This window comes from Podarcis melisellensis (genome assembly GCF_964234715.1).
Source record: "Podarcis melisellensis genome assembly, chromosome: 13".
Lineage (NCBI taxonomy): Eukaryota > Metazoa > Chordata > Lepidosauria > Squamata > Lacertidae > Podarcis > Podarcis melisellensis.
Window position 1 is genome coordinate 7,100,506 of NC_138545.1, and position 118,999 is coordinate 7,219,504.

Below are 118,999 nucleotides of genomic sequence, written 5' to 3' on the forward strand. Positions count from 1 at the left end.
ACCAACACGGCTGCCTACCTGTAACTAGTTTAACCCAGATTAGCTGCTTCTCTCCCCCAATGTCCCTATAGTGGAGAGAAGAGACCCGCCCCCCAGCATAGTAATCTGTATTGAAAAGTTGGGGGCCGAAGAGATCAACCAATCCCTTGGTCGGTTAGAGTAGATCCAAATGGGAAGTATAACAGAGAAAGGGGGAAATGTTAATATAACCAATTTGCAGCTGCAGGACCTAAATTTGTAATACAGTGGTACCTTGGGCTACATACGCTTCAGGTTACAGACTCCGCTAACCCAGAAATATTACCTTGGGTTAAGAACTTTGCTTCAGGATGAGAACAGAAATCGTGCTCTTGCGTGTGGCGGCAGCAGGAGGCCCCATTAGCTAAAGTGGTGCTTCAGGTTAAGAACAGTTTCAGGTTAAGTATGGACCTCCGGAATGAATTAAGTACTTAACCCGAGGTACCACTGTAAACGTTTTTGTGGGCTACTCAATTTTTTGTCACCTGATCAATGTTCCTCTCCCCATAGGTAACCATTTATCTTCCACTTTCTTCCAGGTCTGTCTACCTACCCCCCCCCCCACCGCCCCACATTGTAGCAATGGCCCACGGTGTGGCCTTCCTTTTAGTGGCAGCCATATGGGCTGTGGTCTCCCGTGCTGATGGGTGCAATAAGGCCCTCTGCGCCAGCGACGTCAGCAAGTGTTTGCTGCAGGTAAGAGGTTGGGGAAGCACTCATGTTGCAGACCTGCAGACGTGGATTTGGGATGGGGGAGTTTCCAAGCTCCTGAGCAGGGCCGGATTTAGGTTTGATGAGGCCCTAAGCTACTGAAGGTAATGGGGCCCTTTATATGCCCAGCTGTCCTTTGTCAACAACAAATTGTCACTGTTTTTTTGAGTTGAATATATGCTATTATGGGCCTAATAGGTTTGTAAAGCCATTTGCCCATGTTGCCATGCAACCAGTCCGTGCAGAATGTAGGCACCCTATATATAGAAATGAGCAAACCAGTGATATTTTAGGGAGCAGGCTAGCAGGTGGGGCCCATGACTTACATCATAGGAGCCTACACAACACAAAACACTGTTGCTGTATGTAGGTTTTGTTTCACAGTCATACCTCGGGTTACAAACACTTCGGGTTGTGTGTTTTCAGGTTGCGCACTGCGCCGAACCCAGAACTACTGCAATGGGTTACTTCCGGGTTTATGCGTTCATGCATGCGCAACAGCACTACATCGCTCTTTGCGCATGCGCAGAAGTGCCGAATTGCAACCCGTGCATGCGCAGACGTGGCACTGTGGGTTGCGAACACAGCGGGTTGCGAACGTGCCCCCCGAAAAATCACGTTCACAACCCTAGCATCCACTGTATTTGTTTTTTACCTTATATTTTGGAAATGCACATCCAGGTGTTTTTTTCCTTTAAATTTTTTTGGGCCCCCAAGAAATATAGCCCTAAACTATAGCTTGTTTAGCTTATACGTAAATCCAGCACTGCTCCTGAGACCCCTTCTCCCCTTGAATGGGAGGCTCAGTCACAGCACTACTAGTGCTCTCACACAAAATGTGGTTAGAATGCGTGACAAGTACTCCTTCTCGGTGGCGATCAACCCTCTGTGTATCTGCATGAGCCGCTACCACAGCCTTCCTTTGGATTGGCAGCCCAGAACGGTCACTCACGCAGAAGCACAGCAAGGCAACCTCTTCATTTGGGGAACTACCCAGTCACAGCTGATGCAGCAATCAGGGGAGAACAGCACATTCATGGCAGGGGGTGACTGGACAGAGTCGAGGCCAGGGCATCAGGCAGAGAGGCAGTGGGCAGCCTCCTCCTCTGGGAGGGTAAACCTGAGTTCACAGTATCTGCTAAGTATTTACCGTATTTTTTGCTCTATAAGACGCACCAGACCACAAGACGCATCTAGTTTTTGGAGGAGGAAAACAAGGGGGGGGGGGGAATTCTGAATCCCAGAAGCCAGAACAGCAAGAGGGATCGCTGCGCAGTGAAAGCAGCGATCCATCTTGCTGTTCTGGCTTCTGGGATAGCTGCGCAGCCTGCATTCGCCCCATAAGACGCACACACATTTCCCCTTACCTTTTAGGAGGGAAAAAGTGAGTCTTATAGAGCAAAAAATACGGTAATTATTTCTCAACACGCACACATTTGGGAAGAATTGGGGACTTTTTTGGACTATTTGAAAAAAGCACTATAAAATGAAATTGCGGGCAAGATTTGAGAAGAAAGGATAAAGTGATTGCATTAGAGGGATTTCTGTAATAGATGAAATATTGATATATAATGTAGTAGAAATGGGTATGAAGAAAAACAATGTGGTGTGGGTGAGAAGTCAATATATGAAAAATGTAACTATTTAATTTGGAGTCAGTTTGTAACACTGGTCTTGAAAGACCTACATTGGCTCCCAGTACGTTTCCGAGCACAATTCAAAGTGATGTTGCTGACCTTGAAAGCCCTAAACGGCCTCAAAGGCCCAGTATACCTGAAGGAGCGTCTCCACCCCCATCGTCCAGCCCAGACCGAGGTCCAGCACCAACGGCCTTTTGGCGGTTTCCTCCCTGCGAGAAGTGCGGCTACAGGGAACCAGGCAGAGGGCCTTCTCGGTAATGGGGCTGTAGTTGTCGAACTGGCCAGCCTCACTTTGGGGGCAAAACAGGGGCAGATTTGTGTGTGCGCTGGTGTGATCGTTTTACAAAGGGATCCGGGCAGGGGGGAGATCACTGTTAACACCCCCACTTGATATCTCTTGGCAGGAAGTGTGCCAGTGCGAGGCCAACCGAGCTGGGTGCCCATGCTGTCGGGAATGTGCTTTCTGCTTGGGCAATCTCTGGGAGTCCTGCTGTGAATGTGTGGGTGAGTGAATTCCAGGGGGTGCTAAACGCCCGTCACATTGCAGGGTGGGAAAAAAGGTGGGGGCCAAAGTAGAGATGGGAAGCTCTGGAAAAAAAAAACGGAAATAAGGGGGGGACAGGGGGTTTTCCGAAGCCGTTTTCTTCTGGAAAAATGAAAAAAGCAGTTTGATATAGTTTGAATATTCCACACACTTTTTTTTTCTGGGGAAAAACCACGAGGAAACAGTGAACCCTTGAGGAAGCTGGAGTCTTCTTGGTGCTGCATGCAAAGGAGGCACTCTATCATTGAGCTTGGGCCCTGTCCCCTAAATTGAGAAAATATGGCTGGGAGGAGGGTTACCAGATCCAGGACCCTGCCTGCTTCTTCCCAGTGGCTGAACTGTGGTCCATGAGGAATTCCGACTTGATTTCTCCTCTCCGCAAGGGCTGTGTGACGAACGCCCCTCCTCGGCTCCCCGCCCTGCCCTGCGGAGCTCCATGCACAACCTGATGTCCCCGGTGCCCTCGCTCTTCCGGGCACTGATGGCCATCTCCGACAACGACCCTCCCATGGGCTGGAGCATCCTGACCCTACCAGTCGAAGAGGAGCTGCGGCAGAACCATGCGGAGACCGGCCACCTCCTCCTGGGGCCTCACACAGGTACACGTGTGGTGGGGGGGAGAGGGGGCTGTTGAGAGACGCAGGTGGCGTAGGAAGGAGACATGCCATTTGCATGGGGGAGGTGGGTTAAGAGGCAGCGTGGTATAGTGGTTAGAGCTTCAGACTAGAACCTCAGAGAGCAGGGCTTGATCTACAGAAATAAACGACAGGAAGCATTCAGATTGACACATACCTGTTCACAATGGCACCTGAGGGTTTTGGGGGATTGGTGCGGGGATTACTTGAGTGATGTGTGCTGTAACCTAAAAGGGCCATTGCTCAGGGACAGAACATCTACTTTGCATGCAGAAGGTTGCAGGTTCATCTTCCAGTAGCACTGGGAATGTCTTGTCTGAAACTCTGGAGCACAGCTGCCAGTCAGTGCAGACAATACAGGGTTAGATGGACTTTTAATCTGACTCGGAATAAGACAGCTTATTCTATTTCTAAAAGGCCCTGGTTCAATTCACACATGAGCTCGTCATTCCCAGCCATTGCCTCTCAGCCTTCCCATTGGCCAGGCTAGCTCCATACTGCCTACACAGGCTGGCAGCAGCTCTCCAGGGTCTCAGTCTAGATTCTCTCCTAGCCCTACCTTGGGACTGAGCCTGGAACATTCTTTGTGCAAAGCAGACACACGACATCTGAGCTGCAGCTTTTGTCCTGGGTTCAACCGCAAAGGCCACAAACTTTCTCTCCTCTCGCTTACAGGCCTGGCCCTCTCGGATGCCAAGGGCCTCAATGCCACCATGCCACCGTGCCAGTCCATTTTCTTCAACGAGTGCCTGTCCATGAGCCGGTGTCGGACGGCTTGCCAGTCGGTGGGCGCCTGGCGCTACCGCTGGTTCCACAATGCCTGCTGCCAGTGTCTGGGGCCAGACTGCCTGGGCTATGGGGGAGCCCACGCACAATGTTCCAGTTGCCGGGACTGAGATCTCTGGGTCTCTCGCCCCCTCAAAAAACACCCACTCGCCTTGCCCTAGCCTCTGCTTGGGCCGCCTGCCCCAGTCACACCCAATCTTCCCTTCTTCACTGAGCAAACATGAATGAAGCATTTGCTTTTTGTTGCTGTTCATCAACCTTTTTGGTTCTATGGACCTCTTTGGACTCATCCCTTCCCCGGCACTGGTCTATGATGGTCCTCCCAAGCACCAGCGGCTTCTGCCCCACCTTCTCCCTCTGCTTATTATGGGTATCTTGACAGCTGCAGTCCCCTCTCTTTGCTCTTTCTTACAACCCAGCTGACTTTGCCTTATTCCCTAATGCTCGCTGTTTAAGGCACCCCTCCCCAAAGAGAAAAAGCCTTCTGCTTATAAACACTGCACCTGGCAAAAAGGTGTCCTAGGTACCTGCCTATAGCCACCTTGTGGGGGGGAAATGCCCTTTTTCCAACCCCTCCGCAGCCCCAAGTTTTCTGAACACCTCGTCCAAGTCAATTGCTTCACGGACCTAGATATAAAGACTTTTGTCAGTTTCCCATCTTTGTAATGATAATTAAATGAATCTTTTTACCTGTACTGTTGTTGTTCTTGTTGTTATTTATTCATTTTACATATTGTCCCTCGAATCCCCGCAACGGGGTGAGCTCCCGTTGCTCCGTCCCTGCTCCTGCCCACCTACCAGTTCGAAAGCACGTCAAAGTGCAAGTAGATAAATAGGTACCCCTCTGGCGGGAAGGTAAACGGCGTTTCCGTGCGCTGCTCTGGTTCGCCAGAAGCGGCTTAGTCATGCTGGCCACATGACCCGGAAGCTGTATGCTGGCTCCCTCGGCCAGTAAAGCGAGATGAGCGCCACAACCCCAGAGCCAGTCACGACTGGACCTAATGGTCAGGGGTCCCTTTACCTTTACCTTATATTGTCCTTCATCACAAGATCTCAGGGCAGTTCACAAGACAAGGCAGTTGTGTTGCAGAAGCCTCATCAGCCAGATTATCTTCTGAACTGATTATTTATTCTTATTTATATTATTTATAGAATTTATATACCACGCTAAACCTGTAGGTCTCAGGGAGGATCACAGAATAAGATCAAGATATAAAACCACGAAATACATAATAAAAACAAAAACATAGCCTTCCACCCAAAATAAACACATTTTAAAAGGGAATAGGATGTAAATCAGATCAACCAAAGGCCTGGTTAAAAAGGAACGTTTTTGCCTGGTGCCTAAAGGTGTATAATGAAGGTGGCAGGCGAACTTCCTTGGGGGAGACGAGGAGCCACTGCAGAGAAGGCCTTGTTCTCGTGTTGCCACCCTACAGACCTCTCGAGGAGGAGGCACACAAAGGAGGAGCTCAGAAGGTGATCTCAGGGTCTGGGTAGGTTCATATGGAAAGAGGTGGTCCTTGAGGTATTGCTTATTAATAGATTGTTCTACTTACATACAGCTTTTATATGGGGATGACAAAGTTATCACGACCTGGATAATAAGATACTAGCTTTCCAGGGGAAACAGAGGAAAACAGCATCAAGGCTGCCCCACTTTTCAGCCTAGCTGCTCAGTAGCTGCATCTTCTGGTCCATCTCCAAGGGAAGCCCCACATACAGGGCACTGCTGCAGTCCAGGCAGGAGGTCACCAGATCATGGACAAACAAGACCAGGATCAGAAGTGGCTGGTGAAGCAGCCTAAACTGGGCCTGAGCATTCCTAGCCACAGCAGCCTCTTCGGACTCTTGTGACAAGCTGCAATCTGGCAGCATCCCCAGACTCCGAGCTTGTTTCTTCTGAGGGAGTGCAACACCACCCAGAGGTCTCGGTTTATTGGCTTCTAGACACTGGTCTGATACCTTCACAGCCTCTCCGGCTTCAGATGGAATGCAGAGATATGCCAGGAGCGTTGAGATGACACACTGCGCCAAACTCCCATTTGACAGCTCCCCAAAGTTTCATTGGTACAGTGGTATCTCTGGTTACATACGCGTCAGGTTACAGACTCCGCTAACCCAGAAATAGTGCTTCAGGTTAAGAACTTTGCTTCAGGATGAGAACAGAAATCGTGCTCTGGCGGTGTGGCGGCATCAGGAGGCCCCATTAGCTAAAGTGGTGCTTTGGGTTAAGAACAGTTTCAAGTTAAGTACAGACCTCCGGAACGAATTAAGTACTTAACCCGAGGTACCACTGTACTATAGTGGACCTTATCTTTCCAGACGAGATCCTGGAGTCCTCCTGCTCTTCAACAAGAAGGCTGAGCCATTCTGACTTGTTGGTGACTCCAGATACGAGACAAAACTCAACACTACTGTCTACTATATACAGTTATTCTGGTCCTTGAAGTAAAGATGTACATGTACAGAGAGATACACCAACATCACCATGCTGTGTAAAACCCACAGCCTCTTCCCCCGACTCTCACAAATGAAGAGTCAGCAAGTCATGCGCTCCAGCTCGCTGGTGTTGCTACAGTAACCCAGGGCACCTGGTACCCTTATCTCAGGACATCCAGACATGGGGGATGTGCTAACTCAAGACATGAGGCCAAACACTTTAATTTCACTCAATGTTCACATTATACCAACACAACTGACCCTCGCGAGCATCCATCCCTTCTCGGGGATGCCCTGCCAAAGCGAGGAGAAGCATCTGCAGCGGGTTCCAGTGGGATCTCATGAAGGTCTCCACTCGTGACTCTTACGAGATCTCACTGGAAGCCACAACTGCACAACCCCGGTAAGCGAGGCTTTGGTGGGGGTGGCAAGGGGGTGGTCAGCACTTTCCCAAAATTTTGGTTCAGGTGGCAAAACAGGACGGGCCACCTCTGTCCCTTCTGCAAGGACCCAGATCACCAGTGGTGCAGCCTTCTCTCTGCTTATGTGTGGAGGTCCTGTAGATGTGACTGAACTACCATTCTCATCAGCATCTAAGGGCAAGCCTAGCTGGTGGGCCAGGGATGAGGTGGTGTAGTTCAGTCCCGTCATGCGGGCCAAAGGCTGTGCACATCTGCCTTACCAGAGTTTATCCGTCACATATAATGTCTTTTTTTAAAAAAAATAGTGCCTCTGAGCATGTGCAGAATGTCTTTCCCTCGACATTATGAACATTATGCTTTCTACAAGGCAGTTGTTCAATGATAGGTTCAAAGAGTAAAGAGGAAGTTGAGTGGAGATGGAAGATCAACAATCCTTGTTTTACTAATGAGGCACCCCAAAATCAACTATAAAGCCAGTGTAGAGTAATGGTTTATGTGCAAGACATATGGGACCAGAAAGGTCATCAAATCCCAGCTGGACTGTTAACAAACTGCTAATCAACTTAAGTTTCATTCAGAGTGTGGGTCCACTGAAATTAATGGAGCAATGTTTGTCATGTTAATTGTTTTCTATAGGTCAGCTCTGAATAAAACTTAGTTGAATGCAGTCCTGAGTTTTGAACAAAGCTTCAGATGTCTACCCAAATGTGGTCCCATACCATCCCAATGGCCTCAGGGGGGAAGCAGATGTTTTCTCATCCTCAGAATTACTTGTGTAGCAGGAAATCCCGCCCCCATCATTCAGTTTGTACAAACTTCACACACACTCGCACTCACACACTACATACGCTACGCTTCTGTTATAAATTCATAGAAAATCAACCATACATTGGATTTGCACTGTTCCACTTTTATTTTACTCCATGAAGGAAGGACTACAAAATGGGGAAGGTTTGATACAGGCCAGCCATAATCCCTTCACCATCCCAGCACATCCACAGGAGCCCTGCCCAGTTGCTATGCTAACCCTGATGGTCATAGACAGAAGACAATCAAGATCACAAAGAACTTCCATATGGGAGTGGATTCAGCAAGGACTGGAACAATGATCAGATCTTCCCTCAGGGGGCAGGAAACTGCGACTACCTTTTGTCTTCTGAAAATGGCTAATGGGGAGGGGGGAGAAGGGAATCAGCCAGGTTACAGGACACTCAGGTTACCACCACAACTCCTCCCTCAACCCCTCCTTTCTGTAATGTATGCATGATGTTTCTGGGGGTGGGCTTGACCTACAGGATGGGAATTTCAAAAGTTTTTATAAGGTCTTGCACACCATTTTTCTGTGTCTTTCCTCTCTCCTGCAAGTGAAGGGAATACCCTGTTGCAACAGTTCAATAAAGGCCAAGCCTACAGGCTGCTGTTTTGCTCCACGTTATCCTGGTTGGTGTCTTTGTTTTTGTCCAAAGGAGCCCTCGGGTTTTTCCGGTAACACTTGATATTATCTCGACTTATTCACACACACACAAGCCTCCACATACAAGGATATATTAAAATCGCAGTCCCTCCCCATCGGACAAAGAGCATTCTGGAACGCCTGAAGCCACAATGAAGGGGGTGCGCAAAGATGCTTCTGAGCACATTCAGAGAAAAGAACCATTCCCACACATGTGGGGCGAAGGGGCTGGGTTTTCAGGTGAGGGGGCGTGGCTTGAACCTTGGTTCCTATTCAAAAACAGAAGGCCGTCCTAAGTGGAACCCAGGAATCCTGCTGGTTGGGCGCCTCGCCCTGCTTAGAGATCCCAGGAGTCCGGCTTTGCTGGCCGGCTGCCTCTTCCAGCCAATGGCAGGTCCCCGGCCCGCACGGCTGCCCAGCCCAACCTCCTCCATCCCCGCCGGCTCCCCAAGCGGGCGGAACCCGACTGGAAGGGGCAAGAAGAGCCGGATCAGGCCCTGGCGGGTGAGTGGCCGTGGTCGGCAGGAGCCTCAGCTGCGCCCTCCCCTCTTCCGCTTCGCCTGGGCCTGCTGCGATCCCTCCTCTACTGAGCCTTTCCTTCATTGCCTCCCCTTTTGCTAGCCTTGGTGCTACACTCCTCCTTTTCCTCTTCCTGGCTTTTCTCCCAGGAACTCTGCTCCTCTTTTCTGCTCTCCTCTTTCTTTAGATTGCTCGCTCTCTCGCCTTCCACATGCAAAAATATTCCCCCTTTCCTCCGTCTCCTCTCATCCTTTTCTCTTCCGCCACTCGCCCTACCCCTCCACCTCTTTCGGCCTCTCCATCCCTCCTTCTTTCTCTTTTGTTTACCACCTCTTCCCCAAACTGCTATAATAAGACGATATTGCGGTGGAGTAAGGAAGGTGGGGAGGAAAATAAACAGCCGTCTTCCGGTTTCCTTCCTTGTTTGTTCTGGGAAGCGTGCCTGGGCAAAGTGGGAGCCCTGGGGGAGAACTGGCAGAGTAGAGAGGAGGAGAGAGTAAGGCATGCTCACAGTTGTGTGGAACTGTAGTTAAAGCAGGTAGTCGGGGATATGGGATAGGAACGGGGGGGGCAAGTGGGGAGGACTGAAAGATGCTGCAAAAGGATTTGGGGGTGAATTGGGCGGGAGACAGTATGGGGTTGTGTCAGCAGTGGTGTGCCTGAAGTTTTACAGCAGGGGCTGGGAATGGCAGCCCGGGAGATCCCGGTTGGCCTGTGGTTCCCCACAACTACCAAGTGACACCAGCTAATGGACAGAGACTAGAGTCTGGGGAGGCAGAGTTCAGTCTTGCTGGGTGCTGCTTTGCCAGGGTGTTCTCTGCAGGGAATGCAGTGAAGAAGCAAACCACTGCAGGTGGCAGGATTGAATCCTTACAGAGTAACAAGACAGGTCCCTGCCCCTAGGAGTTTACAGCGGCAGGAGGCCTTATAAGGGAAAGCACACCTTGGTTTAAGAATGGGTTTGGTTTAAGAACAGACTTCCGGAATGGATTAAGTTCGTAAACCGAGGTACCACTGTATAGACCTTTGAAATTGCCCACCCTCTGGCCCAAGGACCCCCCCCCCAAAAAAAATCATACATACATTATAGAAGGAGGCGGTCTCCATCAGAAATTTGAGAGTGCTGCAACTCTCCTGTCTGCTAGATTACCTGATAATGCCTTACTTGATTGCATTTTCTGGGTTGCCTGGCCATTCCTTTGAGATGGTAAATACAGGTACTTAGTTCCTGAATCTCTTACGCATATTGATAACAGATACTTGCCAGACTCTAGATTTCATGCATGCACATGAAAGCTTATACCCAGAACAAACTTGGTTGGTCTCTAAGGTGCTACTGGACAATTTTTTATTTATTTCGACTTGCCAGACTGTAGTTGAAAAGGGAGGTGTAAGCTCCTACAATCAAAAGACAATTGGAAAGCTTTCCCCATTTCCTTCCTCCTTGCAGAGAAATATTTGAGAGAGTCAAAATGGCTTCAGGATTGTTCTCCTGTACTATTTCAGACACGTGGTTTATATACTTAGATATGTGTTTGCCTTATACGTTTATGAACATTTATTCTATATTTTAGACCTTTGAATTCTTAGAACACATGCTAAGGTTTCAATCTTATGCACACTTACTTGGGAGTAAGCCCCATTTAATTCAGTGGCGCTGAACTTCTGAACAATACCTACACTCTGTTAAACAAATGGGTTGAGCATAATGCTGTTGAGATGGCTTGTGTGCAGTTTTGGAGGCAGTCTGCCTCTGAAATCCATTTGCTGGGGATGGAAATGAGCAAAAGAGTGAACTGCGCTTATGCCCTCCTTGTGGGCTAGGGAACATAATGCCAATCTGGTCCAGCAGGACAGCCAACATGGTGCACTTTGGGTGTTACACTACAGCTCCCATGAGCCCCTGCTAGCATGGCCAAAGGCCAGTGGTGATGGGAACTGTAGTCCAACATCTGAAGAACACATTGGCTACCCACCCCCAGTCATTTTGGGATTCTTGTCGCTGGGTATACTCGGTAACACAGACAGCCACCAGATATAGGATTAAGGAGCCAGTGGCAAGGTGTGACTGGATGAATGTTAACTCATCAGTTCTGCAGAACCATTTCACATGCAGAATTCCATTCAGTTGCAGTTCTGTTTGCCCTTGCTGTGCCATTCCCATTCTACAGTGGGCCTCCGAACTCCCATGGACCTTGCTGGGTGCTGGAGCTGGATGTGAGGAGCTGAGATTGAAAGAGAGGGACTTGGCCAAGGGCTATGCAGTGAGCAGGTGGCAGAGGTGGGACTGGCATTGGCTCTGAGTACAGGTGGACAAATTCCTCCACATTTATTTATTTATTTCACTTATTTCCCCAGCTTTTCACTAGATGGCCTTATTTTTATCAGTTTTTGAAAATCATTTGTTGCGACGTCAGAAATTGTTAACGCCTTTAACTTTCTTTTGAAAACAAGATTGCTTAAAAGTTCTTAAATCTTTTTTATAATTGTATTTATTTTCAGTGTATAAACACTAGGGCTAGGCTATTTTTTAAAGGGGTGGGGAGTTCTGGGCAACTTAATGGGAGCAGATCTGCAGAAGCTGATGGAGAAAATGAAAAAGGTTAAGGAAAGCACTCCTTAAATAAATAAATGAATAAATAACCCAAGTAAATGCAAGTTAGGATAGAGGACCCGAAGTGTCTGGCTCCCCTTAAAGGGCCAGCTTCCTGGGGATTGAGAAACCCCGCCTTCTTCCCTCTGTTTCCCAGCGTGCACTGCAGGGAGCAGGGAAGAGAAAGAAGGAAGGAAAGTCCTGAAGTGGGGGAGGAGTCAAGGGAGAAAAGTGAGTACAGTATAGAGAGAATTCAGGCTTGGGGAGATGGGAGGGGATTTTGACCTAGGGAGGAAAAGCAAGAGGGAAGGTTAGGCAGTGCTGGAAAGGGAAATGTTGAAGTTAAAGTAGATTGCTGGCAAAAGGGGGTGGTACTGTGAAATCTCAGGATATCGGTTGAGTAAACGGTCCTCCTTTGGGGATGCTTATGTCTGAGTACCTGGAGAATAGTTATACACAGACACATATTCTGCAAAATTCCTCCCCTACTTAAAAATCGGATGAAGCGGATCTGGGCAACTAGTACTATGATGTTTACATAGCTAGTTGCAAAACCCTGGAGAATGTGGTCTGCTTTTGATGGATTTGTGATTTATTTTGTATTAATGGTGACTTTTGGGGCATTTAATCTTCTGGTGCCTTTGGAAATTGGCATTCATTGCTCCATTGTTGCTTCATTATCCTATTTAATTAAAGGCCATCTGCTTTCTAAAACTATTAGAGAAAAATTGGAATTTCAGTCTGGCTGATCAGTGCTGTGTGTGTGTGTGTACAGACATATACAGACAGACACACACACACCCGTGTGTGTGTGTAAATCATTGTATGCTGAAATACATAACAGGCTCCCCAGAGGCTTGCAGTTTAAAAGATTTGGATGAATACGAGGGAACACGTGAGATAGCAGAAGGTAAATGCGGAAATTGGATCAAACTGGAGTCCCAAGTGAACAATTCTAGAACATATATAATGGAACTAAACAGATGCACACAGTGTTGAAACTGAGCTATATATCTTTCCATGCTCTAGAGCAGTTTTTTCCAAAGTGATGGCTAATATAGCTCCCCACACCCCAGGTTGGTGGAACTGTGCAGGGAGTGAATACAGACCTCAGAGTCAAAGGGGGCTGAAGTGTTAAACCCATACCAGAAGAGGACCAGTGTTAGAAACTGAGATATGAAAGCTAGGAGCTAAACGGCACCTTAAACCTAGGTTATGGGCGCAACAATCGAATGTATAGGTGTGTTTTTTTATAACAAGAATATAAAGCTGAAAGTGAATGAACTGCACCTAAAATATTGTGTTCATCTTTCACATGGTCTAGTCTTTCCCCTGCCCACCCCCCTAATATTCTTAAAAGGGTCTCTCCTCCAGAGAGTAGCTGGAAGAGGGGAGGAAGAAAAAGGTCCTCCTTTCTTTCCACTCTGCAGTTTTAATCTGAAATCTTAGGCGCTGAACTGAGCCCTTAGCTCAGAAACTGCCTGCACTAATGAAATTCCCTGTCTCAAAATGAACCTAGAACAATGGGAGTTTTGAACACTGAAAAGGACTAGGAGTGGAAAATAAAATTTCTGTGTATTGTTTGAAAATTTAATCAGGAACTATGAGTATCAGAAATAAAAGGCATGGGAATGTACAGAGGGTACCTTCCTTGCCTATGAGGAATGTTTATTATATATTGATTTAAACAAACAAACAAACAAACAAAAAACAAAACATGGTTTCACTTGTTGATGACAACTTTATAAGCTTATCAAGGGGTAAATGAACTCAGATGTTTGGGAATCCCTGTTTTGGGGGGCATCAGCAGGCTTTGGGGGACCCCAAGGTTTGCAGAAGGACAAAAAAAGTCAGAGGAAAATGCCTAAAACAGAAACACACCCAAACACCCAAATGAAGACTGAGCATATTCAGTGGCCATAGAATTGCTGGTTGGATGTTTGGGGCAGGGTAGCGGAGGCAGAGAACTGATGGGGAGGGGGATGGAGCAGCTGGACTCCTGAACGACGGAATTACGCACTGTAACATTTTGTTGCAGACCCCACATGTTTTTTCTAGTCTCAAACCAGATCTAATTCTGGCTTCATATCTTGCTTAATAAGGAAATTAAATCTGTTTGCCAGTTTGGATGTATGGAAAACTGGTTTAAATAAGCCTCAATATTGGCAGCAAATCTGGGAGCATGAGAGGAGGGAAGGGGTCTGGAATGAGTGCAATGGCATGCAGCTTGTTTGGGGGCTGATAAGTTAATTCTGAAGCAGCCCCAAAAGGCTATTTACTTGCTAAATGTTATCTAGAAGGGAGGCTGTGTTGGTCTGCATCAGTAAAACAGTCCCGTGACTCTAAAGCAGTGAGCCTGTGTTTAGGCTGTAGCACTTTGGGATTGCAGGCGGGACCTCTAATGATAACTACAGTGGTACCTTGGTTTATGAACTTAATCCGTTCCGGAAGTCCGTTCATAAACCGAAACCGTTCTTAAACCAAGGCGCACTTTCCCTAATGAGGCCTCCTGCTGCCGGTGCCCTTCCACTGTTCGGATTCCGTTCTTAGACTGAGGTAAAGTTTGCAAACTGGGACACTACTTGTGGTTTTGCAGAATTCGTAAACCAAATCGTTCGTAAACAGGACTGTTCTTAAACTGAGGTACCACTGTAAATGCTTTTCTATCACCCCACACCACCCTGATCAATTCTCTGCACATAGATAGAAGGCTAGGTTAGAACTCCTCTCCCAAACACAGTGGCTTGCTATATACAGTGGTACCTCAGGTTAAGAACTTAATTCGTTCTGGAGGTCCATTCTTAACCTGAAACTTCTTAACCTGAAGCACCACTTTAGCTAATAGGGCCTCCCGCTGCCACCGCCAAGCCATTTCTGTTCTCATCCTGAAGCAAAGTTCTTAACCCGAGGTATTATTTCTGGTTAGCGGAGTCTGTAACCTGAAGCGTCTGTAACCTGAAGCGTCTGTAACCTGATGTACCACTGTACAGGAAATATTTCTTTTCTTCACCTGGAAGTGAACACTACAATTTCCTCATTGTGCTGCTATCTCTCCTGTCCCCACTTCCTCTAATGTAATTTCTTCTTCTTCTTTTGACCCATATTCTTCCTTTGCTCTTTGGTTCTAGCTGTTCTGAGGGACAGAAGCTGATCCCCGGAGATAGAAGACTTCTTGTAGACGACAGCAGTCATGCCCCCCAACAAGGATGCCCCTGGCTGTCTTGGCTCTCCTCCCGGTTTGATCTGCCTGCCACCCATCTCTGAGGACCTCCAGTTGGTGTGGACACAGGCAGCACAGACAAGCGACCTTGATGGCAACCAGCATCTGCTACAAACTTTCAGCTATTTTCCATACCCCAGCCTCTCTGATCTGGCCTTGCTCTGCCTGCGTCATGGCCTCCACATGGAAAAGGTCAAGGCCTGGTTCATGGCACAGCGCCTACGCTGTGGCATCAGTTGGAGTGCAGAGGAAATTGAAGAGACTCGAGCTCGCCTCATCTACCATCAGGACCAGCTTCACTTTAACTGCCTGCTTGCCAGGAATGATGATGACCCCTGGCACCAAACTTGTAAGAGTCAGGAATATCACCAATCGGTTCCTACCTCTGTGCACCATTCCACTAAATATCCGCCAAATCAGCAGTCTTCCATAACTCCCTTAAGCCACTTCACCACAGCCCAAGGAAGGAGGGAACTTGGGAGAATCACTCAGGACATTTGGGAATTGAAGGGGAATGTCTTGTCCCACCATAACAAAGTTCAGGAGAACTGTGAACCTTCAGGAACCTCCGTGCAGCGTCACAATACCAAAGAAATCCTTTCTAGTTCTTATCTACCTACCACAACCACCAGCTTGGATCAAAACTTCCATAACTCTCACCCTATGACCTGGGGTCTCACCAAAGCATCCCTGCAGCCGGCTGAACCTGTCACCCCTGCAGTGAATGGTAGGCATTACCCAGTGATTCTTCCAGCCGTCTCTTCCACCAAAGCTACCCCATCGTCCTCCTCAGCTACAGCCAATGTTGAGTCACACAGCCTTCAGAACTATCAGTGCCCTGTAGGGGACCAGCAGCAGGCTTCAGGCTACCTCTCGGACATTCTTCGCAAACCTAGGCGAAAAACAAAGGAACAACTGGATATGTTAAAGTCCTTCTTCCTTCGACGTCAGTGGGCCAGGAGAGAGGACTATCACCAGCTGGAGAAGATCACTGGGTTACCACGAGCAGAGATCATCCAGTGGTTTGGAGACACTCGCTATGCCCTCAAACATGGCCAGCTGAAATGGTTTCGGGACAATGCAGGACAGAACCCGGAGCCTGTCTCCTCATTACCTTCTCACCCACCTCATGCTCACCATCCAGACATAAGCCCACTGAAACGGTATCATGCAAGCGACCTGCAGCTGCAGGAAAACGACTTGTCGGCACTGTGCCATGAGTCTGGCATAGAGGCTGAGCAGGTGCTGAAGTATTTCAATTCACACTCACCAGCACCATGCGAGGTAGAGGTATGCTTGGGGGATGAGGACGAAGTAGATGAGGAGGTGGCAGCTGCTATGATAAAAGTAGAAGATGAAGACTATGAGGAAGATGAGGATGAGGAGGAGGACGACGATGAAGACTGGGTTGCCTAGGGCTCTTGTGTGAATGTTGGATGGATGCTAGTGATTCTGGACTTCTAAGATAGGTCTGGGGGAGGGATCAAGATACAACTGGAAAATGTGTTATGAGGTTCTGTTCCGTCAAATTCCTGCCCTTAGCCATGGTTCCTAAACACTGAATTTGGTCCCCTTTTCTGTTCCAGCATATTTATGTGTGTGTTTTTTTCAAGTTTTAGAATTGAAGTAAAACAAATTTGTACCATGCAGTGATGTGTTTAATCAGAGATTTAAAAAGGTGTAGGATAGGGGGCTTCCCACACCCTTTCTCCAGAATCCATAGAATGAGCCTGTTCAGTAGTGTGCTGGACCTATAAATTTCTTTCTTATCAAACTTTCAAATTGTGTTGTGCTCATAGAGGCCAAATTGTTTCCCTCTTCTAGAATCCTGATGCATTTTTCCTTCTTTCCGTTCTTGAGTTCTAAAGCTGCTACATTCCCTCATTTTAATGGGGGTATCTGGGATGAGAGAAGCATGTTGATTCTGCTTTGTCTCACTGCTTCCAACTAATTATTTGACTCCTGCTTCTGTCAGTGTTTTCCTTACTGGCACAGTGACATGGCTTATATGACTCTCTGTACCTTCATTTACGGAACAATGTCTTTTTTCAAATTCCATCCAGAAAATATGTACCATCTGGCTACTCTCCCATGTATCAATCCTATTTCATTCTGCTAAGTGAAGCAGAAGCCGGAATACAATGAAGAAACATTTATTTTGGCTTTACAAATCAAAATCCCTTTACTGACAGAACACATTAAAAAAATGTAATTTAGACTAAGCTCCTCCAGACTTTTATCTCTTAACGCACCCCTCCTTGGCTTTCCCCCTGTTTGTTTACTTATGGGATTTTGTTTTCCATTTTTAAAATTGTGGCCCAAAATTACAGTTATAAATATTTGATTTTTGGCAGTTGCCAATCAAGGATGGCGACTTTGTGCCTTAATCTCAGTTGTCTTCCGTTTCACTCTCTCCTTGCATTTTAATTGCCTCTTCTTTGTACAGCTTCTAACTTTTCTTCTGCTCTTGATGATCTTAGAATAATAGAATTGTAGAGTTAGAAAGGACCACGGGCATCATCTAGTCCAACCCCCTGCAGTGCAGGAATCTTTTGCTCAACTTGGGGCTCAAACCCATGACCCTGAGATCCATGGGTCTCATGGGTAAGTGTCTCATGCTCTACCAACTGAGCTCCTTAGGTGGATGTCATCACCCTTTTTTTATTCACTCCTGTGCTCTCCCTTTACTGGTGCCTTGATCCATCAGTTTTCACTTTGGTCATATATCCATTTTGAACTAGATGGGTGACGGCTATGAACTGAAAGCCACCACTTCCCACAGCAGCTTACTTGAAGGTGAGGTGTGATGGAGAGACCATCTCCTTTATGGAAGAAATGGAGGAAGCATTGCTGTTTGCATGCCATCTTTGTTCTATTCACAAAGCCAATACTGTCACTAAAACAGGAATGTGTTCCCTACCCTGGTCCCTGCCCCAGAATCTAAGGGACCGAAAGCTGCTGTAAACTCTCAGAACTGGCCCTAGATCATTTATAAGGGGTTATGGGGAAGATGGAATCTGAGATTTATGGAGCGATGAGTAGGCAGAAGATTGTACATAGTGACAACCCTATTTATTAAGTCACAGTATTATTTAAACAACCCTATTTATTAAGTCACTGTTTCAAGCATTTTTACAGAGTAGCTGAAAAGGCAACACCTCTTCCCCCTGCTAGAAAAACTCAAAATATTTATATAAGCTGGTCAGTTGCGCAGAGAGAGAGAGAAGGCAGAACATGGGACTGTACAAACTTGTGTGATATTGATGGAGATAAATAAAATAGACTGAGGTGTGGATTTAGTTCAAATAGCCATAACTGAGGGATTCTCTTGATAATTAGTCTTTTCCTTAATAATAATATGATAAAAATACAGCTTCTTTTTTATCTTTCAAAGAAATATTTGTCACATCCTTACTCTGGAAAGCAACTTTGGTTATACAGTATGGAGAAAGTAGTCCTATATTCTATGCAACTGGAATAATAAAAAAGAAGGTACTTTTCCTTTGGGTTGCCAGTGGCTAAATTGCAGCTGAGAACTTAAAAAATACTTGGTATCTTTTCAACAAATGAATCTGATTTCAATTTTGGCAAGTTTATTTTATGATCTACGAACTGCTTAATAAGTTGCAATAGCGTCTGCTAGAAAATGCCATAGCCTAGTAACACTCAGCCTTGAAATAAGCCCACTAAGTCTGCCTTTGTTCACCTTTCCTTCAACAAGAGACCCTGCAAATACATATTACACCACTTAAGTCTATCACATGTTAGATCTCCTGAAACTATATATTGTGTTACGAGAGAGAGAAAATACTTTTAGTGGATGGCTTTTCACCAAGGCCCCAAAAATTCAGCAGAGCTTATGCAGGGACAGGAAATGCCATCTTGCTCATGTTGAGACTGGTAAGCAGAGAGTTGCTTTTGTCCTCCCTATTTTTGTTGGTGGGCTTGGCTGTTGGATGAATGCCTGTGAGAAAATAAAATGAGCTAGTTGCATACTGTAGGGTTCACACTTTAGTTACAAATGCAGCTTATTACTCAGTTATGTTCAACAAAACTTTTCTGTTTGTGGTTAAGTAATGCACTTCAACCTGTATCTAGAGCACCATATCGGGCTTAGGCAGGAGTTTGTGTCTTACACAGATCAAGTACCTGGCTTGGCTCAGCAGAAGGAGGAAGTGACAGAATACTTGATACTGCAAATCCCAAAAGTTCAAAACCTTGTATTAGGGCCCCACCCCCCCTACACACACACACACACACACACACACACACACACACACACACATTTAGCTTTAAAAAATTAAGTTTCACAAAACAATATGCACAGACGTTCATCATGTTGTCTCTGCGGCAAAATGCTGCTTTCTTTATATTGCTTTCTTAATGTTCTGTGCAAGCATGCTGAAGTTTAGAATATTTTTTTCTAAAAGCTATCTTAATTTATATTAGGAATCATCATTTCCTGTGTTGCAACTCCTTCAACAGAAATTGGGTTTTGATTATATTCATGATCTTTTAAAGCTCTCTTTTACAAGCCCTTGTAGTCTCCTAACTCAGGGAGTCCCCAACATTTTTTGGTTTAGAGGCTTTGAACCCTGATCCCATGAAAGTTGGCAAAATACAGCCCAAAACAAAAAACTTTAGCAAAAAATAAAGACAACCCTCTTCAAATTAAACCCAAATGGGTGTGCCCAAAGGTGCCCACAAATAACGTGTTGTGGGGGGCACAGCCCTAATTCCTGGTGGGAGCAGGGGCATATCTAGGGGTTGGCCCCTGCTAAGAGCACAGGCTCAGGAGCGACACGAAAACCTCACCTCTCCACTCTGGCTTGGAGTGGCTAAGAGCCCACCTGCCCATCCATGTACTCCCCAGGCTGTTCCTCTGCTGCTCTGAGCGAGGGCTCTCTCCCCAGTCAGCCAGTGGTGCTGTTAGAAGTGTGACCTTTTGAGTTTCTAGTCCATGGTTTCTCCCAGCTTCAGAGGCACTGATACACCTCCATGCCAAGGGCGCAGGTGGGCCTAGGTATGCCTCTGGATGAGAGGATGGTGAACTAAACAGGTTACCACTTACCTGCAGTGAAAGGAGCGAGGAGTGAATCTCAGCTGAGAAGACAAAAAGAAAAGCAGTTGTTCAAAATGCTCCAAGCTTTGCCCAGTCCATACTCATTTCACAGACTGCTCCTCACCTGTATAGGCCGTAGTCTCTCACTGTTATGATGTTCTGGCATAGAAACCCCCTCTGTCTGATCTGTGGGTTTAAGCCAATAGAGAATTGATCATTGGAAAGTATATGGTGGGATTCTGAGGCTGAGTGGTATGTGTCACCCCAACCCTTAGAATGCAGCTTGCACTGTAATCATTACTACAGTGAACTATAGTGCACAATGATAGCATTGTTGAGTACTGGAGGGAATATGGAAGAATAAAAGGTGTATCTGTTAGCAGCAGGGTACTTTCTCACCAGAGAAGATGCTGAGGTTGAAGTATGGGGTTTCTTGCTGCTGCCTAGCACTTTGATTTTGCCTCGCCATAGGGGTGTGTGAGTTGACATTCATGCTGGAGGTGTGAGAAAAGGCAGGAGAAGCCCTGAAAGAAATGGAGAGTTGAATGGTGATGAGAAATGCAAATTACTGTGGCATACTAGTGCCATGGCCTTTTCATGGTCATGTGATAATAGTATCCTGAAGGGAATATCGTCCCTCACCCTGGAACTCACCTGAAGAATAAACTTTGAGTGGAACCTGAAGAAGGAGTAGCTGCAAAATAGAACAAAGTATTATGCCTCAAGTGATTATCAGAGAGTCTGTGGAAAGGTGACAGGAGAAGAACAAAGGTAAGCATGTAGGACTTTACTTTTCTTAGATACAATAATGTATTTGCCCATTTAAAAGAGGGGGCAATTTCCCCTCTTGGACATTGAATAAGCTTTGAAGGAGGCTGAATCTTGCACTCTCCTATTCCTGGTCTTCCATTGCCACCTTTTGGTCTTTTGTATTATTTGTAGTCAAAACATACAGCATTCATAAGAACAGAGTCTGGGATTCTGAGTTATACTATTTCTGATACTGGAGGTATATGCTACTAGCAACCTTCAATAGTCTTATGCTTCATGAATTTGTCTAAAACACAATTTTTAAAGCCATCTAAGTGCTGACCATTACAACTTGGTTTGGTAGCAAATTCCAGAGTTAAATTATGTGCTGTGTGACTAAGTCGATTAGTCGTGTCCGACTCTTCGTGACCCCATGTGTGACTAAGAACTTCCTTTCATCTGCCAAATTCATTATAAAATATCTATTGGCTTCTAGTATTATGAGGAGAAAAACTATGCAGCTTCTCCATACCATGCATAATTTTAGACACTTCACTCTCGTCCTTCCACCTTATTTGCAATTTCTCTAAACTAACCCCCCCCCCAAATGTAGTAGATTTTCCTCATAAGGGAGTTGCTCCAGTCCTTTGATGATATTCATTACCTTTTCTTAACCTTTTCCTGTTCTACAATATATTTTTTAAGGTGCGTTACCAGAACTGTGCACAGTATTCTCAAGTATGGTTGCACCATAGATGTGTATAATTGTATTGGATATATCACCCCTTTTCTTACTATCCTGTACAATTTGGCCTCATAGGCATCTCACTGCTCATCTCTTATTCCAGATCATTTCTGCACAGGTTAAAAACCAAAATACTAATACCAATTCTTGATGACCAGTATTGTAATAATATATTATGTTATGAAAATTCTATTTATTCCTAATCTCTGCTTTCTCTTTAGCTAGTTACTGATATAAGTGAGGATCTGTCCTCTTATCCCATGGTTGGTAATCATACTCGGGAGTTTTTGATTAGGAATGTTTTGAAAGTGTTTGGCACTATGTTTGACACACTCAAAGAACTGCAAAATGTTAATGGGACAAGTATTACACTTGTAGTAAACATGCTAGTTTTTATTCAGCAAGTCTTTTTATGTTTGGCAGTTCTTCATAATGCTCTCCACCAGCTTTCCTACAACTGACATTAAGCTAACTGGGCTGTACTCTCCTAGATCTCCTTGGATCCCCCTTTTAAAAATTGGTGTTACATTGGCGATTTTCCAGTCCTCCAGTGTGGGGGCCGATCTTACAGACAAGTTACATATTTCCATTAAAAGATCAGCAGTTTCACCTTTGAGTTCTTTAAGAATTCTTGAATGGATGCCATTTGGATATGATAAGTTAATTTGTTTTTAATTTGTCAGTATGGCGTAGGACTTCGTCTCTTGTCACTACTATTTCCCTTGGTACCTCAGGCTCTCTTCCTGAGAAAATTAATTCAGACATAGTGACCTGCCCTATGTCTTGTGCAATGAAAACAGATGTAAAGCATTCATTCAGCTTGTCTGCAATCTCCTCTTCCTCCTTTAGCACACCTTTGACTCTTTTATCATCCACAGGTCTAACTGCCTCCCTAGCTGGTTTCCTGCTTCTAATGTATATAAAAATACTTTAGTGTTGGTCTTAATGATTTTGGTGGTGTGATCCTTTAATTCTTTCCCCCACCCCAATCTCTTATTGTCTAGCTGAATTTTTTTTGCCAAGTTTTGTGTTCTCTACCTTTTATCTGAAGCTATTTCTTACCATTTATAGAGTCAGCTGGGGTCATCCTAGTGGATCCTGTGGCATGCTGGGTACAAGTGAGAAATCTCTGCTTTTTAATATTATCTAGAAAAGTTATTACATGGTAAAATAAGGCAACAACATTATAAACACCTTAATTCTAAATTTTACATTACAATTCAATCTGCACTTGTTATTTATGTGTCCTGTAGGCCTTATCAGACAGATGATATTAACAGCTCCCACTGACCTTGTGGTTATTGCCTTGGTGAGTCCTTGTTGGCAACAGGAGAATAGTTCTTTTGCCATGGCAATGTATTAAGTACTGAGCACTAAGCCTTGATAACACAAAACAGTAAACAGTGTGTGACGAGGACAAGGCTTCTCTTTTCATGGGCATATTATATCAATGGCTCCTGGTTCTCATAATTCTCTGTGACACTGAGTTTTTGAAGAACAAAAACAACATATCCATCTTATCTTTTCCTGTTCTAGGTAAAGGACAGCAGTGATGGAGACTCACTTGCCAGTTTGATAGCTGGCTGGTTCTGGAAGAGATGGCATCCATGGAAGATGAGCGACTACGGAGAATAGAGGCACAAAAAGTCCTGGAGTCACTGGTGGGAAGGCTAGATAGGCAAGCAGACAGATAATATCTATGCATTGCCTCTACTAAGAGCTCTAGATTCCTAAACTAGAATTCAATTTTTGATGATAGGATACTGGACAGAGGAAAGATCATAGCATGAAGTGTACTGTGTTTAGAGTTGGAATTTTGTTTTACATAAAGAGGAAAAAAATAAACTGAAATTCCTCTGGAACTGCGAGCAAATGCCTACATTTTTGCTGTTGTTTTTATAACAATGCCTCACACCTACAACCAAAGAATATGAATTTCCTGATTCACCTACCTGACTACCTCACTGGAGTGCTGGGAAATAGGTTGTGGTGTAACTGCAAAATATGAAATAGGTTAGTGTAGAGACAGTAACAACATACTGTGCTAGAGAAAAGATGTTGGTCTGAGTCATTATAAGGAAGGTAATAAATATGCATCTTCATGGGCCAAAAAGACATGTGCAAACTTTTACCCTGATTTTATAGAGAAATATTTGAGCATATGTTTGTACCTGTCCATCCCTCTCAGGGAAACATGTTGGATTGCATGTGTGTACATGTGCAACGGCTTTTTTTAGATAGGTAAGTAGCCACTTATTGCTATGTGTTCAGGGCCAGAACACATGCATTCACATGCTCATAAACAAACAGATACACTGTAATGTGAACATTTGCTCAAGGGCATTGACGCGTGCCTACAGAGGCCCCATCTTTCTACCTACCTCTGGGTGATGGGTGTGTGACACCGACTGGCCTCGGAGTGCTGTTTCTGCAGCAAATTGAAATGAATTTTGTTCAGTCAGGGTCAAAGGCATGTGACTGTGCCCCAGATGTTTTGCTGCCCTATGGCCTCAAACTCAGCTCTATCATTTTGCCACAGATACGTTGGTTGGTGTCTACATTTTATGTGCTGCAGTTCCTGGCAAATGTTCCAAGAAGGCAGAACTAACACACTGACCTGCTACTCTGGCGGTGTCTCGGAAAAGCCTGTTGAGAGAAAAGGGTGGGTTTGCAGGACCAAATGCAAATATAAGTAACCTGCAGGGAGGTTGATTCACTTTTCCCACCCCAACATTGACAAAGGCACGGAGGAGCAGAACTTGTTTCTACCAGCAGATGGTGTCTGGAACTCAATCACAAAAAATGTGATTTGTTTCCAGCAAAGGGCTCCTACCTTCATGTTGTTACACTTTTTCTTCAGTTCCCTGTTCTCTCTCCGTATTGCCTCCAAATTCCTAAGCCAAGGGGAGTAGGGGGAAAGAAATGGAAGATAGGTAGTCTGACTAATTATTTTGCATTGCCTTACATTAATACATTATATTACATCCAGTTATACTGTTGACCCTTTAGGCAGGAACATTTTGGCAGATAGATGTGGGATGTATGTCTATGGGTCATGCAGACCAATAGTTCCATTTCACATTAACATGTCATAATATCTAGTACTAATGGAATAGGAATACGGTCCTTTTAAAATAACAGTATAACCCATTTGGTTGCTTTATGTGTATGTTAATGCAGGAGCTCACTCCACCCCTTACCAGGATTCTGCCATCAATCAATAATTAAAGAGCTTCTTACAAATTAAACGAGAATTCAAGAATATTTCATAAGAACCTTCTTTATATTGTTTTCATGAGGGGGAATAGGTTATACTGGGAGATAATGACTGGCCCAATATTACCAAGTGAGTCTCAGGACTAAACAGGGATTTGCACTTAGGCTTCTGCAGTCCTAGTTCAACACTTCGATGGTCTTCCTCATGACGGCTCTACTAAATCCTGCAGCTACAACTAACACTGTTTGCCTTAGTTCATGGGAACACAACCTGCTTTTCTTGGATAGTTAGTTTCTGGTGAGCTTCCTGAAGAGCTCCCTCTGCTTTTGAAGCATTGTGTTTGTAGAAAGAAACTAAAAGCTCCATCTGGCCCTTCTGGAACATGCACACCTAGGAAGAGAAACAAAGGGAATGAAATAAAAGGATTGAAAAGCATGTGGGGGCAACCCAGTCTGCAACCCAGTCAGATGGGCGGGGTAAAAATAATAAAGTTAATATTATTATTATGTGCTCTCCTGGTCAAATTTGGGGACTGTGACTTGCTTCAGGAAATCAGAAATGAAATATGGGTCCTTTCAGCTCTATGGAACATACTAGACAGGAAGCAAGTGGCATAGTGCAGTGGTACAGCATTTGCCTTACATATAGATGGTCACAGGGTAAATGGAGCAGTGACCCACTCACCTCAGTCTGCCCCCAGTTAGTCCCCACTTGCCTACCTCCTTACAACCAGCCCTGTGAGTGGTACTGGCTGTCAACTTCCTCCTCCTTGGACTCAGTTTTACCCTTGTGCAACTCGACAGGGAGAAAGACAGGAACAAAACCAGAATTAGTGGGCTCTGTCTGTCTTAGGTTCCACCTATGGTGGACCTCTTTGCCTGCTGCCCTGCCATTCCCAATGGGCACCAGCCACCACAAGACACAGGTTCAATGTCTACCAATCAGAGTAGACTGGGCTAAATGAACGAGTTGTCTGACTTAAGGTTATATAGTTTTGCATGTTCACTCCAGTCATATGAGATGCACATCATGTTGCACAAGCGACTCAGTTTGTGCTAATGGCTGTAATTGAACAAGGTGATAAGAGTCCCTAAATTGTTTTTTAACTCTGAGAAATTAAGAAACAACCCATGAGTTTGCTAGGGGGAGCTTTTAGAAAGGAAAATTGACAGAAAACTCTGGCATATGTGTCTAGCCTTTGCCTGCTAATACTTTGAGGGAGCTGAAAGCTTGCTGCAGTCAAACAGTTGGCTAAAGGTAAGTACGAATGACAGGGTATCTATCTACCACGTACTTGAAGTGCAAAATAAAGACACAATAACAACTTTGGAGATAAAACTCCTGTTTCAAAAATGTTGGAAAAAACATGTTGCAAAAGTGTATCAAGTCGATAGACATCTGAGGTACTGTGGTGGGCATGCAAAGCTAGTGGAGTGCAAAGGGGAAGGTCAGAAATGGAGAGCTTCCTGAAAATATTGGAAATGCAGCAATTACAATATTCACCTACCTGAAATTCCTAGATAGAGAGACACCCTTTACACTTGTGGCACCCTGTTTTTAGAATTCTCTCCCATGGTCAGCTTTCCTGGCATCTACATTGCCATATTTTCAGCAGCAGGTGAAGACCCTTTAATTTTTACAGGCCTTATAAATGTTTTCACTGTTTTAAATACTGCTTGATTCTACTGTTTTATCACTGATTTCATTAGACTATGCTTTATTGTTTTTTAAAATACTTGTAGACTACCTTAGGAACTTTGTTGTTGAAGGTGTGATATATACAAATTTCCCAAATAAATAAATACCTTTATTATTGTCATTACAGTAATATCCACCAATGAGAAGTAGTATCTTGCTCAGGGGAGGGAGCTGGTCCATAATTACCAAGGCTTGTGAGATATAGATAAAATGGCAATCCTGGCAGATTTTAATATTCAGGTGCTGCTGATTCTGCTGAAATTCTATCTGATTATTAACTAGTTGGTCTGTATATTTATATGGCTCTTTTATCTAGATTTGTTATAGTAATTAATTAGCTAAGTTGGCAAAGAGGACCACTATTATTATTAACCCTTCCCCAGATTGGTTATTAACTACTCCTATAAATGACCTTGGATTTAACCCCACCCCATAGCCCCAAGCTATTGGAAACGGGGTGAAATGTAACTTCTTTTCAAATCATATTCTTTGTTTATTAGGCTAGGAAATTAAGCTGCTACAGCTGCTTCCAGGCTTGCTATTTTGCAGCTAGGATTCCATTGCATATAGTATTAGCAAATCCAGGTTGCTCAGTGTTTAGTTTACTTAACACAGTGTTTCCCAACCGGTGTTCCGCGGCACACTAGTGTGCCGCGAGACGTTGCCTGGTGTGCCGCGGGAAAAATTAAAAAATTCGAAAGATATCCAGAGAGGCGGCCTTCAGGCGAGTTTTAATTTTAATTTTCCTTCTCCCACTTAATGCCCCACGCTCGCCCGAGCAGCTTGCAGTCCTTGGTAACCACGGCGACCCGAGGGAGGGGAGGGAACAGGGAAGTCGAGGGCGGCGGCGAGCCGCGATGACGTCAGTGGGCCGCGCCGCCTCGCCCTGGCACGGTGTGAGAGCCCCGGCTAGTGGCGCGAGCTTCGGAATAAGTGGGATCCGCGTGCGCGAGACCGAGATCGCGGGTAAGGAGCTCAGTCCTGGGCAGGAGGAAGCGGGGCCGCGCGTGAGGGCCACATCCCTACAGAGAGCGAGCCTCCCCCGGCCCACCACTCCGGGCAGGTCCACTCGCATGAGGGGGCGGCGATGGCGACGGCCGGCAGCTTGCCTGCAATGCCATCCCTCGAGCAGGCGAGGAGCCCGGAGGCTACCAGATGCGAGTCCTCTTTCCCACCCTGCTCGGGAGTCCAGAGCACTTGGTCGCATTCAGGATCTAGAGTGGGGAAGCGGGGCTTGTGTCTGGGCTGGACACATTGGGCTGCCTGTGCCGCTCGACCTGCGGGGAGAAATCAGGGTGGGAGTCACGACCGTGAGGCAGGGCTGCCAAGTGTGGCAGAAGAGGACACGGCCGTCGCACCTGTCCTTAGGTAGGAGCTTCTTCCGTGTCGACCTGCTGCCCTAAAGTCTTGGCTTTTTTCTTGGCTTTTTGGCGGTTGGCACAGAAGGAAGGCAAGGGGGAGGGGGGGAAATTGAAACTTACACTTTCGTGCGTCCCTCCCGGCGTAACGCTGCGCGCTGACGTCACGGGGCTGTAATGGTGGTGTGCCTCGAGATTTTTTTCATGAAACAAGTGTGCCTTTGCCCAAAAAAGGTTGGGAAACACTGACTTAACACAAGCCTATTTTTAAAGAACAAGCTTTTGAGGGATAAGGAAAGTGATAAAACATGTACTGCAAAGTGAGAGATATTTGCTTGGTATAACCTCCCTACAAACAAATTGGAATATTGCACAAACAAATGAGATCAATGCTCAATAAACAAGTTGCCTGAAGCAATTTTAGTTTCTTCTTGTTTGCAGGAAGGACCCCTTAAACATACTTCTGAATACATTTTCATCATACACTTCTCCCACTACTGTATCTTTAAGCTAACCTGCTTTTTCTGACTGAATTGCAGACAGTGTTTTTAAGCTAACCTGCTTTTTCTCAGAGACCCACAATTCCACAAATTCACTCCATGTTTCTTGACTGTCACCAGCATTTTAGGACCTATGAGACAATGCTCACAGGGATGTCATTCTTACCTGAGATAGATGGGTGATATGGTTGAGAGCAGTTTCAACAGGGCTTTTGAAAAACTTTTTTTCATCTTCTTTCATCTGTAGATCAGAAACACAAAGAGGACAAGATAAGGCTCAGACTCTTTATTATCTTCCAAAGAGGCAAAGCAAACTGAGATATTCTAGGTTTAATCAGCTGGTAATGTATTTAAGAGACTGATGTTCAAATCCCTTGTACAAACCATGGCTAAGTGTGAATGCACAAGCATGCAAACATTAACAGCAGAGTTTCTTCATTCATTCCCTGGCCCAGCTGCACACACATGCATGTTTTCACAGCAAAACACATGGCCACTGTACTGTTTCTTCAGAAAACCTGAATTGATGTTAGCTCCAATTGAGCACTAAAAAGCGGGTTTTCACAGAGAAAGGAAAGCTTCAGGGCAAAAATAACTAACACTAGGACATAGAGCTTTTAAGCATGGACTTGTGCTTGGAAAGAGTAGGGCAAAAAGGTAAGTAAGAATATGGATTGAAACTACTTTGGAAATTAAAAGTGCATTTTACATACTGGATTTTAATTGCATCCCCTGAAATACTCTTACAGATGGGTGTGCTGTTCAGAGAAACAAACTAAGAGGAAGGTGGGTTTGGCAAACCCTCAACGTGATCAACTCCCGCCCAGAAACCTATGTCCCTACTGTGGAAGGACATATAGATCCAGAATTCGCCTCCACAGTCACTTACGGACTCACTGTTAAGACCATATTCATGGAAGACAATCTTACTGGGCTACGAGTGATTGCCAGAGAAACTGTTCAGTGCAGAAACCTTGCTCAGTCCAACTCCTGCCAGTCCCCAGCCCTGTATTAACTAATTAAATGAGACAAGTGTTTTCAAAATTGTAACATTTTAGCCTTATAATAAATAACTCCATACTTTAGCCAAAATGGATGTGGTACAACTAGAACATCTGTGTTTCAGAAAGTCCATGAAAACAAAGGAGAATATAAGATTCTGCTTTCGAGAAACTACAACTTACATTATGATTGAGAAACAAGTATTTGCAGCTGGTTCCACATGATGGGCATTTATCTATCAGGATTAAAATGCAAAAGGTGTTAAAATAATATGTGGGAATTTATTATAAATAACATAAAAGTTCTTATATCAGAAGATGGGTCCAATTATGAACCAATCTTCAAATTTGTTAGATCAGAGGTGACCTATATAGTGAGTTCCAAATGTGAGTCCCATCATCCATGTTCATGGGAATTGGGAATCCAGTAATATATGGAGGGTACCATGTTGGCTTCCCTTGCATTAGATGGTCTTTAAAAAGCAGATTTGAAAATTTTAGTATTTCTGACTGCTGGCTTTTGATCAGTCAAGTTCTGTTGTACAGCTGACAAATCAAAACATGAGCAATATGTTTTCATGTGCAGGATGCAAGAAACTCATAGGAAAGTTCACTACCTAGTCATCTTCTGAAGGTGTGTGTAGGAAGGCAGCATTGGTGACTGAATGTTGCATCCCAGACATGGTATAAACATCACACTGTTACTCTTACCTGTACCAGCACATTTTTTGCATAATATGTGTCCACAGCTGGTGACATAATAATCAGATGCGTCCTGGATAAAGCACTGATTGCAATGAAACCAGTCCATGTTGCAAGCAGGACAGGTGAGGCAGAGGTCCTCCCTCAGCTTCTGTTAAGAAAGGTGCAGTATATAAGGAGGATATGTCAATTTTTACCAGTACATGGCACATTTAAGACCCATTGATTTCAATGGAATAGTTAAACTTAATCCCTCCCCTTTGAATAGGTTCAGAAAATCACAGGATTTAAAACTGTAGCAGTAAAGAAGAAAATATTATGAGATGCAATTCTACTGCACTCTTAGCCAAGAGTCCAGTACTTTGTGGCCACCACCATAAGACAGAAACGTGAATCTGAAGTGCAGATCCTCATGGTTGTTGTTTTTTAACAGCAACACTATCCTCCTGCTTTGAAATGACAGTTCACATCTGTTTTGTCATATTGATGTTTCTTTCCACAGTGGTGCTGCAACAGAGGCAACCAGATCTATAATTTTTATGGTGTCATTTGTTTGCATTGGTGTAAATCATGATGAAGCAGCAGCTTTTTCTGGCCTCAGCACCAGATTTAGGGTGGTTTGGGCAGTTGCCCCATGTAGGGTACTGAGCCAGGGGACACAAAATCAAGAAAATCAGTAATTGAGAAGATCCATTTGGGGGCACAAAATTTTGGCCTCAGTCAGGGCACCATATTACCAAAGTCTACCCCAGTGGCATGCAAAATTCATGAGCAGATTGATGAGTCTCTGTGCCTCATAACTATGGTTTTTGGGTTGTTGTTGTTGTTTGCACCACTGGAGTATCAATCTCTACAGCCACAACAGGTGCTTCAGCCTTTCAACAGTTTTTGATTTCACCCCAAAAGGCATGCTTCTCCACTGTGACATATGGATGGCAACAAACACTGGGTCTATGACTTTTACAAAGTAGCTCATGGACCTGAATGCATGGTTAGGATTTCACAGTGGATTTGAGGTACCTTAATGTGCAACAATGTGGATCCAGATTCATTTTTTGCACCACACTGATGTGCCAGTGTGCTGAAACCATTATTTTTTACTGTTCAATCTGAAGAGTGTGATTTGATGGTAGATTTTGGAGGGCGAAATCCAAAATATACATGTTTTCACACACTTACAACCTGGTGTGTTTGATTGATTATTTTTTACTATCCGAATCCATGGATACAGATATGAGTGGCGATTTGGTGGCAGGATCCGTATCTTGGATTCATGTTTCTGTGCCATGGAGGCACCTTAGTTGCATTTAGGTCTGTGCTTTTATAGTGCAGTCCCTGGAAAAGGATGCTGAAAATGGTTTGAGGGTGTTTTTATGTGGCCTGCACACAAAAATCAAATGAATTTAGGAGGATCCACCTGTTTATACACACAATAGATTAGTATTAGTCTTTTAAGTGTATGTTGTGTCTCCTAAAATGGACTAAAAGGGACAACTGTCTGAAAGCAGGGACAATTTATGGTATCAGGGACAGGTACTAGAAAAAAGGGACTGTCCCTGCCATCCAGAGACAGCTGGAGGCAAATTCCTATTGAGAACAACAAAGAACATGACTTAAAGGAAGTGCTGAAGGAATCCACATTTTGAAAGCAGCTTTCCCGAAATTTCTAAGTGAAGGAGGGTCAGGGACCAGGGTCCCACTCCCACTAATAAAAAGGATTTTCATCAGCTCCTTCAATACCTCTTTTCTTTCTACCCCCACTCTTAATTTATAATTTAAATTTATAATTTAAGGCAGGGTCGCTTCACACGCCGATAGGCAAGGCAAGTTCCTAACCCCCTCCCGGCCGCTGCCTGTTTCCCGCCTTTTTCTCGAGACTACTTGGCCGCCTCGCGCTGAGCGAGAAACGACCGTTAAAAAAGGCGGGAAACGGGTTGCGCGGGGTGAAGGAATCCGGCGCGAGGACTGAAGGGGATTAAGGAGAAGAGGGGGAGGGGCGCAGATGGAGGGCTGCGTTGTGGCTCTGGAGAGAGAAGCAGGCGTATAAAAATGGCAGGGTGGGGTGGGTGAGGAAGGGGCTTTTAGGGTAGGAAGGGGGATACTGTGTGAAAACTAAGAAAAAGGAATGGAGGCGAGGAGAGAGTTTGGGGAATCTGAAAGTGGGCTCCGAGAGTCGGCGAGGACGGGAAGGGAGTTTCTGAGGTAAAAGTGGGTGGGATTCAACTTGAAGTATTACTCAGGAGTTGACCCGCTGAAAATGATGAACAACTTGTGTCCATTAATTTCCATGGGTGTCGTCTCTGAGTTTGGTTCATAGTCCAGCTGGGGTTTGGATGGGGGGGGGGTAGTTTTAGTCGCCATTTTTCTTGCCCTTAAAGGCATCATTTCTGCGCCAGCTCAGTGGGTAATTTTGGGGTGCCTCGTTGGTAAGAAAAAGCAAAGGAGTTTTGGCAAGGGTTGTGGATCTTCCAGCTCAACCTCCTCACTGGCTCCTTGGATCTGTCCTTGGGTAGCTGTAGGGGAAAATGGTAGACACTTGTCAGTAAGCAGCACAGGGAGATCCAGCAGATTCAAGCATTTCCAACCCGCTTTTTCTTTGCCTCAGGAAGCTGCGCTGCTGGAATCACCTCCTGCTGCTTAATGAGAGAAACCTGCCAAAATACTTTGGAGGAAGTGAGGAGCAATAAGGGGATAAAATGGCTTTTGAGGGCCGTAGATGCAGGAGGAGCCTAGAATGAGGAGAACCTAAATATGGAGGGTGTGGGATCCTAATCTGTGGAGTTGTGGTCCTTTTAAACTGATACCAGAAGGAGGCAGAACCAGCAAGGCCAGGATGGATTTTATTTCATAGAATTAATACACCACTTGATTGTTTAAAAAAAAACCACAACAACCACCCTAAATGCAGTTTACAAAAAGGTAATCCGGTAAAATGAAGACAAATTCACAACCCTACTTAAAAAAATATATAAATTAAAATACTAAAACAGATTAAAATTACAGTACTTCAATTTTCTAAGCATCTGGGTAGGTGTGTCTAAACTGGAATGTTTTTAGCAGGCACTGAAAAAGAGTACAGGAAAGGCGACTGCTTGATGTCAATTGGCAGGGAGTTCCAAAGTGTCACTGCCACACTAAACAATTGAGTTCTTACAAATGCGGAATGGGGATTATGTGGCACCTGTGGCAGTGCCAATTCTGCCGATTGAAGCGGCCAAGTAGATGCATGAAGGGTATGACCTCCGAGATAAACTGGTCCCAAGTTATTCAGGGCTTTATATGCTAATCTGAATATGTCTTGAGCTTGGCTCGGTAGCAAATCGGTAGCCAGCACAGATCCCTAAATGCAGGTGCTATATGCTGACAAGGCCTGGCCCCTGTCAGCAATTGTGCTGCAGCATTCTGCACCAACTGCACCTTCCGAATCAAGCGCAAGGGAAGCCCCACATAGAGCACATTGCAGCAATCCAGTCTTGAAGTAACCAGCGTGTGAATTACTGTGGCAAGGCCTCTCAGACCAGGAATGACCGTAGCTCTCGGACCAGGCACCATGGGGGTAGCCAGGGTTTATTTTAGGGGGGCAGGCATCATGTTGGGCGGAGGGGGCAAACCCGAGTTATCTGCAACGCAATTGGTCAGTTAGTTAAGTATTTTTATTTATTTACGCCCATGCCAGCCGCAGTTGCTAAAATGCACTTCTAGCCACTGAGTCTCCAAATCAGAGAACTGGATTCAGAAGCACTCTCAAACTATAGGGAGCAGTTGAATCCTAGTTACCGTAAATTTTGAGATGGGGATGTGGAAGGAAGGAATTAGTCATGAGATGTTTGCTGCAGTTTTGCTTCATGTCAGTTCCACTTTGATCTTGTTATTCCCCTTTTTCTTTCGTTCACGTGACTGCCTAGAGTTAGCCCACAACTCTAATGGATTGCCGTGCAGTCGCTGCTGCTGCCGAGTCCCCACACCCTCCTGCTTTTTCTCATCCTCTGCTGTTATCTTCTCTCCTTCCCAGCCCTGACCTTTGCTCTAGCCTGTTCCTGCTGAGATGACGATAAAAAAGAGTCAAGGGTGCTCCCCAAAGGCTGGACTTCACCCCCACATTGCAGGAGAACGTGCGAGATCAGCAGAGATAGCAGAGGGAGAAATGTGCCAAGCAAGGGGAAGTGGGGACATTGAACAGAAGGTGCGGGGGAAGAAGGAAGAGGAATAGTACACAGGAAAAGTGGGGGCACACAAAACCCTGTCATTCTGTTCTCTCCCCCCCCCCCCTGTTTTCAAGTCTCTTTTCTGATTTTCCAGGTCTGGAAGTTGAGGGGCTTCCAAAAAACAGGTCCATCATGGAGCAAAATCGACACTCCTGCCCCTTATATTGGCGGTGCACACACACATCAAGCTGAGTAGGGAGAAAGATTAAGATCGTTAATAGACGCTATTGAGCAATAAACAGATAAACTGAAGCATCACCACAGTGAATGGTAGCGGCCCAGGGGAGCAGAGACGGAGGAACCCGTTTCCGGAAACATCGCTATTATTTGCAGAGAACAATTTTGTCAGTGTGTGCCCTTACCGAAAGGCTTGGAGTGAATGTCAGCACAGGGTAGTACTTTACAAGACTTGGCGGGGGGTGGGATGAACCTAAACTGATGTTCTTGCAATCTGAAACGTAACAAGAGGGAGCCACAGTTGCAGGGGTGGAGGAGGAAAAGAAGAGATTGGTAAAGCTCTGGATTGGAAACGAGTTTTGTGAGGAAATCCAGCAGCGTGTAAACTTGGCTTTGCGTGCTTACAGTATTGCAGAAAAGTATTGGGGTTAACTAAAGGAAAGCTTTATTTTTAAAACTTACATCGCGCCCTTCCTCCAATGACTCCAGGGCGGGTCATAGTAATAAACCACTCAAATAATATAACTCACAATAAAACAATGCAGCAAAGTTAAGTTTGATCTGTGACCTAAAAGCTTACGTGGAGAAAAAGATAATTGGAAGGGGGTGTAGAAAGAGGAATACCAGTACAATAGTGTGAACATATTTATGTATAGGGAGAATTCTTTAAAATTGTGCAATGAAAGAGCTGGTTATTTTTTTCTGAAATGAAATGCACCCGTTAACCTGAGGAACTATATGTCACGTGGTCCCACGACGATATGGGATAATGTAGCAGTTGTTGGGGCTAGATTCCAGAGCGATCAGATACGTTTCCACGCGGGTCGCGGATTATGGTGGATCAATCTGCTCAGGTAACGAGCTGGTGTCTCGCGGGTTAGGCTAATGTCTGCTAATTCGTCTTCCCCACCCCCTGCAACAGCGGACGGGGCACTTTTAATACTATTAGAAGACGAGACCGAACAAGGCATAACTAGAGCCAGTGGCATCGGAAAGCGAGCGAGATCCCAAAGCGACAACACGACCAGCTTCCGTGGATGAGTTTTAAGCGGAGAGGTAAGGCGAGAGGGAGGAGGAGTCTGTCTCTGCCTCTCCTGGAGCGGAGAATTATCTCCCCCCGCCTCGCCCCAGGACCGGCAGCGGCTGGTTCAGCACAAGAGCAGGGGAAAGAAACTCAAGAGGGAGAAAAACAAATGCAGAGCGGAGAAGCTCGAGAGCTGGTCTGCGAGAAGGAATGAGAATCCGAGAGACCTGGTGGGGAGAGAAGCTCGGCTGGGACAACAAAACCGGCGAATCAACCATCAAAGCGAGAGAAACGCTGTAATGAGAAACCACCCTGGCACCTAGAGCGATCCCTGTCCAAACTGAGCAACAAGGAAGATCTAGGGAAATCTTTAGAGCAACCGCCACTGATCAGAATAAAACCGTGGTAGTGGGTGTGTGGGAGCTGCACAAACAAGATCAAACCAGTCGGCTTCCCCTGCACTGTTGTGCGGTTCTCCTCCTTCCCTTCAGGGCAAACTACACAAGAAGAAACGGCAACAACAACGTGGGAGAGGAATCCCACAACATCTGCACCTGTGATTTGGAGCGGAAAATATCTAGTACTTACTGCATGTGAGAGAGGGTCAGTTTGATATCAGAACCAAAGAAAATCTAGCTGCGGACACCCATATCAAAGCTGATAGAAAGACCTAACTCAGTTCTAACAAAGGTTGGTGCTAGAACCAAAGCAAATCCAGCATTTTCTGCTATTAGAAAGGAAGTTTCTAATCAGAGGAAGAAGATACTACTGTAATTTGCTTCTAGAGAGACAGCAGATCTGGCCATCACCTGAAGCACAGACTGGGACATCTTGACTAAAGATTTCAGACAGAGATCCCCAAAGTGGACTGGCAGAGCAAGACTGGGAACAGGTATACTGTAATTAGAAGCTGGAAAGTTTGCAGAAGTCCGTTTTCACAAGATTCAAGCCTGTAACTGGACCAGCAGACACAGAGTGAATCCAGAGTCATTCCCGTTCTAGGAGAGCCATCCACAACCTCTAACCCATAGTTACTTGGTGCTGACCAGTTCAACACTATGGAGGATGGAGCACGTCATCGAGGTGGTTCCGAGAAGGGTTCGGATAGCCCTGAAAAAACAGAAGAAGGTGGTGTTGCACTCAAGAAAGAGATTGGGCTGATGAGCGCATGTGGCATTATAGTGGGTGAGTGGGGACTCTGGTGGGATGTTATTTTCCCTGTTTGCCCTGAACTGGACAATACTATCTTCTCATATTCGTCTAACATTGGGTGATATTCATTGTCCCCTATAACCCAGGAAGCAGAGGTCCTGCTATGACCGTCTATCTTGGCCTTGGATCTTCTGTCTTTCCTGTAGCAGTGATTAGCACCATGCCCCAACTTGGCTAGGAGGCTTGTGGCTCATATTCTGCAGTTACCAGAAAGAGGGATGAAAACCTTCCTTCTCTTTATTTATTTATGCTCCTTTCTAAATTTAGCCACCCTTTCTTTTTTTTCTGTTTGTCTTCCTTTCCCTCCTTTCTATAAATACCTTAGAGCTGTCAGTTCACATCACCAATCCGATTAAAGCTAGTTTTCCCCTCCCTGAAGCAGTTCCAGCACTACCAAGTGAATTCCTCTTAACCCCAGCCTGTTTCATTCTCCATTGAGATAACCAGATTCCTGGCCAATTCCCAGCTCGTTTTGCTGTGGTACTCCACCCTAAGCCCTTCTATGTTTTGGGACACACACAATCGCTGATAAATATATACAGCCCTAAAAACATTAGCATCTCAGCAGTGGGTGTGGAAAGCTTGTATATACTGCTGTCATGGCCCAGAGGGAGATGGATCTCAGGAACAAGCAAGAATGGGAACATACACAGCTGCTTTGCGCCGGATGAGGTTGCAAATTCATGGCGGGCAAGATTTCTCTGAACTGCCCCTTGCCAAAGTAGCCAGCTCTCTGAGATGGACAAGCAATGAAGTCCTCCAGTTGTCCCTGCCTCATACGGAGATGCAACTTAGACTCTTGGGCTGTGGTGTGGTTCAGGGTTTTTTGCTGTGGAGATGGTTGCTTTTGTTTTTTTGTATCTTGAGATTTATGTGGAATTTTTTTCAGTTTGGTTATGTATTTTTATGTTTGTTTTATTGTTTACAACTACTTTAGTTATGCATTTTTTCATGTAAGCTGCTGTGAGCATGGTTTGAACCACAGAAAAGCAGCATACAAATAAAATTATGTAGGGTTCCACAACCTAGGGGACTTCTGATTTAAAGGCTGCCAGCAGAGCCATGCAGGAGCAGATCGTACCTTTACAGTTCCCCAAACAGTTAGTGACTGGAGTTTGTTTTCCACCCCAGTGCAGCTGGAACGTGGCTCTCTCGGAGCATGTTTGTTCCAACTCCATCAGTCTCATTCCAGATGGCTTTGTTTCAGCAGGTGCCAGGAGACCGCTGAACAAACAGAGGAGGACGAGGAAGCGCTTTGAAAGAGAAAACCCTTGCTTCCCTACTTGTCCAAGCCTCACTAATACCCAAATTCTACCTGCTTATTGAGTTCTCCTCCCACTGCCTCTGCCCCTCATTCCACAGTGTACTGCATTGCTCTATTCTCTCTCTCCATCTCTGCACTCTAGGATGGCAAGTTGTCATCTATCCGCACTTTTCAGTATTCCTTGCCCTGCTTCTTTGGTTCCTTCTTGATCAGAAGGATCACTAAAGCCCACTTTAGGGAGAGTTTCCACTTTCCCAAAGCACGACACATAACCAGTTCCTCCTGTATTTCTTTCCACATATTCAAGCCACTCCAGCCTTTCCTTCATCCCTCTATCTTCCCTTAGCCACCCCCTGCCCCATCTTCTCAAGTTTTGTGTATACAGTAATTCTCTGGCCCCTCTCACTTCCACTGGCCTGTTGCAATGCAGCCCAACCCTACCCTGCGGCTGGTACTTTCAGCCACACCTCCACCCAGCCCTTTGGCTTCAATTCACATCTGCAGAGTTTTAATTTTCTTAATGAAAAATAGTGGAATGATTCTCTGCAATGGGAATAGAGCCAGAATGTGTCCACAAGCATGGAAAGTTGGACAGTGCACACTCTGAGGTATTCAGCCAGCAATGTAGTGATAGGGACAAATGCATAAATAATAGCTCCCATCTTCCCTGTCTAACAGGGCCAGTGGTCAGGGATGATAGGAACTGTAGTCTCAAAACACCTGGAGGGCCGAGTTTGCCTATGCCTGATCTGGACGAATATTCCAGTGGAATTTTATTTTATTTGATAATTTTAAAGCTCTTTTTCACAAAGAGAAATGTGCCAGACTGAGATCCCCAGCGATGCCTTTGGAGCATCTCCCAGGTTATAGAAGATAACAATGTCCTCTATACTTGCACACAATGTCCTCTATCCTTGCACACGATGTCCTCTATACGTATTGAAGCCACAGTTGGAATTATATGGCCAGAAGTTTGCTTTTAAAAGTGGTAACCTTCCTGCTTTGGCCATGGGGCCATTTCTGAAATACAGATTCAGTATGCTGAAGCAAAGCAAGGCTACAAAAAATGGAAGGTTTGGAATCACAGATAGGCTAGTTGCTAAGCATACAGTCCTGGCTTCCCCAGACACAGGAGACGTGATCTGCAAGTACTTGGCATATGTGTGCAATCAGGCCACCTGTAGGGAAAAAAATAGATCATTACCTCCCAGTCCTAAACCTATTTGCTAAGAATTAAGTGCTTGTTTCTATTATTCTTAATCAACATAAAAGGTAAAGGTAAAGGTACCCCTGCCCGTACGGGCCAGTCTTAACAGACTCTGGGGTTGTGCGCCCATCTCACTTAAGAGGCCAGGGGCCAGCGCTGTCCGGAGACACTTCCGGGTCACATGGCCAGCGTGACAAGCTGCATCTGGCGAGCCAGAGCTGCACACGGAAACACCGTTTACCTTCCCGCTGGTAAGCGGTCCCTATTTATCTACTTGCACCCGGAGGTGCTTTCGAACTGCTAGGTTGGCAGGCGCTGGGACCGAGCAGCGGGAGCACACCCTACAGCAGGGATTCGAACCGCCAACCTTTCGATCGGCAAGTCCTAGGCGCTGAGGCTTTAACCCACAGCGCCACCTGTGTCCCTTAATCAACATAACTCATACTTAATCAACATAACACAACTTTAAATAGTCTAAGTCTGATACTTTCCTTTTCACCTTATGAATTGGGTATATTATTATATTATATATTATTATTATATTATATATTATTATTATTATCATATCATATCATTTTTGGTGTTATAGAAATAGAAAATACATTAAATAACAAACTGGTATAAACAATTTCCATATTGAAAAGTTTTATAACACAAACATGGATATTTCTATTTCTTCTTACCAGACAGAGAATTTGATTAGTACAAGAGGTAGTCTGTTCTCCAGTTGGTGATATATGAAGAAGCTGACATTTAAATGTCACCCTAAGTTAACCTTTCTTATTAGACACAGAGGGTAATTCCACTTCTTGGGCCAATATCTTAGACTCTGCAAACCCATATAGATAACTACAATGTTTGTTGCACTAGAGCAGCAGTAGCTAGCCTGTGGCCCTCTGAAAGTTGCTGCATTCCAGTTCCCCAAACCCCTGATCATTGGTCATGCTGGCTGGAGCTGATGGGAGTTGGAATCCCATGGCATCTGGAGGGCCTCTGCACTAGAGAGAGTCTCCCCTCTCACCATTTCCCTCTATGATTTCTAATCTCTCTGTACCCCTTTGTTTCTTCTCCAGGTAACATCATTGGATCAGGGATCTTTGTGTCACCAAAGGGTGTGTTGGAGAATGCAGGCTCAGTAGGACTGGCACTAATTGTGTGGATTGTAACGGGTCTTATCACAGCCGTGGGGGCTCTGTGCTATGCAGAATTGGGAGTCACCATCCCCAAATCTGGAGGCGACTATTCCTATGTCAAGGACATTTTCGGGGGACTGGCTGGGTAAGTGAGGAAAGAAGAAATAAGGATGTAAGTAGGTGGCTGGGGAAATGGAGCAGGATTAAAAGTAGGAGGGGATGAGTTTTGAGAGGCAGATTGTCTAACTCTTTCACACTTGGAATATTTCTCTCAAGGTTCTTGCGGTTATGGATTGCCGTCCTGGTGATCTACCCCACCAACCAGGCTGTTATTGCCCTCACTTTCTCAAACTACGTACTGCAGCCACTCTTCCCCACCTGCCTTCCCCCAGAAACCGGATTGCGACTGCTCGCTGGGGTCTGCCTTTGTAAGTACTGAGCCCACTACCATCCATTAGCCATGAATATTGGGCTGATTCAGATTGACTGAACTGGCAGTTTGTAAGTTCCTTGCAGGGAGGTTAAATGACATTGTGCCAAGACAAGAGTTATCACACAGTTTCCAGTGCATTTCCCCATCACTTTCCTTACTGCAACCCCCTCCCCAATCAATTATGATTTAACAACCTGAATTTGCTGGTATGTGACTGAAACACCCCCCAAAATAGTGACATTCTGGAAGCACTTTTTATCTACTCAAAGACCCTGGAGTTATGTTACAGTTGATCTAGCCAACAGCAGATTCTCCCTCAAGAGTTTCAAACCATGTGTAGTTATTCCTCAGAGGCATGTATAGCTATGGCCAACTCACCATTTCTACACATTTAGTAATTATTCCAATATCCAGTGTGATGTTGAAGCTAGGCTGGTATACTTGGACCAGAAAGATATAAGTTTGCATCTTTGTTTGGCCTACTAAATTTACTGAGTGACCGTGGGCTAGTCCCTCTCTCACACCTAGTCTACTTTGCAAGGTTGTTGTAAGAATAAAACAGGTTAACTCACATCTGTGTAAGCCACTCTGAGCTCTTTGTAGTTGGAGTGGGTACAAATATGTGGAATAATGTTCATTTGGCCTGCATACCAAAAGAACAAATTCTTTCACTCTTTTGGAAAGGTGTATCACTGCTTGACCTGTGTTCTAGGTACTGTGAGCTATAAAATACAAATAATGACAACAAACGTTCTTAAAATAGGATACTTTTTGCAATTTAATTTTGAGCGTCCTTTGGTGTGCATCTTGCATCCTACTAATCTGAAATAGAGCTCTTTACCCACAGCTGTAGCAGAGGCTGTGTAAGCAGCATTGGAATTTCTCCTCCAAATAATTCTGGGAAATATAGTTTGCTAAGGGTGCTGGGACATGTAGCTCTGTGAGGGGGTGCAGTGCTCAGGATTCTTGGAGTGTGTGTGTGCTTTAAATGTATTGTGTGCATGCAGCCTCACTCTAAAAGCACCCCACATGCAATGAGTACAAGACAGGAGCAGAAAGGTTAGAAGGGTCAGAGTGAGGAACACAGGAAGTAGAAGGAATGCCCAAATGCCAGGAGATTCTTTCCACCAAAGCTTTAAGTCATTTCTGTCCGTCTGTCTACAGGCTCCCCCCACCTGTCCTGTCTTGGATGTCTGCACAGTTGCCCCAATCTGAATCAGTGGGGAGTGGGCAGCTGTGTTCCCCATGAACTCAAAGACATTTAGGAGGGATAATTTTCCCTGAGGTTACTTTAGGACATCAGTTGCTGGAAAAATCAGGCCTGAACTAGTTTCGTTCCTTTCTAGCTCCAAGGCAGGGGTGGGGGTGGGGAAAGACAAGCACCAGCCAGGGAGGGGATTTGGCTGAGGCGCTTATGCAAGCCAGCTGCAGCAGCTCAGCAAGAGTTTATCCATCGAGTTAAAGCCAGTTACTCAGCAGCTGAGTCAGCTAAAAAGGGAGAGATTATATGTGCATATGAAAGAGAGGCAGAGAAGAAGAAAAATCTATGCCTCCAGACCTCAACAAAGAGAAGCTGCTTACTAATGGGCCTTTTGGCCAAATTTTGAAATCGAATACTGGAATGCAAAGGCTGTGGAATTAGTAAAGAACAACAACCAGACGGGAGGGATTAGAAACAGATAACATTGGACTGTCAATTACAGTTGAAGGACTGAAGTCTTGTTTGTCTTCCAGCATGCCTTTCAAGTGAAGATTTTTATCCCAGCCTTTATCTATATTCGTCTAGAAATTTCATTTATATGTGGTTGTTTTTATTGTTAAATCACTTCAGGACGCTTTGTGTGAAGTGATTCATAAATTAATTCAGTCAATCAAACAAACAAACAAACAGAGATAATACTGGTGGTTCAGAATAGCCAGTGGTAAAATTTAGCAGGAAGACTGATGAGAGAGAGGGCTATGGCTGATGACTGGAGGTAATCATTGTGAGACTGGAATTGGGCAGTGTCACCAGAGCCTTGTGAAGCAAGACTTAATCCGCTTTATCTAGTGTACTATGGTTTCTGTTTAGTATCTCCAGTGCTGACTGACGTAAGCAAGCAGCCTAGAACAGGCCAGAATGTTGTTTTCCTGTACCAGTCCCAGCTTGGTAGCCACAGACTGGCCTGTATAAATTTGTTGGTACTTTAAAGGAGGACACAGAGATGCCATGGAAGTGGCATTACTGGTCTCTGACCTCTCTGAATGAAGCACTGGATCTATTTTGAGGTCAGAAATAGGGTGGCTGGTTTTGATTAGCCCCTGGGACAGTATGTGCTAAAAAAAATAGCAACAGATCTGAGCCACACCCTCTGGCTCTAGCATCAGCTCTGAGATTCTGTGTCTGAAAGGATCTCATGGAATTGGAGACTCACTGGCCTTAATCCAGTCCTGCCGAGTGCCAGAGATACTGAGAAACAAGGGAACTTCCAGGAGTTTTGACTCTGAGTTGGAACATAAGGCAATAACATATGTTCCTGTAATATTGTGAAGCCAGCTCTCCCGCCTCCCACCCCTGAAATACTCATTTGACGCTACTACTCCCCACACCAAACCACAACATATTTCCCCATAGAATCCTACACTCAGATCCACCCATTCATCCTGGAGTTATTCCTGGACTACTCCTAAGATCCCTTTCCAAAACCTTAGGCAGCCCTAATCTATTATTGGGATCTTCGAACCAAATCTAGCTCTTGATCTCAGATCTTCTTTTGGGGATCTGCAGAAACAGATTGGTCTTTGTGACCCAACTTTATCCTGGAAAGGAGATCAGACTCTCATCCTCACTACCTTCACCCTCCATTCATACGTAATTGACCACATAACTTCAATTTCACTGTAATCCCCCATATATACAACCCCCCTTGAAGCTTATGAAATATGTTCCTGATGAAATCAAGTTGTTTAAAGTACATATTCAAGGGCAATAAATGTGCACTACTTACCTCTTAAAACATGTCACTCTCTTGTTAAATGCTCTGTTGCTTCTTCAGGGTGATTAACAAACAGTATAGTTTAAAGGCGGTCATATTGGTTTCCAACTTGTATGCAGCGAATGTACATAACTATGTATAATAGAATCATAGTTAGAAGGGTCCCCAAGGGCCATCTAGTCTAACTCCCTGCAGTGCTGGAATATCAACTAAAGCTTCCATGACAGATGGCCAGCCAACCTCCACATAATCTCCTATGTGGAGAATCCCTCTGTTTTATAGATAAATTTTATGTGTTAAACAGTCTTAAAATGCACACATAAATGCACACACCACTCTCCTCTCCCCAGCCCCAGACTGGTTTTCTGTTAAGCTGCCTCCAGGCTTCCTGTTTTGAGCCTTTTGGACTTGAACTGATTGTGCAAAGAGATGCAGAGTAAGCAGAGAAGTTTCCACTTCCTCTTGGTCTGTTGTGTTTTGGGGGTCCTGTTAACTCTCTCTTCCTTCTCTCCCACCAGCCATGAGAGGACATTAGACAGAGCATGAATGAGATATATTTTTACCTCTCACCAGCGGCGAAGCAAGCTGATTGGGTGGCTGGGGCGGTGCGCGTGCTCTGTGCCGGGGGGGGGGGGCTCGCCTCCTCCCACTCAACTGCCCTACAGCTGAGGGGGAGGAAGCGGGCGGACTGTCACTCCCAGGAGAAATGCGTGGCTCGGGCACACTGCAGGCCCCATGGAGAGTGCCGCCCGCATTTTGTCAACCCCCTCCCCCCAGTGGTGACACTTTTCATATAATGTAAACAGACTATGTATCTGGAGAACAGGTACCTCACTCCTCAGAGATGTTTAATTTTTTTCAAACTTTAATGCCAACTTGTGGTGGAATTGTTGTCAAGTTAAAAAAGAGAGCGTGTGTATGTATGTGACCCTAGACATCAAGTTTCTTTTCTCCCTGCATTGCAAACAAAGCATTAAGCTCCTGTGCTAGGGTGGTTTTGCATGTTTTGTAAAAGAACTGCTTCTTTGTGTAAACCAGAGCATAAATGTAGGCATGCAGTTATGCCTCGGTGGTGTTGCTGAATTTGAGTATTGATATGCGATATCAGGAGTGGTGAATGGGAAAGCTAGTGGCCCTCCTGATGCCATTGGACTCCAACTCCTATCAGCCCCTGCAGCCAACATGGCCATTAGTCAGGGATGCAGGGATCTGTAGTCCAGCAACATCTGGAGGGCCCCATAGTTAGCCAAATAATTCTTTGTTGCGACTGCAGCCTTTTATAAGACCATTTGTATGTGTGATAGCTTGCCTCTACATTTTGACTATTGTGAAAGTTTTGTGCATATATCGGGAGTGTGGAAGTGTGATGAATTGTGTGATGGATTTGGGCAGGATTGGTCTGATTTGTCACTCCTGTTTGCTGTGGTGGGTAGGCACTAGAAGGTTTAGGGGAGTAAGGGTTTCTACCTATCTGCCTGTCTGCCTGTCTGTAAACCCTGTTTGTGTCGTGTTAGGTTACCAGGGGCCAGGGGCTGTTTGTGCTGACGGGATGTTTTGATGCAGTCAGGCTGGGTGCCAAATAGGTCACCACCTCCCCCTCCCTCATCTGTTTGTTTTTCATTCCCTCAAACTTCCAGGAACATTTATAGGAACTGTGGTTTTTTCCTTCCCATATACTGCAGGGCACAGATATAACCCCAGATTACAATCCTGAGGGGTGGGTCATGTACCTTGGTCCCCTTCAAATAATAAGGGACAGCCCAGGAAATAGTATCTGTGATCACTTGTCCACTGATCATAAATTGTTTTTTTCTGAATAGTTTCACCCATAAACAGTTGTAGGAGCAGAATATGTTTGTACCATTATTATGAGAGGTGGTGATATCATAAGAGATTTACAGAATATAACCCAGGCCATAATCACAATCTCAGTCAAAAACCAAGGAAGGCTGTGGCTGCTCTGAACCAGAAAGCTGTCCTTGTTTGTTTCTGGAAAGTGCCAGTGCAGCATCTGAATTTGCCCCTAACGAAACACATTGCTCCCAGCATTATCTTGTGTCCAACAGTCATGAAACTGGCCTTGACTGAGAGATTTAGGCCAGAATAGGAATGTTGACTGTCCCTTCCCCCACTGACTTTCCTGCTTCTCCACAGTACTGCTGACTTGGGTGAACTGTGCCAGCGTGCGTTGGGCCACACGTGTCCAGGATATCTTCACGGCAGGGAAACTGCTGGCGTTGGGACTTATCATTGTTATGGGAGTCGTACAGATCTGCAAAGGTGAGGCCCAGCCTGGTCAGACAAAGAAGGGGACAGGAGTCTCCCCAACACACTGTATTTGCCTCCCCTCACCCGCCCCCCCCCCACACCAAGGAGAATAAGCTGCAGGGTTTTAAATTCAGGGTTATCAACATTCCTTAGTAAGCAGATTTAGAGACTGGATTGGCTTCCATAGTTTCCTGCCCCAGTCTGTATCAGAGAGAGGGAGAATTAGCTGACCCAGGGAAAGGGAGGGAGAACAGCCCTCCTGTTTTGTTTAAAGAACCCTTTTTGTATTTCAATATCTCCTTTGTGCAGGTGAATACTTCTGGCTGGAGCCGAAACATGCTTTTGAGTTTTTCCAGACACCAGATGTGGGATTGGTGGCCCTATCCTTCTTACAGGGCTCTTTTGCCTACGGGGGCTGGAACTTCCTCAACTATGTCACTGAAGAGCTGGTTGACCCTTACAAGTGAGTCAGTGTCCCCCTTGGTGTTGATACAGGGGAATGAGACCCACATTGACTTTTATTCCTCTCTTCCACTCTACAGTCGTACCTTGGTTCTCCAACAGAATGCATTCTGGGAATCCGTTCAACTCCTAGAACTGTTCAAAAAGCAAGACGCTGCTCCCGATTGGCTGCAGGAGCACCCTGCAGCCAATCAGAAGCTGCAGAAGCCACACTGGATGTTTGGCTTTCAAAAAACAGGACACTCACTTCTGGGTTTCGATCATTCAGGAGCCGATTTGTTTGGGAGCCAAGGCATTTGAGAACCAAGGTACAACTGTAATTGTTTTTCCTCACAGGAACCTGCCTCGAGCCATCTTCATCTCCATTCCCCTGGTCACCTTCGTCTACGTCTTCGCCAATGTGGCCTATGTCACTGCCATGTCGCCCCAGGAGTTGTTGGCCTCCAATGCTGTCGCAGTGGTGAGGCCCCATCTACACCGTTGTGCAAATTCACCTTCCCCTTGTTTCCAAATACAATGCCCCTAACCACATTCTCTCTTCCTCCTCCCTTCCTCACAGACATTTGGAGAGAAACTGTTAGGAGTCATGGCTTGGATCATGCCCATCTCTGTTGCCCTTTCCACTTTTGGAGGAGTAAACGGATCACTTTTCACTTCCTCTAGGTGAGTAAACATGGGAGTACATACCCCAAAAGCTGCCGCTCTGCTGGCACAACAGACTTTTGTGTGTGCAATTAAGCTTCCTCTCCTGTCTCATGCAGCACCCTTGTGCACCCTTAAATTCAGCTCTGAAGGATTGTGTACCCTCTGGAGCAGATTTTGGTAGGCATGGGAGGAGGAGAGGAACCACAAATCCCATTGCACCAGTGGACACAACCCACTGCCTTCAGCAGACATTCAGTGAGGTATTCTCATTTACAGGTTCTATCTGCTGAAATCCTCAGCTATCAAGTTCCATTATAGCAGCAGCTCCCCTTCCACACACAACTGCATTGCTCACCCATATCTTCATAGTGCTGCCTCTCTCTACTTTAACACTTATATTAGGACTGGGGAACTAAGTTGGCCCTTCATCCATTGAAGCCTTCCCCATTCTTTCCCGGGGTCTTTTCTTTAGTAAGTCCTGTTCACAGTGTGGAGCCAGCTTCCTTCCTCAGTTCTGATCAAAGTAAGTAAATAAATTTGCAGCACACTGCTTGCATTTATGATGTTCTCTCTCCAACATTCACAGACTATTTTTTGCTGGAGCCCGGGAAGGCCACCTGCCCAGCGTATTGGCTATGATCCATGTGCGACGCTGCACTCCCATACCTGCCCTACTTTTCACTGTGAGTCATCAAAAGAAAGAGTTGGGAGGGGACAGTTGATGCATCAGTGAGAGATGAGGAGAAAGTGTCTGCCAGTACAGAGTTAGAATTGCCAGTGACTGAAGAACTTGGCAAGGGCATTTTCCTGGGAATTGAGGGGATTAGCCAGCAGGTGCTGTCAGTTTGGCAGACCAAGTGCCTTGGGCGATTTCTCTGAAAACAATATAATTGCATTGTCTCTCTCCTTTTGTCTGTCTCTGGCAGTGCCTTTCAACATTGCTTATGCTAGTAACAAGTGATATATATACCCTGATCAATTATGTGGGCTTCATCAACTACCTGTTCTATGGAGTGACTGTGGCTGGGCAAGTTGTGCTGCGCTGGCGGGAACCTCACCGACACCGTCCCATCAAGGTAAGATGCTGGCCATCACATTTCTGCTGCTCTATTTATGTTAGCCCCTGTCACCTTCTCACACCAGTGTTGTCTTCCCTTGGAACCACACAGGATGGATTAAGCTGAATCAGTGTCACATCACTGATTTAAAACACATGGTTTTAAATTTCCTGTTTCCAACTGAATCAAACCTTTATACCAGAACCTGTAGTCCTCCAGTTGTTGCTGAACATTCCCAGTGTTCCTGGCCATTGGCCTTGCTAGCTAGAGCTGATGGGAGCTTCAGATGCTCTTAAAAGGCCACAGGATCCTATATGACCTAGGAACATAATCCAGAACCTCAGTGTTTCCTGAGTGAGGGCAAAGGCTGAGGGTCTGGGAGACACTGGAGCAGAGCAGACTACCACTTCTTGTTTCTGGAGCACTCAGCAAAGAATTTCCCCGTGGCACCACCGCTGCTAACAAAACTGGTGGGTGTCTTGGAGTGTGGGTCCACTTTTGGCCTATTTTGACTAGCAGCAGCAGATCCCCATTGCTAGAGGTGCTGGAGGCTGAGCTTGGGACCTTCTGCATGCAAGGCATGTCCTCTACCACTGGGCTAGGATTCATCCCACCTCTGCTAGCTTTGTTCTTGATAAAGAAACCTCTGTTCTCCCAACCTTTTCCCTTGCATCCCACTTCCTGATGCTCCTGCCCAGATCCAACCCATCTCTTTCCTCCCCAGGTGAGCCTGTTCTTCCCCATAATCTACCTGCTGTTCTGGGCCTTCCTGTTGGTGTTCAGCTTATGGTCAGAACCTGTGGTGTGTGGGATTGGCCTAGCCATCATGCTGACAGGTGTCCCAGTCTACTACCTAGGTGTGCATTGGCAGAACAAACCACCTGCCTTCCACACATTTATTGGTGAGTCATGAGCAGATAATTGGGTGGGAATTTTTTGAAATTCCATTTTGAAAAATGACGCTGCGGGTTTTCTTCTCCTACCTTAAAGCTCACCCTCTTACTCTTATTTTCTTGCAGAGGTAGTGACTCGGCTAGGACAGAAGCTTTGTGTTGTTGTGTACCCTGAAATGGATTCAGGGAAACCTAAAACCAACCTCAGCAAAGAGACCAAAGAACAGCTGGAGCCAATGTGTGGAACTGAAGACTCGAAGTATCCTCAGAACTGAGCCTTCTTGGTGGCTGGGGGTAGAAGAAGCCGCCAGTGATGGGCTGCGCAGTACCCTTTGGGGGCACTGAAGTAAATGGGAGCTCCCTGCACAGCTAGAGCTCTCTTCTTGCTCCCAACAGCACCACACGCTGGGACTGGAATAGCTGGGAATGCCTCACTAGTGCCTCACCCAGTTTCCTGCACTAAACCCCTGCTGGGGCTGGAGTACCCACATCCGCCACTCCCCACCAGCAGTGCCCCCTGCTGGAGCTGGAAAAGATGGGAGCTCTCCTCACAGCCAACGACCCCACACCCACATCCCCGGCGCACCCTGCTGGAAGGGGCTCCTTCGTTATTGTTGCCTTATATTGTTGGGAATATTCTCTTTGGGTTTGAACCTCATTTCGTGGGAGAGGGTCCTCTCCCATGGTTTTTGTGTCCTTGTATTTTTCACTTTTCTCTCTTTCTCTTTTTTTGATGTAATAAATTAAGCTAAACTTGCCATCCCTGTTGCCTTAAATGCTGGATTCTAGGATGTGTAAAATACTGCTTTGTACACACCACCCATTCTGCTAACTCTTGCTTTCCCAGTGGAATTATTTCACAGAGATTGCTACCACCTTGACAAGTATTGCGCTATTTTGATCGGGCATGCCAGTCTTTCCACTCAATGGAATTTTGAAAGATAAACCTCCAATTCCAGAACACGTTGGCCAGAAGGCGATGTAATATTTTCATTGGCATAGCATGCTGGTAGAAACTGACTCAGGAGTATCAGAGAGACCTTACGGAGTGAGGAAAGGAAAGTTTAAAGGTTAATTCCTGCACTGCAATGTGAGAAGGTAGGGCATGAAGACTTTTGCTATCGGGACAGGAGTGGCCCTCACACCCACAAATTACCCCTGTCCTCCAAGAACATGAGAAGAGTCCCACTAGATTTAATTGAAGGTCTGCCTAGTTTCACGCCCATAAGTTGGGCATGTAGTACGCAGCCCTCCTCCAGCAACTGGTTCCTGATGTACAGTAGTGGCAACAGAACATAGTGGTTATATTTCACTGGGATGGGAAACAGGCCTTGACAGGTCTCAGTGGTGCCTGGTCCCTGCTGGGACTGGTACAGTGGGAGGTAGGAACATCAATGGCAGGTGGAGCCAGAGCCAATGAAAGGCAGAGCCAACTCATAGTTTTGCCCCCATCCTCCTCCCTGCTGAGTTCTAAAGACAACACTGCCCATTCACCCAGTTTAGAAATGCCATCTCAGAGCTTTTGGGGTTTGCACAATCCTGAATAATATTGTGTCCTGTTGCTGCTGGAGCCAGCTGGACTGACAGGGTTGCAAGCCTCCAAAGGACCACTGAAGATGGTCAGATGAGCAAGAGAGTTAGCTTTACCCCTACAACAGGAGGGAAAGGTCTGATGGCCGAAATGCCCATGTGGTTAGAGTGCGTGTCAGCTGGGAGACTCAGGTCACACCTGCACGTTATGTTTATAGAGCTAAGCCACCCAACAGTCTTGTTTCCCCCTCCCCCCCCCAAAAAAAAGAATCTTGGGAACTGTAGTTAGTTAAAGGTGCTGAGAGAGTTGTGAAGAGGCTTCTATGCCCCTCACAGGGCTACAATTTTCAGAGTTCTGAACGTCCCTAACCAACTGCAGTTCTCATGAGTCCTGGGGGAAGCCACAATGGTCAAAGCGGTGTCATGGTGTTTTAAACGTGTGGCTGGTTCGAATCCACTCAGCTACAAGGCTCCTTGACTGATTTGGGGCCAGCCACTCTCATCTTAAGGCAACCTCACAAGGTTCTATGGATAAAATGGAGGGCAGGGGGAGAAATGTGTGTGTGTGTGTGTGTATCCTTGAAGTTACCAAAGGAAAGACAATCTATAATGTATAAGAAAGGGAAACAAAACAGGTGAAAGTTAAGTCTTCCATGACACGGGCAGTCTATCCCCACATCTCCTTCATATGTGGCAAATCCCTACTCCGTGTTTCCATATAGTGATCTACATGGTACCGTGGCGATTATAAAAGAGGCTGGTTCTTTCACTGCAGAGTGAAGTGATTTTGACAACTTTCTATGCAAGGGCAACCTGCCTGGGCCTCCCGCAGGAGGAACTTTTGGAGGTCATTACCAAATTAATTGGAAGGTCTCTGCCAAAGCATCCTTCAGTAAGAGCTCTACACACCAGGTGAGTGGGCACACCACCAAAGGCTTCTAGGGAAAGCCTTCCCTTTCAAACTCAAAACAACTATTTTTGGTTTGTTTGCACTGCTCCATATCTCAGTGCAGTTGCACTACTGGCCTCAGGGCCCCACCTACTGGTGTTCAGAGACACCGCAAAGGAAAACTACGGCAAGCTTTTGCAAATTTCAGTGTGGCCCCTGATAGGTGGCAAGGGGGTGTCCAGAAGCAAGCCCTCTGGTGCAAATGCTGGCAAAACTGCAACAAAACTTTCACACCATTGTGCAAATGTGCCCCCATTTCTTTCTTTGGTTTAATTCTGTCATTTACCATCCACAGGGGCAATGGGAGCCATAGTTCAGTAACATCCAGGTTGGACGCAGGTTAGCCCTCTGCATAGCTCAGTGATAGAGCACCTGTCTTAATAATAATAATGATAATTATAGTGATTATGATGATAGTTTTATTATTTATACCCCACTCATCTTGCTGGGTTGCCCCAGCCACTCTGGGCAGCTTCCAACACATATAATAAGACATCAAACATTAAAAATCTCCTGATACTGGGCTGCCTTCAGATGTCTTCTAAAAGTTGCATTGTTGCATGCAGAAGGTCACAGGTTCGATCCCAAGTGGCGATAGGTGCTGTCTGAGTGAGCAGGGTATGGCTTATGGCTGGGGGCGGGGAAGGAGGAAAAGTGCCCCCAGGATCACACATTAACATTGCATGACAGTAATGTGAAGACCCTCCTGAAGTGGATGAGGATCATGGGAGAGAGATTGCCAGGGTGGATGAGGCGAATTGCTGTTCACAGGAGCAGGGGTTCACCTCAGAAAAAGAGGAAGGAAGGGGAAGGGAGACGAAGGAGGGAAGGAAGAAGACGAGAGAAAGAGGGAAGAAGCTGCAGACCTGCAGAAAGAGGGAACGGTGCACAGAGTGGAGAAAGGAGCAGAGATGAGAAGAGGAATGCAACAGTGACGGAAAGAAAAGGTAGAGGGGGGAACCGAGAAGGAAGAAAATTGGACATTCCGAGAAAAGGAGGAACGAAAGAGCAAACAAGATTTTAAAAGTCAAGGAGGCCAAATCGGTGTCAAAGAAGGAAACCAAAGATTCAGCTGGAGAGGAAGGGAGCCTCACGTAAGCTGAAGCAACAAGCAACATTAAGAACAACAACTAATAATAATAATTCTGGAGAAACTGGGAGAGGAGCCATTGAAATATAGGAAGGCAAGGAACGAGTGCTTTGGGGCCGCTAGAAGACCCGGAAAACACAGAGGAGAGAAGTCACGGAATTTCAGATTTCCACTTGGCGCCATGTCCCAGGGAGGGTATTTTGAGGGCAGTGAGCAGCGGCAATACCAGGCCCTGGAGATGCCCCCTGCCAGGCCCAGCGGCACGGACCTGGGCCCCCTCTGTGAGTCGGAGCTGGCCTCCTACATTGGAGACGAGCAGCTGCTCTCGGAGCTGCTGCAGGGAGCCGGGCAGAGGGGGCCCAAGCCAAGCACCCCCTTCTCCAATTTCTTCCCTGGGGAGCCATACCCCTACTTGTCTTACGGAGGGGAGCGCAAGGTCCTCGGTCCCTTCGACCCGCGGCCGGTCGCTGTCAAGGAGGAGCCACGAGGAGGCGAGGCCGGTCGCGCAGGCGGGCGCCACCCGTACAGCCCCATGCACTTCTCGCCAGCCCACTGTGCCCAGGTGGCCCTCGCTCAGCCTGGCATCCGGGCCGGACAAGCACTGAGAGTCCTCAAGGTAAGGAGGAGAAGCACGGTCCCCCTGTTCCCAGCTTTGCTTTCACCCTCACCCAGCTTGGAGACTTTCTCAACTCTATAACCAAAAAATGGTGACCCCCATTTTGGAGGTCATTGGTGACTACTCACCCTTCTGGCTATGTCCTCCTGTTGTGGTTGGAGGCAGAGATGCTTCTGAATGCCAGTCGCTGGGAGCCACAGGAAGGTGAGAGTGCTCTGGTGCTCGAATCCTACTTGCGAGGTTCCCACTGGCTGGCCACTGTGAGAACAGGATGCTTGCTGGGCCTCTGGCCTGATCCTGCAGGCTCTTCTTAGGGTCTGAGCTCCTCCTGACTCCAAAACCTGTCCACACTAGCACAGCTCCTTTCCCCACCCCATCTCCCAAACCTCAATCTTCTTTGAGTATTTATTACTGTTAACTATTGTTATTGAAAGTGCTTTAGAGAGTAAAAAGGAAAAAAGAAAGGGGGGGCAAGCCTGTCCCTTTTGGGGCTTAAATCTATAACCTGATGCACAGGCGAGAGCACAGGAAGGGGAAGGAAGTGGAGAGACAGTGGGAGATGGCAAGAAGATGCAGTTAGGTCGGTTGCACATACTTAGGTTTAGTTACAGCAGGGACCGGGTGCACGGGCAAGAGCAGGGAGTAACCCATGTTGTGCCCTCCAGATGTTGCTGGGCTCCAGCCCGTCAACAGTTAGGAATGATGCAGTTAAACAAGGTCTAGAGATCTGCACCATGTTTGTTGCCCCTGGACAAGGGCCTGTTTTGCCAAAGGTTGCACGGAACAGGTGGGTTTTGAGGAGAGGTTTTAAGGGAGCCAAGAGAGGGGACAAAAATGGGTTCTTTTTGGATCCCAGTTCCTTTCTATCTGGAACTATAGGGCTCAGTCCTGAAGTGCTTGCCTCCATTCCTAAAAACTGACTTGCCTGCCCTCTTAATCCGGGACCCCAATATCCCTCGTCAGCCCTTGTGAATGCGGTCTCTGCAACACTGGGATAAATGCATGATATAAGCTATAACCTACACCAAGAAAAAGGGGGAAGGAGCTGAGCTTAACAGAGGTAAAAAACCACCCTCCTTCAACAGCTCCATTAAAGGGCCCTTCCCATGACTGCGAGTGAACGAGAGATGATTTTGTGAGATGATGTGCAGGGAACCAAGGATCTATGATGGAACAAGTGATCGACCAGGCAAAATTAGGTAAAACACAGGGACCACATGAGCTACCAGCAAAATACAGTACTACAAAAAAATTGCAGGACTATTTAATGCAACCATTAAAAGACACTGCAAACAGGATATTAAAAACCTGAGAGATTCCAGATACATGGAATAATGCATATATCACAGTGACTTCCTTTAACCTAAACCAAGGATCTGTATTACAAGCACAGACTTTCTCAGAAAAAAGGTTTCGTAGTGGCGCAGCAATAAAGCTGCCAGCACACGTGTGGAAGCTAAGCAGGGTCTGGTTTGGTTGCAGATTGGATGGGGGACCAAGTTCCTGCCTTGCAGGGGGTTGGACTGGATGACCCTGGGGGTCCCTTCCGACTCTACAATTCTAGGATTCTATGGGGGGTAGGTATTGCTTCCAGAGCAGGCTGGGCCCATAAGGGCGACTGGAGGCACAGCCCCACCAACCTCAACTGCCTACCTTGTTCTCCTTCTTATTTTATTGCTATTTATTTGATTATTTCTTTTATTTTTGCATGCATCCATTCCAAGGAGTGGCCCTGCCTGCCCGCTTCCTCCTTCTTAGGGTTATCTTTGCAGAGCTCGGCAGGCAGGAAGGTGGGGACGAAACTAGAATCTGCTGTGTCTCTGCCTGCCATTGGCTGTGGTTCCACCAGTTTCAATGGTCACCAGCTGCCGCTGCTTATCCCAGAATCCAAGGGTGTGGAGCCAATATCTGGAGCATCTGGGAGGGCCCTCCTCCAACCGGCAATCTCCATCTTGGCACGGAGGGCGTTTCTAGGCAGCTGCATATTCTGGGATGGGTGACGCCTCTTACAGGCAAATGTTTCACAGTGTCCACCCACGTTGTTGGCATTAAAATGCCAACCTGTATCTTTCCCCCAATTAACCCGGATTTATCCATTTCAGGGGAAATAAAATAAATTAATCAATATTATTAAAATCTGTTTTAAATGATCTATTTGTGATATCTGAACGATCCATTTACAGTATGAAGCTGCTGCCTGGAAATGCCCTGAGTCCACAAGCTGGCTTCATGACTAATTTTTATACTGTTTCAAGATGGCTACACTTTCGTGACAATTTGATTTGATGAAAGTATTGGCCAGCTGTGGGTTTTGAGGCCCAATGCTCTCTCTCTCTCGCTCTCTCTCTCTCTCTCTCTCTCTCTCTCTCTCTCTCTCACACACACACACACACACACACACACACTTGGGCTATTGTCCCTAACCCATGGAGGGATCTATCCATTTCAATTGTCTTGGTTTCTTGCTTTCTCCAATATTAAATTCCATTCTTTGCATCTCTGCGACAATGTGAGATTTCAGCAAGACTCCTTGTGAAAATTCACTGGCCTTTTAGTGCGATTTTCTCCTAGTAAACACATTTTGTACGCAGTTTTGACTACCGTACACCTTTTGCAAGAGATTTCCCCAATGTAATGCATTTTTATATTTTTGGGGGGTTCTGTTTTTGCTAATACAGTCATTATTACTTTAACATAACATGAATTTCTGTAAGCACTGATTGCCTGGAAAACTACATTGCAAAATTCAGAGCGTTCCAAAGGACGGTCACGTTTCACTTTTGCAAGCTGTTTTGGAAACCTGCAAACTTGATAAGTTTGAGTACGAAGCAAATAAAATCCCTGACTTTTGGCCCTTCCCGCTCCTCCCTCTGTGTCTCCGCAGGGCCCCCCTTGCAGCCCGTCCCCGCCCTGCACCCCCAAGGGGAAGAAATCGGTCAACAAAGACAGCCTGGAGTACCGGCTACGCCGCGAGCGCAACAACATCGCCGTGCGCAAGAGCCGCGACAAGGCCAAGCGCCGGGTGCTGGAGACGCAGCAGCGCATGGTGGAGCTCCTGGGCGAGAACGAGAGGCTGCGCAGCCGGGTGGAGCAGCTGGTGCAGGAGACAGAGACCCTCCGTGACATTTTCCGCCAGATGCCTGAGGCGGCCGGGCTTATCAAAGGGCTTGGGGGCTGCAGCTGAAGCCGGCTGGGTGGGGTGGGGAGCGAGGAAGGAGGTGGCGGCACTTAAAATCAAGAGGGGGGGTGGGTGCGTGCAATTTTGAGTGTGTAAATAAAAGGGTCTCTCATGACACGTGTTTGCTTTAATGATGTGTCGTCTTGTTTTATAGGAGGGAATTGGAGGAGGGCTATAGCTCTGTGGCAAGGCATCTGCTTTGCATGCAGAAGGCTGTAGGCTTCTCTGGATACCTTTCTTGACTTAATAATAATAATAATATATTATTTATACCCCGCCCATCTGGCTGGGCTTCCCCAGCCACTCTGGGCGGCTTCCAACAAAATATTTAAAGACAGTAATGCATCAAATGTTAAAAGCGTCCCTAAACAGGGCTGCCTTCAGGTGCCTTCTAAAAGTCTGGTAGTTGTTGTTCTCTTTGACATCTGGTGGGAGGGCATTCCATAGGGCGGGGGCCACTACTGAGAAGGCCCTCTGCCTGGTTCCCTGTAACCTCAGTTCTCGCGGGGAGGGAACCGCCAGAAGGCCCTCAGTGTGTGCAGATTCCACCTCAACATCTCCAGGTATTTTTCACAGCCTTAGACCCTGGGCGGCCATTGCCAGTGGAATGTAGACAACTCTGAGCTAAACAGGGCAATAGTGACTTGGAATGAGGCAGCTTCCTACGTCACGAATTGCACCCACGGCCCATCTGCTCCCATCTGCTAATGGAAGAGATGCAGGGCTCTTTCCGCTAGAGATGCTAAGGACCAAACCTGGGGCCGCATATGCAAAACCACTGAGCTGCTGCGGGGAAGGTAATTAGGGTGTAAGGCTGGAGCAAGTGGGTCAGCAGCAACCCAGGGACCGATTTATGCATGGCATGTTTTCAATCCAGTGCTCTCTGCCCTCAGCGCAAGGGCCAGGCCAAGCTAGTCCTCAATCGCCATGCAAAAATTGCAGTAGCAAAGTACTTTAAATCAAGAAAGAGCCACCTTTGCAAGATGTGGGACCTTCACAAGATCCTTCACAAGATCAGGGTGGAACGGCACCGGCAGCTGGCATCCTTGGGCAACTGCCAGGGCCCACAGCTGTGACCACTCCTTATGCCTACTTGGCCACCCACTTGAAACCCAGCTTTAATTTCCCACAGTGCTCCTGGCATAGCCTTGCTCCAGGGCGCTGTGATAAAATCAAAATGGCGGCTCAGTTAAGACACATGGGGCTGCTTGGAGTGCCACTGTACAGTCAAGTAAGCCCACCAGGGAGGAGGCTGCTTAGTTCAGAGCCTGTTATATGAGATCATTTATTTCATTGAGTAGTCTGACTTCTCCATAAATCCTTAAAGCACTTATTGCCAGGGCACACGCCCAGGTTACATGTCTAAAAATCCTAAAATGAGAACTGCAGACTTGTGTGCAAATGGCACACTTTGTAACAGCCCCTTCAAAGCTGGAACCGGGATTCGAACTCAGATCTCCCTCCTTGCTGCATCCTCTCCCTTTCCCTCCCTGGTGCCCTCCAGATGCTTAGAATTACAACTGTCTTCAGTTCCAGCATGCACAGCCCAAAATATTGGGGGGGGGGGGATATTAGGCGAAGCTTTCCCTATAAAACCTGACCCTCCATTTCTTCTTGTCACCTGGAGGAAACCTAGACTTCTCCTTGGGTTATACAGAGCCGATTTGTGGCATTGGGGGGAGGAGTTGCAAGAGGGCCTCAAGCTCAACGTGGACCCCCGTTTTAGACCCCAGAATGCCAATTTTGGGGCATTTGATAAATTACATAACTTATTATTCAACCCCACTGGACTAAAAGGGTGAGCGAAATAACAAAGAGGATGGAACAAAATAATTAAGAGGGAAGGTTGCAGCATCTGGGGCTTTTTCGTTTAGGGCAAAGCCGACTAAGAGGGGAAACGATATAATTTTATATAAAATTACGGATGCCCTCGAAAAAGCGCGTAGAGCAAAGTTTTTCTCCTCTCTCACAACACTCCCTGAGATCCAATGCATCTGAATGTTGGAAAATGCAGGACGGATAAAATAAAGTCCTTCATGCAGCAAATAGACTTTGGAACTGGCTCCCACAGCATGGCGCTTGAAGGGCACTGAACAGATTCATGGCTTTGGGGTGGGGGTGGGTGGGGCGCCATATTACCCAGGTCTGCCTCTGACACTCGGTGCCTGGAATAGCAGCAGGAGGAAAGGGCGCATTCTCACAATCTGTTCCTAAAGATTCCCCAGAGGGATCTTTGGCCCCTGCGTAGCAGCCAGAGGCTGGACTAGACAGGCCTTGGGCCTGATCTGGAAGGGCTCAGCTCCATCTCTTGCCTTGAACCTGGACGGAGAGAAGCTTTCCCTTACAATCCTGAAACTCAACAGCCATCAGGTTAAAACTGGTTGACAGTCGCTTACAGAGCTCTCTGCGCCCTGAGATGCGATGATGGCCAGGGCCTTTCAGAGCCAGGCAGAGGCCTGGGCCAGGTAGACAATGTGCCCCCCCTTTTTTTTACCCTGGGGATAACTGAAGTCTTATAAATAAGTAAGTACTGTATATAAATAATTTTCACAAAAGTTATGCTGACAAATAATTTTATTTCAAGGCTTGAACCGTATCTGCATATAAAGGCAAAATGGAAAATATAGATATACAGTGGTACCTCGGGTTAAGTACTTAATTCGTTCCGGAGGTCCGTACTTAACCTGAAACTGTTCTTAACCTGAAGCACCACTTTAGCTAAGGGGGCCTCCTGCTGCTGCTGCCGTGCCGCCGGAGCCCGATTTCTGTTCTCATCCTGAAGCAAAGTTCTTAACCTGAAGCACTATATCTGGGTTAGCGGAGTCTGTAACCTGAAGCGTATGTAACCTGAAGCGTATGTAACCTGAGGTACCACTGTACAATAGTGCTTTTTAAAAATACATAGGGAATGTATGCTGACCAAGGCCCTCTTTGGAATTGAAGGCCCAGGCCAATTGGCCCATATGGACCCCCCCCCCCCGTGTGGGCTTGGTGATGGCCGCTGGCTTAGATTCTTCTTTGCCTTGTGGGACTCTGGGGCCCCTTTCTTTGTGCTCATTTTTCTCTCTTTCTCTCAGACACACACATACACACACACACACACACACACACAGGCAAGGGTTGCACAAGCCGCTGGTTGATGTTACAACCTCTGGAGAGCAGCTTTTTGGATGGAGGTGAAGCGACGTTTGCTAGCCGCCCTGCCTCCCTTGGACTCGTGCATCACCAAAGAGACCCCTGCACCTAGCGGAAGCCCCCGCTACTCGGGCATTTAGGGTTCTCTCATTCCCTCTTTGCCAAGAGTTCGGCTCCTCGTATCCCAAATTTGCTCGCTGTCCCCGTCCAGGCAGGGCTGCAAAGGAGCCGGCCTCAAGGTAAGCCTTGCGTCATCTTGTGAAATAACCTGTTACACCACCGAGAAGGAGAAGGATCTCTGCCTCAAACCACAAGCTGTTCTGCTCCCCCATCCTGCTAAACACACACACCCCCAACTCAACCTCGCAAGGGTGTCCTCGCCCCCCAACCCAAGACTAGAACTGGGAGCCCCAAGTGGAGAGACAGGCGGCCACCCTCAAAACCAGCTCTCCCCCCCGAGCGTCCGAGGCCGGGCCCACGGGAGACGTGCAACCCTCCCGGAAGGCGCAATGGCCCCCTACCCGCCACCTTCCCTCTTTCCACACCGTTGAGGTCTCCCCACCCCCCAGGCCATGGCTCATTGCAACCGGCCGGGTTTGCGAAACTCCTCTCCTGAAATGTTTCAAGGGGAATGGGAGGGAGGGAGAGGGGAGAATCCGTTCCGACATTTCTCCGGTGAAAATAGGGGCGCCCCATTCCATCATGATAATTTTACTATTTATACCCCACATATCTTGATGGCTTGCCCCAAGGGGGTCTCTTGGTCATTTCCACCCTTCTCTAGTGGTCCCTGTGGGGGAAAGGTCCGAGATCCCTCGCAGTACAGGAGACCCTCCAGTTCAAGGAAGAGAAAGTTACCAATCTGTGGGTGGAATTTGGGGTTGGTTTCGGAGCTGGGGGGCGGGGCAAGAAGCCATCTTGCCCTTTGCCTCAGGCCCTGGGCCAAACATGTTTAAAAGAATCTGATATGTCTCCAGGGATCCCAGGACACTGTTTGAAAACCACTGCGAAATACATTGTGAAATGTTAGGCCTGCAAGCATCAAACCAACAGCCATTGAGCCTCAGACTTGGGACAGGGCTGCAAGGGCCTCTGGTGGCCACAAGTGGAGTTAACACAGGACTTCCTGATAGGCATTTGCCTCCAAGGCCTCAAGCAAAAAAATGTATTTACCGTATTTTTCGCTCTATAACACGCACCCGACCATAACACGCATATAGTTTTAAGAGGAGGAAAACAAGAAAAAAATATATTCTAAACGAAACAGTGGATGTATGATTTTTGTGATTCATGCTGTGGCCACAGACATGTGATCTGACGGTGAGTTTGGGGTACCCCAATGCAAAAATCCTGAGGATCCATGTGGATCCGTGCTTTGTAACCACGTGTTTGCACCACTGCGGCCCCAGGCAACAGTGGGTGCGTGATTTTTTTGGTGCAAGCTGTAGCCATGGACATGATATGTGATCTGATGGTGAATTTGGGGTGACCCAGTGCAAAAATCCTGAGGATCCATGTGGATCCGTGCTTTGTAACCACGTTTTAGGTGGGGAGGGAAGGAAAAGCACTCAAAGGACAAGGAGCACGCGTGGGGTTTGTGGAGAGGGATGCTGCTAATCAGGCGAGGGGTTTAAGAGGAGAAGGAACACGCGTGGGGTGGGTGGAGAAGGATGCCGCTAATAATGCAGGCAAGGGGTTTAAGGGGAGAAGGCTCCTCTCCTCTCCCACTTTGCTCCTTTGAAGCAAGCAGGCTCCCTGTCCCTCTCTCCTCCCCGCTCCCCACTATTCTCCCGCTTTGCTGTTTCAAAGCGAGCCACGGAGGAGGGAAGGAAGGGGAACCATGGACCCTCTGCTCACGACTGCAGCAGATCCCCCTGCCATCTGTAGGCATTCGCTCCATAACACGCACAGACATTTCCCCTTACTTTCTAGGAGGAAAAAAATGAGTGTTATGGTGCAAAAAATACGGTATTTCCCTCCACTGCTACTGGATCCTTTCAACTGGCGATACATGGAATCGAATCTGGGACGACTGGCTTACTATTTCTGCCAGTTGCCTCAGCTGCTCTTGGAGAAAGGCCCGTCTAGTTCCAGCATCCTGTTCTCAAATAAATACTGTACATACATGGCCACGTGCCATGGATTCTTGAGCTGTGATTCCTGCATTCCGGGGGTTGGGCTAGATGACCTTTGGGATCCTTTCCAACTCTAGAAATCTACGATTCAGTGCTTAGAGCCTTCAAGGGCTGCTCTTTAGGCACACACCACAAGGCTTGGCTTGCAAGGCAGCTGAACAGGCATGTCGCCGGCTGCTGTCGACACGATCAATCTGTTCTTCCTTGCTCCAGATTAACACATAAACACACACATACACACAGAGAATCTTTAAAGAATCTTTAGAAAACTATGGTATAAAAGGAAACATCCTGGCAGAATTAGACTGATCCCTGTATTGTATGAATATAAGTTCGTAGGGAGGTAAATAGAAACTATATAAGAAATATGTAACTGTGCAGTATAAAGTAATGGATAGACAAAGTACAGTGAAATTAATTGGAAGTCATTTTTAACTCCCCCCTATAAGTTTTATAATTGCTTTCAATTCCAGGAGTATATATGATGATAGTTATATTAATCTTGTTGTATCTTAGAGTGGTGGTTTGTTTTATTTTTCTGTTATGCTTGTTTACTTGTTTGTCCGTCTGTTTTTTCATAAATGTATTTATTTTAAATTAATAAAGATATATTTAAAAAAAAATCCCACACACATTCTGAAGGATGGCACCCGAAGGAAAGTGTGTGCGTCCAGAACAGGAAGCAATTGAGAGGGACTTGAATGCAAACAGGAAAAAGAGACACGGCATTGCAGAAGTCAGCCTGCTCACATCCCTCCTCAAAAATTTCCTGTAAGCCCCACCTAAGGTAATTTCACTCAGCAGGGAACAATTGGAAGGCCAAAGGTCTAAGGAGAAGGAGGAGGAGATTTTATTTACAGTGGTACCTTGGTTTATGAACTTAATCCGTTCTGGAAGTCCATTCTTAAACCAAGGTGTGCTTTCCCATAGCTGCAGGAGACTCAATTTACAAATGGAACACACTCGACAAGAAACGGAACATGTTCTTATTCCAAAGCAAAGTTCACAAACCAAAACACCTACTTCCGGGGTTGCAGCGTTCTTAATCTAAGTTGCTCATAAACCAAGCTGCTCTTAAACCAAGGTACCACTGCATTTTATTGTGTTTATGTTGCAGCAAGAAAGGAATGATTACTGGCCACACCTGTTTGAATGCAACTAGGAAAACGTGTGCCTCTGTAAGTAAGTAAAAGAGAGGCAAAATCTCCGGCCTGGGAACGGTTGGGATTCATGGATCTGTCAATTCCAGTTTTCTCGATTTCTCATCTTTCCAATCGTAAATTCAGTTCTCCATTTAGTTGTAACAATTTGCAATTAAAAAGTGGGAGGAGGAATCGTCGTGAATATTTGTCACCTTTCTAGTGCGAATTTCTGCTAACAAACACATTTTTGTATGCACTTTCATACATATGTATGTGTGATCATTGATGTTTCTAAGTGACATACATAAAAACAAGCCAGCTGGAACAGAAAAAAGTCTCAGTAACGCGAAGAGTATCCCTGTCTAATTTCAGGTGGGAAGGAGTTCCAAAGGCTTGGGCTCCACTCTATGTACATTTTTGCAAAGCAATTTCCCCCTATAATGCATTTTTGCATGCTATTTTCACCAATGTATGCATTTTGATGTACACGTCACCGTAATATGCACAGCATTTTGCAAAGCATTTCCCCTTTAATGTAATGTGTTTTTGTACGCATTAACTCCACTGGAGAACCGAATTGTTGCATACAGAGATGTGCAAATTGAAAACAAATAATAAAAATACTTTGGGGGAAGAAGAGAGATGTGAAACTTTTAAAGGATGGCTGATTCAGTGAGCGTATTGTTTTAGAAAGCGCTGCTGACTTTCTCGCTGATCCTTACCTAAAGGTTGGAAACTGCCCCCTTCTGGCCTGTGAGCACTTTCTAGATAGGCCTTTGGGGCAGATCTCCCCAAACGTAAGGAGAACTAAACAACTTGTGTCTAGAGTATGGATACCAGATTTTTTTCAATGAATCCGGGGAAACTTTTGAGTAGCGACAGGGAGTCATAGAATCATAGAATAGAATCATAGAATCATAGAGTTGGAATAGACCACAAGGGCCATCGAGTCCAACCCCCTGCCAAGCAGGAAACCCCATCAGAGCACTCCTGACATATGGTTGTCAAGCCTCTGCTTAAAGACCTCCAAAGAAGGAGACCCCACCACACTCCTTGGCAGCAAATTCCACTGTCGAACAGCTCTTACTGTCAGGAAGTTCTTCCTAATGTTTAGGTGGAATCTTCTTTCTTGTAGTTTGGATCCATTGCTTCTCTGGAGCAGCAGAAAACAACCTTTCTCCCTCCTCTATGTGACATCCTTTTATATATTTGAACATGGCTATCATATCACCCCTTAACCTCCTCTTCTCCAGGCTAAACATGCCCAGCTCCCTTAGCCGTTCCTCATAAGGCATCGTTTCCAGGCCTTTGACCATTTTGGTTGCCCTCCTCTGGACACGTTCCAGTTTGTCAGTGTCCTTCTTGAACTGTGGTGCCCAGAACTGTAGTGGGGATGGTGAGGCAAAAGACCCTGGGCCCAAGCACACATGCATATTGTATAAAGGTGCAAAGCCCTTCTTTCGCACCCTGTGAAACATAAATGCACAGAGTTTTTTAAAAACTGGGCAACAGCCGCCCGCCCGCGACTCCCGAGCCTCCCCTGATCTGTCAAAACGAAGCGGGCAGGAGATTGCACAAAACACGTCCTATGCGCACAATACACATCATATGGGGACTTCTGGCGAGGAAATATGGCGGGCGCCACGGCAGTGAGCAGCTCCTGAAGCCAGCCAGAGCCAACTGCGCTACCAGGCTGGCTCTGGGCTGCTGAGACTGCCACTGCCACATTTCCCAAGGACAGATTTGCAAATCTGGGGACATTCCGGGGACGGAATTTGTCTGGGGACAGATTTGCAAATCCGGGGACCGTCCCCGGGGACGTCTGGTAACCCTAGTCTAGAGCCCATCTGCCTACTTGCCACAAGACCACGAAGTTCAGAGTCTAAGATTACGGCATCAGTGCTTCTTGTCTTCGCAGAGAAGTCAACAAGTTCGTCTGGGCTTTGCATCAACAGCGTCTTATTTACAGCAGCCCTGGGCCTGTTGCAACGTGACCGCTTTGCTGTGTGCCCCCCCCCCCTTCTTATCTCGCTTCTCAGATGATTTATTGCGGGTCCTACCTAAACACAGCCAAGGGCTTTGGGATTGGCAGACAAGATGTCTTGCCTCAGGGCTGGGGCCGGGGCAAACCAAAAGCAGACCGGCTCTCCTATTGACACCAAGAAAGCTAGAGACAGATCAAGGAGATGGAGCAACTTCGCAGTGAGGAAAAGTTGCAACATTCGGGCCTTTATAGTTTAGAGAAATGGCAGGTAAAGGGGAGGGGCATGATAAGTGCCTGAAATAATGCAGTGCAGAGAAAATAGAAAGTAGGAGGGGGGTATTGTTTTCTTTTATTATGTATTATGTATTTATTATGTATTTTGCATCTCATTTTGTCAGCTACGGCAACAGCTCGTCTCTCCAAAAGAGTATGGGAGAACGTGATGCAAACGTCCAGTACCAAGATGTTGAGCACACCGTTTTATGGAAGTGAGTCATGGGCAACATATAACCTGTTATAAGAGTGCTGAGGTCTCAGATATAGAATAAATATTCATAAATGCACACACATCTACATATATGAACCATGTGTCTGGAGGAGCAATCCTGAAGCCATTTTGACTCTCCCAGTGACCTCAAATATTCCTCCGCAGCAAGGGAGGCAAATGGGGAAAGCCTTCCCATTGTCTTTTTGCTTGCAAATCCTGCCTTAAGGGCGTATTTGTGTACGAATAGGGTGAGCCTGAGACCTGGATTCAGGAACTAAAGTATTAACCATCACAAAAGAATGGCCAGGCTGCCCAGGTCATGCAATCAGTGACCATTATCAGGTATCCTGGTAGGCAGGATTTCTGCTGTAGACTGCCGCCTTCTGTGAAGTATGTATTGTGCACCACTGCTCAGGGTTCTCCTCCCTCCTGCGTGTGGTGAGTGGGGACCCTGTTACAACAGTTCCTTTAATAAAAATAAGGCTTACTAGCCGCTTTGCTTCTCAGTATATTCTGGCTGGCCTGTTATTTTCTCCTACCAATAGGGGACCCACTTAAGGACTCTATACGGGCTCTGGAATACCCCATAAGGGAAAGGGAGCAGTTTTTCTTACAAGAAACCGTTAGAAGTGACATCTCAACACTTTCCACATGCGTTGTGTGAGGAGAAATTGGGGTATTACAGGGCAGGGCAGAATTTCTAACAAAGGTGTGCCCTCCCAAGCCTACATTCCCAGCATGTTTGCACTCCTGTCTCAGCGATCTCTACGCTGGCTTGGTGATGTCCACAGAATGCAAGATGGCAGGATCCCCAAGAATGTAGGAATCCCTTGCAAAGGACCACCGAGCCTAGAGACAGACAGTCAGGTCTTGTATCCATAGCAGTGACCAGAGGAAGAATGGCTTGCTGGGAGGAGCATAGAGAGAAGAAATGCCACGGTGCATCTGCAGCAGCATAACTGGATGCCTTCATCTGCCCCAGCTGCAACCAAACATGTCTCTCCCGCATCGGTCCCTACAGCAACAGCAGGAGCTGCAACCGTCCAAAGGTGAGGCAGACAGGTGCCAACAACATTCTCCTTTTGTATTTCTCTGTTGCGAACCGCCCTGGGATGTTTGGATGAAGGACCGTATACAGCGGTACCCCGGTTTTCAAACGTAATCCGTTCTGGAAGTCTGTTTGAGTTCCAAAACGTTTGAAAACTGAAGGCAGAAGCCTCATTTCCTGTTCGATTTCCAAGGTGCATTCGAAACCTGAGGGATTTACCGTATTTTTCTCACCATAGGACGCACTTTTTCCCCTCCAAAAATGAAGGGGAAATGTGTGTGCGTCCTATGGTGCGAATGCAGGCTTTCGCTGAAGCCTGGAGAGAGGGGTCGGTGCGCACCAACCCCTCATGCTCTCCAGGCTTCGCACACCTCTCCGCAAGCAGTGGGAGCCCAGCGCTGGGCTCCCGCTGCTTGCGGAGAGGTGCCTGCATGCCGAAGCCTGGGCGCGCTGAGCTCAGCGCGTCCAGGCTTCGCGGACCTCTCTGCAAGCAGCGGGAGCGTTCCCGCTGCTTGCGGAGAGGTGCCTGCATGCCGAAGCCTGGGCGCGCTGAGCTCAGCGCGTCCAGGCTTCGCGGACCTCTCTGCAAGCAGCGGGAGCGTTCCCGCTGCTTGCGGAGAGGTGCCTGCATGCCGAAGCCTGGGCGCGCTGAGCTCAGCGCGTCCAGGCTTCGCGGACCTCTCCGCAAGCAGCGAGAGCGCTCCCGCTGCTTGCGGAGAGCTGCCTGTTTGAGGGCTGGGGTCGGGGGAAGCTCTAGCTTCCCCCGCCCCAGCCCCGCACCTGGGGGGGAAATAATTTTTTCCCCTTTATTTCCCCCCCAAAAAACTGGGTGCGCCCTATGGTCCGGTGCGCCCTATGGTGCGAAAAATACGGTACTTCTGGGTTTTCAGCGTCCAGTTCTGAAACATTTGACTACAGAGGCGTTCAAAAACTAAGCTACCACTGTACAAATGTAATACATAATATTAATACTATTTTTTCTCCTTTTCCTAATGCTCATTGGCTACATTCAAATGAAGGAAAGCTACTGCATATCAACCTAAGCAAGTTGTGCTTCCTTTTTCTGATTACTTGGCTATAGCTTTTGATAGAATACAGATAATTGAACAAACATTGTTGCATTACATTCTTCATGAAATTATCTTTCCAGTGATATGTAATTTTACGGTAGTGCTACAAGCCATCAAAACTCAGAAAGACACTTTTCCCAAAAGGTTTCCACAATTTTGACCACTAGTGTAGACGTGGCCTTGTGCATCTTAATGGAATAGGGGAAAACGTGAGTGCAAACTGCAAATGGCAGAAATCCATTTATTGGTTAACGTTCCTGTTCCGCCTTTCTTCCACAAGGGAACTCGAGTCTACCTGGGAGCTACAGATGGTTTCCGTGTGTGTCCAGCCGCTGAGTGGACGCAAATGTGGCCGCCTTCAGACCACTCCTGTGACTTGCAGGGCGTCATAATCCATTTCAACGATAATTGCAAGAGTGCGTGTGTTTCTGTGTGTTGATATGCACAGCCAGACACGTTACAGGCATTCCAGTCTGTTAGGTATTTGTATTAATTACGGGCTTAATATCCAAGCTATGGCTGCTAAGAGGTTGCCGGAACTCTGTCAGAAGGCACAGCTTGCCTGTGATTTCACAAACAGGGCCTCCCTTGCCTGAAAACGGCTAATCCCATTGATACAGACGCTTGATTGTTCTCCAGGACACATTCCTATTTTTAAGTCAGCCGCCAGCAAAGCAAACTTTTAAGGAAAGGCACCCAGGAGGTTTTGTCCTGGTCGGCCAACCTAAAGCTGGTCTCTTGGCAGGGCAGGATTAAATTTGATCACGGTGACCTTCCTGATCTTAAGGGGGCTGACAAAGACAGAAGTGTTTTATTTATTTTAAGGATTCAACAGATGCCCTCCACTGGCTTAGAAAGGGCAGATATTATAGCCCATATTATTTAGACCAAGGGTGGCCGACCAATTCCCACAGGCCATAACTACCCACTCAATTATTTTTGTGGAACTTACAAGAACTCCCCATTTGCAATTTTTTAAACAACAACAACAACATTTGCCCCTCCAAAGATTCCCTGCTGAAATGCCATGGTACCAAAAGCTTTTTAAAATGTGTGTCTCAAGGCTTTCCACTATTTTCCCTATTTTTAAATTTAAAAATATATATTCTTAATTTTTATTTTTTAAAAAAGAACAACTCCAGAAAATTCTCTCCTGGGAATCCACAAGGTTTTTTGTACAATCTCCCATGAAGTTGTCCTTTAAAAAATATCTAGTGAATGCAATAATGAATGAGAAAAACATTTAAAATAGTGTAGAACAGATGATGAAGGTGGCTTTGAGAACTGCAGTTCCCATTATGCCCACTTATTTTTACATTTTTGGCCACACCCACTCTGCCATGCCCCTCCCCCTAAGACTTAGTGATGGTCAATGCAATCCTTGGCCCGAAAAAGGTTCGCTGCTGCTGATTTAGACATTTGTGGTACAGGAAAAACTGAAGATCGTCCCCCAGGAGATCAATGCCCTAGGTGGGAAGTGTCAAAAATTAAAATAAAATAAATTATCAAATATTCTCATCTCAGTTTTCTCCTAAACGTGATTTCTACTCAAACCAAAAGAGCCTTTAGCTGCCTGTGGGTGGGATGTTTTTAAAGGCATTTCTTCCCCTCCTCAGTTTTATTGTATGTACAGTGGAACCTCGAGCTGTGGACGTAATCCGTCCTGAAGTCACGTCCACAACTCAAAGCGTTCGCATCCAGAAGCGCCACATCTGCGCATGCGCACGGCAGGATTTAGTGCTTCTGCGCATGTGCGAGCGGCGAAACCCAGAAGTAACCCGTTCTGGTACTTCCGGGTTGCCGCAGAACATAACACAAAAAGACGTAACATAAGGTATGACTGTATATGGGACCTCTTGTTTGTTTGTAAGTCACTTTGGGTTGCCCTGGGAAAGATAAAGCGACTGACATACTGAATCATAATAAAAAAGCAATCTTGCATTTCTGTTTGCAGGTAGGGAGAGGTTAGTGACAGATGAAAGAGGCCCTGACAATCAAAAAACAGGAGAGAAATACAGATGGCTCAACTCCTTTCAGGATAACCAACCATTTGCATTTGGTATAAATGTTTATTTTGTTTCCCTACAGCTGACAGTCACACATAAGATTGAGAAAATTTGGAGCGGGGGGGGGAAGAGGGAGGACCTGGCACAACCGTGAGGAATGTAAAAGTAGTCACTGCATAATCTTTTTGAGTGGAGGGAGGCACAACTCGGCCCCTGTTACGCCTGCCCAGCGGTCGCCGCCACCTCTTGGTAAAAGCGGGAGGCCAGATCCGGCACGGCCTCCTCCAGCTGCCTGACGAATTCGTTCCGCTCGGCCTCCGACCAGCTGCGGAACCACTGGTCCCACAGCCTCATCTGGCACTCAAAGATGGAGGGGGGCTTCCCGGGTCCCACGCTGAGCCCCGCCAGCCCTTCCAGCAGGGGGAGCACCTTCCAAGGCACGGCCTTGTCCACCAGGTCGCGGAGGAACTGCTCTCGTTGCGCCGGGGCCCAGCCCGACAGCCAGTGCAGGAGGCAGCGCATCTCTTGCGCGGTCACGTACGACAGGGGCAGCGGTTCGGACATCCTGCAGAGCAGGGGAAGAGCGGTGAAGAAATACAGGCAAGGGGAATTATGCGGCCTTGGGAGAAGCGAGGGAGCCTTCAGGAGACAGGGAGAGAGAAACAGGGCTTTGGGGAAGGGTGGGATTCAAACTCAAGAGTGGGAATAATAATAATAATAATAATATATTTTTTTATATCCCGCCCTCCCCAGCCAAAGCCGGGCTCAGAGCGGCTAACAACAATAAAAACAACACAGCATTGTAAATTAAATCCATTTTAAAATCAATTCAAAATCAAATTAAATTAATGGCAACCATTGGGCTAGAGTACTATGAGGATTACCAAAAGAGGGGGTCAGGCTGTGGCCTGGCCAAAGGCCTGGTGGAACAGCTCTGTCTTGCAGGCCCTGTGGAAAGATGTCAAATCCCGCAGGGCCCTAGTCTCTTGTGACAGAGCGTTCCACCAGATCAGGGCCACAGCCGAAGAAGCCCTGGCTCTGGTTGAGGCCAGCCTAGCCTCCCTGTGGCCCGGGACCTCCAAGATGTTTTTGTTTGAAGACCGTAAGGTCCTCTGTGGAATATACCAGGAGAGGCGGTCCCATAGGTATGAGGGTCCTAGGCCTCATAGCATAACTTTTGGCAAGCCCAGTAATGTCAGTCCTTGATGTTTCCAGACAAGCAAAGTACCCTCAATAGCTAACTTCCAACATGGGTGTAGTGGTTCAGGGCCTGTGGGGTGTGGAGCGTTGAAGACCCCTTATACTATGTCTGCTGCAGGGCCCTGGCCTCCAGCGTCTTAAGAGTCATCCCAGCAGCATGAAAGAGGAGCTTTTTAGCCACCGAGGATTGGCTCCTAGGATCACTCTGGAGAAAGTGTGTGCGAAGAAAACCATTCAGAAATCACTGAAGTGTTGAGTTGAAAGGGACCCAAACCCATTGCAAAGCTGTTCTGTATGCTCCAAATCTAAGCATTTAGGGGTACATTTCCAAGAGAAATGTGTGCACATTCTGTTACGTATAATGGAACTTCAGAGGAAACTTAGATGGTTGTAATTTTTAGAAATACAGCAAAATGTGGTTCCCATCAAAGGAATGGACAAAGGATACCAGCCCAAACTATTATTTCCACTTCCACAGGAACAGTTGCCAAAATTCGTCCCCTGGAGGTGCCACGAATTGAACCTGGCGTTTTGCTCCACGTGTTCCACCTAGGGCTATGAAAGTGACACAGCCTATACAAATGAGGGGACCAAGGCATGCCTTGAAGGCAGAATATTGGCAAATGGGTGTTGATGGTGCAATAGGAACTTACAGGAAATGATGCTGCTCCAAGTGCCTGCATGTAGCAATCACTTTAGAAGGCTGCAACACCACAGTAAGTTGTGCAAAACTGTGGCGGGCTCTCGTGAAGAGCAGCAGAAGTAAACAAGAGATGGAAAAGACCCTGCAAATGCTGGAGATGAAGAAGTGCACAACACAAATGACCAACTGAAAGCGAGCAGAGTGAGAATTATGTCCTGGGATCCCATATGCTGGCAGCAGGGGAGGTTATGAAGGCTGCTTCTTCAAACTACCAGGGACCTTACAAGAGAAGATTTGAAACAGAGAATTCTGGAAGAAGATGGAGAGAGAAAGCTGAATATATGAGTGTCCAGTCAGGAAGGCCCTGATGGTGCATGGGAATGAGGATAGGGGGTGGGCTGGTGATGTTTACATTTGAAACCTGGGTTCAAACCTTCTATCAGCTAAGGATGTAAAATGAGAATATTATTGTATATATTTATTTCCCCTGATGGAGCTCAAGGCAACTTGTAGGATCTGAGAAGAACCTGAATGTCGAATCGAACACAGGATGACATTATTACCATTTTTAAGCAATGAAACTAGGATCCACTAATACCCTAGGAATACACCGGCAGGGAACATCCCAGTAACTAATTAAAATGTTGTAGCAAATAGCTTGCTTTTTTTTTTTTACACCAGGGGGCATAATTTGAACCACCTCTTAGCTCCTGGAGGGAGGGGGGTGTCCGTTTTTGATCTGAGAAGGACTCCCGCAATCGTCCACCCACCCCACCTTCCGAAAACGGAACGTCTCAGAAAGATCAGCCCTAAACATATTCTGATTTAAGTGCTAATATAGCCCCGAGATTTCAGAAGGTGGCGGTGGAGAGGGTCAAGTTTCGTCACTCACCCTCTCCCCACCACCCACCCATTCATTTGTGCAAATGCCACAACGGGAGGGGCTGCCATTGCAATTCCACGATTCCCTCCTCTCCTATAACATGACAGGCTGGGGGTGGGGTGGGGTGACGCTCCCAAGAAAGATCCCCGGAAAGCCGGCGCCGAGTTCTCACCTGAGTCCGCTCCCTGCTCAACACGCGCCTCCTCCCGTCCCGACATCCAATGTCGCCGCTTCCATTTTTCACCGCGGGGAGGAGACTCGGGAGGAGGGACGGAAAGAGCCGAGCGCGTCCGGAAACGTCCGAAGTTCAGTCCAATGATTTGCGCGGGGAGGAGGAAAGAACGACGATCGCCTTCCTCTCGGCGGAAATTGCCGAGGGGGTTTCGCGCGACACGGCCAGGAATTCCGGCGATCGCCGGAAGTTACCGAGAACCTTGCCGGAACTTGCTTCCGGATTGGAGCGCTCTTCGGGAGACCCGGAAACACCCGAAATAGCCCGGAAAGAATCGCCGGGCGAGGGTAGCACCCGCGCAACTCCCCCCTTTGCCCTCCCTCCCTCCCCTCATTTGGGGTTCTGGATACTGAGCGGAAGTGGCCGGAAACGCACGACTGCGAACGAAGCGCGGGCGGAGATTCTCGAGCCAAGTCGAAGGCGGTGTCGGAGGTCGCCTCAGAGCGCCGAAGCCCCCTCCGGAAGTTTCCGAACGCCCCCGAAGCTCCGGGGAGGGCAGGCAGCGGCGCCACACAAGATGGCGGACGGGGAGGAGGTTACTCTGGACGGGAGGCCGCTCCAGGCGTTGAGGGTCGCCGACCTGAAGGCGGCTCTGGAGCAGCGCGGCCTGGCGAAGAGCGGGCAGAAGAGCGCGTTGATCAAGCGCCTCCGCGGGGTGAGAGAAAGGGCCCGGCGGAAGGGGGCCCTGGGGCCCGGGCCGCTCCGCGCATGCGCAGACCCAGACAGGCAGTTTTTTTGGCCTCAGCGACGGGGCTCGTGGCCCCGGGGTGCAGATCGTTACTACGCATGTGCGGGGCAGTATCCCACTACTGCCACCAAGTGGCGGGGCGAGGTTGTGCGGGGCGCCACCGGTTGCACAAGTGGGGGGGGGAGGACGGTGCCCACACCACCAAAGGGAGAGGGCCCCCCACTTCTGACATCACTTTGGGGTCACCCAGCAGGAGGAGGGAGTGGAGGTCCTCCTTTAAAAAAAACAGGGGGGTAGATCTCGTGAAAGCTGTATCTCTTGTTACTAAATCAAAGCGGGATTGGGATTCAGTGTTGGAGGGAAAGTGGTAGGTTTTATAACCATTAAATTACAACCATATCCCTTTTCAGCTTCACCTTTCACCCTTGCAAAATTATTTTTTGAGGGGGCGGTGCCCCCCTGGTTAATTCTCCGTGTTTTATACCTCCATTGAGCTTCCCTGGCAAATGTTACAGGCGGTTAGGACGAGCCAGGTGAGCTTTGCAAGAGCTGAGCTGCTGTGTTGGAGCTCTGCCAGTTGAAGACGCCTTGCATTTTTATTTTACGTAAAGTTTCTGCAAAATGTTAAAGTGTGCAGAGGGTTTTGTGAGTATCTCCCTTGGGCATGTTGAGAACTTTCCACAAGGTCGGCTCCAAGTCTTTCAACTTCAGAACTGTGCCCCGCTGAAAGCAGGCATTTCTCTATTCTGTCCATGTACGGAGGAGTGTTGTGTTTGGAATGTAATATAAGTAAATGGACGCAGAATCTGTGAATGTATCAGAAGTATAGGGAGTCCAGAGTGAGGGGTTGGGAAGCTGTGCATTTTACCTTGTGTCGACTTTCATTCTTGATGCCATGGCACAGGGAGTTAGCAATTGAAAAGGAAGACAAGTTGTGGTGCCCTGTCCTGGGCAAAAGTTCGTTATGCTCTGCTTTTGGTGTCAAATGGATGTATGGGATAAATGGATATTGCTCGTTCTTATGTCATGTTATTGGAACTGTTCCCAGACTGTACGTGTGTGCATGTGTGGTGTTATCCTTTTCCCCCCTTCCTTGACTTAAATTCTGTGATCATGATAGTAACACTTGCTGAGTTCATGGCAGAGGTAAGATTTGAACCCAGGGCTTTCCTGCTTCAGTGTTGAATCTCTTGGGTTACAGTAGCTGTCAGTCCTCTGGGTGTCAGCGCTTTTCTGGCTGAATCATAGAGTTGGAAGAGACCACAAGGGCCATCGAGTCCAACCCCCTGCCAAGCAGGAAACACCATCAGAGCACTCCTGACATATGGTTGTCAAGCCTCTGCTTAAAGACCTCCAAAGAAGGAGACTCCACCACACTCCTTGGCAGCAAATTCCACTGTCAAACAGCTCTTACTGTCAGGAAGTTCTTCCTAATGTTTAGGTGGAATCTTCTTTCTTGTAGTTTGGATCCATTGCTCCGTGTCCGCTTCTCTGGAGCAGCAGAAAACAACCTTTCTCCCTCCTCTATGTGACATCCTTTTATATATTTGAACATGGCTATCATATCACCCCTTAACCTCCTCTTCTCCAGGCTAAACATGCCCAGCTCCCTTAGCCGTTCCTCATAAGGCATCGTTTCCAGGCCTTTGGCTGCTTACAGTGTAGTACTATGCCACTTTTCCAATTTGTGAATAAGCCCTGCTGTGCTTGGTGCACCTTTGTGCCACGTAAATTAATCAAAGCCTTTGGTGTGTAGCTGCAAATTTGGATTATAGAAGCATACGAAGAACCTAGCTGCTGGATCAGGGCACAGGCCCATTTAGTTTAACGTCCTGTTCTCGCTAGTCTGGTGTCCTGTTCTCCAGCAGATGCTCAAGGGAAGCCTGCAGGCAAGACCTGGGCGCAAGAACACTCTTGAGTCATACCGCCTCTTGACAGTGGAGCTAGACCATAGCCATAGCCTTCATTATAAGGCAGTGTGATGTAACACATTGAATTGTAGAGTTGGAAGGGAGCACAAGGATCATATAGTCTAACCCTTTTGCCCAACCTGGGGCTCAAACCCACAGCCCAGAGAGTAAGAGTCTCTTGCTTAAGAAATGGGCCCTCAAATGCAGGTTTGAGTTGAAAGTGGGTCCAGTGTCCGGAAGGATTGAAGACTATTGGTGTAACAGGTTACTGTGTTGTACAGTGGTACCTCGGGTTACATATGCTTCAGGTTACATACGCTTCAGGTTACAGACTCCACTAATCCAGAAATATTACCTTGGGTTAAGAACTTTGCTTCTGGATGAGAACAGAAATCGTGCTCAGGCGGCGCGGCAGCAGCAGCAGGAGGCCCCATTAGCTAAAGTGGTCTTCTGGTTAAGAACAGTTTCAGGGTAAGAACCAACCTCTGGAATGAATTAAGTACTTAACCCGAGGTACCACTGTACTAGAACTGGGAGACTTGGGTTCTAATTGCCATGCACCCATGAAGCACATTTGGGGTCAGTATCTCAGCCTCACCTACCTCACAGGGTTGTTGTGAGGTTAAAACAGGTGGCGTACGAAGGAAGGGCAAGACAGAAATGTAACAGGCAACATGGGGCTGTGTGTGGTGAGTCAGTTACTTGTTACATGAATCCTATTTGCACTTACTTCATTGCACATGTGTGATTCTTTCTGCATTAATAGACTCTGTTTGGGCGGGAGTCCGATCTTAATTTGAGCTGCAACTTGTTAGGATTCGGGGCTGGAAGTACTGAGAGAGCCCACCCTCGAGCCTGCAGGGTGCTCAAGTCGCTCTTCCATCAGTGACTACAACCAGCCTCACATTATTGGGATTAAAAAGAGAGGCTGCCAGATGGGCTTGAGCCCCAGTAACTCTCTCTGTAAAAATTAGCCATTGGTGGAAGCGCTGAATTAGGCAAGGCTTGCGCTACACAACCAGTAACTTCTCTTGAGAATTAGTTGTGCTTAGATACAATGCCGTTGCATTTTCCGAGTGTCAGTATGTTTCTGGCTGGCACTGTAAATTCCCCCATCTTTGTAAAGAACTCGCTTCCTCCTGTATTCTGCATGTTTTCTGTTGATTTGTTCTTCTGGCTGGAGTAATTTGGCCCCCAAGAGATTTGGTCAATTGACCAAATGAAAGTATCTTTCAAGATAGTTAAAATAGTGACCAACAGGTTGTATGTGAAATTCAAAACATTAATTAGACGGCTGTCATTTGTTGAAGAATATATATATATTTATTAGATGCACGTTTCCCTCAAGGAACTCAGTGTGGCGTACATGGTTATCCTGCCATTATATCTGCACAACAACCCTGTGAGGTAGGTTAAATTGAGGGCATTTAATAGGCCCAGCATCACCTAATGAGCTTCATGGCTGAGTGGGGATTTCAACCTAGATCTCCCTGACCATGAGATCATACAATAGTAGAGTTGGAAGGGATCCTGAGGGTCATCTAGTCCAACCCCCTGCCAGATCTCCAAACTCTACTCACTAGGCATTAGCTTTTGCTGCCAATTACCGTATTTTTCACTCCATTGGACGCACCGGACCATAGGAGGGGGAGAACAGGGGAAATTTTTTTTCTTGTTCTCCCCCTCTAAAACAAGGTGCGTTCAAGGTACATTCACCAGAGCTTGTGGGGCTGGCGATGGGGGGAAACGCTGCTTTCCCCCACCGCCAGCCTCAAAGATCCCTGAAGCCTTTGGAGCGCAGCGCCCCGCTGCCCTGGAGAGGCTTTGCGCGCAGCCGTCCCCAAGCTAGAGCAGCGAGTCGGAGCCCTCCGTCTCGCTGTTCTGGCTTGGGAACAGCCTTGCTAGCTTCTGCAGGACAGCGGGGTGAAGGCACCCCGCTGCCCTGGAGAGGCTGTGCGCGCAGCCGTCCCCAAGCTAGAGCAGCGAGACGGAGCGCTCCGCAGTGCTCGTCTTCCTGTTCTGCCTTTGGGCTTAGCGGCGCAGCCTGCATTCGCTCTATAGGACACACACACATTTCCCCTTAGTTTTTGGAGGGGAAAATGTGCGTCCTATAGAACGAAAAATACGGTACTTCTTGTGCCCCTGCTTGAAGATGCCTGCAGTTAATAGGAAGAGTTCACTATAAGAAGCATTGCTTTTTTGCTATTGGGTTTGCAGGTGTAACAGATGACAGTGTACTGAAATTTTAAAAAGTAAACACCTTTACATTGGCATTTAGAGCCTCGTGGACTATTTGACCATGGTCAAATAATGAACCAACTAACAACTGACCAGTGCACCAACGCTACTTCTTGCCACTGTTTTAGTCGGACTTGATGTTCTGAGTTTCAGGCAAGAGTGGAAATTTGTCCTTGTTTTCATCGCTGAATGACACGGATACCTGATTTCAGCTTTCTTATTATAGTAGACCTCATTCTGTGTGTGCGGTAGGGGTTGTCATTGCTTCTGATTAGGTAATTTTTTGGGGGGTGGGGGAAGACGGCCCTTTTGCATTTAGGTTGGCTGGGTTGGAGTGTAGCCTCTTCCCAGCTGGAAGAGGCTACACTCTGGCTTTAAATCAAGTTTAGTTACCATTAGATCATCCCTAGTTGCTCCAGAGATTTTAGACTAAGACTCCCATCTACCACGGTTAGTCACGCTGGCCAAGGTGAATGGGAGACGGGGTCCAAAAAGTTGGAGAGCGCTGGGTTGGAGAAGACCACATTAGTTGCTGTAGGAAACCAGGATTTATCTGAAAAGCACACAGAATATTAAATGAGCCTCAGCGTCATGACTTTGATTTTTCTTCTTTAAAAGTCAGTTAGTATGACCTACCTGAATGGATTGTTGTGCAGATAGAGGATAACATTTTGTATCGTCTTTTGCAAATGAAGAAGTGTGCTGCAAATGATTAGCTGTTGCAGAAACTTCCAGGATGCGTCTGGCAGGGTTCTGTGTGATGAGAGATGACTTGGGTGGTGTACATGTTTGGTGCTGTACAGATGTGCTGTTTCAGTGAGATGTTGACAAGTTAGTAGCTAAATATCTTACCGTGAATCGCATGTGAGCTTCCTCTGAAGATATCTGATGAAGGTTGGTTGTGTAAAAAAGTCAACTGGAGTCTTAAGTTCCAGACTGGTGGCACGTGTGTTTTCTGACTTGGGATAATTGAACTGAAGAGTCCATTTTCTGATCAAGCTGACATCTGTGGATTTAGCTGGATTGTACTAAAACCTAGTGAGATTAATTACATTTCAGTAAGAGGCGCAAAAGAAGTGGTGCAAAATTATGAAGTAATGACTTCTGATTCACCATTGCGTGTTGGTGGAAAGGCATGCAGAGATTTGGAGGTGTCGTTGTGTTAGGACTTGGAGGACCTGGGCTTATTGGGGGGTATGAAGGAGAAGTTGGCCTTGGACAGGTCACAGGAGCTGGGGTAGGTAGGGTGGTTTAGATTTCTTGAGTTAGGTTGCTGAGTGAGGGTTGGGGTGAGTTTAGGAAATGCAGGGTTGGGTTAAAGACTAATCATCGCTAAGAAAGTGACAGAAGAATGCTGGGTTTAACTCACGGCACTGAGAATGGATTGGATGGTTGGTTATTGGACGTCTTGAGAAACTGGTGTAACTCCGGTTGTATCCTTTATGGCTTAGCATATGGAAGATGGTTCTTGATGGACTTTGGGATAGAGTGTTTTTTTTTTAAAAAAAAAAAAGAGAGAGAGATGGTGATGAGTATGTTTGGGGCATGGGCCAGCCTTGGGTGCCTCCAAAGTTCTGGGCAGTGTGAGATGATCTGACCTGATACCTCCCTTTTTTCATTTCAGGCCCTGATGCTCGAAAACCTCCAGAAGCACTCAACCCCTCACACCACCTTCCAACCCAATTCCCAGGTGAGAGATGCGCTGTGTGGTTGTGCTGCACCAAACTGGCTGCAGGGAGCATCCCTTTCCCTTTGTCTCTCTGCAGTTGGCCCTGAAAGTCCCGCAATAATTGTGTGTGCGCAGTTCCATTCCTGCCCCCACAGCTGCAGCGTGAACCTAGGGGCTCCTCAGCTTTACACCTAGGCTTACTTCCCTGGAGTTTGTGCCTTCCCGTTCTAGCTTGCTAGATCCACCATAACTGCCAAAGGTTGGGGTCGAAACTCTTGCCCTCCTTGTAAGGCCCACTTTCTCTATTGTGTCCTGTCAGATTGGCGAGGAGATGAGTCAAAATAGCTTCATCAAACAGTACCTAGAAAAGCAGCAGGAGTTGCTGAGGCAACGTCTGGAACGGGAAGCTCGGGAAGCTGCGGATTCAGAGAGTGAGTATAATGAGCCCCGTTCTCTCTCTCTCTCTCTCTCTCTCTCTCTCTCTCTCTCTCTCTCTCTCCTGATTCTCCACTCTAGTTAAACTTGGGAGGCAGACTGCCGTTCAGAACCAAAGAATTAAGGCGCATTCTTGTATTGCTGTTGTTGGCTTTTAATTCTGTAAGCACCTCTGGCTAACGGGAACTCTTAAGTCTAATTGGTAGCCAGCATATCTTTTGCCTGCTGCGGATGTTTGGAAGGAAACCAAAATGGATGTCTTGGAACGGTTTGTGTTCTGAGCAGTCGTATTGCCCACCCTAGAAGCTCCTGTGGCATTTGGAAGCTTGTGCCGCTTTTGAAAATACTGATTTTGTTCATTCCTAGTTAGTGGTACTTTCCTCAATATTTGTATTAAAAGTCTGTGGTCATTTTAGGTGGAAAAGAAAAATGGTACAAGTGTTTCATTCTGTTCCATGAAAACACGGAGGCTCTGACAATTCGAAACATACAAAGAGAACTCTCTGAGGTTACAGACAGCTTCCTTCTTTTCTTTCCTCCTCCTCCTTTATATATTTATTTATACCCTGCTGTTTTACCTGACGGGAATCAAGGCAGCTTACAGATGAAAACAAGAACCACTAAAATCATAGAAAAGGCAATTGTTAAAATACAGTGGTACCTCGGGTTACAGATGCTTCAGGTTACAGACTCCGCTAACCCAGAAATAGTACCTCGGGTTAAGAACTTTGCTTCAGGATGAGAACAGAAATTATGTGGCGGTGGCAGCGGGAGGCCCGTTAGCTAAAGTGGTGCTTCAATGTTAAGAACAGTTTCAGGTTAAGAACGGACCTCCAGAACGAATTAAGTTCTTAACCTGAGGTACCACTGTAGAATTAAACACTGATAGAATTAAAGCTATACAGTGGTACCTCTGGATGCGAACGGGATCTGTTCCGGAGCCCTGTTCGCATACTGAAGCGAACGCAACCCACGTCTGTGCGGGTCGCGATTTGCCACTTCCGCGCATGTGCTTGAAGTCATTTTGAGTGCAAGCGGCGAAACCCGGACACGATGTGCTCCGTTACGTCCGGGTCGCTGCAGAGCGCAACCCGAAAAGGCTTAACCTGAAGCGACTTCAGCCCGAGGTATGACTGTATAATCTAAAAAATCTGTTTAAAACATACCAATAATTGCAGTGAAAACATGATACAAGCAGTGAATTCCCAAAAGCCTGTTGGAAGAAGAAAGTCTTCACCTGCCAGCAGGACAGCAAGGAAGGAACCTGTCTAACGTCTCTAGGGAGGGAGATCCATAGTCTGGGAACCACCACTGAGAAGGCCCTCTCCTGCGTCCCCACCAAGCATGCCTGTGAAAGTAGGGTGCTTCCTCCCTCCCTCTCTTTCTCTCTTCCTTCAGTTTATATGCCATCCTTCCCTCCCAAAGGAGCTCAGGGCAGCAAGCACATCAGGAATAAAAACATTTGAAAACACATTTTAAAAATGGTTGAAAACATTATCTCAGCCAGTGACTGTCAGGAACAGTGTTTTCCAGTCATCAAACGCCTAGGTAAGCAGGGCTGTTCTCAAGTTCCTCCTGAAAGTTAATAATGATGGATCCAGGTTCAACTCACCTGGGAGGGATTGTAGGGGCCGAAGTAGTTGATATTAAGGAAGGCGCTCTTTTAGTTATTGACAAGGCTGCAACCCCAAAGAGTGACCAAAAAATTCAGAAAAATTGTGTTAAGTTCCAAATTAAGGAATTGGATAAGAACACTGAAAGATCAAGAAATATTTTTCCTGCGGAAAGAAAAATTGATAAGAGGATTGAAATGATGGGCAAAAAGGTGGAGGAAAGGATGCTATCATTTTTGTCTGCTGACTGCGCTGTTTTTAAATCCTTATGGGTGTCTCTATCGAAAGGCAGGTTATAAATTCCGTATAGAAAACAAGTAAATATGTAACTTGGAACACAAACTTTGATGACCTGGCACGTTAAATGGGTCCTTGTGAAAAAGCCCCTAGTAAAAAAGCAAAGGGAATGTTAAAATAAAGTTGATGAGTTGGAAAACGTTTTGAGGAGAAACAACTTGTTCTTGTGGAGTGTTTTTGATGAAACAGAGGGCAAACAGGTGGTACTCTCCAGTAAATTATGGGTTTGTATTCTGCACATTTACTGATTGACAAGATAGCATGGAAGTTTTATATCAGGTATCAGAATACTGTTGACTGACCATGGCAGTTATTAATAAAGCTTTCAAGGTAACGATATAAAACCATTAAGTAGTTTAGGTTACTTAAAATCGGAGGTTGCGATTACCGAAGGTCATGTTTAAGTTGTCCTTCCTCAGGGATGCTGCAAGAAGAAACATGTTGAAATTTGTGGTTGTGCGACAGGATAGGCATCAATAATTGGTGTGTTTCTCTCGCTAAATGAATTGCTTCTTCATGCCCCATTAGGATAGGCAGCGTATGTTTGTTCTTGAGAAGGTCAGTTATTTATTGTCCGCTTTAAGAAATTTGGAAATAACATTGAGGGACAGTTTATTTATTTATTTATTTATTTAAAAAACCTTGTTGCTATAAAAACACAATCATCTTGTGAAGCTTAGTTGGGCATCTTGTTGAGCAGTGCAAAGAGCCTTTTTCGGCTGATGAGGTCAAAGGCCCTTGTCAGGTCTATGAAGGCGATAAAGAAGGGCGAGGCCTCGTCTCTCGGCAAGACTCCTGCAGCTGGAACAGTGAGAAAATCACATTGGCTGCTGAGCTCTAAAGCTGTATTGTGACATGGGATAGACTCTTGTCAGTGAATGACTGTAATCTGTTGAGAACCGCACGGGCGAAGGTTTTCCCCACAATACTCCACAGGGAGATCAAAATATATCAGTGCAGTTTACAGTAATTCTTATATACAGTCCTTTTTTTCTTTAAAAAATGTTTAGGGGTACTCTCGTTTTGACTCAAGAAAATCACCATTTTATAGTTCAAATTGGGGAAAATAAATACAGTAAATGGACAAAAGTACAAAGATTCATAAAATGTTTAGGGGTATGTGTACCCCTGCGTCTCCCCAGAAAAAAGGACTGCCTATATATATATATATATATATATTTGCTTTCGTAGATTTTCACGGGTACAGGAATGCAGGTTTTGGTGTCCTCGGGTGTCTTCCCGTGTAAAAGTTGGGGTGTCTAGGCGACGTTTCGACGAGGTCTCACTCGTCATCTTCAGGCTGGTGCTTTCGGCTTCTTGTTACTGGAACAGAGCAGGATCTCAGTGTTTGAGTTCCTATAAATACTGTTGAGGGGGTGTGGTGTATAGCCTCCAATGTTCTGGGCAGAGAGGAAGTTCCCAGGCTAGTATGCCTTTTCTTCTTTTGTTCCTTAATTACTTGAGGGATATCTTGAGTGATTTCTTGAGTGATATCCTGAGTACCACTTAGGTGGGTCATTAGGTGTGGATTAGTTGCTAAAGTCTTTGTGTCTTGACCTCTTGAACTTTGTGAAGAGTTTTTCTGAGAAGATGGCTGTACTGCACTTAGTTGTGCTCTGGCTTGGCTTCGTGTATAGGGGCGAGCTGTGGTTTTGTGGCCTGTGTCAGCCAGATCTGTGTAGGGATTGCAGGGGGGTGCAGCATCTGGAGGTGCCACCATGGTTTGGCTACTGGATGGTGTCTGTAATTTATCTGTGGAGAGGGTCTGGGTTTGGGTCTGGTGTGGTTGATTGGTGATGGCGTTCTGTGTGCCTCTGGATCTGGTGTCAGTTTTTGTGGGGAGGGCTAATTTCCAGATGTCTGGCAAGCGGGATGTGTCGTCACGCTTGTTCATGTTGTGGGGGTGTTTCTCTATCTCGATGGCTTCCATGATTATTCTCTTGTGGTGATGTTCCATGTTAAAGAGCAATTTGGAATCTGCAAAATTAATTTCGTGTCCTGTTTCTTTCATGTGTTGGAAAAGAGAGGAAGTTTTTTCTTCTTTTTTGACGGCATTCTTGTGTTCTGCGATACGTGCATTTATTCGTCTGTTTGTTTGTCCAATGTACGTGGCTGGGCAGACTTTGCAGGGTATTTCATAGACCCCTTGGTTTTCCAACTGGATTTTATCCTTGGGGTTTCTGAGGATATTGGCTATTTTTTGGTTGGTGCAAAAGGCTGTTTTGATATTGTGTTTATGGAGGATTTTGCTAATTTTATCTGTAGTGCCCTTGATATAAGGAAGGAGGGCCATGCCATTGTTTTCTTCTGTGTCTTGGTTTTTGGGGGGTGTTTCTTTTTGGATTAGCTTCGTAACCCTGTTTTGCTGGTATCCATTGGCAATTAACACATTTGAGAGATTCTGTAACTCAGTTGTCAAGTGGTCTTGGTCAGCCAGGCGTTTGGTTCTGGAGATGAGAGTCTTGGCTACGGAGTTTATTTGTGCAGGGTGGTGGTGTGATTGTGCATGTAAGTAGCGGTTGGTGTGTGTTTTTTTCCGGTAGATAGTGTGTCCTAGGGAGCCATCAGGTTTTTTGTAGATTAGGACGTCAAGGAAGGGAAGTTGGTTGTTGGCTTCTATTTCCATAGTGAATTGTATTTTGGGGTGTAGGCTGTTGAGATGTGTGAGGAAGCTATCCAGTTTTTCCTTCCCGTGTGGCCAAATTACAAAGGTGTCGTCAACATATCTGAGCCAAAGTTTGGGTTTGTGTTCTGACTTGTCTAAAGCATTGGTTTCAAAGTGTTCCATGTACAGGTTTGCGATGACCGGTGAGAGGGGTGATCCCATAGGTGCTCCTTCTATCTGTTTGTATCTTTGTCCATTGTGGATGAAGTACGTGTTGGTTAGGCAGTGGTTGGTCAGGTCCAAGATGTATTCGGGGGGATTGTATTTGTTTTGAATGGCTGTCAAGGCTTCATTAATGGGCACTTGTGTGAAGAGAGATACAACATCGAAGCTCACAAGTAGGTCATTAGGATGTAGGTTTTGCTTCTTTATTGTTTCTATGAACTGGAAGGAGTTTGGAACGTGTGAAGAGATGGATTCTGCATAGGGCTGAAGTTGCTTGGCGAGAAATTTAGCGAGATTTTGTAGAGGTGAGCCTATGGAGCTGACTATTGGTCTGAGTGGTGTTCCTTCTTTGTGTATCTTGGGGAGGCCGTAGAGTTTGGGGCATCTGGATGATTTTTCTCTGGGGATGATTCTTAGCTGGATTTCTTCACTGATAGGAGAGGCTTTTATTTTGGATTTGGTGGTTTTTTCCAGATAGGTGGTGGGATCTGTTTTTATAGGTTGGTAGGTAGGATCTTGGAGTAGATTTGATAGTTTTGCTTGGTAGTCCGATGTGTTCATCACAACAGTGGATATCACTCAAGAAATCACTCAAGATATCCCTCAAGTAATTAAGGAACAAAAGAAGAAAAGGCATACTAGCCTGGGAACTTCCTCTCTGCCCAGAACATTGGAGGCTATACACCACACCCCCTCAACAGTATTTATAGGAACTCAAACACTGAGATCCTGCTCTGTTCCAGTAACAAGAAGCCGAAAGCACCAGCCTGAAGATGACGAGTGAGACCTCGTCGAAACGTCGCCTAGACACCCCAACTTTTACACGGGAAGACACCCGAGGACACCAAAACCTGCATATATATATATATATATATATATATATATATATATATATATACACATACATACATACACATACATACATACACACACACACACACCTGAGACCATCAGCTAACTGTTATAGAAGGATGTGTTATTAATTGCCTGCATAAGCCTGGCAAAATAGCCAAGTTTTCTTCTCTCTCTCTCTCTCTCTCTATATATATATATATGCAGGTTTTGGTGTCCTCGGGTGTCTTCCCGTGTAAAAGTTGGGGTGTCTAGGCGACGTTTCGACGAGGTCTCACTCGTCATCTTCAGGCTGGTGCTTTCGGCTTCTTGTTACTGGAACAGAGCAGGATCTCAGTGTTTGAGTTCCTATAAATACTGTTGAGGGGGTGTGGTGTATAGCCTCCAATGTTCTGGGCAGAGAGGAAGTTCCCAGGCTAGTGTGCCTTTTCTTCTTTTGTTCCTTAATTACTTGAGGGATATCTTGAGTGATTTCTTGAGTGATATCCTGAGTACCACTTAGGTGGGTCATTAGCCAAACCATGGTGGCACCTCCGGATGCTGCACCCCCCTGCAATCCCTACACAGATCTGGCTGACACAGGCCACAAAACCACAGCTCGCCCCTATACACGAAGCCAAGCCAGAGCACAACTAAGTGCAGTACAGCCATCTTCTCAGAAAAACTCTTCACAAAGTTCAAGAGGTCAAGACACAAAGACTTTAGCAACTAATCCACACCTAATGACCCACCTAAGTGGTACTCAGGATATCACTCAAGAAATCACTCAAGATATCCCTCAAGTAATTAAGGAACAAAAGAAGAAAAGGCACACTAGCCTGGGAACTTCCTCTCTGCCCAGAACATTGGAGGCTATACACCACACCCCCTCAACAGTATTTATAGGAACTCAAACACTGAGATCCTGCTCTGTTCCAGTAACAAGAAGCCGAAAGCACCAGCCTGAAGATGACGAGTGAGACCTCGTCGAAACGTCGCCTAGACACCCCAACTTTTACACGGGAAGACACCCGAGGACACCAAAACCTGCATTCCTGTACCCGTGAAAATCTACGAAAGCAAATATATATATATATATATATATATATATATATATATATATATATATATATATATATATATTTATTTAATTTTCCAAATTTTGAAATTTACAAACCATTGTCAAACAACCAAAACAAAAAGAGAATTCCATAAATTCCCATGGACTTCCCTCCTCCCCTTTGTGGATCCTCGTGTTAACCTTTTTCCTCCTGCATCTTCTCTAGTAATACAATTCTATTAAATCTCCATTACAATCGTAGTCCAACGTTAACGACAAGTATCATTTCGATCCTACTACTAATTTTAATTGTTTACAATGATTTTTAAGATAAATTATATATTTTCCCCATTTCTTACTAAAATGTTGGTCTTTGGTCTTCCTGATTCCTAGTTTTTCCAGTCATTCTTGGCGTTTCGGCATAGCTTATCAATTTAACCTGCTATTCTAAAATAGCCAAGTTTTCAGCAGGCATTTATAGGTTGAAACAGAAGGCACCTGCTGAATCCCTGTTGGCAAAGCATTCATCAGGACTGGGCCAATGACACTTTATGGTGTTGATGTCACATGAGCCTCACCAACTCTGGGGCAACCTAGGTTTGCCCATAACCCAGATTTTAGAATTTGGGGGATGAGCGCAGCAAACCTTGCCCTCACACACTCCCTCCCTCCTTTCTCCTCCTCCAAAATAACCATGGGAAAATCAGAGCCTTCTGCTTCCATTTCAGACATTACACCGGAACCCTAAACCATGTTTTATCTTAACCATGGTTTGTTGAAATAAGTCACTTTCTTAAATGCCGGGTTGTATCTAACTAGGTTCTACTCATGGTAGACCTACTGGAATTAGTGGCTCTACATTAGCCATCTCCACGAATGTCAACTTCCTACATGGCTGACTTTGGATGCATTTGCAGTTTCAACAAACCACGGTCAAGATCAGCTTCGGCTTGTCAGGTTTGGGTGACACAGCAAGGTGTGGTTGATCTACAATGGAAGTGATGCTCCTCCTTGCAGCCTTGATTGATGGATTGAATTTCTATACCGCCCTATACCCGGAGGTCTCATACTTGGGGGAGGGGAACACGTGGAACTGAGATTCTCTGTTTCTCATTCTGATAATGCTGAACTACTATTTAGCATCCCATGTGAATCGACCCTGCAAGTCAAGGTCAGTGGTGGGGGAATCTGGGCCCAGGTGCTAAACGTGGCCTGCTGTCCCTCTGCATTTGGCCCTGAGAATCCTCCCCAGGCCATGCTCTTTGCTGACCTTGCTTCTCACGCTGAGCATTTTTGCCTGCCTGGAATGTGTCCTTGAGCTCTCGCTTGTTTGGGTGGAGGATAGAGAGGTATGTGTGTGGAAGCTAAACTCCTGTGCAAAGGAAAATTTTACACTCCTTGCTGCACCAGCTTTTTGTCTCTGGTATGTTGTCCTCAAAAGGTTGCTTAGAAGGGAATGGGGCCACCCCTGCTGCAGACAATTCTGATTTAAAACCAGATGTAACCGTGTAAAAGGTCTGATGGAATGATTTTAAGCCAGATTTTCATAGCTCTGAAATGCAGACATCTTAGTAGACGGTCAGATTCAGACATGATGCAGCAAAATTGCATTAGTTAATTACGGAAATGGATGGACTATGACAAATGGCATTCGGAAAACATGAACGGTTCGGAGCTGGTTACAATATTCTGATGCCATTAGTGAGAGTCTGGGTTGTTATGGGCATGATAGATTTTACAGTACTTGTTCTGTAGGGTTGGCTGCAATTTTGAAAAGTCTTAAGAAAAAGGGGGGAAAGATGTACAATATGTTCCATGTTGTTTTCCTTGTTATAGCACAGCTATGCAACTGCAGGGTTAACGTGCTTTTGCCTCACCTCTCAATTGCTAAGAAACATACTCATGCAGTTGATTCCAGAGTGTGGATTTGAGTGTCTAGCTCAGGGGTATGCAAACTAAGGCCTGGGAGCCGGAGCCGGATCCGGCCCAATGGCCTTCTATATCCAGCCCGCCGACTGTCCATGAATCAGCATGAGTAGAATGTGTCTTTTTATTTAAAATGCATCTCTGGGTTATTTGTGGGGCATAGGAATTCATTCATTCCCCCTCCAAAAAAAATATAGTCGTCCCCCCCCCCCCCAAGGTCTGAGGGACAGTGGACCCACCCCCTGCTGAAAAAATTTTCTGACCCCTGGTCTAGCTTTTTAAAAGGTGTGTGCTCTTGACCCGCTCAGAATGTGGCTCCCGTGTACCTGACTTCCAGAGAAAAAGAGGGCAGGAGGAGGTGCCCCAGACAGACAGGCATTTGCAAACCTCTTGGCACTCATCCAGTTTCTCTGTTCAGAAGATGTGTTTGCACATGCTTCTGCTGCAGAGGGATTTGGGTGACCAGGGGGACGAGGTGGTGGTGTTGCTCCCTCCAAACAGCTGGGCAACATTCCACACCCTGAGGCTTAAGGCGATGCCCTGTTAGATGCCCTGTTGGCACATCCGTTTCTTTCCATGCCCGCTGATCGTCAAGGTTGATCAAAGCTCTTGTTCAGAATGTGGATTATCAGTAACTATTGTTCCACCAGATGTACATAGATCAGAGGCGAGCCGGTGTAAGAGTGTTTACACACCTGCACACCCACCAGGGAGAAGAGCAACTTCTGGCTATGCCTCCAGCAAGATAAGAGATCAGCCACATTTGCTCTCACTTCAGCCAAAATGGAGAGGCATGGCAGAGGGGAATGTTTGCTCCTAGCCGTTTGTGTGTTTGTGTGCACATACACACTCACACTACGTGTGTATGTCATTGCTTGCTTGAGTATTACAAGAGGCTTCTGGTAGTACTCAAGTTGACAGTAATCAGGAGGAAGACCCATGTCTTTTGGGGGGCAGACTTATCTGCTTACCATGCAGAAGGTTCAGTCCCCAGTGAAATCTCTAGGTAGGGCTAGTCCATGTACTGTTATAATTATTTCTTCTACTGTTATTGGTAGTGTATCATCATCATTGATCAGTTTATTGCCCACCCTTCATCTGCAGATCTCTGGGCAGGTTACAACAACTTAAAACTCAGCCATCACAACTAATTAGAATTCAATTTTTAAAGCAGATAAAACCAATGACGGTCGCAGGAATAGGGTAGGTCATACTGAGATTGATGGACCAATGTTCTGAGATGTTACCAGGCAGCCTCCTCTGCTCCTAGGGTCAAAAATGAAGGTACTGAGGTGGGGTTGGAGTCCTTTTATATATATTGGGGGGGCGAATGGATTGGCAGCCTGTTTGCTTTGTGAAGATGTAATTGAGCCGGCTAAATGAAAGAAAGTCCTTCCTCACGCAGTGGAACTATGGAATTCCCTCCCACAGGAGACGGCGAGGCCGCCCACTTGGATGGCTTTAGAAGAGGAGTGGACAAATTCACAAAGAATAAGACTATCAATGGCTTACAGCCATGATGGCTGTGCTTTGATGCCGTGGTCGGGGAGAGCAATGCTTCTGTGTACCATTTGCTGGAAACCAGAGGAGGAGAGAGGGATCTTGTGTTCGAATCCTGCTGGCAGGTTTCCAAAATGCCTCCGGTTGGCCACTGCGAGAACACAATGCTGGACCTTGTGTCTCTCCCAGCTGCCACCTGAGCTTCCCTTGGGGTGGCCTACCTGGTGTGAGAAGCGATGTCTGGCCTGACCAGCTGACGGTTCTCCCCTTCCTTTGCTAGGCAAAAGCTGCATTGTGTCACGGGAGAGGGAAGAATCTGATGAAGAAGGGCCAAGAAGACCGGAGCAGCACCCGACCCGGGTCAGGCAGGTAAGTAGCCGTGATACAGGTTGAGGGGGTCAGCGTGGGGAGGTGCCTGTGAGGCATTTGCCCCAGGAGGGGCTGGTGCAGAGCAGCTGGAGGCATGTCGTGATTTGCTCTTCCCTTCAGGCCAGAGCTGTAAAGACCCCGGGAGCCGCCCACGCCCCAAGCAGCGAAGAGCGAGAGACGCCTCTCAGGAGTCGGAGGGCAGCCCAGAGAGCTCCTGTGAAAGAGGAGGAGGAAGAGGAGGACGAGGACGACGAAGAGGACGATGACGAGGATGACGAGGAGGAGGAAGAAGAAGCTGCCCCGTTGCCGGCCAAACAGACGCCGAAGGGGCAGGCTGAGCCCGGCGCCCCAGCGCCCCTGGAGAAGGGTGCATGCCAGCCTTCCCTGCCCATTGCCCCCCAGGCCCAGCCCAAAGAGGCCATGGCCCAAATCCCGGACGCCCCAGTTTGCGGAGCGGCCGTGCCACTTCTCCCACCCTCAAAGGGCCTAGCAGAGGCTGAACCCGCAGCCCCAGAGTGCAGGGAAGAGCAGCCAGCAACTGTGACACAGGAGGGGCTCCAGGAGGAAAAGAGGGGCCCTGAGATGCCAGGGCCTCCAGAAGAGGTAGAGCCTGTCGAGGCCGCAGCCCAGCTACCCGAAGCCTTAAAGGTGGAGGTGGCGAAAGAAGCAGGGCCTTGCCCAGAGGAAAGAGGGGCGACTGCCCCCCGCGAGGCACAAGGGGAGCAGGGGGTGGGCCTGCCGGGGTGGGGGGGCCCTGCGGTCCCTTTGCAGCCCCAGCAGGTGGTGGCAGAGGAGATCCAGAGAGATGAGGAGCAGGAGGAAGCAGCTGAGGCCCTGAAGACTCTGGAGGAAGAGACAGCAGCTGCCGCCGCCGCCCTGGTCCAGGACTCCCCTTCCCCTCCGCAGCTGACAGAAGCACAACACACCCAGCAGGACGACAGGGGCGAGGAGCCCCCTCCTCCTCTCTTGACCAAGGAGGCCCCCGGGCCCAGCCCTGCAGAAGACGAAGAGGCCCCCCCTCAGCTCTCTCAGCCATCTCCCCCCGCTCAGGAAGTCCCAGCCGCCGCTGCCAGCCCCGGCCCCCCGGAGGAACGGCCTGGCCACCCGCCATCTCCCCTGCAGCGCCCGCAGGAAAGGCCCGCGGGCTCCAGCTCCTCCCGCTCTTCCTCCTCCGCGTCCAGCTCCTCCAGGTCCCGCTCTCGCGGCAGCTCGCAGCCTCGCTCCCGCGCCAGGAGGCCCCGCTCCGGCTCCTCCGAGTCGCCCGCCAGGAAGCGGCGGGCCTCGGGGTCCCCGTCCCGCTCTGGCTCCGAGCGGCACAGCAGCTCCTGCTCCAGGTCTCGCTCCAGGTCGCGGTCCCGGTCGCCTTCCAGCAGCGGCAGCAGCAGAAAGGTGAGTGCCCGGTTTCTTCCTGAGTCACTTGAAGGCAAAAAAGCTGGGCTTCCCACACTGGATGATTGTGTCTGTTCAGGATCACAGGTTCAGTCCTGGTTGGATAGTCCCATTGTGCATTTTTTCCAGAGAGTCAGAGTGGTTCCTTGAACACCTGCCCGCACCCCTCTTCCTCTGCCTAGTACTTTTCTCCTTTCCTGTAGGATTCGCGTCTTACATTATTACCACTTCAACCTGTTGAGGGCACCTTTCCCAGCAGGAAGGATTTGAATCCAGCTCTCCTCCACCTCAGCCCAGTCTTTTTATCCATGGGAGCCACCAGGGTTTTCGTGTGTGGTTCCCCGTCCCCTTCTTGTTGTTGTTTTTTTAATTAGGGAAATGAGAAACAATACATTTGGCAGGTGTTTCCAAGCACCTTGTAATCAGGCAGCCCCTTGGTCATCAGTGGTGTGTATAAGTGCCCTTTCTCTGTTATGGCGGCTTCCCCTAGGCCAGTGACCCCAGGTGTTGTTGGACTACAACTCCCATCCTCCTCTCCCCCCCCAGCTCTGCCTTATGGGAGTTGTAGTTCAACAACATCTGGGCACCCCGAGTTGAAGAACACTGCTCACTTACCAGGCTACAAGCAGCGTTCCCATACTTGAGATTATCCGCTGTCTGCTGCTGCTGCTTAGCAGCCTTTGGGTTTCAAACAGTAGGTGAAGTTTCCAGAGCAGCAGGGCAATGTTTTTCTCCCCTGGAAACGTGCTCAATTCTGGTCCTTCCCTGACTTCTGGGCAACAAATGTGCTCCGGCGGGGTGAAACAGGCCCGTGGCTAGCAGCTCAGCATTTGATCTCTGTGTCTAGATGCTGCCCCCTGCTTAAATCACCAGAGCCTTGTTTGAAGCTGCTGTGAGACTGGGCATTTGGAGGGTGTCTGGCTCAAAGCAAGATGCTGCTTAAGAACAAACAGGCATTCCTAGCTCAGGGCAAGCTAATCCATGGGGGATCATGGGCGGAGCTTGGCCAACTAGCAGCTGCCAAGCTTCAGGCGCCTACCACTTGCCTCTGGCCAAATTTTTCAGTCCCTGGTGTAAGGCAGAGCTTGCCTTGAAGAACTTAAAAATATGCGTTGTAAGTCTTGCATGAAAACTGAATTGGCACCGGGCGTTTGAAACCCAGGGGGTGTGTGGAAGAGGAGTTTCTTTTTCTTCAGAAAAGAAAAGCAACAATCCTGTCTCAGTGCATTATTTGTTTTCTTGTCCATATTTAAGGATTCATAACTTTAGATGCTGGGCTATTTTGTCCACACAACCATTCTCAGTAGCTGTTAGCTATAAAGCATATTCAAGGGCGCTGAGAGCTATGAGCCTCTTGTGAGCACTGCCGTATTGATAGTCATTTTATTCGGAGCGATCTAAAACTTGCTTTAAAAATCATTTGTGCTAGTAAAAAAAAAAAGTAGCTCCACCTTGCTGGCAGGCAGCTTTAAAAATCAAATAAAATACATGTGCAAACGGCAAACATCTTAAGGGGAGTTCCCTCTTTAATGGGAATCCAGGGCTTTTCTGAAATTATACCGGCTGTGACACATTGGTGAATCATCATCTAAAAGCAAAGAAAGCGTGTTCCCCCAAACTATTATTCTTTCTCAGGTTGCGGATTTAATCAATTAATTGACTGGCTCAGTTTACTTTCCTTTAATCCAGTCACAAGCTTGCTTCGTGATTGCGCCTCCCCCGGCTTGTGAGCAGCAGGGGAGATGTGTCTGTGGATTATTTCTCATTTCAATGCAGCCTTCCTCAGGTGGACAGGCTGGAGCCGGCCATCTAAAAAAACCAAACCACCTGTTTTTCTGCTTTCAGTCCCGTAGCCCTGAAGCCTCAAGGGATGGTAGCAGCTACCCCCACACCAAAGAGACCTCCCCGACAAGGGAGAGCCCCCCACGCCACAGCCCGCAGACCCAGCAAGATGGGTCATCAAGCCCAAGGGAAAAGCGAAGAAACACCCTTCCCCTGCCTTCGGAGCCCCAGAGACACCCCAGCCATGGCCAGGAGCAGGAACAGCAGGAAGAGGAGGAGGAGATGGAGATGACAGTTCCAGAGCGAGTACGGAATGGGGGAGAGGACGGGTTGCAGGGCGGGGCATGCATCGTTTTTGGAGGAGGGGCGCATACAGGGCGGGGGAGGTCTTGAGACCCTCACCGTGTGGCCTCTTCCTGCTAAACTAAGCCTTTCCCCACAGGGCAGCCCAGAGCCCCGCACTCCAATGGAGGCCAGTGGCCTCGACAGCGGGGTCCCTGCCTCGGAGCCACACCGCCCGTCCGAACAGCGGCACAGCGAAAAGTAAGTATCCGAGGCCGAGCGACCCGGGCAGTGGAGGGCGGAGGCTGAGCAGGCCCCACATGCACCGCTGGGGAATGGGGCGCGTAGAGAAGGGAGCCTCCAGGGGCGGCAGCGGGCCCAGGAGTTCAGGTTTGGCTTGAGGCCACGACGCAGCAATGCCACACAGCGCAACATGTGACACAGGGCTTTGTTTGGCCCACCTTTGAGCCCCAGAACACATGGGTGGTCAGAGGCATGCGCAGAGCGGGCTGTGGGAGGGTTCCTGGGGGAAGAGGTGATTTCATAGAATCATAGAGTTGGCCATCTGGCTCAACCCCCTGCAATGCAGGAATTTCCAGACGAATTTACTTATTTAGAAATTCAGGGCTGATACACTACATATTTCTAGCTGAACTTGGTTATTTCCCTAGCAGTACTTGTTAAGTTCAGCAGGATCAGGGGCTCTCTGTCTAAACCAGCCCCTGTGTGCTCCTAAGGGACAAATACCTTGCTCAGTGCTGTCAGAGGGGAGCCTCTCAGCCCCGCACGAAACGCCATCAGGGAATTAACCTGGGACCTTCTAAAGACCGCTCAGTTCTTCTCTGCCCTTCCTCATGCACCTCACTTCTGCACATACAAGGATACTTGATTTCTGGTAGAGAGATTATGCTGTTACAGGTTTTATGAGTTTTGAATTTGTTAAGGTGGTCTGTGTTCCAAGGCTGAGGGGCTGGGTGGAAACAGCTGGCACGCCTTGTTAGTGTCAAGGTGTCATGGCTTCTGGATCTTGGTGGTGCAGATCAACCATGGTCAGGTAGATACTTCTGGAATCAGCAGAGCTGCTCCTCATCACCCCACTTCGGTTGGGCTAGGCCGGTAGTGTACACATGTATAGCGTTTAAGCAGTTCCCATTCTGTGCTAGGTGCTGTACTCTCTCTAAAGGCTACCCACCCCCCAAAAAAGCAGCTGCAGTCTCTGCAGCAACATACTCCAACGAAATCTCACTTCTGCTTGGGAATGGACCCGTCCGCTGGGCCAAACTGATGGTGATGGAGTTGCTTTTCAAGGGGTGCCGAGGAGGAGAACCTCCTTTGACTGATCTTGCACCATTGGGGTGGTGCCAGTTAATGTCTCACTGGAACAAACAGGAAATGAATTAACTTGGGGTGGGGGGGGGACAATGCAACTGGTTTGTAGGGCTCAGGTGTTCCAAAAGCCAGTGCTGCCGCCCAGTTTTGTGACCTGATAGTGGCCAGGATGGGGAGCCAGGGAGTCCCCTGATGTTACTGGACTAGGTCACAGTAAGGAGAGCTGGCTGGATCAGGTCATTTGTTCTCACAGTGGCCAACCAGATACCCCTAAGAAGCCCAGGAACCTCCCATCATTATCCCTGAATAGTGGCTGTTGCTGACAGGGCACAGTTCCCTGTTCCTGCTGCAGTGGGCAGCTCACAACCCACTGCTGTGCTGCAGACAGGGCAGGGGAAGCTGTTCCTGTTGAACTCGTGCCTGTTGACGCCGCTGTCAAAGGCACAGACTCTCTCCCAGGCAGTGAAGAGGTGCCCGAGATGCCAAGGACCAGACCTGGCTGGGCTGCATCCTTGACAGCCAGGAAGTGTGGAAGGCTTTGCCCATTCCCCAAATGTTGCCATTCGTCAAAGAGAGCAGCCCACACCCCAAAAAAGTCTCTGCAGACTGGTGGTGTTCCCCCCTTTCTTTTGGTGGGGTGACATGGAAGTGGGGTGTTGTGCAGGGATAGGGGGAAGAAGCTGCGTCGCCGAGGCCAAAGCGTGGGTCAAGGGGCGCGCGCCTTGCTTTGCTGCTTGCGCTCCCCGGCAGCCTCCCATCGCCTCTCCTCCGGCGCCCCCCCCCCATGCCCTTTCCTCCTCCGCTATTTCTCCCCTCTCCATCCCTCCTCCTCCTCCTCCCTCCTCCCCAAACCCTCCCGGGGGCTGCTGGGAAAGACGGCGGCGGCAAGATGGCTCCGCCGCCTGTCCGCGGCCCCGGTGCGCTCCTGACGCTGCTTGCGCCGCTCCTGCCGCCGCCCCCGCCCGGCCCCGCGTCGCTGCGGCGCCTGCTGGACTAGAGGCGGAGCGGAGGAAGCGCCGGCCGGGCCATGCTGCTCTCCGAGAGCAAGGGAGGGTGAGACGGGGCGCCCGGCCTGGCGCAGCGCGGCCGCTGCCTCCATCCATCCTTCCCACCCACCCACTCATTCATTCATTCATTCGCCCGTCCCCTCCTCTGGCCGGCCTTCGCCCGCCGCCCGCTCCCCGCAGTCCCGCCCGGGCTCTGCTGCCGCGTCCTTCCCGGCCGGGTCGCCCCGCTCTCCCTTTCCCGTCCTCGCCTCCTTCCCCCGCCCCGCGCGCCTTGCTCTCCCTGCGCCATTCCCATCTCGCTCGCCTCCCCTTCCCTCCCCGCTCCCAGATCTGTCCCCATCTCCTTCCCGAGCCCCCTCCTCTCTCCCTTCGCCGGCCGCATCCTGCCCCAAGCTCGCTCCCCCCGCCCCACCCCGCGCGCAAATCCCTTTTTCTCCCCTCCATTCATTCTCCCCCCATTCATTCACTCGCCTCCTGCCCCTCCCCCTCTTCCTTTCTCTGCCTCGCTGCTCCCTTCCCCCTCTCCTCCTCCTCCTCCTCCTCCGGGCCCCTCTGCCATCCATTTTCTCTTCCATTCCCTTCTTGGCTTCAGCTCCCCTCCGTCCCTCTGCTTTGTCATGCCCCCACCCTTTCCCCAATTCTTCCCTTTATTTGACAGGGTCACTCTCCACCTCCAGCAATCCCTTGCTTTTCCCCTTTCTGAAGGGCCCTCATTTTGCTGCATCTCTCTCTCTCCATCTCTCTCTCCTCTCGTTTTCTCCTTTCCCTGGACTCTGCCTCTACTCCCTTCCAGCTGGTCTCATCAACACCTCCCCACCACTCCCTTTGCTGTTTATGCAAATATTTCTCCTGCCTGCCCTCCTTTTTCTTCCATTTCTTTCCTCCTCCTGTTTGCCTTCCAATTGCACACTGGCTCTTTCCCTCCATCCCCTTCAAATTGCACGTGTCTTTCTTCCCCAGACTTCCTATTTCCCATCTCCTTTCCCTCTCTCTCTCTGTCCATCACTCCCTGCTCCATTCTCCCCCCTCCCCTTCCTCCCCACAGGCCTCAGTGGGGCAGGCGGTTCCCTGGTCTCTTATTGAGGACAGGCCTCTGAGGACCCACGGGGATGTTGTGATACCTTGGGGGAGGCTTTGCATGAGAGCAATTTGGGGGAGGGAGAGATTTGGTTGTGGGATTCTGTGGCCTGGAAGACAGAAGAAGCCGCCTTTGGTGACATTCCAGGGGTGAAGTGTGTCTATAAGAGCTTTAGAAGGGAGGGCTCATAATTTTGGAAAGTGTTTGTTATTTTAGGCATCTGTGGTTGATCTCTGAAAGGGAAGGGGCTGGGGCTCAGGGACTATCTTCTGACCCCTAACACCAGGTGTGTGTGGGGGGGAGAGGTGTCTGTGCTTTGTGCATTGGATATCAGGAAGGTACTCCTCATGTGCTCAGGCAGATTCACTGGTTCTGGGGCTGAGATTAAGCCTGTGGGGGGGGGCAGCGGAGGGAGGATCCTTGAAGGCCCAAATGACCTCTAGGAAGGTTACTGGGTGGGGGATAAGCTAGGCTGGTTGGAGCATATTTGTTCACAAAGGTGGTTTTTTTTTGGGGGGGTGGCCAGGATGGAAGAAATGGGGGCTAATGGTAGCTAGAGGGAAAGAGACCCCCAAGGAGAAGGTTCCATTTGAATATTGTGGGGGAAGGTTCCACAGGGCTGTAACTAGCAGTATTTTCCTGGGCCTCAGCCTTTTCCCCAAGGTGCTTTCTGTCTCTCTAGAAGAGATGGCCGTGTTTTGTGTACCTGGAAGTCATTCCCCCCCCCCTCAACCACACCATAAGTGACTACTTCTCCCTCTCTCTGCACAGTGAGGAGAAGCCAGAGGTGCCCATGGAGCCGTCCGAGCCCCGACCAGAGAGCGAGGCCCCTGAGCCTGGCCCTGACGAACACCCCTCCACGGAGCCCCCCGGACCCGACCCGGGCCCCGAAGACGAGGAGAAGAAAGAGGTAGTGTGTTGGGGCTCCGCTCGGCAGACGGGCAAGGGACCCCAGGGTGCAATGGGGAAGGCAGTCCAGAGGTCCTGTGGAAAGATGCCTAGGGGGGACTTTTGGGGGGAGACATTCCTTAGAGAGGTCAGCTATGTACCCAGCTACCGCCGCAGGGTTAGTGGGAAAGGGTTAGTGGGACCTCCTGCAATAAGGGCTGGGTGTTTGTTCAGCTCTCAGTTCCACCCCATAACCTTGGTGGGCAGGTGCTTCTAATTTAATCCCCTCCCCAATCCAGAGCCTCCTCTCATCCCTTGTGTCCTGAAGTGCCAGGGTGCTGGGAACTTCTGGGAACACTTATTAGCTTTGGGGATTAAATTATTATTATGATTTAAATCAACCGAGAAGCACGTTTCTAGCTTGGATCCTTATGTAATAAGAGTTGCATGAATGTCTCTTGAGGAAGGTGTCCAGCGCTTTGGGGGAAGGGAGAGATGTCTCCAGCGCTCTGCAGAACTCCTTGACCTCCCTATGCACAGCTAGGAAAACCAGAATAAATTTTGTAAAAGTGGTGTGGAATAAATTATGCAAAACAAGAGGAAATTATGCAGAGATGCCCAGTTTGCATAATTTAGATGGGACTCAAGAGTTCCGCTTTCCTTGCTGCAGAATTTGGGTTTTCCGGGGGCAAAGAGTTCTGAATCCTGAGCATGGTGCACCACACTTCACTCTGCCTTAAATGTGGTGTAAATGTTTAATGCAAAATACCGTCTGCATGGATTTACTAGATAGTGACACCCACATACCTCTTTCTCCCCATAAACTGGGCCTCCTACTGTCAGCTAGCAGCCAAACTTGGATTTTGGGAGGGTTAACTATTGATGTGTTTGCTGAATGTCATGTTATCGAAAGGTTCGTTTTGCCCACGTTCCTCCCTGCCCTGCATTTCCCAAATTTGACTCTTCCCACCCCTGAGCCGGGGCATGAACCCGGCTTCTTCCATCTCCTCTGTTCCAAAGCGGGGTGGGGTGGGAGTGGGGTGGCGGCTCTCGGCCGGGGTGAGGCAGGGCTGTTTTGAGGACACACCCACGCACACGCACGTAACGCGGGCACACACATGCGAGACTGCTTTCTGTGCTGCTGAGAAGAGGGGAGGGTGGGGACAGGCCTTGCTTCCCCCTCACCTTAAAGAGAGTTTCCCCCCACAACCCCGTTGACATTCTCCTCTGGACTCGTTTGTTCTGATCCCCGTTTTAAAGAGGCTCCAATCCACCGGGAGTGCGAAAGAGAGAGTGAGAGAGAGAGAACCGGAGAGAGAGAGCACAGACGTACTTGAGCAGGCCGCACAGACAGGTACCCGTGGAGGTGGATGAGAGATTTGGAGGGGCCACAACATACTAGGCCTCTCCTGGGACCGTTTCCGCCACCGCTCTCCACTTTGTGGAAAGCCCTCTGGCTCCATAACCACAGAGCTTCTCGTCTGGGAGCCCCACATGCGCTGTGGCTCTTCCTGAGTCCGTGGGCCTCTTCTCCTGTCCGTCAAAGAGAGCGCCATCTTGTCCTTGGGACCCGTTCTGCCTTCGGCTGATAAATAGTCAATCTCCAAAATGTTAAAGAGCGCTGCTGTTGGAATCCTGCCTGGTTGACACTCAGCAAAAAGGTTCCAGGAATGTCAGGACTTTGCTGGGCACTCAGTCTCATGTTGCCCGCCTGGTGCTGTTTGGTGTCTTTTGCCGCCCGTTGAAAATGTCTACGCCTCCTTCCACCGCTCAAGGTGCTTCTGCTTCGTATGAGGTTGCCTTTAAGGACTCCGTTTATTCTGCGGTAGAATTGTCTGCCTCTGTAAACCAGGCGTTCTTTTGAAGTCTTCACTGCCGACGAAATGGTTACCCTGAGTTTCAGGGGCCTCCACTTGAGACAACTCAAGAGTGCTTCCTTCATCACCTCGGGAGCAAAAGTCCGCTTTCAGAGACTCCCAGGAAGTTCTCCGTCACACTTGGCCATCTGCGGGAAGGCCCCGGCCCGATGATACTCGGCTCCTGAGAAGCTGCAGCAGTCCGGCAGCTCCTCTGTTGAATCTGGGACTCAGCACCTTGAGAGGCTTTCCCCGAAATTTGAAGGTGGCCTCCCCTTCCAATCCCGCTGGTGTGCAGAGCTAACCAGTTTCCACAGCTCTCGTTGCTCGGCACGGGTTTTTCTCCGCCATGCCTCAAGGACTTCCACCTCCACAGAGTTCTCTGGAGTTGCCAAGAGTTGCCTAAGAGGACTTGGTTTATGTAGGGTTCTCTGGAGGTCTTCCCCGCCAAGGACTTGGCATTTGCTGCCGTCGAGTCGCCCTGCTGCCTGCCACCTGGGCGCCTCTTCCGGAAAAGGACTGTCGATGTCAGCCGTCCTCTTTCCGCACGTGGACGGTTGCCCCGTCACGAATTCCGTTCTCCATTGCTGACGCTTTCCGCCCGGTGTCGCAGAGCCCCTCGCCCGTCACGGGACTCTTGCTGCCATGCACCGCCGGAGGTGCTCAGCTCTCCATTGGCCCAGTCTCTGCCTGCCAAGAACTGATGCCTTAACCCTCCCCCCCACCGCACCTTGCCAGTGGGGGAGGCGCTTCTGTCTCGCCCTCTCTCCTCTGGGACACTTGGCTCCGACCACCTACCAATCAAGCGCTAGGTTCCTACCTACCACCAACCAACCACCACCTCTCTTGTCACCCAACCCAACCAAGCACGCACCTTTCAGGCCAGGGAGGGCTCGTTCCGATTGGACCAGCCGTTGCCTAGATACAGCGCACACACTGAGGTGCGATTGGCTGAACAGAAGACCCTGCCCCAGGTGTGAGAGGGTACCTGGAGCACTTGTCCTAATTTCGTTGATTTTATTGTTTGGTTTAATTTTTTTGTTTAATTAATTTTTAAAGGAAAAAAAAAGTATCACTTGCAACTTTCCCCCGGGGTAGGCGGGTGGGTCATGTTTCAGTTTAAATGGAGGGTTCCCTCCCCTGCATTTATTTATTTTTTTAACGATGAGGGAGCAGGGGATCTCTGGGAAACTGAGGCTAGTTCCTGCATCAACCTGGTTTGGTCCAGCCCCCATCCTTGCTCAGACTGTGGGGTACGCTATCAACAGGGTGGTACTTGACTCCCAACCACCTGCTCCCTCCATTTCCTTGGGAACCTGCTGCTTGAGGAATAAAATGGACGTAGAAAGGGGATGCTAGCAAGCTGGCCGTTTCTGCTCACCTGGGATGAGGAGCTCGAGGGTCTTCCGGTGTCGCTGGACTACAACTCCCATCAGCCCTGGCTGTTGGCCATGGATGGCTGAGGCTGATGGGAGCACGAATCTCTTGACATCTGGAAGCTCCCAGGTTCCCCTATCGCTGCTTCTGCACCAGCCTCTCGGGAACAGCATTTAACGATACTCCTTGATTGGCATCAGCGCCTCCTTTATCCCTGCTGAAGCCCAATTAATCAACATGGGGCTAAAGGTTCCCTGCGGCTTGGTCCCAGGTCACCCCCATGAGATGTGAAGCTCTCCTCTCATAGAGGGCACACGAATGATGCGGTTCCTTCCTGTGCCAGTGGCTGTGGCTAAGCGGGAGGGCCAGTCCTGGCCTTGCTGTCGCCTGGGCGCTCGGCTGCTGAGCTGCAGGGAAGCCGAGGGAGGCATTTTGGTGGCATCCAGACTCCCTTGCATACAATTCAGGCCCAAAAGGGGAACAGAATTGTGGGAGCGGATGAGAACCCTCCCCTTCCCAGCTCAGTGCTCTTGACCAGACACAGGAAGGCCATTTCCCCACCCCCCTAGAAAGCCAAGCGGTGGAACTTTGGAAAGGCCTCTTCTTTAACAAAGAGAATCTGTGTCAGAAACAATCATAAGAGTTGGAAGGGACCCCCAGGGGCCATCTAGTCCAACCCCCCTCCCCCCGCAATACAGGAATCCCAACTAAAGTGTTTAGACGTAGTTATATGTTCTTGGCAGATGGTCAGTCTCTGAATAATTGCCTGTTGCATCTGAGAACCTAAATACACATTGCGTCCAACAACCTTGGTGTCATTGCTGTGCCTAAGCCAAATGGACGCCATGAGGACTACAAGCATTGCAGGTACTGTGGTGGCTAAAATTCATTGCCAACACCTGGAATGTTCTTTGTCCTTTGTTCCAAAGCAGCAGCAGCAGTGGAAGCCTCTCTTATCCTGGACTTAACTTGGGCTGCCCATTTCGCCTTGCAGAAATAATGCCCATTGAAGTTGATCCTTTTTAGGATCTGCTTGTGCATATATTCCCTGCATTGCCCATTAATGTGGCACAACTGGCTTAAAAAGAAAAGGAAAGAAGAGCCATCCATTTCTCTTGAAGGCGGTGAGCAGCTAATCACAAGCCTGCCTTAAATTCTCACTGTAGCCTAGAAAAGAGTTAACAGCCCTTTGGGTTGTAGCATTCTGCGTGTGTGAAAATTTGGCAAGCTCTCAAGTACAGTAGGCCCTTCATTGGGCAGGATGGAAAGCTGAATAGCTTTGTGTTAACTTGTGAGCTTGCACATTTTCTCACCAGAAGGGGCATGGTTGAAAAGCAAAATAATAAAGGTTGCCAAGCCTTGTTCAGTAACTATCGTGTATTGATGCAAAAGCAGCTTCCCCTATCTGAACCATTCAAAATTAGAATAATGTCCCATCCAGATTCGTCCTAATAGTTAGGGATTCTTTGTACCTGTGTTCTAGTACAGTGGTACTTCGGTATAAGAACAGTCCTGTTAATGAACGCTGCGGAAAACAACCTCCGCAAAACCGGAAGTAGGTGTTCCGGTTAGCACACTTTGCCATGGAAGCCGAACACAGCTGTGGGAGGCCTCATTAGGGAAAGTTCGCACCTCCGTTCAAGAAAGCTTTGGTGTAAGAACAGACCTCTGGAATGGATTAAGTACGTAACCCGAGGTACCACTGTAATAGAATCCTTAGGCCTTGGATTAGAGTGTACGTTGTCTCAATGATACAGTTTTTTTAGTATTATCTGCCTGCTTTTCAATTAAAACTTACATAATGTCAGGAAAAAAATCATATAGATATATAGCCAGATAGCCAACCCACTACATTAAAACAACAAAAAAGCAGCAGTAAAATAACGCCAATCTTACACTTCTAAGATATTAAAATAGCAGACCAGACCAAATTTATAAAAGTCATATTGCATCTTCAGAACAAAGCTAGAAAGCTGAAGTTCTGGTGCTACCACCAAGAAGTCGCTGTCTCTCCTACCCACCCATCGGGACTAACCTACATTAGTTGAGCTTCCGGGGTTCGACTAGATGACCCCAGGGTTCCTTCTGTGATTCTAGGACAGAGAACGGGACCTCCAGTCGTGTTGAGTCCAAATAACACGTGTTGAGTCCAAATAACACGTTTTGAGTCCAAATAAACTTCTGAGAGGGAAAAGAGCTCCTGGTTTGTAATCTGCATCCTTTTGGCAGGGAAAGTATGTTTCCCACGGACAGGCTGTGCTTGCCATACAGCTACCAAGGGGGACAGAGTGAGGTGTAGGGGTTCTTCCGTCTCGACTTTATTCCTGAATCAGCAGAGGACCCTTGCCCAGCTCCCCAACTCCTCATCTGGGCCCCTGTTTCATTACTTATGCCCTCGTCTCTCCCCCCCCCCCTCCCCCAGGTGTGGCGGCCACTTTCCAAACCCCTGACGCTGACCTGACTACCCCCTCTATGCGGGGCTTTTTCTCTCTCTCTCTTTCTCTCTCCTTCCCCTTCCTCCCTTTTCTCTCTCTCTCTCTCTTTCCATTCCCCCCTTCCCTTTTCCTCTGCAGGGTTCAACTCAGCCCAAGGCCTTCAAGAGGAAGATATCTGTTGTCTGTAAGTAAAGGAGCCCTGGTCCAGCAACCACACAGGGCATCCAGACATGTTGGAGAAGGGTGGGGGTTATCCTGGGATCCCCCCCTGCCGACACTCCAGTGCAGTTCTGAGGGAAGGGAAACCAGGAGCAATGAGCAGCCTTTGCTGCCTTTTCTGGGGTCACTGTGGATGGGTTTAGCCAGGAGAAAATCTGGAGAGGCATAATTCAGGCACAGCAGGTCGGCCTTTACCCAGGTTCTTGGTCTTAGCGAGGCCAGAGGGAATTTTCCCTTGCTGTTTAGGAAGAAACAGGTCTGCGTGTCTTTCTCCCCCCTGGCCCAATTTTCTCCCACTTTCCAAAGAGAAGACCCAAGCTTCTGGTCCTCATGGTAGATGGCCACACCTGGGCTGAGTATGTGCGGTTCTTGGGGAGGTCTGCCTCCCTTGGAACTCAAGAAAGCAGATCTCTTTCTCTTTTTAGTGCAATATTAAGGATCGGTTGGCTGGTCACTCTTATTAAGTTAATTTTTACAGGGTTTTAAACATTTACAAAGCTCCCTATCCTTCCCCTCCCCTGTCATCACTGCGTGGCTTAGGCCGGACTTTGGAATGAAGGGAGGGGAGCTGGCCATATCTTCCCTAACTCCGAGCATGTGCAGAGTGCATTCCTGCCCAAGCCACAGAAGCATTAGCCCTTGCAGCTGTCCCGAGAGATGAACCCCTTGAGAGATGAACCTGAGGGCGGCAGGGGAGGGAGGTACCCTCTCTGCCTCTGAGGTACCATTTCACTGAAAAACAGAGCAGGCTGCGTCCCTGCGAGGGGAGGGGTCTTAGCCTTGGGTCTGCCCTCTTGATTTCAGCGTCATCGGTGGCCAAGGGCACAGCGGCAGCGACAAACAGTGACACAGAGGGAAGCCAGCCGGGAGGCCGGAAGCGGCGCTGGGGGGCCAGCACGGCCGCCACGCAGAAGAAACCTTCCATCAGCATCACCACAGAGTCCCTCAAGGTACCCTGGGCTCACGGCTGCTCATTTTAGGCTCGGCGCAGCTCCTTTAATCCTGGCCTGACGCACCCCTCTCCCTTGGTCCTGTCCCCCCCCCCCCAACAGAGCCTGATCCCTGAGATCAAGCCCCCGACGGGAGGGCAGGAGGCAGTGGTGGACCTGCACGCCGACGACTCGCGCATCTCCGAAGATGAGGCCGAGCGGCACCCGGAAGAGCCCCCCCACGAGAAAGCCCTCAAGATCTGCCGCACCGTCACACAGGTTTGTCCATCTCCGGTGGGCTCTGGGTGGGCGTTTTGGCTCAGAAGCAGCTGCGGGAATGTGGGCCGGAGCATCTTCTGGGTGGAACTGCAAGGGAGACCTCTGGGGCCTCCGCCTCCAGGCCACCGTAGGCCAGGCAACCTCTGCATTGTCTTGCCTGCTGAAGGTAGCCGCTGAGCTGCCTGCCTAATTGGCACAAGGGGTAGAACAATGTCCCCTTGAAAATGCATGTTATTATTTTTTAATTAATTTATAAAACACATACATAAACATTTACACAATACACTACCTAATTTTTCATAACATAAAACGTACCTGCGTTACCCTATAAAATACCAATCTATATTACACCCATCAACATACCTACCCACTTACCACATACGGACACCCACCAAGTGACTTGACTTCCAGCCATTCTTGTTGTGCTACTTTATAGCGTAGCAAGAAAAATAAAGTAGTGAAAATGCATATTTTTAAGACAACTGGGTTTTTCTTTTCTTTCTTTTTTGTGCTTCACATCAGTGCTTTTTTAAATGCTGTAATTCATATTTTTCATAGTATAAGCAAGTAAGCACTACCTGGGAAAAGCTAAACCAAAGGGAGGTATACAGAGATAACCAACAGAGTCTCTCTTTCAATAGATCCATTTCCGTCAGTTGAGAACGAGCCGTGAGGTGTAGGCAGCCTTGGAGTCTCGCCCGAGGTGTTTACATATGAGATGAAGCTGAGCCAAGTCACTCTTTAGGCCCATTGCCCTGGCTATGCCCGTCCGCATGTTTTTCTGGCAACCCCATTGGGCACATTGCATGTGCCGCTGCTGCTTCTGGTGGAAGCCCTCTCTTGTCTCTCCTGAAAAACACAGCTTGTTTTTTCTCTCTCCCCCAGGTGGTGCCGGCTGAAGGCCAGGAGAACGGCCAAGGAGAGGAGGAGGAAGAGGAGGAAAAGGCGCACGAGGAAGAGCCGCCCGAGGCCCCTCCCGCCGTCGCCGTAGAGGCAGTCGTGCTGCCGCCACCCGTGGAGCACGAAGTGAAGAAAGGTGCGGGACAAGGGACAAGGGGAGGCTGCAGGGGCGGAATGGCAAGCGGGGGCTGGAAAGTTGAGTTCTTGCTTCTTGAGCCCCAACTTCCCTTCGTCCCGCCCCTTAGTTACGCTGAGCGACACTCTGACGCGGCGCTCCATCAGCCAGCAGCGCTCCGGCGTCTCCATCACCATCGACGACCCTGTCCGCACAGCCCAGGTGCCCTCTCCGCCCCGCGGCAAGGTCAGCAGCATCGTCCACATCTGCAACCTGGTGAGTATGTGACCAGGGTGGGGAGGGGAGGGCAGCCCTCCAGCAGCTACTGATAAAAAGCCAGACCTGCCTTAACACCCCGGTGGCCTCCTTTTGTGCAGGTGAGGCCCTTCACTCTCGGGCAGCTGAAGGAGCTGCTGGGCCGGACAGGCACCCTTGTGGAGGAAGCCTTCTGGATCGACAAGATCAAGTCCCACTGCTACGTCACGGTGAGTTTTCCTCCCTGTCTCCCCCAGCTTGGAGGAGCAAATCCTTGTTTCCTGCAACGGATTGGCGGATGGCCCGGAAACGTTTGCGACAGAGCCAAGGGCCACATTCCCTTCTGGGGAGCCTTCCGGGGGCAAAGGTGGGCAGGGCAACCAAGGCCATCTTTGTCCTTTATACAGTGGGCTTAGGGACGCGGGTGGCGCTGTGGGTTAAACCACAGAGCCTAGGGCTTGCCGATCAGAAGGTCGTGGTTCAAATCCCTGCGACGGGGTGAGCTCCCGTTGCTCGGTCCCAGCTCCTGCCAACCTAGCAGTTCAAAAGCACGTCAAAGTGCAAGTAGATAAATAGGTACTGCTCCGGCGGGAAGGTAAACGGCGTTTCCGTGTGCTGCTCTGGTTTGCCAGAAGCGGCTTAGTCATGCTGGCCACATGACCCGGAAGCTGTACGCCAGCTCACTTGGCCAATAAAGCGAGATGAGCGCCACAACCCAAGAGTCGGTCATGACTGGACATAATGGTCAGGGGTCCCTTTACCCTACAGTGGGTTTGCCTCTCCACGCACTTGCAGGCCCCTCTCTGTCTTCCATCCAGGCAAGTAGGGGGCATTTGTGACACATTCCAGCCAGGCAAAGCACTCTTGGAGGGGCCAAGTGAGGCCAGCCGTGGGGTATGGCTTGGGGAGAGTTCTGAGAGCCAGGCATATTATGGAGGGCCGCATTTGGACCCCAGGCCTGCAGTTCCCCACTCCTGCTCCTAGAGGTTCTGCCCTCCCGGACTGTTTTCACCGAAGTTCAGTTCCTTGTTATTTTGAATGTCTTTGATTGTTAATTTTTCTCACTGATAACTTCATCAAGCAATCAAGCGGTGTATAAGTTTTGTACACAGAATAAAGCCAGGATTAGAGCACTTTTTCCCATCAGGGAAATCCTGTTCACTCTTTCTCCAGGAAAGGGTAGTAGCAGCCTTGAAGGTGAAAGACTTCCTTTTTGAAGAACTAAAACATAAATTTGAGAGAGAGCCATATGCAAGACTGGAGTGTAATGCAACAGCCACCTGCGAACCTCGTCGACCGAACATTTTATTGGACTTGTGCTCACTTAGTGACAATCCCCTGCTCTAAAGCATGAAAGGAAACCAAACTCAGCCTTTTTTTAAAAAAAATTCTTCCTGCCTTTTCACCTCCCTTTTTCTTTTCAGTATTCAACAGTGGAAGAAGCAGTAGCAACTCGCAACGCCCTCCATGGCGTCAAGTGGCCACAATCAAATCCCAAATTTTTATCGGCAGACTTTGCAGAGCAAGATGAGGTATGAACTGTGAGAGATAAGGCAGAATAGAGGGTGGGATTTGTTGCTCTCCGTCCCCTCGATGTCTCAGGAGAGGCCGTATGCAGTAAACTGGGAAGATGGGGAGAAGGAGCTCCATTTCCCAAAAAAAGTCTTTCAGTTTACCTCCCCTTCTGAGAGATACACTGCTGGGCCGGGGCACTTGGAGCCGTCCAGAAAAGAGCGTTGCTGGATCAGTCCAGCAGCTTTTGAGTCAGCATCCTGGTCTTGCTTTGGCCGACCAGATGCCCTCTGGGAAGCCCAGGAGCAGGACCTGAGCACAGCAGCGCTCTCCACCTCCTGTGGTTTCCAGCAACTGGTACTCACAAGCATTCCTACCTTCAACTGCGAGGGGCAGAACAGAGCCATCACGGCAAGTAGCCACTGATAGCCTTTTCCCCCATGAATGGGACCCATTCTCTTGTGAAGCCCATCCAAGTTGGTGCCCATCACAGTCTCCTGGGCATGCGGGCGCCACAGTTCAGGAAGAAGTACTTTCTTCTGAACCCTTCAACTTCATTGGAAGCCCATGACTTCTAGTGTTATGAGAGAAAGGGGAAAACTTTTCCCTACCCCCTTTCTCTACGCCACACATCATTTTAGAATCTTCTATCCTATTGCTTCGTCCTCGCCTTTTCTTTAAACCCCAAACCCCTAAACGCTGTGAACTTTCTTCATCCCCTCGATTGTTTTACTTGCCCTTCTCCAAATCTTTTCCAATTTTGCAATATCCTTTTTGAAGTGAGTGTTTGGACTTGTGGTCCAGCAGGGTCTGGAGAGGCGAAAAGCTCCTAAAAGTAGAACGCAGGAGGAGTGTAGCATCTTAAGAGGTCGGGGCTTCTTGTGGAGACAAAACTGAACCGAAGCAGAACTCTTAAAAAACCTGTTGGAGAATTCAGACTGGATGGAACAGAAATGAATGTCTTGCTTCAAGACATTTCGCTGTGAAACTCATTGATGTTGAAGGTTGTGGTGGCGGCCAGTGGGGGTTTTAGAGGATGGGGCGAATGTATGGAGGTTTAAGTCTGCCCAGGGATAATAGGCCTGTTGACGTGGAGTGGAAATTGAGGGTAAAGGCCTGCAATTTGCTAGACGGACATTGCCTGGCCTAGTGGGCGCATTTCTCAGAGCAGGACTGCTCTATAGGGGCAGTTTATCTTTCTATTTCCATTTGTTTCTTGCCCTTTGGCTCACAAGGAGCCTCCATGGCATATCTGAAGAGGCTGGTTGCTGGATCTGCCCAAAGGCCCATATAGTCCGGTGTCCTGTTCTCAAGGTTGCCAAGCAGCTGCCCCAATGGGAACCTAAGTGCAACAGCCCTTCCGTTTACGTTCCCCAGTATAATGCCTCTGACAGTGGGTGAATATCTTTATCCTCTGCTGCTGGCCTTACCCTCCACAAATTTGTCTTAATTCTCTCTGAAAGCCACCCAGATCTGTGGCCATCACTGCCTCCCATGGATCAAATTACTGTGCACTGACTAAAGAAGTCCTTTCCCTGGCCTGTCTTGAATCTTCCGACACAAAACTGCTAAGTGAAACATAATGGAATAAGTTGGGAAATGCTTCTTGTATGGTCGGAGGGCTGGGCGTTTTAAGGAAAGCAGCCATGTGTGTCTGATCTTCCTCCTCCTCCTTCTCCCCAGCTGGATTTCCACCGGGGTCTGCTGGCCGAGCGTCCCGCAGAAGCCAAGGCGGACGAGGCTCTCTCTCTCCCCGGGGTGGGCCTGGGCATGCGGGGGGAGCGCGAGATGTCGCGGCGCTCGGAGGCACGAGAGCGGGAGGCGGTGGTCCGGGAGCAGTGGGCCGAGAGGGAGAGAGAGATGGAGCGCCGGGAGAGGACGAGGGCCGAGCGGGAGTGGGACCGGGACAAGGTGCGTGAGGGGCCCCGCTCTCGGTCCCGATCCCGGGAGAGACGCCGCAAGGAGCGCCCCAAGTCTAAGGAGAAGAAAGCCGAGAAGAAGGGTGAGTTATATGGGCCCACTGTGTGTGTGTGTGTGTGTGTGTGTGTGTGTGTGTGTAAATTCTTCCTTCCGTGATGGATCCAGGGCTGTGTGGGAAGGTGCAGGCAGAACACAGCCCCTTCCTTCCAACTCCACGATGCTGTGATTCAGCCTTCCCTCTGGCAATATCAGGCTGACACATGAGTGTGACCGTGTGAATTTTTGAAATCTCTGCCTCGCCTTTCGGCAGTCACCATTTTGAGTGGCTGAGAGCATCTGGTTGGGCCGAGGTCTTTAGGAAGCCGAGGGAAGAAGGTCTGGGAAGCCTCCTCTGGCGTGCAAAGTATTTGATCAATAACAACAACTGTAAGAATAAAAGTGTGAGGCTGCCTTCGCCCCTCTGAGGTCTCTGCTTCCTCCTCTCTCTCTGCCAACAGAAAAGACCCAGGAAGAGCCCCCCGCTAAACTGCTGGACGACCTTTTCCGCAAAACCAAGGCGGCACCCTGCATTTACTGGCTTCCTTTGACAGACACCCAGGTAAGAGACACTGTCCTTCAGGAACACCTGGGAAAGACAGTAATATCATTTGGTGCTGTCTGGACTGGCAGGGAGATGGGCTGGCTTGCCCTGTCGGGTTATCCTTATTTATTATTAAGGGTGAACAAGCCGGTCAAAATCTGCCCTTGCGCTCAGATCCTTTGGGACACCGGGTCAAATGGACAGCGGGAGGGTGCATACATTTCCACCTTCTCTGTGACCCAGAGGACTAGAAACTTATATTTCTAAAGAGGAAGAGATTCCCAGGACACAGGCCAAGCAGATATTTTATGCATCCTTTGTTTTTTTGCCCAACTTCTGCTAGCCGTCGTAAAGAGCAAAGAGCCATGCTGCCTTTTCTGAAGGAAAGCTTGGTGATGAAGTGCATTATTGAGTCTGCCCGGCTCCGGGTACACTGGGGCTCCGCCCTCCTGGTCCATGGGGCTATTTTCAACCCCCCTTTTCTTGCCCATTGTCTTCCCCTCCAGTACGTTCAGAAGCAAGCCGAGCGGGCGGCCAGGGCCCGGGAGCGAGAGCGCCGGCGCAAGGAGCAGGAGGCGGAGGAGGCCCGCCAGCGGGAGCGCAGCCGCCAAGCCGAGCGGGAGAAGAGGCGGGAGCACAGCCGGGAGCGCGAACGGGAGCGCCCCAACGCCACAGGAGGCGGGGCCAGCCGGGGGGGCGAGCGGAGTGGCCGGGACCGCGAGCGGCGCGAGGCAAAGGCCCGTCATAGTCGGAGCCGGAGTCGCAGCACGCCTGTACAGGACAGAGGGGGGCGCCGCTGACCTATTCCAACTTCTTTACTTTGACCTTCTGCGGGGAGGGAGGGGGAGCGGTGGCGGCACTTCCTTCCCCTACCCCAAATCTAGCCCTGGTTTTTTGGGAGAGGACTGGGACAGCCAGGGATTGGGCTCCCCCTTTTCCAGCAGCTCTTGCGAGGAGGGAGGGGCGTGCTCGGCGGATGTCATGGCTGCGGCAGGCAGGAGGGGCCTTCCTCCTCGGAAAGTGGGGCGGTTTTTATCCCCAGCCCTCCCGCTCCCCTCTTCTCCGGGGCCAGTTCCCTCCCCATTCATTTGTATTTTATTTTGGGAAAATCTTTTTTTTTTATTCTGATGAATACAGGAAAAGAGAACATAATAAAGAGATGGCGTTAGTTTTATACCCGCTGTGCGTCTTTCTTGTCGGCTTGGGGAGTCGAGTTCCAGAACCTGCTCAGAGCAGGGTGCTTCTTAGCTGCCGACGCACCTGTGCAAAACACACACACACACACACACACACACACACACACACACCCCTTGCTAGCAGAACACCAACAGAGCTCGGCGATTCCAGCCTCTTGTGCTAAAATAGGAAAGGGCAATTTCAGAAACGGGGGGGTCAAACATCTTTTTCCCCCTCCTGGGACTACACTGCTCCCTCCTGGGGCCACGTGTCTTCCGCCTGCGCAGCCGTTAGGCAGCAGATGGTGTCTGAGAACAGAAGGCAGAGGCGCCACCACTCCTCCCAGTACCCAGGTGGGCTTCACTGGTGCCTTTGAACTGTCAAGAAGCCTTGCTGGTCTCCGAACGGCTTGAGCAAGGCCCAATAAGTGACCGCAAGCAGTCAGGAGACACTTGGATCCACCCAAAAAGAAACCCAAAGATGAGAACCCAAGTTCTTTGTTTGCTTGGATTGATTTTGGAAGTGCCTCACAAAATCTTAGGGGAAGCAAGTTCCCTCTAAGCTTACACAATGCATGCAAATACAATAAAACTGCACATTTCAAGTTGTGTTAACCAGCTGTCCGTGGTCCTCATCTTGGGTGTTTGGGTACGTAAAGCTCCAACAAGAGAGACCTTAGTAGAGTGCAAAAATGGGAGGCAAAAGTCAATGGCTAGAACTCCCATATGCAGCATGGGAAGGGACTACAGGGGGCATCTAGCCTGACCCCATTTTGGCCGGCAGTCTTTTTGCTCCTCTCTTGGAATTGAATTTAAAAACAAGTTCCAGAAATGGGATGAGACGTGTTGCGAAAGATAAACTATCCCAAAAGCCTTATGTTATGAAAAGTAGTTTTGCAAGGGTTCCCTTCTGCCTTGTGGAGAACTTTGTTAGATGCTTGCGATTTTAACCTGTCTGAAGAATTGCACAGTCCTGGACGTCCCTGCTCCTCATTTTTCCCCAAATCAACACTGAGGCAAGTTAGACTTCAAAGAGACTAGTCCAAAATGTTATCTCATGAGCTTCATAAGCCCAAGTTGGGTATCGGAAGCTCCTCCACACTTTTGGACTAGATTACCCTCAACTACAGTTCTATGAATTTGTCTGTGGGGCAGGGGTGGGCAAGGTTTACCACGCCTGGGCCAGTTCACTCCAGCAGAGATCCCTTCATGGGCCGGATTGCACGTGCGCCTGCAATTTCCGGTGTCTGCATCTGCGCAGACGCGATTTCCAGCACCGTGGAAGTGAGTCCCTGTGCCGCACCGCGCCAGTTTAGCGCAGCGGGTGGGTACTTGCTGAGTGGGTGGCTCGGCTCGGGGGCCAGTTTAACTACCCCCGTGGGCTGCTTGTGGCCCATGGGCCTTAGGTTGCCTACCCCTGGTCTGGGATATAAAGGCCTAAAAAGGATTTGTTAGGCATGCAATTCCCTTCCTGGCTGATAGGTGGCAGCAGTGTTCCACAGCTAATTACTTAGATGGGGAAAAGGGAGAATGCAAGGAACCTCTGAAAATGAGCTGCGCTTCCGGCAGTACAAAAACCAGAGGTGAGTTTCTATGCCTGGAAGAAACACTGTGAAGTTTTAAAAGGCTTTTTGCAGCAGTTCCTTTCGTTTAGCCGCCCCTCTGCCTTTTTCATCCTGCTTGAACCAGAATTGTAGAATTGCAAGGGGACCCGAGGGTCATCTAGCTGAACCCCCTGCAATGCAGGCATCTCGGCTACATCATACGTGGCAGAATAGAATTTTCCCTTTCACATTTTGGTGCACCTCCAGGGATGCTGCGGAAGATGCTTCCAGAATGCAGCAAAAGGGCCATACATCCCATAGCAGTAGGACATCTGCTCTGAGTGCAGAATGCTTCTGATTTCAGTCCCTGATGGCATCTTCAGGTAGGGCTGGGAATATCTTATCTAAAATCCTGAAGAGCATGTCCATCACTCTACGGTCCCAGGGTGTGTTGGAACAATCAAAACACAATAATGCAAACAGTTTATAACTTAACAATCACAGACACTGAATCCTAAAAATGTACACCTCGAAGTGTGCAAATGACAGAACAGAGATGCATCTTCACAGCGTCCTGTGGGGAGGGGGTTCCACAGCTTGGGGGCTGCTGCAGAGAATAGCCTCTCCTGGGATGCCACCCCTGAACTTCTGGGCATGGCGAAACAACAGGGCCCCCACTGCCCTGTGGGGGTAGGGAAGGAGGTGGTCTTTCAGGTATTGGGGGGGCTTGAATTGGGCCTGGAAATGAATGGGTGGCAAGTGTGCTGGATGAATGGTAGGCTCAAAGAATTCTAGAGCTGGAAGGGACCCTGACGGTCATCCAGACCAACCCCCTGCAATGCAGAAATCTTTTGCCCAACATAACACTCAAACCTGCGACCCTGAGATTTAAGAGTGGCACAAACCAGCTTCCTATGTACAGTGGTACCTCTGGTTAAGAACTTAATTCGTTCTGGAGGTCTGTTCTTAACCTGAAACTGTTCTTAACCTGAGGTTCCACTTCAGCTAAAGGGGCCTCCCGCTGCCGCCACGCGATTTCTGTCCTCATCCTGAGGTAAAGTTCTTAACCCGAGGTACTATTTCTGGGTTAGCGGAGTCTGTAACCTAAAGCGTATGTAACCTGAGGTACCACTGTACCCGGCTGAGCCTGTTCTCGCCTCTCTCCCCCATTTCCTCCACCTGTTTGCAGCAGGTGAGTATGTGCTCTGCTTGTGGCGATGTTCAGTGCGCCAAAACTCAGCCCTTTTGACAAGGCGGGGGGGGGGGCGGGCGGACGGCTTACAGATAGGTGGTGCCCTTTCTACGTGCTTCTTTGCCAGGTGACTAGCAGCAGTCCTGTCTTGGTGGAAAGTTGGGCGCAGTTGAGCTTCTGTGCGTGTCTGTGGGGTAGGCGAAGTGTGTGTGTGTGTGTGTGTGTGGAAACTGGGTGGGTAGAGAGGCGAGGGCTTTAGACCTTGCAGATGATTAAAGCTTTGCACACATTCCCACACCCACACGGCCGCCACCACCGTTCCTGCCTCGTTCTCCATAGCAGATTGCTTGATCCACCAGATTTCCTCTTTCGATCCTCCTAACTCCGGCTCAAGCTGGGGAGGATTACATCACCTAACGGGATTTGGGGGTGGGGGTGGCCGGCGTAGAGAGGCCTAGCTAGAGAAGGAGCTAATCCCCACCCGGGGACCCTCTGCTGTTTCCCCTAGGTGCCGGTCGCAGTGGGTCCCCTGCAAATTCTCCATTAAGAGCGCACAGGGGGATACTCAGCCAACTTATGGGCTGCGGAGGAGCTTTGAAGATTTCTGCCGTCCCTCGTGTATGTACGCTACTGCGGTCGCGATAACCTTTATTTTCTGCCTCTCTGCCAGCCAGCCCCACTGCCGAAGCCTCCAAGACACACTGTGAGTGTAAGAGATCGAATTAAAAGCACAAATTTTGTCACAGAAAAGCCCGCCAATCCAGAATTTCCCCCATTCTCTGCCAGTGGTGGTCTCTGGACTTCTTATTCTTTGGCGATCACTCATAGCCAAGTAAGATTGTCTTCCATAAACACGGTTTTAACAATGAGTCCATAAGTGACTGTGGAGGCCAATTCTGGATCCACACGTCCTTCTACAGTGAGGACATTGGTTTCCGGGCGGGAGTTGATCATGGTGTGGATTTGCCAAGCGTGCCTTCCTCTTAGCACGTTTCTCCCTTGCATCCTGAGTTCGAGTGTCTTCAAAGCCCATGACACCTTTGGTAAAGGCTGTTCTCCAACTGGAGCGCTCACAGGCCAATGTTTCCCAGCTGTCAGTGTTTATACCACATTTTTTTAGATTCGCCTTGAGACAGTCTTTAAACCTCTTTTGTTGACCACCAGCATTACACTTTCCAGTTTTAAGTTCGGAATAGAGTAGCTGCTTTGAAAGACGATAATCAGGCATCCGCACAACATGACCAGTCCAGTGAAGTTGATGTTGAAGAATCATTGCTTCAACACTGGTGATCTTTGCTTCTTCCAGTACAATGATATTAGTTTGCCTGTCTTCCCAAGTGATGTGTAAAATTTTTCAGAGACACCATTGATGGAATCTTTCAAGGAGTTGGAGATGGCATTTAGAAGTGGTCCACATTTCACAAGCATATAGTAAGGTTGGTAGTACAATAGCTTTGTAAACAAGCATTTTGGTTTCCCTGCGAATGTCCTGGTCCTCAAACACTCTGCACTTCAAGTGAGAGAAAGCCGCACTTGCAGAGCTCACTTCCTGCTGTTTATCCACAGTAGATTATATTCACAGATATGTTGCACCTGAACATGGAGGTTCTAATGGGATATTGATGTTAACAGGCCACAAACTGATCCCACCTTGTATTTAAATTCGTTGATGCTGGCAGCCACAATCATATATTTCGATAGGGCCAGAAGTGATCACGGTAGCCTCTCCTTGTTATCCATTATATACCCCCTAATTTATTTATTATATTTCGTAGCTTGCCCACAGGCCTGTGTGGATTGCTTGGCCTTCTGCAAAACGCAAGCACCGAAATTGGTACAAGAAGCAGAATCCAGCCATGGGAACCATAGCTTTTGTTTTACATAAGGTTCTAGCCCTCATGGTGGCAGAGTTAAACATGAGTCGAGGTGACAAAAAAACAATGAAAGGAAGGAATGCAGGAGCAGATCCGAGCAAAGGTTTAAGAGTTTTAGGGTGGCAAATTCAGATATTTTTAGCCTGCATTTTCTCCTCTGTCCCAGGAGCCTTGTAACTATAAAAAAACACCTCCATAAAGCAAACTAACGGTATAAAAATACTATTACAAATCAATAAACGTCTTGTTAAAAAACAGCTTATACAACACTTCAGCTCAGGCTAGGCTGCCTATTTGTTTCTGCTTCTGTTTTTCTGCTGTTCTCCACACAGCGGAAACTTGTGCTGAGTGGGGCCTGTCCACTTTCTGAGTCCTCTAAGTCCTTGGGAGGCAACTGCCTCGGTGCGCATCGCGAGGCCACGGGGATTGGATGTGATAGCTGCCCTAGCCAGGGTTGGGGGTCAGGGCTTTGCTATGGGGCAAGCGGAGGCGGAGAGAGACTCCCTCATGATCCTGCCTCAGCGGAGGGGTGTGGGAACGGTTAGGTGTTGAGTGACAGCCAGCGATGGATGTGGGGGGAAGATTCCTCTTTTCCCACGCGATTCCCCCGGGTCCTCTTTCTCCTCGCGGGTCTATTTTTATCTCTCCTCTGCTATCGCCTTTCTCCTTCACCTCTTTCTCTGGTTGTGCTGTTGTGCGTTGCGAGGCGGCTCTCGGCTCAGAGGAAGCCAGGATTGGCTCTGCTCAAAAAATCCCCGTCTTGCATCTCGGTCAGATCTTTGACTCCTGACCCCGTGGCCACTTCCAAGAACGTGCATGTCCACCCTTTCCTTGACCCCTTCCCCAGTTGCCAGCCTATGCCAGAGCCTAGATCCCCTGCCCCACCCATGGCCCCCTTTATATGGGAAACTGGACTAGTCATATCTACCAAAACTGCCCTTTGACCTTTCCTGGCTTCGGCCTAACCTATAGACACTGACCCCCTACCATGATCCACTCTCACCACCTAAACACCCCTGGAAAGACCCACACCCAAAATTCGCCTTTCTGCTCTGACCAGTGCAACTCCTCAAACTTGTCCCCGCCCCTCCATATAAGTCGCTCACCAGCCCCACACTTCGGGGGGGGGGGGTGATGGCTTTTAGCCCCAGCCTGGTGTGCTGACAATGGTTTTTAAAAGTCTTCTCCCTTTTTTAACTTCAGGGCTTTTGCTTAATATATTAAAATCTCTCTCTCTCTCTCTCTCTCACACACACACACCCTTCCTCTTAGTCCACTTATGGGGAAGTAGAGCTTGACCACAAGACCCCCACAAAAAAACTGTGGTGAGGAAGGAACCGAAATGACCCCCATTTTTCCCAGACTGCAAACACTGGCAGGAAATGGGTTGATTCAGCTCTGAACACACACACCTCAAATGGATTTGCCCTCTCCAAATATTTGGGGTTTGCCCCCCTTTCCCCCCATTCCTCAGTCCACACCGCCCCCTTCCAGAAGTCTCTTCCTCAGCCTTCCTCAACAGCAGAGAGCCCAGTTTCCCCCGCCGGGTTAATTACGCTATTTAAATTCCCTCAAATAATCGCAGCCAGTTAATTAAACCTCAATCGATCGTTAAAAGCAGACCAATAATGAATACGCCAGCAGCCTCGCTGGGCCTCCATGAGCGTGACTCGCAGCGCCCCCCAGCCCCCATCCCACTCCCTGCCATTGTGGCCCCCCAAATCACTGACGCCTTTCAAGCCTGGGCCACGCAGCACCCCAAAATTCAAGCCCCCCCGATCCCAAGGACATCCCTCAAGCCCCATCTCTGCACCACAAACCCCAATCCTGACCCACAAATAGCCCAATCTTCCACCTCAACCACCCTGCACACCCCGAGTCTCCCTGCTTCCCCCACTTTTGTTGGGGCCCCCAATTCCCTCATTCCTTCTTCTGAGCTGTGTTGATTTTTGACCGGCAGCATTCTCACGCCGATCCCGTTCTCTGATTCCCCCTCTTCTGGATTTGGGCAGAGGGGGGTGGCAGTGGCAAGGGACCCCCCTCTTTCGTTCTGCCTGGCAGTCCGCGGGAGCGCAAGCCCCACTATCAATTTTTTAAAATGAACCCTCATTAGGAATTCACAAAGTTTCCTTCTCGTGAATAATTCAGGGAACAAGAGAATGGGTTGAGGAAGTGGGGGCAGAAATGTGGGGTGGGGAGGTTTCTGGGAGCCCCGCTTTCCAAGATCCTGGCTGCAGGAGAGGGTGGGGGTCGGGTGGGGTGTTCACAAGCATCACGGGTGCCCACCCCCTTCCCAACTCCCCGCCATTTTTCCTTGGCTCCCGCTCCCTCCCAAATAGGCCAAATTTCTGCCTCCCTCACCTCTCCCAGTCCCTTAAAATATTCAAGAGCTCATTAAAATGCAATTGCAGCCAAACAATTCATTTCGGGTGGGGTGGGGGGGTTCGCACGCAGCAGGTGGGGTATTCTGGCTGAGGGAAGAGGCTGGGGGCAGAGCTGGGAGGCAGAGCTGAAAGACTTGGGAGCAGGGCTCGAGTTCAAGACACCTTGTCCTGCATTTGATAGATCTCCAAAGAGGTGCTGGGGCTTAACGCCACCTGGGGAGGGGGGGGGTCTTCCGTTTTGCCACGGAAGCCCCCTCTCCGCTTACCTCTCCACATGTTATGTCTGGGGGTTGTTACCTAGTGAGGAAGGCCGAGCACACTCTGCACACGATAAGGGGCACTCTTGTCTGGCTTGTTCCCATTTTCCCGGATGTTGAAAACCGATTCTGGGGCTAAGCCTGGCTCTAGAGAAGCACACGTTGGAGGTCTGTGGTGTCAAGTCAGGGGTGGCACCCCAGTTTGCCAAAATGGGGGGTGACATGGGATTTTGAGCTGGTTTTGAGTATAGATGCTGGTTGTGGCAGTGGCGTAGCGTGGGTTGTCAGCACCCGGGGCAAGGCAAGTAATTTGCGCCCCCTAACCCATGGATTTGCGCCCCCTAACCCTAACCCCCAGATGTAGCGCCCGGTGCGGCCGGCCACCCCTGCACCCCCCACGCTACGCCACTGAGTTGTGGGGGGCTCAGCAGGCATTGGGGGGCAGTTTTAGGGCATAATTGAAAAATGTATTGTAAAGAATGCTGGATTAAGTCCCAAATGATGGGTCTGGACTAAGGTTAGGTTAATTGATGTGGGGATTAGCGGTCTCCGTGGGTCAGAAGTAGAGGCAAACCTAGTCCTGTAGAGTGAGATACTGGGGTGGGGGGGCAAGGTTGAAGGTTGGATATAAACTATGGACCAGGCACTCTGTGTGGGGGGCTATTTGGGGGGGTCTGAGAGTCAATTGGGGGGCAGCAGAGTTTAAGAGTGGGGTGGAGGGTAGCAAGAATTGACAAGTAGCAGGTGGGGGAATGAAATAAATAATTAGATTTGT

The 118,999-nt window shown here is 48.2% G+C and overlaps 7 protein-coding genes and 1 long non-coding RNA gene across 20 annotated transcripts; 6 read left to right on the forward strand and 2 right to left on the reverse strand.

Moving 5' to 3' along the window:
• Nucleotides 1–550: 550 nt before the first annotated feature.
• Nucleotides 551–4,637, forward strand: LOC309355853 (twisted gastrulation protein homolog 1-B-like). The gene is made up of 4 exons (XM_081887060.1): nucleotides 551–714; nucleotides 2,774–2,873; nucleotides 3,297–3,512; nucleotides 4,224–4,637. Exons 1-4 carry the CDS (start codon nucleotides 601–603, stop codon nucleotides 4,442–4,444), a joined length of 651 nt encoding a protein of 216 aa, XP_081743186.1. The 5' UTR covers nucleotides 551–600; the 3' UTR covers nucleotides 4,445–4,637.
• Nucleotides 4,638–8,774: 4,137 nt separating this feature from the next.
• On the forward strand, nucleotides 8,775–16,632 carry HOMEZ (homeobox and leucine zipper encoding). Of its 6 annotated transcripts, none has more exons than XM_081886877.1 (2): nucleotides 8,775–8,891; nucleotides 14,892–16,632. In XM_081886877.1, exon 2 carries the CDS (start codon nucleotides 14,954–14,956, stop codon nucleotides 16,397–16,399), a length of 1,446 nt encoding a protein of 481 aa, XP_081743003.1. In that variant the 5' UTR covers nucleotides 8,775–8,891; nucleotides 14,892–14,953; the 3' UTR covers nucleotides 16,400–16,632. The 6 variants fall into 6 exon arrangements, with proteins under 6 accessions (XP_081743003.1, XP_081743001.1, XP_081743005.1 ...); XM_081886875.1 differs by lacking the exon at nucleotides 8,775–8,891 and adding an exon at nucleotides 8,921–9,155; XM_081886879.1 differs by lacking the exon at nucleotides 8,775–8,891 and adding an exon at nucleotides 11,326–11,451.
• A 145-nt stretch (nucleotides 16,633–16,777) lies between these two features.
• Nucleotides 16,778–39,162, reverse strand: RNF212B (ring finger protein 212B). 5 transcript variants are annotated; one of them, XR_014162584.1, is made up of 16 exons: nucleotides 30,026–30,380; nucleotides 29,498–29,550; nucleotides 28,480–28,554; nucleotides 25,032–25,147; nucleotides 24,374–24,434; nucleotides 24,158–24,186; nucleotides 23,922–23,968; nucleotides 23,493–23,535; nucleotides 23,105–23,210; nucleotides 22,603–22,648; nucleotides 20,700–20,739; nucleotides 20,445–20,569; nucleotides 20,170–20,231; nucleotides 20,055–20,086; nucleotides 18,795–18,947; nucleotides 16,778–17,458 (listed from the first exon to the last, which is right to left on the reverse strand). XR_014162584.1 is itself a non-coding variant. In XM_081886994.1 (16 exons), the coding sequence occupies exons 2-16, from the start codon at nucleotides 30,123–30,125 to the stop codon at nucleotides 18,911–18,913; spliced, it is 972 nt and encodes a 323-aa protein (XP_081743120.1). In that variant the 5' UTR covers nucleotides 30,126–30,167; nucleotides 36,955–39,162; the 3' UTR covers nucleotides 18,078–18,910. The 5 variants fall into 5 exon arrangements, 4 of the variants coding, with proteins under 4 accessions (XP_081743120.1, XP_081743119.1, XP_081743118.1 ...); XM_081886994.1 differs by lacking the exon at nucleotides 16,778–17,458 and adding an exon at nucleotides 36,955–39,162 and having other exon boundaries at nucleotides 18,078–18,947; nucleotides 30,026–30,167; XM_081886993.1 differs by lacking the exon at nucleotides 16,778–17,458 and adding an exon at nucleotides 33,023–33,249 and having other exon boundaries at nucleotides 18,078–18,947; nucleotides 30,026–30,167.
• SLC7A8 (solute carrier family 7 member 8) lies at nucleotides 34,768–49,730 on the forward strand. Its single transcript, XM_081886860.1, has 11 exons — nucleotides 34,768–36,607; nucleotides 40,179–40,383; nucleotides 40,515–40,666; nucleotides 45,801–45,926; nucleotides 46,224–46,377; nucleotides 46,713–46,836; nucleotides 46,936–47,039; nucleotides 47,608–47,704; nucleotides 47,948–48,097; nucleotides 48,804–48,981; nucleotides 49,099–49,730. The coding sequence occupies exons 1-11, from the start codon at nucleotides 36,481–36,483 to the stop codon at nucleotides 49,245–49,247; spliced, it is 1,566 nt and encodes a 521-aa protein (XP_081742986.1). The 5' UTR covers nucleotides 34,768–36,480; the 3' UTR covers nucleotides 49,248–49,730.
• A 2,069-nt stretch (nucleotides 49,731–51,799) lies between these two features.
• On the forward strand, nucleotides 51,800–56,385 carry CEBPE (CCAAT enhancer binding protein epsilon). The gene is made up of 2 exons (XM_081887039.1): nucleotides 51,800–53,157; nucleotides 56,042–56,385. Exons 1-2 carry the CDS (start codon nucleotides 52,723–52,725, stop codon nucleotides 56,339–56,341), a joined length of 735 nt encoding a protein of 244 aa, XP_081743165.1. The 5' UTR covers nucleotides 51,800–52,722; the 3' UTR covers nucleotides 56,342–56,385.
• An 8,388-nt stretch (nucleotides 56,386–64,773) lies between these two features.
• On the forward strand, nucleotides 64,774–72,228 carry LOC309355914. Of its 3 annotated transcripts, XR_014162617.1 has the most exons (5): nucleotides 64,774–64,959; nucleotides 65,130–65,219; nucleotides 66,101–66,267; nucleotides 69,291–69,395; nucleotides 70,944–72,228. It is a non-coding gene; the product is annotated as an uncharacterized lncRNA (long non-coding RNA). The 3 variants fall into 3 exon arrangements; XR_014162618.1 differs by lacking the exons at nucleotides 69,291–69,395; nucleotides 70,944–72,228 and adding an exon at nucleotides 67,617–67,744 and having other exon boundaries at nucleotides 65,978–66,267; XR_014162619.1 differs by lacking the exons at nucleotides 69,291–69,395; nucleotides 70,944–72,228 and adding an exon at nucleotides 67,617–67,744.
• Nucleotides 69,368–72,377, reverse strand: LOC309355892 (uncharacterized protein C14orf119 homolog). Its single transcript, XM_081887119.1, has 2 exons — nucleotides 72,241–72,377; nucleotides 69,368–69,907 (listed from the first exon to the last, which is right to left on the reverse strand). Exon 2 carries the CDS (start codon nucleotides 69,904–69,906, stop codon nucleotides 69,559–69,561), a length of 348 nt encoding a protein of 115 aa, XP_081743245.1. The 5' UTR covers nucleotide 69,907; nucleotides 72,241–72,377; the 3' UTR covers nucleotides 69,368–69,558.
• Nucleotides 72,378–72,629: 252 nt separating this feature from the next.
• On the forward strand, nucleotides 72,630–110,972 carry ACIN1 (apoptotic chromatin condensation inducer 1). 2 transcript variants are annotated; one of them, XM_081886690.1, is made up of 18 exons: nucleotides 72,633–72,955; nucleotides 78,761–78,826; nucleotides 79,125–79,236; nucleotides 89,578–89,666; nucleotides 89,787–91,055; nucleotides 92,901–93,143; nucleotides 93,280–93,380; nucleotides 97,305–97,443; nucleotides 103,228–103,273; nucleotides 104,113–104,258; nucleotides 104,361–104,516; nucleotides 105,402–105,552; nucleotides 105,662–105,807; nucleotides 105,909–106,016; nucleotides 107,211–107,318; nucleotides 108,982–109,300; nucleotides 109,716–109,816; nucleotides 110,305–110,972. In XM_081886690.1, the coding sequence occupies exons 1-18, from the start codon at nucleotides 72,818–72,820 to the stop codon at nucleotides 110,596–110,598; spliced, it is 3,732 nt and encodes a 1,243-aa protein (XP_081742816.1). In that variant the 5' UTR covers nucleotides 72,633–72,817; the 3' UTR covers nucleotides 110,599–110,972. The 2 variants fall into 2 exon arrangements, with proteins under 2 accessions (XP_081742817.1, XP_081742816.1); XM_081886691.1 differs by lacking the exons at nucleotides 109,716–109,816; nucleotides 110,305–110,972 and adding an exon at nucleotides 109,415–109,597 and having other exon boundaries at nucleotides 72,630–72,955; nucleotides 108,982–109,340.
• Nucleotides 110,973–118,999: the final 8,027 nt, after the last annotated feature.

Excerpts from the sequence above, each read along its gene's own strand:
- LOC309355853 (XM_081887060.1), top strand. The coding sequence starts at position 601 with ATGGCCCACGGTGTGGCCTTCCTTTTAGTGGCAGCCATATGGGCTGTG. Across the intron at positions 715-2,773 it reads TCAGCAAGTGTTTGCTGCAG|GAAGTGTGCCAGTGCGAGGC; the intron begins GTAAGAGGTTGG and ends ATCTCTTGGCAG. Across the intron at positions 2,874-3,296 it reads GTCCTGCTGTGAATGTGTGG|GGCTGTGTGACGAACGCCCC; the intron begins GTGAGTGAATTC and ends CCTCTCCGCAAG.
- HOMEZ (XM_081886877.1), top strand. The coding sequence starts at position 14,954 with ATGCCCCCCAACAAGGATGCCCCTGGCTGTCTTGGCTCTCCTCCCGGT.
- RNF212B (XM_081886994.1), bottom strand. The coding sequence starts at position 30,125 with ATGGACTGGTTTCATTGCAATCAGTGCTTTATCCAGGACGCATCTGAT. Across the intron at positions 23,536-23,921 it reads CACACACCCATCACCCAGAG|TTACACCACAACCTATTTCC; the intron begins GTAGGTAGAAAG and ends CATATTTTGCAG. Across the intron at positions 20,232-20,444 it reads CAACCTCAGCATCTTCTCTG|ATCAGACAGAGGGGGTTTCT; the intron begins GTGAGAAAGTAC and ends TTAAACCCACAG.
- SLC7A8 (XM_081886860.1), top strand. The coding sequence starts at position 36,481 with ATGGAGGATGGAGCACGTCATCGAGGTGGTTCCGAGAAGGGTTCGGAT. Across the intron at positions 36,608-40,178 it reads CGCATGTGGCATTATAGTGG|GTAACATCATTGGATCAGGG; the intron begins GTGAGTGGGGAC and ends TTTCTTCTCCAG. Across the intron at positions 48,982-49,098 it reads TGCCTTCCACACATTTATTG|AGGTAGTGACTCGGCTAGGA; the intron begins GTGAGTCATGAG and ends ATTTTCTTGCAG.
- CEBPE (XM_081887039.1), top strand. The coding sequence starts at position 52,723 with ATGTCCCAGGGAGGGTATTTTGAGGGCAGTGAGCAGCGGCAATACCAG. Across the intron at positions 53,158-56,041 it reads AAGCACTGAGAGTCCTCAAG|GGCCCCCCTTGCAGCCCGTC; the intron begins GTAAGGAGGAGA and ends GTGTCTCCGCAG.
- LOC309355892 (XM_081887119.1), bottom strand. The coding sequence starts at position 69,906 with ATGTCCGAACCGCTGCCCCTGTCGTACGTGACCGCGCAAGAGATGCGC.
- ACIN1 (XM_081886690.1), top strand. The coding sequence starts at position 72,818 with ATGGCGGACGGGGAGGAGGTTACTCTGGACGGGAGGCCGCTCCAGGCG. Across the intron at positions 72,956-78,760 it reads TGATCAAGCGCCTCCGCGGG|GCCCTGATGCTCGAAAACCT; the intron begins GTGAGAGAAAGG and ends TTTTCATTTCAG. Across the intron at positions 106,017-107,210 it reads AGTCCCACTGCTACGTCACG|TATTCAACAGTGGAAGAAGC; the intron begins GTGAGTTTTCCT and ends TTTTCTTTTCAG.